This window comes from Corvus moneduloides, chromosome 26 (assembly GCF_009650955.1).
Source record: "Corvus moneduloides isolate bCorMon1 chromosome 26, bCorMon1.pri, whole genome shotgun sequence".
In the NCBI taxonomy this organism is placed as follows: Eukaryota; Metazoa; Chordata; class Aves; order Passeriformes; family Corvidae; genus Corvus; species Corvus moneduloides.
In genome coordinates, this window is record NC_045501.1 from 3,188,093 (window position 1) to 3,314,077 (window position 125,985).

The 125,985-nt window shown below is 55.7% G+C and overlaps 15 protein-coding genes across 28 annotated transcripts; 10 read left to right on the plus strand and 5 right to left on the minus strand.

The window, feature by feature from the left end:
- The first annotated feature begins 1,865 nt into the window (after nucleotides 1-1,865).
- WNK4 (WNK lysine deficient protein kinase 4) lies at nucleotides 1,866-14,039 on the plus strand. 3 transcript variants are annotated; one of them, XM_032134481.1, is made up of 20 exons: nucleotides 1,866-2,420; nucleotides 7,565-7,737; nucleotides 7,918-8,138; nucleotides 8,219-8,376; nucleotides 8,904-8,992; nucleotides 9,066-9,285; nucleotides 9,362-9,692; nucleotides 9,853-9,983; nucleotides 10,062-10,129; nucleotides 10,220-10,361; nucleotides 10,443-10,559; nucleotides 10,633-10,788; nucleotides 11,063-11,120; nucleotides 11,261-11,395; nucleotides 11,532-12,106; nucleotides 12,344-12,440; nucleotides 12,553-12,979; nucleotides 13,083-13,285; nucleotides 13,408-13,505; nucleotides 13,584-14,039. In XM_032134481.1, the coding sequence occupies exons 1-20, from the start codon at nucleotides 1,968-1,970 to the stop codon at nucleotides 13,584-13,586; spliced, it is 3,855 nt and encodes a 1,284-aa protein (XP_031990372.1). In that variant the 5' UTR covers nucleotides 1,866-1,967; the 3' UTR covers nucleotides 13,587-14,039. The 3 variants fall into 3 exon arrangements, with proteins under 3 accessions (XP_031990372.1, XP_031990371.1, XP_031990373.1); XM_032134480.1 differs by having other exon boundaries at nucleotides 13,587-14,039; XM_032134482.1 differs by having other exon boundaries at nucleotides 1,888-2,420; nucleotides 12,556-12,979; nucleotides 13,587-14,039.
- A 162-nt stretch (nucleotides 14,040-14,201) lies between these two features.
- LOC116456058 (cytochrome c oxidase assembly factor 3 homolog, mitochondrial) lies at nucleotides 14,202-14,933 on the minus strand. Its single transcript, XM_032134555.1, has 2 exons — nucleotides 14,678-14,933; nucleotides 14,202-14,597 (listed from the first exon to the last, which is right to left on the minus strand). The coding sequence occupies exons 1-2, from the start codon at nucleotides 14,916-14,918 to the stop codon at nucleotides 14,485-14,487; spliced, it is 354 nt and encodes a 117-aa protein (XP_031990446.1). The 5' UTR covers nucleotides 14,919-14,933; the 3' UTR covers nucleotides 14,202-14,484.
- A 77-nt stretch (nucleotides 14,934-15,010) lies between these two features.
- CNTD1 (cyclin N-terminal domain containing 1) lies at nucleotides 15,011-19,219 on the plus strand. 2 transcript variants are annotated; one of them, XM_032134522.1, is made up of 7 exons: nucleotides 15,011-15,441; nucleotides 15,534-15,609; nucleotides 15,852-16,023; nucleotides 16,453-16,615; nucleotides 17,072-17,216; nucleotides 17,582-17,643; nucleotides 18,033-19,219. In XM_032134522.1, exons 1-7 carry the CDS (start codon nucleotides 15,270-15,272, stop codon nucleotides 18,293-18,295), a joined length of 1,053 nt encoding a protein of 350 aa, XP_031990413.1. In that variant the 5' UTR covers nucleotides 15,011-15,269; the 3' UTR covers nucleotides 18,296-19,219. The 2 variants fall into 2 exon arrangements, with proteins under 2 accessions (XP_031990413.1, XP_031990414.1); XM_032134523.1 differs by having other exon boundaries at nucleotides 15,014-15,441; nucleotides 17,582-17,678; nucleotides 18,033-18,286.
- BECN1 (beclin 1) lies at nucleotides 19,094-23,166 on the minus strand. Of its 2 annotated transcripts, XM_032134510.1 has the most exons (11): nucleotides 23,007-23,165; nucleotides 22,857-22,924; nucleotides 22,720-22,778; nucleotides 22,243-22,333; nucleotides 21,853-21,989; nucleotides 21,510-21,704; nucleotides 21,157-21,303; nucleotides 20,522-20,671; nucleotides 20,376-20,436; nucleotides 19,780-19,922; nucleotides 19,094-19,484 (listed from the first exon to the last, which is right to left on the minus strand). In XM_032134510.1, the coding sequence occupies exons 1-11, from the start codon at nucleotides 23,131-23,133 to the stop codon at nucleotides 19,316-19,318; spliced, it is 1,347 nt and encodes a 448-aa protein (XP_031990401.1). In that variant the 5' UTR covers nucleotides 23,134-23,165; the 3' UTR covers nucleotides 19,094-19,315. The 2 variants fall into 2 exon arrangements, with proteins under 2 accessions (XP_031990401.1, XP_031990402.1); XM_032134511.1 differs by having other exon boundaries at nucleotides 22,720-22,924; nucleotides 23,007-23,166.
- A 164-nt stretch (nucleotides 23,167-23,330) lies between these two features.
- PSME3 (proteasome activator subunit 3) lies at nucleotides 23,331-29,567 on the plus strand. Its single transcript, XM_032134534.1, has 11 exons — nucleotides 23,331-23,440; nucleotides 24,030-24,062; nucleotides 24,354-24,416; nucleotides 24,868-24,972; nucleotides 25,269-25,317; nucleotides 25,918-26,030; nucleotides 26,514-26,582; nucleotides 26,795-26,862; nucleotides 27,017-27,071; nucleotides 27,316-27,402; nucleotides 27,863-29,567. Exons 1-11 carry the CDS (start codon nucleotides 23,399-23,401, stop codon nucleotides 27,941-27,943), a joined length of 765 nt encoding a protein of 254 aa, XP_031990425.1. The 5' UTR covers nucleotides 23,331-23,398; the 3' UTR covers nucleotides 27,944-29,567.
- Nucleotides 29,568-29,678: 111 nt separating this feature from the next.
- Nucleotides 29,679-46,977, plus strand: LOC116456012 (membrane primary amine oxidase-like). Of its 4 annotated transcripts, XM_032134493.1 has the most exons (5): nucleotides 35,385-38,252; nucleotides 43,557-44,661; nucleotides 44,760-45,045; nucleotides 45,741-45,870; nucleotides 46,016-46,977. In XM_032134493.1, the coding sequence occupies exons 1-5, from the start codon at nucleotides 37,785-37,787 to the stop codon at nucleotides 46,316-46,318; spliced, it is 2,292 nt and encodes a 763-aa protein (XP_031990384.1). In that variant the 5' UTR covers nucleotides 35,385-37,784; the 3' UTR covers nucleotides 46,319-46,977. The 4 variants fall into 4 exon arrangements, with proteins under 4 accessions (XP_031990387.1, XP_031990386.1, XP_031990384.1 ...); XM_032134496.1 differs by lacking the exons at nucleotides 35,385-38,252; nucleotides 43,557-44,661; nucleotides 44,760-45,045; nucleotides 45,741-45,870; nucleotides 46,016-46,977 and adding exons at nucleotides 29,679-35,354; nucleotides 40,344-40,629; nucleotides 40,804-40,933; nucleotides 41,465-42,078; XM_032134495.1 differs by lacking the exons at nucleotides 43,557-44,661; nucleotides 44,760-45,045; nucleotides 45,741-45,870; nucleotides 46,016-46,977 and adding exons at nucleotides 40,344-40,629; nucleotides 40,804-40,933; nucleotides 41,465-42,078 and having other exon boundaries at nucleotides 35,377-39,354.
- A 2,928-nt stretch (nucleotides 46,978-49,905) lies between these two features.
- G6PC (glucose-6-phosphatase catalytic subunit) lies at nucleotides 49,906-52,853 on the plus strand. The gene is made up of 5 exons (XM_032134516.1): nucleotides 49,906-50,194; nucleotides 50,705-50,814; nucleotides 51,134-51,242; nucleotides 51,480-51,595; nucleotides 51,695-52,853. The coding sequence occupies exons 1-5, from the start codon at nucleotides 49,965-49,967 to the stop codon at nucleotides 52,204-52,206; spliced, it is 1,077 nt and encodes a 358-aa protein (XP_031990407.1). The 5' UTR covers nucleotides 49,906-49,964; the 3' UTR covers nucleotides 52,207-52,853.
- LOC116456022 (alanyl-tRNA editing protein Aarsd1-like) lies at nucleotides 52,797-58,871 on the minus strand. 5 transcript variants are annotated; one of them, XR_004244523.1, is made up of 14 exons: nucleotides 58,733-58,871; nucleotides 58,537-58,659; nucleotides 58,293-58,452; nucleotides 57,797-57,854; nucleotides 57,295-57,451; nucleotides 57,088-57,204; nucleotides 56,325-56,455; nucleotides 56,152-56,218; nucleotides 55,868-55,959; nucleotides 55,365-55,419; nucleotides 54,729-54,823; nucleotides 54,437-54,587; nucleotides 53,806-53,875; nucleotides 52,797-53,129 (listed from the first exon to the last, which is right to left on the minus strand). XR_004244523.1 is itself a non-coding variant. In XM_032134519.1 (13 exons), the coding sequence occupies exons 1-12, from the start codon at nucleotides 58,769-58,771 to the stop codon at nucleotides 54,452-54,454; spliced, it is 1,230 nt and encodes a 409-aa protein (XP_031990410.1). In that variant the 5' UTR covers nucleotides 58,772-58,871; the 3' UTR covers nucleotides 53,698-53,875; nucleotides 54,437-54,451. The 5 variants fall into 5 exon arrangements, 3 of the variants coding, with proteins under 3 accessions (XP_031990410.1, XP_031990409.1, XP_031990408.1); XR_004244522.1 differs by having other exon boundaries at nucleotides 53,806-53,879; XM_032134519.1 differs by lacking the exon at nucleotides 52,797-53,129 and having other exon boundaries at nucleotides 53,698-53,875.
- Nucleotides 58,872-58,960: 89 nt separating this feature from the next.
- PTGES3L (prostaglandin E synthase 3 like) lies at nucleotides 58,961-61,221 on the minus strand. 2 transcript variants are annotated; one of them, XM_032134547.1, is made up of 7 exons: nucleotides 61,104-61,221; nucleotides 60,585-60,698; nucleotides 60,385-60,451; nucleotides 59,992-60,090; nucleotides 59,524-59,613; nucleotides 59,382-59,435; nucleotides 58,961-59,152 (listed from the first exon to the last, which is right to left on the minus strand). In XM_032134547.1, exons 1-7 carry the CDS (start codon nucleotides 61,109-61,111, stop codon nucleotides 59,144-59,146), a joined length of 441 nt encoding a protein of 146 aa, XP_031990438.1. In that variant the 5' UTR covers nucleotides 61,112-61,221; the 3' UTR covers nucleotides 58,961-59,143. The 2 variants fall into 2 exon arrangements, 1 of the variants encoding a protein (XP_031990438.1); XR_004244526.1 differs by lacking the exon at nucleotides 58,961-59,152 and having other exon boundaries at nucleotides 59,524-59,683; nucleotides 61,104-61,185.
- Nucleotides 61,222-61,313: 92 nt separating this feature from the next.
- RUNDC1 (RUN domain containing 1) lies at nucleotides 61,314-65,268 on the plus strand. The gene is made up of 5 exons (XM_032134504.1): nucleotides 61,314-61,691; nucleotides 62,240-62,398; nucleotides 62,664-62,862; nucleotides 63,131-63,220; nucleotides 63,757-65,268. Exons 1-5 carry the CDS (start codon nucleotides 61,362-61,364, stop codon nucleotides 64,620-64,622), a joined length of 1,644 nt encoding a protein of 547 aa, XP_031990395.1. The 5' UTR covers nucleotides 61,314-61,361; the 3' UTR covers nucleotides 64,623-65,268.
- A 341-nt stretch (nucleotides 65,269-65,609) lies between these two features.
- On the plus strand, nucleotides 65,610-67,734 carry RPL27 (ribosomal protein L27). Of its 2 annotated transcripts, XM_032134549.1 has the most exons (5): nucleotides 65,610-65,718; nucleotides 65,822-65,904; nucleotides 66,048-66,217; nucleotides 66,790-66,900; nucleotides 67,644-67,734. In XM_032134549.1, exons 2-5 carry the CDS (start codon nucleotides 65,824-65,826, stop codon nucleotides 67,690-67,692), a joined length of 411 nt encoding a protein of 136 aa, XP_031990440.1. In that variant the 5' UTR covers nucleotides 65,610-65,718; nucleotides 65,822-65,823; the 3' UTR covers nucleotides 67,693-67,734. The 2 variants fall into 2 exon arrangements, with proteins under 2 accessions (XP_031990440.1, XP_031990441.1); XM_032134550.1 differs by lacking the exon at nucleotides 65,610-65,718 and having other exon boundaries at nucleotides 65,821-65,904.
- A 595-nt stretch (nucleotides 67,735-68,329) lies between these two features.
- On the plus strand, nucleotides 68,330-71,437 carry IFI35 (interferon induced protein 35). Its single transcript, XM_032134521.1, has 9 exons — nucleotides 68,330-68,493; nucleotides 68,570-68,638; nucleotides 68,905-69,060; nucleotides 69,373-69,480; nucleotides 69,781-69,925; nucleotides 70,145-70,278; nucleotides 70,451-70,640; nucleotides 70,917-71,023; nucleotides 71,145-71,437. The coding sequence occupies exons 1-9, from the start codon at nucleotides 68,479-68,481 to the stop codon at nucleotides 71,334-71,336; spliced, it is 1,116 nt and encodes a 371-aa protein (XP_031990412.1). The 5' UTR covers nucleotides 68,330-68,478; the 3' UTR covers nucleotides 71,337-71,437.
- Nucleotides 71,438-71,629: 192 nt separating this feature from the next.
- Nucleotides 71,630-78,159, plus strand: LOC116456009. The gene is made up of 5 exons (XM_032134484.1): nucleotides 71,630-71,957; nucleotides 72,503-72,606; nucleotides 73,555-76,446; nucleotides 76,781-76,989; nucleotides 77,447-78,159. Exons 1-5 carry the CDS (start codon nucleotides 71,780-71,782, stop codon nucleotides 77,514-77,516), a joined length of 3,453 nt encoding a protein of 1,150 aa, XP_031990375.1. The 5' UTR covers nucleotides 71,630-71,779; the 3' UTR covers nucleotides 77,517-78,159.
- A 265-nt stretch (nucleotides 78,160-78,424) lies between these two features.
- VAT1 (vesicle amine transport 1) lies at nucleotides 78,425-86,786 on the minus strand. The gene is made up of 6 exons (XM_032134520.1): nucleotides 86,460-86,786; nucleotides 85,382-85,589; nucleotides 84,892-85,062; nucleotides 84,715-84,804; nucleotides 83,549-83,790; nucleotides 78,425-82,520 (listed from the first exon to the last, which is right to left on the minus strand). The coding sequence occupies exons 1-6, from the start codon at nucleotides 86,784-86,786 to the stop codon at nucleotides 82,419-82,421; spliced, it is 1,140 nt and encodes a 379-aa protein (XP_031990411.1). The 3' UTR covers nucleotides 78,425-82,418.
- A 7,664-nt stretch (nucleotides 86,787-94,450) lies between these two features.
- On the plus strand, nucleotides 94,451-110,744 carry RND2 (Rho family GTPase 2). The gene is made up of 5 exons (XM_032134536.1): nucleotides 94,451-94,609; nucleotides 94,690-94,777; nucleotides 105,162-105,271; nucleotides 108,411-108,545; nucleotides 109,303-110,744. The coding sequence occupies exons 1-5, from the start codon at nucleotides 94,508-94,510 to the stop codon at nucleotides 109,549-109,551; spliced, it is 684 nt and encodes a 227-aa protein (XP_031990427.1). The 5' UTR covers nucleotides 94,451-94,507; the 3' UTR covers nucleotides 109,552-110,744.
- Nucleotides 110,745-125,985: the final 15,241 nt, after the last annotated feature.

Here is a 125,985-nt window from a genome sequence, read left to right on the forward strand (position 1 = left end):
CTGCCTCCCCTCTACCAAGTTCTGGTGTGAAGTGGCATTTGGGGGGATCATTTAGGGAATTTCTCAGACCACTCACAAGAGAGGTGTGGGAGGGCAGCAGTTGGAGCAAGCTTCACCCCTAATTTCCTCTCCTGTCTGCAGGGGCCTCACTGGACTGGGATACTCCCCTGCTCCTCTGGGATCTTCCAAGGCATCTTGTTTCACGATGAAAACCCTTGATAAGGAGACGTGAGCCTGCCAGGGACTGAGCTGAGATCCCTACCTGGCTCTGTGTCTCTTGTTGGAGAGCTGAGGCTCCCTGCCAGCCTGGGCTGTGTTCCTGGGCCTGGGCAGTGCATGGGCCCTGGCAGGGACCCCTGTGTGGGGGCAGCCACAGAGTCAGCCTGCAGGGCCTTGGGCAGCATCCCTCCCCCCTTTCTGGCAACGCTGAGAAGTGGGCAGGTTCTGAGCAAGGCTCACCTGAACAAAGAGCGTTGTTTAACAGAGCTGAGTCAAACCATGTTGCGTCTTACAACCCGAGAGTCACGCGTGGCCGGGCCAGTGCAAGCACCGCACCCGTGGCCTGTCAGTTTTGGCCTTTTGGCTCCAGTGGCCATGGGCAGCCAGTGCCCCAGCAGCAGGCAGAGCCCTGCGGGGGCCAGTGCTGGACACGGTGTTCTGCCAGTGGTGGTTGTTCACCTGAGACTGTGCCCCTCACGTGCTCCAAGGAGTGCAGGGCTGAGCGGGGATGTGGTTGCTGCTCCCTGCTCACCAGCCAGTACTGCACGAGCAGGTCCTGGCAGGGAGACATCGGTCAAACTCCTTGTTGGGAAGGGGGTACCTGGCTCCTGTGGTGCTGGAGAGGAAGCTTCGGGCAGGAAGAGCTGGGTCGGGTGGGGTAGCAGAGCAGAGATCAGCAGTGTGACACAGGTAGGCCAGGGCTTTTGTAGGAATTTCATTGATTTCATTAAATGCTTCTCCCTTCCTCTTGCTGGTGGGGATTTGTGGGGAGCAGCCGTGCGGGACGTGGCCACAGCCGAACTGCAGGTCAGCAGCCCCAGTCACCCGGCGTCACCCTGCAGGTGCCAGGCTGGCGTTTAGGAGACCATGACTGTGTTCCCTTGTCGATCCACTCCTTAATGTTTCCGGTATCGTTGAGTAGAAACAATCTGACCTCAGGGAAAAGAAATTAGCGGTGGCTTCAATTGCTTTGTGTTTTGTGTAAACAGCCTCACCGGCAGAACAACCTTCTCCTTCAGCCTGGAGAGACAACACGCTCTTGTCCGGCTGTTGGCTCCCGCGGGGCTGACACACACCTTCGACTCTTCCTATTTGCGTGACCCTGATTTCAGGATTTCAGACCGTAGTGAACCCGAGCGGGATTGTCTGGGGCAGCGTGAGGGGGAACCCGCGTCCGGGCAGTGGGACTCGGCTGCTCTAGGACACGCTGCTCCGGGACCAGAGTCAGAAACTCCAAGGAAATGTTTAAACCAGGGACGTTCCTACGTCCCGGCTCCGGACGCGTCAGTCACAGCGGCCCCGTAGCGCCAGGGGGGCGGCGGCAGGGAAGGGGCTGTGCTGCGGGGAGGGGAGAGCAAGGAGCCCCTGGAACAGCCACGGCAGCGCGGATCCGGGCGGGCGCCAGGCGGTGACCCCCGGCTGGGAGGGGACATCCCGGCATCCCGGGCTGCTCGGGCGCGGTGTCGGGGCGCGGGGCGCTCGCCCGCTGCTCGCAGCCCGTGTCCGCAGCTGCAGCGCCGGGCGCTGTCCCGGGGCCGCTGCCCGGTGCGGTGTCGGTGCGGGGCGCGGGGCCGGTGGCGCAGCGCGGGCGGGGGGCGGCGGTCGAGCGGGGGCGGACCCGGGCGTGGCGGGGGCGGTGCCGGGGCCGGTGCCCGGGCCGGGTCTCGGCGGTCGCTCCTGGTTGCGGAGTGGCGGCGGCAACGGGTGCGAAGCTGCGCGGGAGCGGCCGCTCCGAGCGGGCTGAGCCGATGCTAGCGGCCGAGCCCGCCGCTGCCGGAGCCATGTCCCAGCCTGAGGCGGAGCGGGCGGACAGCGGCTCCGAGCCGCAGCCGGAGCTGGAGCCGGGTCCGGGGCTCACCGGACGGACTCCGCACCGTAGCCGCAGCCGGCGGCCCTCGGGGCCCGATTCCCGACGCGCTTCCTCCCGCTTCAGCCGGCGGAGCTCGGCCGAGCTGGAGCTGCTGGGGTACCCGGCACCGGACGGCGTGCGCGGGGGGTCGCCGCCGCCGCCGCCGAGCGCTGTCGGGCTCCGGGAACCCGAGGAGACGGAGAGCGAGGAGGTGGAGACGCGGGCGGTCGCCACCTCCCCCGACGGCCGGTTCCTCAAGTTCGACATCGAGATCGGCCGCGGCTCCTTCAAGACCGTCTACAAGGGGCTGGACACGGAGACCACCGTGGAGGTGGCCTGGTGCGAGCTGCAGGTACGGCCCCTGCCAGCGCCTCCGCCCCTACCTGCCCGCACCCACAGGCCGGGGCGAGGGGTATGAGAGAGGCTCTTGGACCCTCTTCTGTCCAGTTTCTCTGGCGTGTGCAGCCCTCCCCGGCCCTGAGCCCGCTGCCCACTGCTGCCTGCCTGGGTGCTGTGTGAGACCCGCGGGGCACTTCCCCGGGCTGGAGCCTGTGCCGGCGAGGGCAGGCACCCTCGAATCTCCGCTTCTGCCAGTCACTGTGGCGCCCCGCTGCAGTCGGGCCACAGCAGCAGGGCAGGGCAGGGACCTGCAGCTGGGTGCGGGCTCCCCTCGCTGCCTTGCACTGTGCTCATCACTGCCAGTGCCTCGGTGCCTCGTGGGTCTCCTGGCCCGGACCCAGACTCCTGTTTAGTGCCGCCGCTCCTGGCCCTCCTGCTCATCACGTGCTGTTTTCCATTTGCTTTCTTTCTTCCTGCACTGTGGAGCATGCCAGGGTGCCCAAGTTCTTGATGCCAGTCCCTGCTCTGGCACTTTACAGGTGCATCCGGGGCTGAGCATCCCACTGTCTTTCTGACGCTCACCAGCTCACAGCTTTCCCTTCAGGAGGGCAGCGAGGGCAGCAGTGCCCTCTCTGCATGCATGCCTGTGCTTGTGCTGGAGCTGGCTCCTAGGTTTGCTCCGATAGCCCTTGGTGTGCTCTGGGGCGCGTGCCTGCAGCGAGCTGGGGCTGGCTGTCAGCCGGGAGCAGGGTACGACACGACCTTGTGCTCTCTGCCTGCTTGACCTTGGCTGAAGTAACGTACATGGTCACCTGTGTGTGGTTTCTGTGGTGCTGCCAGGGGCTCTCTGCTGGGAGCAGCTGGACCTCTGGTTCCAGCTCTCTGAGGAGCGTCCCCATCTCCTCTCTGCTGCCACACTCCTCCATCTCCTTGGCTGCCCTGCAGCCTGACAGCAGGATGCTGAGAGCAGTGGTGATGGTGCTGCCTCCACAGTGCCTTTGCCCACTCAAGTGCTTTTGATGAGCCTGATCTTGTCCATGGAGGTGCACGGGGAGATCTGTTCTGTGGGTCTACCTTTTCTCCTTGGAGCCCTGGGAGGGGCTTTGGTTAAGTCCAAAGTCTCCCACAGGTTCCTGGCCCTGGGATGGCTGCTGTGGTGGGAAGGTCCAAGTCCTTGTTGACACAGAAAACCATGTCTTGCGAGTTTGTTGTCTTGTTCCTAAAAGCTCGGTGCAGTTGCAGTTTCAGCTGCCTGGGCTGGGTCCTTGGGGTGGCTGCAGCCGAGCAGAGCAAGAAGAGATCCTGAGAGAGTGGTGGGTGCTTTCTAGAGGGGCTGACTGTGGCCTCTTAGTGAGGAAGGTGAAGATTTTCCCCCCATCCCAAGGGTTGCACAATTACTTCAGTTGTGAGAGCTCAGTTCAGAGCCAGCTCAGTTCTCCTGCCCTCATGGCCCCACAGCTCCATCCAAATACCCCTGAACCCCATTGAGTCCTGTGTCCCTTCAGGTGGCAACCCCTGACTGGAACAGGCTCTCCTTGGCGAGTCCAGGACCTTCTCTGGATGAGTCAGCTGTCCCCAGTGCTTCCCACTCAGCTGGCTTCGTGTCCCTCCCTGTGGGTCTCAGCCCCATGTCACAGCTGTGCCCCAGCTCCCCTGCACAGCAGGGCTGGCACGTGTCTCGTTCCCTGCCCCGCTGCTCGTCCCCGGGGCTGTGTGCAGGCAGTGCTGGTGTCTTGCGAGGGGCTGCCGAGGGGATGAGGCTGCACCGTCTCAGGTGGGGGGGGAAAGGGAGTTGGGAAGCAAAATGCTGCTGTGCCCCAGTCCAGCAGGCACGTGCTGGCCCCCTTGCTGGTTCTGCGAGCCGGCCAGGCAGGAGTGGCGGAAGCCACTCACTTGTCCCCTGGGGCTGGGTGTGGAGAGGCTGGGGTCCAGGCTGAGCTCCTGCCAGGGACCCTCCTGTGAGCATCCCATGGTGTTGGAAGACCTGGCAGACCTGACTCCTCTTGGCCCACCCCCTCCCATGGGAGCTCAGCCAGGTCCCTGTGGGCAGCCCCAGCCCTGCTCCCACCCCATGCCACCCTGGTGCCTGCCCCTGCAACCCCTCTGCCCCAGCCCTCTCCCCTCCCCACCCAGGATTTGGCTCTGTTCCACTGACTGCTCTTTATCCAGTGTCTCTTGTACCCAAATCTGTGTCCCACAAGGGGCTAAGAGCACAGATGCAGACATTTAGAAGTTTGTTTTTCAGCAATCATGCAAAGAATTGGACACTGTGACACAAATCCAGGATTTGGAACCACAAATAAAAATGGTTGTGGTTCTGCCATTTTAAAAATAGCTTTGTCCTGTGCATTTCACAGTTCTCCTTCTATTGCCTTTCAATTCCAAATGAATACTTAACCTCAGGCCTGACCTGTTCTGCACCAGAGAACCTGGTTCAGCTGCTGTGACGGATCCCAATCCCAAATCCCAGCTCTCTCTTCTGTCCTCGCCTGTCCTTCCCTCCACAGAGCCTGGCGAACTGGAGCCTGGTTTTGCCTGTCTTCTGTCTTCCTGTGAGACCCCTCTGGGGACCTGCCCATCCCTGTCCTCTCTCCTGAACGCAGCGTCTGTCTGTGCCTCCCGCCCATGTCCACAGCCCCACTGTTTGTGCTTTCCAGCTTTAGCCTGGCACTATTTCTGTCGTAGGTGCTGCGGGCAGTGGGGAAAGAGGAAGCAGGGAGGAAGCCAGAGGCCCAGAGCGGGGTCGGGCTGTAAATACCTAACTGTGCGATTTTCCTGTGGAACCCCTTGGGGTTCCCCAGTGGGCAAAAGCATTCTGGGCAGCAGGCACTGCTGTGCCTCCCCTGGCTCCGGCGCCCAGGTTGGACAGGTAACCTTAGCCAGCAGCCCCGGGGCTGCAGGGCACCTTGAGTGTGTGCTCACATGGCTGTGAGCACGCACAAGCTCCTGCTCGGCGGGGCAGACCCACAGGGAGAGCAGTGAGGCGCTGGCATCCACTGCTGACATAGAGCTGGCTCCTCTGCGAGGGGCTCGGGACCGCCCTGTGGCTGTGGACGTGGCTGAAGGGAGAGTGCTGGGCACTTTCCAGCACTGGCTCTGTGCCCCACCGTGGTGTTGGTCTGAATGCCCCTCCAGAGTGCAAGTGTCAGTGCAGAGCCAGGGCCCTTGAGGGCTGCGGGAGTGGGAGAGCCCTGTGAGCGCTGCAGAGTGCCCTGAGCACCAGCGCTGCCAAGCTGGGGACAGCCTCCTGCTGCAGAGGCAACAGCCGTCCTCGGCCACTCGGCCCCACCCTCCCTCCTCCTGCACTGGCCTCAGATCCTGGTGTTGGCTGCGCTGGGCTCCTCGGCAGCCAGCTCCTGGCTCACAGGATGGGCTGGACCATTGCCACCCAGCTCCTCACCGTCCCCATGCCACCATGCCCAGCGTCCTCCTCCGCCCTGTGCTGATGCTGTTAGGAGAGGACATGGTGTGCCCATGCTGTGTGGTGTGTCTGTGCTGGCAGCACTGTCTGCCCTGCCCTTCGTGGTGCTCCTCCTGCCAGGCTATGGCCAGGCTGGGCTCTGGTGCCCACACTCAATGGGGAGAGTATCAGCACGCACAGGAGTGGGAGCTGCTGCCACTTTGGTCATGAGGAAGGAACAGTGCCAAGCGAGCCCAGCAGTCCTGGCACAGGCTCGGGGGGGCATGCTTGGCTCCCCCAGACCTTACTCCAGGCACTCTGGGAGAGGTGGCCTTGTGCTGGGGTTCTGCCTGGAATTGGGCATGGCACAGTGAGGGCTGCGCTGGCACAACTGCTCCGGTTGGGGTCCACTCTCGCTGAGCTGGGAGAGCCGTGGCCACCCATGAGTCCCCACCTGCCCCAGTTCACAGCCAGTGTCAGCTTCCTCATGCCCTTGCAGGTTTTTGGGGTGCAGTGAGGCCTCTGGACACCTCTTGGTGAGGAGGAGGGGGCCAGAGGGGTGGCCGTGGCCGTGGCACTGGGCAGGACAGCCGGTGTGTGCTGCTGGCCATGCTGGGGTTCGGGTGCTGTTTTCCTCCTCGCATATGAAAGGTCCCATTCATCCCGTGGCAGCAGGCTCAGGTTCTCGTCTGGGCTGAGCCTGTCCCTGAGCATGTATTAAATGTGGGGGGATTATGGAGCAGCTCCAGCCAAGCCATGGGGCCGCCTGTGATGCAATAAAAATATTACGAAAGCTGACGGGGTTGATGGATGGTGGCCACTGGCCAAGCACAGCTCTGGCAGCACTGGTGGTGGGAGCTCTGGGGCAGCTCCAGTTTCCTTGGCCTCTGAATGTGGGCTGGGCAGGGGTCCCAGCTTGAGGCCCCCAGGCTGAGCTCCTTGGGACCCCAGGCAGTGGTGGAGTTATCACTGCTCCTGCTCCTGCCCAGGGCTGAGCACTCGCAGCTGCCCCACTGGGGGCTGGACCCGGCTCCTCTAGCTCTGGCCCGTCAGCTCCCCTCTTCCTGCACCCTGGGGCTGTGCCCCTTCAGGATGAGGGGGCTGTCCCCTCCGCTGGCCCCTGCCCCAGCTGCAGTCAGCACCCTCGGCTTGTGTTTCTACTTTAATTAACTCGAGCAGGAGAAACATGGAAAAACTCTGGCTGGAGCCTCCCCCTGCCTGCTTTCCCCAACAAAGGCCTCATTGAGGCTGGCCCAGCACCCGGCCACACAGAGCCCAGGGCTGGTGCTGCCCTGGTGGGGGCACAAGAGCCACGGCCATCGGGTCTGCACAGGGCAGGATGGCAGCAGCTCTGCAGAGACCCCACACATCCCCTCCAGCTGCAGGCTAGGGTTCCCTGCCCTGAGGCAGGGTGGTGGGCTCCAGCTGGGGGCTGAGTGAGGGGAGGGGGAACGGGTGGTCCCAGCACAAGGCAGTGGAGAACTGCAGGGGTTCCTTGGTGCCCCGTCTGTCGTGCACCCACCCAGAGTGGTGGGCAGGTGGGGGACCACAGTGCAGGGCAGCCCCAGCCATGTGTGAGCCACGGTGCTAGGGCACAGCAGGTGTGACCCCAGCTCTGCACCGGGGCCACAGAAGCCTCCTCTGTCTTGCCTGTAGGGAGTGGGGAATGGGACGTGAGGGTCTTTTGTAGCCAGGGCAGCCCCCTGTGCTCGGCAGGACCCCGTGTGCCCCCCTCACACCCTCACTGGCTCCCACAGACGCGGAAGCTGTCGAAGACGGAGCGGCAGCGGTTCAGTGAGGAGGTGGAGATGCTGAAGGGGCTGCAGCATCCCAACATCGTCCGCTTCTACGACTCCTGGAAGTCAACTATCAAAGGCCAGATCTGCATCGTGCTGGTCACAGAACTCATGACGTCCGGCACCCTGAAAACGTGATTGGGGCGTGTAGGGGAGGGAACAGGGTCCCTACCGAGAGGCTCTTTGTTGCTTGCCCTGTGTGGGCATCTGAGTCCAGATGGGCTTGGCATGGCAACAGGAAGAGGGTGGGCTGGAGCCAAGGCTGGGGCACGAGTCTGAGCCCCACAGGTCTGAGCCCCGTTGGTCCCTGGCAGGTATTTGAAGCGGTTTAAAGAGATGAAGCTGAAGGTGCTGCAGCGCTGGAGCCGGCAGATCCTCAAGGGTCTGCACTTCCTGCACACTCGCTCGCCCCCCATCATCCACCGTGACCTCAAGTGTGACAACATCTTCATCACGGGCCCCACGGGCTCTGTCAAGATTGGCGACTTGGGCCTGGCCACGCTCAAGCGAGCCTCCTTTGCCAAGAGTGTCATAGGTGGGGCCGGGCTCGTGGGAGCTGTGGGGGCTGCAGGGGGTGGGAGTCCCAGGGATGCTGAGCTCTCCTGCTGCCTGCAGGCACCCCCGAGTTCATGGCGCCAGAGATGTATGAGGAGAAGTACGATGAGGCAGTGGATGTCTACGCCTTCGGGATGTGCATGCTGGAGATGGCCACCTCGGAGTACCCCTACTCTGAGTGCCAGAACGCCGCCCAGATCTACCGCAAGGTCACCTCGGTGAGGCCTGGTCCCAGCTGTGGGTGATGCTGCTGGCTGATCCCACAGGAGCCAGGACAGGGGGCTGGGGGGATGGTCAGCTGGAGCTGTCAGGCCTTGCTGCTGTCAAAATGTGTCACTGTGCAGGCTGTGTGAGTGGCTAAAGATAGCCTGGGCGGTGAGGGGTTGCTCTGGCAGGGCATGGAGCTGTGGGTGGTGGGGCCATGGCTTGGCCAGACCCCACATCCCTGGCTCTGCACCAGCCACTGCCAGTATGTTAATGGGGTGGAACGGGAGCACGTCTGCTCGGCCACGCTGGCCTGGGGCACTGCAGCTGCCCTGACCGGTCATGGCTGGCTCCTGCCAGCTCCTGCCTGCTGGGGTGGAAACTCAGAGCCCTGGGGCGTCCTGGCCCATGCAGGCACACGTGGCCTGGCCACAGGAGCCATGCAGAGCTCGTGGGGCCCTGGGCTGGTTCATCCCTGGGCCCTGGGAGCCCCATGCTGTGGTGGGTTGGCACAGGAGGTGCTCACTCTCGTTACCCCCAGGGCCTGAAGCCCAGCAGCTTCTACAAGGTGAAGGTGCCAGAGCTGAAGGAGATTATCGAGGGCTGCATCCGCATGGACAAGAACGAGAGGTGGGGGCAGAGCGGGGCCTGGGTGGCAGGGTCCCCCTGGCTCCGAGCCTGCGCTGAGCTGTGCCCTCTGCAGGTACACCATCCAGGACCTGCTGGAGCATTCCTTCTTCCAGGAGGACACAGGGGTGCATGTGGAGCTGGCTGAGGAGGATGACGGAGTCAAGTCTGGGCTCAAGCTCTGGCTGCGCATGGATGACACAAAGAAGCTGCACGGCAAGTACAAGGACAACAACGCCATCGAGTTCCTCTTTGAGCTCTACAAGGATGTGGCAGAGGAGGTGGCTCAGGAGATGGTGGGTACAGAGATGGGGGAGCCCTGGGTGCTGTGGGGCCCCTACTCCCCGAAGTGACGAGCTCCCTCCTGTGTAGGTGGTGCTGGGCTTTGTCTGTGAGGCCGACTACAAGCTGGTGGCCAAGGCTGTGCGGGACCGTGTGGTCGCCATCAAGCGCAAGCGGGAGAAGCTGAAGCGCGCCCAGGACGCGCCATCACCCGCAGAGCCAGAGCAGCCGCCAGGTGTCCTGCGGCTGCTGGAGGAGCTCAAGTCCCCGCTGCCACCTGGTGCCCCCACGCCTGCCCTGGCCACCCCTGGCTCTGGGGACTCCGTCTTCAGCAGCACCTTCCCCCTGGAGCCTGAGGAGCCCGAAGCTGACCAGCACCAGCACTTTACCTACCGGCACACCAGCTACTCCTCAGCCACCTGTGCGTAGGCACCAAGGGAGCAACAGCCGGGTGGGCAGCAGGGGACCTGGGGCGGGAGGTGGGTGGGGGGTCTGTCCCCTTCTCCCAGCCCCACAGCCCTTTCCCAGGTGCCCAGCCAGGGAAGGGACTTGCTTCGGTTCATGCCAGCACTCCTCCGCAGCCGACTGTGAGACGGATGGGTACCTGAGCTCCTCCGGCTTCCTGGACTCCCCGGACCTGGCCCCTCGCAGCTTTGTGGCAGTGGAGCCCACCAGCCCACGGCCCACCCGGCCTGTGCGCTGCTTCCCCACGGTGAGCAGGGCCCCGCGGGCGGGCGGGAGGGGGGTCAGGGCAGCTGCGGCACCGGCTCACCCCGTCCCCTCCCTGCAGAGCATCGCCGTGCAGCTGCCCACGGAGCGCCTGCCCCCCGCCAGCGGCTTCTCCTCCTCAGTGGACAGGTGAGGCTGGGGGGTCGGGCGGGGGCTGGACAGGGAGTGTGGTTCTTGGGAATGGCCATGCTGATGCTCCGGAGCTGGGGCTTCCTGCAGCTACACCTCAGATGTGGCATCGGGCATGAGTGATGGCTGTGAGGGGCTCTCGGCCAGCGAGCAGAGCTCCAAGCTGCCGCCCAAGCGAGCCTCGGGGAAGCTGCTGCGGCGCCGAGCCCGCTCCAGGCTGCGCATCACCAACGTGAGTGCCACAGGTGCCAGGCGGGTGCCAGGCGGGTGCCAGGCGGGTTCTCCTGGGCTGAGCCAGCCCTGCTGCCCACAGATCTCCGACAAGAGCGACCGAGTGGTGGAGTGCCAGCTGCAGACCTACAACAACAAGATGGTGACCTTCAAGTTCGACCTGGATGGAGACAACCCGGAGGAAATTGCAGCCGCCATGGTGAGAGCAGGGTGAGGGTGAAGGTGGGGTCTGCCTGGCCGTGCTGGGTGCTGACCGGCCCCTCCACCCTCAGGTCCACAATGAGTTCATCCTCAAGTCGGAGCGGGACAGTTTCATCAACCGCATCCGGGACATCATCCACCGCGTGGAGACCCTGCTTCGCAAGGATGGGCGCAGCAGCACCGAGCTGCCCAAGGGCCCCGAGGCTGAGAGTGCTGTGGGCAGCCCCGTGAGTGCCAGCCTGGCCCTGCCAGTGCTGGGGAAGCTGCTGATGCTGAGCATGGCTTGGGGTGCTGCCTGGCCCCAGGGAGTCCAGGGGGAGGGGGCTGGGGTGCAGGGTCCTCCTGCGGTCACTTGCCCGCTCCTGTGACAAGTCAAGGTGCTCCCCAGCCCAGAAGAGTCTCCAGCTCCTGTCCCCACAGGTGGTGGGGCCCAGCGGGGGCTTGGCACAGCCTGGCTGGGGCCTCTGCCCCAGTGCTGGGCTCAGCTCATCCTTCTCGCAGGTGGACCTGCAGCTGCAGGGGCTCTCACGCTCCATCTCCTCCTCATCCTCACTCAGTGGTACGTCCGTGCCCCTGTGCAGGCCCTTCCTGTCTCCCCCAGGCCCCATGCAGGGCAGGTGATGGCCTCAGCCAAGCCCAGAGGGTCTCAAAGGACATGTCCTGCCCCAGCTGAGCCTGGCTGTCACCCCTATGCCACAGACCTGAGCTGCACCAGTCCCAGCCTCCCTGTCCAGTCCCCTGTCCTGCCGTTGCTGAGCCGCTCCCCATCGGAGACCAACCTGGCCAGTCCTGTGGAGCCGCTGGCAGCCCCGGCACCCCTGGGGTCCCCCACAGGTACCAGCGCTGGCAGCATGGGCATGGTCATTGCACTGGGGCTGCCAGCTGCTCGCTGGCTTGAGGCTCCGGGGTGCCTGGACATGGGGTCTGAGATGGCCCTTGGGGGCTGCTCCTGATGCTTCCCTCTCTGCAGGCTCAGCCCAGACCTGGCCTCTCGTCTCGATGACTCCTGCCTGGCTGACATCATCACCAGCACTCCCACTGACCCCCCCAAGGACCCCAGGGGGGCCTGTTCCCCCAGCCCTGCCCCAAGCCCTCCTGTCCCCACAGCCTCTCTCCACATCCCCTGTCCCCTATGAGCCCAGCAGTCCCCTGAGCCCCCCTGTGACCAGCACACCCTTGTCCCCCACTGCCCCCCTCTTGTCCCTGGCCAATGTCTTCTCCCTGGCAGTGATGACCGTGGCCCACACTGTCTCCTCCATTGCCAGCTCAGGCGGGCACCTCTACCCACCAATGCTGCCACGGCCACAGAGTCTTGTCCTGGGTGCCCCACGCTTTGTCTACCCTGACCCCACCAGCAGAGACAAGCCAGTCCCACCTGGCAGTGGGACCCTGGAGCCAGTGGGATCTGATGTCCCCACTGCCGGGGGTCCCATATCCTCCCTTCCCTCAGCACCAGCCCCAGTGTGCCCCACAAGCAGCGAGCCCATGGGGAGTCCTCTGCAGTTGCTGAGCACATCCACATCTGGGAGTCCAGAGGGCAGCACGGTGAGTGTGGGTGTGCAAGGGCTGCCCAGGGCTGCTCGAGGTGGAGCTCAGTGTCAGGAGGGCTGGGTGGTTGCTGCAGATGCTGCCCTGGGATGGGATGGAGCCTCATGGCTTGTGGAGCCACTGGGATGCAGGGAGGGCTGAGTGGGCGGCAAATCCCAGGGCACAGAAGCAGCAGGGGGAGGAGAGGACAGGAGGACTGGGGTGGGGCTGCTGATGGTGCTCAGGTGCCCACAGGTGCTGCCCGGTGCCCCCAAGCCCAGCCACTCTCTGATCATCTCGGAGGCACCAGCCCCCAGCGTGCCCAAGGCCCAGCTCTCGCCCATCAATGAAGGTAAGGTGGGGCAGGGCCAAGGCTGTGCCGCGCAGCCGTGCCTGTGCCAGGGCACCGCAATGCCCCGGCCAGCCCATGTGCCCTGAACCCCACCAGCTGCCCCTCTCCCCAGCAGAAACCAAGCCCCAGGTCCTGGGCCGGTTCCAGGTGATGCCAGCCAAGGACCTGGCTGTGACCTCTCCAGTGCTGGGCAGCAGTGACGGGGAGCAGCACAGCACGGAGCCAGCAGCGAGTGGCTCCCCGCCACCCGTGGTCCCTGACACAGGCCACAGCTCAAGCAGTGACTTGGATGTGGTGCTGGAGGCAGCGGAGCAGGACCCCAAGGCTGAGGAGGTGTTAGCCGAGGGGGGCACGGTGCCTGTGGCACCAGCGGGGAGCGACCGGGAGGGCCCTGGGGAAGAGAGCACAGAAAACGTTCCGCAGGCCATGCTGAGCCAGGTGTGGCTGAGCTACTCTCGCAGTTTGTCCTATGTGAGCAGCGATGACACTGAGAGTGAGGACGAGGAGATCTGGGAGGAGCTGCAGAACCTGCGACAGAAGTGAGCAGGGGGGTGGGAGGTGACAGGTCTTCCCACCCACCCCGCGTGCGTGTTCGCTGTCCCTTCCCCGAGGCCCCACTGCCAGCCCCTGTCTTCTCCCCAGGCACCTGGCTGAGGTGCAGCTGCTGCAGAGCGCCCAGAAGAAGGAGATCGAGGAGCTGTACCTGCGGATGGGGAAGCAGCCACCGCCGGGCATTGTCTCGCCCGCTGCGATGCTGTCCAGCCGCCAGCGCCGCCTCTCCAAGGGCAGCTTTAACCCCTCCCGTCGCAACAGCCTGCAGCGCCTGGAGCTGGCGCAGCCCGCAGGTGTCGGCCCCGCTCCCCACTCCCCGCAGGGCCCCCGGGCTGGGCGGGGGCCGCAGGACGGGGACCCCCGGGCTGGGTGTCGCACAGGCCCGTGCCCTCACTCAGGGCCGCTGTCCCTGCAGGCATCATGCGCCGTAACTCGCTGAGCGGCAGCAGCACCGGCTCGCAGGAGCAGCGGCTGAACAAGGGGGTGACCTTTGCCGACGACCTCGGCCGCATGGTAAGGGGCAGCGCCCAGCCCACGGCCTTCTCGGCCGCTCCCGCGGCACTCCCGGCTCACGGCTGCTTCTCTCCCCAGTAGCTGGCTGGCCAAGACTGACTCCATGAACTACCTCATCCAAGTGCCTGCGTCCCCAGGACGGGCAGAGCCCCTGCACCTCCCGGAGGGCAGTGCCAGCCCTGGAGAACCTGGACTCCCCGCTCCCCTTGGCTGTGGCCTGCAGCAGGGCAGCCGTGGGCTTCGCAGGAGCGGGAGTGCTGGCCTTTTGCAGGCCTGTCCCACAGGTGCTCTTTGCTGGAAGACAGGTGCCAGGTGTCTCCACCCCTCGTGGATGGAAGGAGCTGAGCCCGCCCTGAGGAACCCCGGCTTGTCCCCTGCCAGCTCAGCCTTGCACCAGAGCCTGCCCACCCTGCAGAGTGGCTTGAGTGCCCTGTGGCCCTGTCTGCTGCAGCACCAGGAGCAGCAGGATCCGGGAGCACTTTGTTATGAACTGGTGTTTGGAAAGTGTTTTCATAAACATGGATTGAATACAAACTGTGTCTGTCTGTGTGTCTGTCGGGCAGGACCCGTGGCTGCATGCCTCACTGCGTGATGATAGAGAGCAGAACAGAAAATCCCCCCTCAGCAGCCCTTGAGCGGGGCAAGATCTTGAGCTGGGCTCAACCCAAGACATTCTTGACAACGGGCACTGACTCAGTCTCCAGTGAGAGGATTTATTGTGGGGAGTGGCGGGAGCCGGGTGTCCCTGTCCCTCCCATGGGCAGGGCCCCGGCAGAGGCCCCAGGGCGGAGTCTGCCCGCGGGGGGGCCCTGCCTGCGGGGAGCCCCCGGGGCCTTCTCGGGCCGACGCAGAGCAGGGGGCAGGCCCGAACCCCTCAGGCGCGGCTGCCCCGTGCCAGAAGCCCATCGTGCCAGGCGAGGGCGGCAGCTCAGTCACGGGCCGGGCCGGGCCGGGCCGGGCCGGGCCGGGCGCTCCCCGCTCAGCTTGCGGCGCCCTCGGCTCGGGCCCGGGCCCGGGCCCGCGCCGCCTCCGCCTCCTGCTCCAGCTCGTCCAGGAACCGCTCCTGCGACACCGAATAGAAGGTGTAACCGTCTGCGGGGGGAATTAAGGAAAAGCAGCGGGCGCGGCCCCGGAGCCCCCCGGCCCCACCCTGCCCCGGCCCCGGAGGATACAGATGCCAAACGTCACCGCGCCGATGCCGAGCGCCAGCAGCACGTTGCGGCTGCGGAGCCGGCGCTGCAGGGCGCGCTGGCGCTGGGCGTGCTCCACCTGCGCCATGAGGCGGCGCTGCTCGGGGCTGAGCCCCGGCTCCCGGGCCGGGTCGATGCGCCGCGCGAACGCCGCCGCCTCCCCGGACTCTCCGGGCGCCGCCATCTTCCCCCGCCTTCTTCGTGCGCCGACGTGACGCCACATCCGGGAGGGGCGCTGGCCAATCGGAGGGCCCGAGCGGCGCGCGCCGCCGAGTGGTTGGCTGAGGCCCAGCGCGTGCCCGTCGCGGCATCGGCGCCTGCTGATTGGCGGAGCGGGGTCACGTGACGGGAAACGGCGCTGAGGCGCTGCAGCGGCGGTAGCCGCGTCTGGACCGGGACCGGGGCCGGGGCCTGCCCGAGCCCCCGCCCCTTCCCCGCCACCTGCCACCGAGGGGCCGTCCCCTCCCAGTGCGGTCTTCAGGCGGCCGGGAGGAGCTGGAGGAGCCCTGTCGCGGTCTGTCCCTGTGGGGCTGGTGAAATCATTGTCCTTACGGCTTCGGCCCTGACCCGCTAAATGGGGTCTCAGGTGCCATTGGAACCCCGGGGCCGTGACTCAGGCCCCATGTTCAGTGGGGTTGCTCCTGAAATTATTGAGGACACACTGATCCACTTGGCCACGGAGAACGAGCAGTACTTGAGTGAGCTGCCGGAGCAGGCTGGGTACTTCAAAGAGACACGGATCGTGGGTGAGGCTTAGCTACAGCAGCTCCTGAGGCAGGTGACAGCTGTACAGTGAGCTTCAGGAGACTGAAATGAGTGACTGCTGTGCTTTTTGTAGAATTTGTATTCCTTCTGTCTGAAAAATGGCGCTTGGACCAATCGACACGGTACCACGCAGTGGAGTTACTTGAAAGGTAGTAAGAGTCCTGAACAGCATTTCCCATTCTCTGATGTGGTTGTAGTGCCCGTGCCCTGTCCCACTCTGTCCCCCTCACACAAACCACACATGACTAATGTGCGTGTTGAGGGCTTTGCCTTTTCATTCCTTTAATCCAAATTATAAATTCTGTGTATAGTCTTAAGCATCAGTGGAATTGCCTTTCTTCCTTTTCCTCAGCAGACAGAACCGTTCTCTGAGCAATTGTGGGTTTTGTAGGTTCATGATCAAGCAGGTAGAGCAGATGTGTGATAACAGCAGGAACACTAAAGGTCGTGACCAGGGGCAGAGGAGCAGCTGGAGCTCTGTGAGGGATCAGATAGCCAACACCTTTGTCCTGCGGCTCGTGTCGTGTGTTCAGCTCGCGAGCAAGCTCTCCCTGCACTACAGCGTAAGCCAGCTCAGCCTGCCCTTGCTTTAGCAGTGTGCTTAAACCTGCAGTGTATGAACCTCTCTTAAAAATAGATTTCCTTTTTGAAAGACAGTAGTGATAATGAAATGCCAAGGACATGACATTCCCTTTAGGGCAGGCAAATTCCTACTCATCCAGTAACAATTTGCTCTGTTCCCAGTGCTGGGGGGAAAAACTGCAGGAAAATCTTGGCCTGTAGTTGCCAAAAATCTTGTGTCTACAGGGGTTCACACCTGCCTGGGGATGGTTTATTGAGTGGAGGAAACCTGTGGGAAAGGTCAGAGCTGGATTTCTCATGCCAGCTCAAAGGACAGGCGGGTGAGCTGCAGGAGGAGAGAGGTGACAGGACACTTTGTTCCTACCAAGTGCTTTATTTGCCTGGAAGACATTTTGTCTCTTTTTTTTCAGAGAGTGACCAATGACACAGCTTTAAAATTTCTGCAATCCTTAAAATACTCCTACACTAAACAGGAGTTGCTGGAGTCGGAGCTTGCTGTTTTAAACACTCTGCACTTCCACATCAATGTGTCAACTCCGTTGGCCTACGTGGAATTGCTTCTGGAGGTTCTAGGTGAGAGTATCAGTCAGAGAGAACGGGAAGGAAGTTTTTTAGTAGGGTCATAGAGCTGCTGCCAATCTGAACCAAAATGTCTCGTATTACAGATTTTTGCACATGGAACTGTTCAGATTGTCCAGGGCTTCACTTTTTAGATAAGAACTTTGTCCTTTGTAGAATGTGATGAATGTTGTTGGACAGCCAGTCATGACTCATTCAGTAAAAGATTAAGAGTTTAAAGGCTGTGAACCTTGTGCCAGGCCACATTTCCTACAATCACTCACCATTTTCTTGGCTCTGGTCTGACAGCCCGAATTTCAGAGTGAAATTATATCGAGGCTCAGGGATCCTGTGGCATTCAGAGACAGGGCAGTTGTCCTCAGAACTCTCTGTCTCTCCATAATGGTACCTGACACTCCTGATTGGATTTAGTGACCCAAAATGTGGGACTGATGGTGTGATCTCTGCCAGGATACAACGGCTGCTTGCTTCCTGCAAAACCCTTACACCAGCTGTGTGTAGAGCTACTGGACTTCTGCTACCTGACCAGAGAGACCATCTATGACACTTTGCTGAAGATTGCCATCGAAAACTCCACACCAAGCAAACTGCAGATGTAAGGGTCTTACCTGACAATGACTTAAAATAACCCTTTGGAATTAAAACCCTTAAAAAAAGCTAATAAATAGTAGCATAACTCTCATTATGCCATTTTGAGGTATGTTTTAAAAAAAAAAAAACAAACTAATTTGGGGGACATTCATCATTGTTTCTGATACACCAGTTCAAAGCAACAGCTGCTTCACAGGCAAGGAAAGTGTTTCACCTGGTTGTTAAAGTCCAGCCTTGCGCTGTCAGTTCCAGCTACTGGTGTTGGGCTTTGGTTGGCCTGAATAAGCCAACATATCCTGGGCATTGGCAACTGCAGCAGCAGAACTGTGAAGCAGCGTTTTACACCTGAACACACTTTTCCTTCTGCAGAGCCAAGTTTTTAACAGTGAAGGAAGATTTCATGCTCTTGGCTGTTGGAGTCATCAGTACAGGTGTGTTCATCCTGAGCCCTGACCACTGGGAGCAGGTACAGTCGCTGCTGAACACGTTGGCTCTACGGGGACACAATGCCAAGGTGGTTTATCTGTTTCAGCACAGCAAGGAAACGGGTGGGGCTGCACTGGGAGTGGCATGAGGGAGGGAACACCTCTGTCTTTTTAGCAGAAAGCGCGTGGGCCTCTGTCAGAGCTGAGGGCATGGGGCAGTTCTGTGTGCAGCATGTGCTGGCACTGGTGAGTATCCTCACCTTCAGTGCTTCACAGCCAGAACAAAACTCCACAGGCAACGTTTCACTGGCAGGTAGAGAAGCAATCTCATGGGACAACTCTTGTTAGTCTGTAAACTGACGGCCTTTAGCTGCTGTATCTTTTCTTTTTTTCAGGTTGTGGAGCATTTAAACTGTATCACTGGCATTACTCCACAAAGCATTCTGGAGTTCTCCTACGCTGTGGTGAGGCGCATAGTTGGCAGCACCACACCCGAGCAGCAGCACAGGAACTGTGGAGCCAAATCTCCCAAGAACAGAGTTCTGCCTCAGAAATAGAACCACCCTGTCCATCCGGTCACTGGTGCAGCAGCAGGAACTGTCACACTGCTGACAAGTCTCTCCTCTGTGACACTGCCCAGGCACCAGGGATTCTGTGACAGCCCGTCAGGCACGTGTTAATTAGCAAAGCTCATCCTGCTGGGCATCGCACTCATGCTCTGAAGGGAGGCCCAACAGCACCATAGCGTTTAGAAATGCCCCACAAGATTTACTGTAAGAGCTGCATCTTCTAAGTTGTAAATCTAAGTTCCCTTTGACCAAAGAGACTCCTCAGAGGAGTCGTGTTTGAAAGGTGCTGCCATGCCTGGGGCTCAGCTGGGACCGGGATCGCTGGGAGCAGCTCTCACACCCGCATTACAAATGGGGCTGTGCTGTCTCCTCTCGCTGCTTTTATACAATCCCTGTCTCACCTGTGATTGTTCCCTCTCTGCCAGCACTTGGAGCCCGTTTGTTCTTGCCCTACCACAGCCAGCAGTGCCCAGGCTGCGTGTCCCTGTGAGTGCCAGGAGTTAGTGCCAGGGGTTTGTACTGGGCAAGGCACTGCTGGCTGAAAACACCTGGAGTAAGGAATAGCTTTATTGTTTCCTCAGTGCAGCCCTGTGCAGGAACAGGCTGCAGGAGAGATTACAGTGTTAAAATGGTATCAAACCTTGTGTAAGTTCAGTAGCACAAAGAAGTGCTGATATGACTTAGAAAATACTTTATTTCAAACTGTAGTTACTCTTCAATGACCAGGCAGAGTTCTGGGAGTTTTTTCCACATTGTTCCCTGTTTGTAATGTTCTGCTTTTCCAACCTTGCATTAGCTGTAACAGAGCAGCATCAAACTCACGGTGTTCTGAAGTTTGACAATTATTTACGTGCGTGGCCATAAACCCCAAAAATACCAGTTCAGAATCCATTTAATAGCTGAGTTTTATTCCGTTCAGCTCAATGATACAACTTTGCATATTGCTTTTCTATAAACTACTTGTAATAATGGTATTTTAAATAAAGTGTCTTGTGGATTTTTGGTATTGTAAACATTTTGTACTGGTTAATATTAAGAGACATATTAATTTGTCTTTCTCCAACACAACGCAGACACTCCACAGCTGCCAGGCCAAGTTCTGACCTCAGTTATTTGTTATAGAATTGGGATGAGACCCAGGCAAGGCCCCATTTCAGGTTAGTTAACATGAATTTTAGTGCTTTTGTCCATTGCTCTTCAGAGTTAAATTGTGTTTTAATTGAGTAAGAGCCACCACTGCCACCTGTGTCTTCAATCTTTCCTTTCTCCACGTCCATCCTGTATCACACACAAGGTTTAATTAGTGCATTCCTACTGCAAACATTTAATCTCACTATGACATCAAGCACTAAATTTTAAATCTGACATTCATGCTATCCTGTCAAAATACTTTGTTTTTAAAGGGAATTGAGCAGGCCTCAGGACTTCCCCAAGGGAGCTGGCTTTAAACTTCAATGAAACTAGCAAACACACATCATAAAGAATTGCAGATGATTTCTGAAAGCCAGGACTGAAACAGCAAGCAGTGCTAGGGGGAGCATACTGGGGTTGACAGTTTTGTGGCAATACTCACCTGTAAGGCAAACAAAACCGAGTTTCACCTTTTTCCACTTCCTCTTTGAACTGTTGCACACAGTCCAGGAATGCCACCATGGCGTGATCAAACTTGTTGTCCCAGAAGAACCTCAACCCTCCAGAGCAGTACAGGGGGAGCTCCTGGAAAAGAGGTTTGTATCAGGCACACCAAGCACTTGTTTTTGATATGGTCAGTGCAGCTTTTTAACCTCACATGAAGCTTAAATTTGTCATGAGATGCTGAGAAATGGCTTGTGGCCCAGAGCAAGTGTGACTGGTTTTGTGCAAGTACCTGCCATGTGTGGGCACGTGTTCCTGACTTCCACCAATCCCCAATCAGGCCATCTACCTGCCAATCACCCCAAAGCATGCCATCTGCCTCTGGCCAGGTGTATTGTGTCATTCAACAGTTCTGTCACTTTTATCACCGCTGGCTGGCTTTGGAGTGAGATGTTACCGTGTTGGAGGAGCTGGGGCAGCCAGCTCTCCTGGACTCCACATTCACAGGGACCAAGTTTGTTTCCTGCATCCCCAGCGTGACCAGGGCTCTGGCACTCAAGCTCAATGTCCCAGGATTTGTATGGGATCTCTTACCTTGGATTTGTCCGTGAGGGACTCCAAATACGAGTGGTTGCCATAGGGGACAAGACGGTATCTGAAAAAAGGAGACAGAATTCAAAGGCACCCGAGTCTGCCTGTCCTCTGGGCTGTAAGGGAACTGTGTGTGGTAGTGCATGTACCTCTGAAACTTCAGGCCCATTTTGTTGGCCAGGGCATGCAGCAGCAGCACAGTCTGCCCCCAGGCAGCGTTGATCTCGTTCCACTCCACAGGAACGCTGGGGAGACGGCCAAGTCTGAAGTTATTTATTGTGCCAAACTGCCCGCTGTGCCTGTGATAAAAGAATTATAAATAAGTGTGCTGGGCTGGGAACAGCTCGGGAACAGCTCCTGGCCTGATAACCAAATAGGGGCTGTGTCCCACCGGCACTGCACACACAGTGCCAGCCGTGCACACGGAGGGTTTGGGCCTGTTCTTAACAAGTCTCTGTAAATACCAAACACTTGTTCTCTTTTGGTTATAAAAACACAACAAAAACCCCAACCAGCCCCCCCAAGCTACCTGCTCAGTGAACCCCGATGCCAGTGTGACCGCTGGCTGGCACAGGGGTTCCCAGTGCGTTACTGGGGCTGGCAAAGGAGCCGTTTTCCAGTCCCACAGCCTGGCACACCTTACTCAGCTGCCACTCCTGGGAGGTGGCATTCATTGCTTTGCCTGTGAGCTGGCTTGCACCTTTCCTGTCAAATGCAGTGACTTAAACAGCCTCACACTGCAGATTCCAAGAAAATTGATGTAACATTCCAGTGTCTACGTTACCAGATGTGAAAGGTTGCGTTGAACACGTTGGTTTTCTTTAATTTATCCAACTGCATCTGGGCATAGCGCATTTGGTTGTCCACACTTTTCAGCTCATCATCCAGCTCCAGCTGTTGCCTCTTGAACTCACAGTATTCCTTCTGATACCTTTGAGCAAAAGCAAGACAAGAAGGGCTGAGTGCTGGCTGCTACATCAGAGTGACAGCTCTGCAGGCCGCTTTGGTCGGGCCACCTTTCCTTCTGCAGAGAACGAGCCACTGGAGTTTGAGCACATTTACAGGTTTCTCATGTTACAACCTCATTTATCTGTTGCCTCCAACCCCTGCCACAAGCTGCAGCTGCAGCTCACTCACTGAGCCTCCTCCTGCTCCAGCCGCTCGGCCTCTGCCCTGACTCTCTCAAAGTCCTCAGCCACAATCTTGCGGTTCTTCTCAACATCCTCCAGCTCCTGAATCAGCTGCTCCTCCTCCAGTGCCAGTTCTTTCAGTTCTGTCTGCAGCTTCTCTTTATCATCCTCGTTCATCTGTTCCAGTATCTCCAGACATCTCCTAAAGGATGACAACAGGATTACCAAAACAGGTATCCTGGTAAGTCCTGCACTGCCAGTCCCCAGTTCTGTGTCAGCCCCAAGCTCTCTGCACTGATCGTGCCTCAAGCTACAGCAGCTCTGTCTCGGGTCATCGCTGGATCACTCACTTGTAGTTCTGGCACTCGTTCTCTGTGATGTTGAGCTGTGTGTCCAGCTGGTCCAGCAGAGTGTCTGTGCACTCCTCACACAGTGGGTGATCCACATCCGTCTGCCCAGACATGATGTCAAAGAGGTCGCCAGTGACCTGCAGGAAGACCTCACATTAGTGCAAGTGAAACCATACTGCCTGCTGGTTTTCAGCAGTTTCAGTTTGCAGAAGTCTTCTTTTGCAGATCAAATATTGATTCAAATAATCTGGCTCACCGGAACTACTCACCAAACAAACCCCTGGAAAGCAAATGCTACGGGAAACTTTGCAGTTTAGTTTTGCAGAGCACCAAAAAAAACTGAAGCTCCATTCCCAAGCATCTGAGTTTACCAGCTCATGACCCACTTGCCTTCAGCCTCCGGCTGAGGTTTTCCATCGTGCCACCATCCGACGCCTCTCCGATCAGCGTGAAACTGTTGGCACTTTCCGTTGACATCATTCTTGGAAAGAACATTACTGAGGTGAGTGTCAAGGTTCATGAGGAGGCAGCTCAAGTGCCACACCTGAATCTGGGGCTGGGTCAGGGAAAAGGGAGAGCAGGAGACTGGGGCAACCCGTGTTTTAGGGGCTCTGTCGGGTTTGTGCTGACCCGTAGCTGAGGAGCAATGCCCCAAGAATGTGGAGTTCTGTGTTCAAACTGCCAAGGAGCCCGAGGGCCACGGGGATCCTGCAGGGGAAACTCTAAGGGGTCACAGGAGCTCTCCCGTGTGACCTCCCCACCATGGGGGGGGGGGGGGGGGGGGGGGGGCAGGGCATTCTCAGGCGCTGTCACAACATCGGCTCAAGCTGCGCGGAGGGAGCAGCCAGGCTCCGAGCTAGGCCATACCTGGCTGGCGGGATGAACCTCCTGGACACGCCATCCTGCCGGTTCTCCGCGAAGGCTTCCTGGGGGCAAGGAAGCATCGTTACCGGCAGGCCCGGGGGAGCTACCGCCGCGCCCCACCGCGCCCAGCCCGGCCATACCTCCGTCAGGGCGCTCTCCTCTTCGTGCAGGTCCCCGGGCCTGGCAGGGGCTGCGGTCACCAGCGGGGCTGTGGGAGAGAAGGCGTCAGCCGGGCCCAGGCCTGGGCCCTTACCCCAGCGCCGGCCCCCCACCCCGCCGCGGCCCGGTACCGGTGAGCTCCTGGATGGTGAGGCGGTCAAGGACTTTGAAGGAGGTGTCGAGCTTGAGCGGCTGGCAGCAGCGCTGGCACACGAAGCTGACGTGCGCGGTGCCGCCGCCCGCCCGCGCTCCCTCCATCGCGCCGCCCGCGCGCGCCCCGCCATCGCCGCGCGCCGGACGTGACGCAGGCGGGGCGCGGTCCTGGCAGGGGTGCGCGGGCCGCCCGCGCCATTTTCTGTGTCCCCGCCCCGGGCGGCCGTCTGAGCGGCCAGGACCCGGCGGCGCGTGCGCGCGCGGGGTGTCACGCGGGCGGCGGGCGCGCGCGGCATTGGCGGGTGCGCGGCGTGAGGTCATTTCCGGTGTGGGCCCGGGGAAGCGGAGCGGCCCCGCGACCGGACCCGCCATGGCCTCGCTGCTCAAGGTGGACCCGGAGGTGAAGCTCAAGGTGCGCCCACCCCGCTACTCGCCCTGCCCCGCCTGGCCTCGCCTGGCCTGGCCCGGCCCGGCCCGGCCGCCACCTCCGCCCCGCCGGCCCGCTCCGAGCTGGGTTGGTGCCGGCCCGGGGCGGGGCGGGCTTGGGGCCGCCCCACGGTGCCTCCCGGCCGTTCCGCCCTGGCCGCCGAGCGCGGCCCCCCCGCCCCGACGAGCCCCCGGTGTCCCCACCCTCGCCCGGCCCTGCACCGCCGGGGGGGGGGGGGGGGCGGGAAGCGGCCGGCGCTGTCCCGTGGCCGAGTCGTGCCCCGGCGGAGCGTGGCCGCTGGCCCGGGGCGGCCCGGCGGATCCTCCACCCCGGCGCGAGGCACGCGGGTTCCAGTTCCCCGCAGCGCCCGGAGTCCGGGGCGGGCGGACAGAGCCGCTCCCGGCGCCCCCAGGCAGCTCCCGCTCGGTATTCGCAGACTCCTCCCGTTCTCCGCCTTTCCCGGGAGAGCGGGAGCTGGGCTGGGAGGGTCATGCGGCTGCCGGGCTCGGTGCGCGGCCTCCCCGGGCCCCGCTGGTCAAGAGCGACCCTGACCTGTCCCTGTTTCACTCTGCAGGTTGACTCCTTCAGGGAGCGGATCACGAGTGAGGTGAGTCGAGCAGGAAAGAGGTTTTTGGCCATGTCTTTCTGACAGACTGGATTGCCGGCTGAGCCTGCCCTGGAAGCTTAGCAACACCTGGGCATCAGTCACCCACTGCAACGAGGTTCTAGAGCCTCGTGGCTCTCTTCTCACCCGGGCATTGTTTGGTCTTGGCAGCAGGAAGAACTTGCATTCTCTCTGTTTCCTGCTCGTGGGCAGATGATTTCCCTGATGTTCCTGCCTGCTGGTGGGAGCCGTGTGGCCTTAGTTTCACATCGCTGTTTGTTCTTTCTTTCTCAGGCTGAAGACCTCGTAGCAAACTTTTTTCCAAAGAAGCTGTTAGAGCTCGATGGGTTCCTTAAGGTAGGGTGTGCCTTGTGCTCTGTGTCCTTTTCCATTTTCAGCTGCGTGTTGAAAGGGATGTGGCAGGTCTCCTCACAGCTGCTTTATGTGCATGTCACCTTGTTGCAGAGACACGAGGCAGCAGCTAGTGGCTCACATGCACTGCAGTGCTGTTGGCTCTGGAGGGGGTGCTGCATTTTGCGGTTTTCTTTATGTGATCTCTCACATTTGTCTTTCTACATGTTCCCCAGTGGGCTGTCCCTGGCAGTCCTGGGGTTTCACGCAGACACCAATAGCTGACCGTGGCTCCTGGGTGGGGGGGTCACAGCCTATTGCTAGGCCTTTTGTTTTCGTTCATCCTAATTTTACAGTTGGACAAGAGGGAGGTCTGAATCTTTTGTCTTCTCACGGTGTTTGGTGTGGCAGAATTTGTTAGTTCGTAATTAAATAAGAAATTTGCTTTATTTTCCAGGAACCCATCCTGAACATTCATGATCTTACTCAGATCCATTCGGACATGAACCTCCCAGTGCCTGACCCAATTCTTCTCACCAACAGCCATGATGGACTGGATGGGGTAAGGTTACTCTCTTGGCTGTGATCCCAGCTTCTATTAAAACTGCATGGTTTGCTCTGTGCTGGGGTAGGATGTTCTTATTTAACAACAGGCCTTGGCCCAGAGGCTTTTAGAGATTGATCTCTTGAGCCTGGGAAGTCTGCTGGAGGTAACACTGCTCTGCAGTCCTTCTTGGGCTTTAAGGAAGAGTGCTTAGAAACCACGAACATGGCAGGGCTCTAAGTTTTCCTTTTTTCCTTTGCAACACCTTTACAGCTTACGACTAGTTTGTGAGTAAAACATTTTGTATATTTTAGCCAAATATGAAAAAGAGGAAGCTGGAAGACCACGAAGAGACCTTTCAGGGTAAGAATCCCCAAGCCCCTTGTATTGCTGCCTGCCCCCTGAACTGCTGCACTGAGCCTTGGGGATGCAAATCATGTGAGCCCCACTTGCCCTGCCCTGACAGCAGCTGCTGCTCATACAGGCCAGAGCCTGACCTACAGATGTCTTGATGTGGAGGAGTCAGGTTCCAGCTCTTAGAAGCATAATTAGTACTTCTCTGACAGACATAACTAGTACTTGGCTTGAACTTGGCCTCCTGACAGAGGCAGCTGATCTCCTGGTGGCTCTGTGCAGTTCCGCTCTTTGTCTGGAAGAAGATTCCAGGCTTTGGATTAAGCTGAGACAGAAACTTCTTGTACATGTGCACCAGGAAAACCCTTTGTGCTCAGCCTCAGCATCCACGAGCTCTTCAGTCTCATCCTGCTCTGTGTTTTCTCTTTTCCTTCCCTTGTGGTAACTGCTGTTATCCCATGTCCCGTTTCCCCTTCCCTACAGGTAGCCATAGCCTGGCTCAGTCCCTTTCTGGCCTTTGTGGGAGATGAGGCTCAGGTGACCCCTCGGTCCGACTGTGGCGCGGCCGTTCCCGCGAGTCGCTCATGCTGGGGTTTGTCTCTGCTGCAGGTACCAAAGTGTTTGTGATGCCCAATGGGATGCTGAAGAGCAACCAGCAGCTGGTGGACATCATCGAGAAAGTGAAACCAGAAATTAGGCTGCTCATTGAGAAGTGCAATACGGTGGGTGTGAGCCTGGAGTAAGGGGAGGTAGCAGGGTGGTTTTACTCCTGGAGAGGGGACGCTCTGAAAGGAGCGGGTCCCTCTGTGCTGTAGATGAGGAAAAGCAGGGCTTTGCCCTGTCTGACAGTGGCTGGGAGGCAGGTGAAACCCTTGGGGAACTCCTTTGTTCACCTGAAGGAGAAGGATGTCGGTTCTCAGGCCTCATGAGGCTTTGCTTTGCCCTTCTTTTGCACAGGCACGGACTCCTGCCAAGAGCTCCTTTGGCATGGTGAGGAGGGCTTCCCATGGGAAGCTGGGCCTCTGCTGGCTTGCATGGCATCCCAGGCATGTGGGAAGTGATCTTGGTAGTGTTATAGGTACATAAGGGACCTGCAGCCAGCGGTGTGGCAAAGGCAGGGTCCTGGGAGGCTTTTACTGACATTGCTGAGAGCAGTCTTTGCACAGGTGTTGGCATTGGTCAGCATTGTGATCTCTCTACTGCAGGTCAAAATGTGGGTGCAGCTTCTCATTCCCAGGATAGAGGATGGGAACAACTTCGGTGTTTCTATTCAGGTGAGGCACTGCTCTGTGGTCCAGGGACTTGGATCTCTGGGGTTCCTCTGAATCTTTCAGTTCATGGTGTCCAGCAGCTGCAGTCATGGGGTTGGTTTAGGTTTTAAAACCCAAACCTGAGCTTGATGTGGTGCTGCTGAGACATTGTTTTCCGAGCCCTGAAGGCCAGCTGCAGCCTCCTGGAGCTAATAGCTTCCTTGTCTTCCTTGCAGGAAGAAACAGTTGCTGAGCTTCGGACTGTGGAGAGCGAGGCAGCATCTTACCTGGACCAGATTTCTAGGTAAGCATGCAAGAACAGACTTCATTTTTGGGATCTCCTTGGAAAAGGAATGTGTTTGGGAAAGGTCCCCCAGCTGCTGTGACAGGGCAGCTTGGACCTGAAAACAATCCTGGTGCTGTTTATCTGAGCTTTAGTCTCTCCCTTTCCCTGCCAGATACTATATTACAAGAGCAAAGTTGGTTTCCAAAATAGCCAAGTACCCTCATGTGGTAAGTCACCGGGGACATGGAGATTTGCATGTTTATGCTGCTGCTTTTTGGGACTCTTTGAGCTGCTTTGTCACCATCTTTTTTGAGCTGAGGGTCCTGGGGGAAGAGGAGGGGGGATTATACAAGGATTGAGGGCAGCAAGCTGCAGTGGGGGGTTCCTTTGTGGAGGGCAGGACCCTCCCTGAGAGTGTGGGAGGCTGAGCTGAGCTGAGCTGGTCCACTGAGCCGCGTCTGCTCTCGGCAGGAGGACTATCGCCGCACCGTGACGGAGATCGACGAGAAGGAGTACATTAGTCTGCGCCTCATCATTTCAGAGCTGAGAAATCAATATGTAAGTGGAAACACAGAGCTCACACTGGCTCCTCGTGCAGCAGTGGAGAGCCCTTGTGATCCTGCTGCTGCTTGTCTCCCCTTTCCCCCCGAGCACGTCCACTCCTGGCAGGAAGCCTGCCTGCTTCCCGCTTTTGCTCCAGCAGGACGAGCCAACTGTTGCTTCTCCACCATCTCCTAGAGATGCAGATGTTTCCAGCAGTGTTAACAGGGCCCTAGCGCAAAATATTCTTGCCCCCTCTGTGGGAATCTGATCCTAAGCTCTTCATACAGTACGAGCCAATCCTAGGGTTTCTGAATAAATGTTTTTGGTATTACATGTACTGGCTGAAGGAAGCCCTTACCTTAACCAGGTGTGTGGTTGAGGGGGGTGCCAAGGAGAGTGGTGCTGCTGTGGTAACCAGTGCTTATGGTGAAAGCTGGATGGCTTCCTGTCTGAGTCCTGTTCTTCGTTTTTGCAGGTCACTTTGCATGACATGATCCTTAAAAACATTGAGAAGATCAAGAGGCCTCGGAGCAGCAATGCTGAGACCCTCTATTAAGTGTCAACGTTTGAACTTGAGAACTGTTCAGTCAACTAAAGACCGTCATTGCCTTGGTTTGTTACGTGACTATCGAGATGGGAAACTGGCTGGAAATAGTATTGCATTCTTAGTTAAACTCTAAAGAAATTCTTGCCTAGTTCTGTGATTGGTTTTGTTCAGGTCTCAGGAGCTCTCCCTCTTCCTCTAGTCACTGGTAGTAGAGGCCATGCTGCATTGGACGCCCCAGAGGCTGCTGCAGCCAGGCAGGGACATTCCTTCATGCCTTGCTTCCTACCTGAGTGGGAACACTATAGACCAAGCCCTTGTCCTGTCCCATCTCTTGTCTGGTGGCTGCACTGGGGTCTCTGGGAGCAGGGCAGACAGCCCAGCACGACGGCAGGCCCGGCAGTGCCACAGCAGGGAAGCTCTGTCCCCGCTGCTGGCTGTGGCCAGGCCCCTCTGCCACCAGCTCTGCACTGACCAGGGACCCTGCCCCTTGGCAGCTGTGCTCTGATGCCACTGAGCCATCTGCACTCCCTTTCTTGCTCTCTTCTGGCTCAGCAGAGCCTGCCCCATAGGTCTCTGCCTCACCAGTTCTGTCTGGATCGGTGCAGAGCAAATGCTTGGAACTAGAGCTGGTGCTGTCCTGGCTGTCATGAGCTCAGGTGGCTTCTGCCATTTGACTAGAGCCACTTTCTTGGCTAAAACCAATGTTCTTTCACATACGTCCCGGTTGCCCCTTCAGCATGAGTTGCTTTTGCCTGGGCTGAGGGAAGGGACGGGCTGGAGATCTGATGCTAAAGTCCTAAAATATCTCTGCATGTGATCAGACTGAGCCCCCCTGTCCCTGGCAGTGCTCCCCGGTGCCTGGGCAGAGCAGACCGGCTGCCACAGCTGGCTGCCACAGCTGGTGCTTGACGGTGAGGGTGGCTGATACCCACCTGGTACCTTGCAGACCTTGCAGTCTTTCCCCTGCAAAGGGCACGCTCCCGTGCCTCGTGACTCCTCTAAGCTGCCAGAACATTTCGTGGTCCATTACAAACCCCTTTGGAAATGACTGGTTGTATTGCGTCAGTTTTTGTGTGTGGCAAGTGGGCCCATAACGCTGCAGGCTTCAAAATTTTCTTATTTATAGTATTTCTACTTAAGTCCCTAATCAGGGAACGTTAAATCATTTGTTTCAGGAACTCGCTGTTTCGCAGGTCTCGCTGTTACACCTGTATATTCTTATTGTGCAGTAGCCTTAAGAGTTGTGTTAATCTCATTGTAACAACAGTGACAAATGGAATGAACTTTCTTCCCTTATTTTTTTTACTTTGTTTTTAGTTTTTTGGGTTTTTTTCTGCTTCCACATCTAAGAGCCATGTTGTCTCTTGCTGGTTTCCCAGGGATTTGCCCAGAGTGCGGCGGGCTGCTGGCCCTTGCTATAGACTCTTCTGTTGTTGTTTGTAGTAAGTCAACTCTTAGTCTTCCCGCTAATAAATATTCAGTAACAAACCAACTGCGTTGAGCTGCTGTCTGGGAGCAGCACTTCCCCTTGTGTTTCTTTGTATTGATTCCTTTCAATTTGTTCAGCTTTCTTTGCCAGATGAACGTATGTAAACTTTTACCATGTCAAGAAATTAAAATAAGGTACTTGGAATTCTTTCAAGGCCGCCCCCTGTGTGTGATGCTGGGCTCTTAGGCCATGCAGTTTTAGTGTCCAGTTCTGGTTCTGCCTTTCTCACGTTCAGTTGCTCCTTCCCTTCATTCTCCTCATTCCTCTTTTTGACTGTGTTATAAACTAGCCTGCTGTGTAGGTTGTTTCTGTTCCTTCAGCATGCCTCACATTGGGCATGACTTTGCCCGTGGGCTTGGGTTTGGTGGAATTTGTCCCATCTCAGCCAAGAAGTGGGACTTGGGCCATCCCAGTTCAAACAGATAAGGGGACGTTGCATGGTGTTTCTCTGAGCCTGCAGTTGCTCCAGGGTTTCTCTGCCAGGCAGGTTCTTCTGGGCAGGTGTCTCTGGGCTGTCCTGGATGCAGCACCCAGTATCTCTGTGGGGCACAGAGTCTGTTGCTCCTGGCTGCTGCATGTGTGTGGTACCCAAGGAGAGGCAGCTGCCCTGCTGTCCCCAGCCACAGTGCCCTTTGCTCTTCTGGGGATCATCCTGTTCCTGCCTTTCCCCCATGCCGCAGCACAGAGGCCTCCCGAGGAGCACTTGAGGCTTTCCTGAGTGTCCTGCCCCCAGCTGCAGGGCTGCAGCCCCCATGAGCCAGCCCCTGGTGCAGGGTTCGGTGCCTGCTTGGGGTTGTGCCTGTCCTGGCCACGGTGCTGCTAGGCAGGGTCTGTGACTGGCCCTGGGAGCAGCCGCTGCAGACCGGGGCTCCCAGCTGTGGCACCTCCGGCTGCCCAGGAACAGGAGCAGCCACTTGTGCAGGGAAGTTCCTGTGGTGTGGGAAAGCCCTGCAGGTGCTTGACCCGTGCAGGGAAGGGGCAGTGAGCTGCAAACAGGTCTCAGGGCCAAGGTGGCTGGAGCAGAGCCCAAAGGAAGGACTTGCTGGCAGGACTTGATGTGGTGCAGCATGAGGGGCTCCTCCTCACTGCAGTCAAACAAACTGAACTCCCAGGGAGTCAGCGCCAGCAGTCCCGTGGAAGGATGGAGCATCCAGGACAATTGTCTTGGCAGGTGCTGGCAGGGAGTAGGGTTCATCCGTGGGAGCAGGGGAGGGTTTGTTGTTGTCTGTGATCCCAGTGAGTCTGGCAGCAGTCACAGTGTGCAGTCAGGGCTCCGCTTCGCCGGTCCTTGAGACATCCCAGCTTCAATGCGAGGCAGGAGGATAATGGCTCAGCAGTTGTGTGCAGCCACAGGCGCTGCCGGCAGCGCAGCTGGCATGGAGGAAGGGTCAGGCAGGTTCCACTGTTGTGCTTTGCATAAGCTGACCCCATGAGGTGAGGCACTGGGAGTGGGAGCTTTCTGAAGTCTGAGCTCTGGTTTGGGGCTCGCTCAAGCCTTGCCAGTGTCGGAAGTGTTGGCAGGGGTTTTCTGTGCTGTGCCCTTTCCCCAGCTGTCGCAGTTGCTGTCTCAGAGTTTCCCCAAGCCAAAACCTGTCTGTGTCTGGTTTGGGTTTCAGTAAATTTCAGATGCTATTTTTTGCCACCTCTACCTTTCTGTGTGCGTGAAAAACAGCACTCCCATCTCCCTTTGTTCGGGGAACGTGGGCAATTCAGCAAATAAAAGATGGGCAGTGCCTAAAAGCAACCACGTAGCCAAAATAAAACATGGGTAGGATGTGAATTCTCCATATGGGATGTGGGTCAGTGATGGGCTGATCTCGCTGGGGAACTGGCATGTGGGAAGCAGTACGTGCACTGAGCAGGTCATAAACAAGTTATGCTGCTGTTATGGAGACGTGCAATTTCTCTAATTCTAGGTTAGCTTTAGGCTGTTGCAGGCTCCTTTTGGAGAGGGTGCACAAGCAGTTCCATGGTGTGCATGGCCCCCAAAGATCCCTCATTGCTTTTCATCAGGCAGTTATTGACGCAGGTTCTGGCTGTGCAGGCTTAGTTAATTACTCTGCTTCCTGAAATTCCTGCTGCAAGATGAAGGTGGATTTAGGGCTATTTTGTTTATTCTGAAACAGAGCTCTAAACCAGAGCTGGAAAAGTCCAGCAGAAGCAGACAGTACTAAAAAATCCAGTATCAGACGTGGCTTCCATGGGACAGGCTCTGCAGTGGAGCAGAGGCAGTGCAGAAAGCTGCCATCCTTATCCAGCAGCCCTGGGGTGTTTGCTGTGGTTGGTTTGTCGTGGGGCTGTCAGTACAGATTAGGGTTTCTCTTTCTTTCCAAGCCCCCAACATGCAGAGAACCAGGAGTGTTCCCACACTCTATTTTCGGATCTCTCCCAGCCCAGCTGCAGGGTTGAGTTGTGATTTGTGGGGCAGGAAGGCCTGTGGAGTTTTCTTAAACTACTGCTGTGCTGCTTGGAAAAGGCCCTTCTGTAATTGCAGCCTGTGCCGTGGCTTTGAGGGCCTCAGGATGCAAACCCGAGAGGCAAAATCAAACCTGAATGATCTGCTCTTTGTGTACTTCTTAAAGGAAAGGTCCACACGAGCTTTGTGGAGGTTCTGCTGTGTGCTCCACACCTGACCCAGGGCAGCAGTGCTTCTGCTCTGTGCTCCTAGTGAAATGGGCACCATGTTCCAAGCCTACACCAAAAGGGAATTTTTCTTTCAAGCCTAACCCCAGGTAATCCTCGAAGCCTCACTGACTTCATGGGTTGAAAGACTGACTTGGAAATGAGCGCTGCTTTGCCTGATTTGGGGTTGCTCAGAGGTGTTCAATTCTGCCACTGTGAGCTGATGAGAGCAGGTACTTCAGCACAGCTCTGTTCTTTTCTGTCCTGTCCCTGCCCATTGCTGTGTCCGTGCTGCAGTGAGCCCCTTTGCTGGCACTGTGACTACATGAAGCAAGTGCTGTGGCTCTGAGGCTCTCCTGGCGTGGCAGCTGGTGAGGCAGAGCCCTGTGTGCTGGCACAGAGAGCGTGTCTCTGGCCTCACAGCTGCAGCCTGTCCTGAAGAAGGCTGACGCTGCCAGTGGTGGTGAGGATAATGGAGTGTGACCCACGACAACGTGGCCTTCTGCCTCCCAGCCTGGTGACTGGCATGGCCAGAGGACCACAGAGGGGCTATCCCCCAGGTAGGATCTGCCACAGAGGAAGAACCAGAGGCTGGTGGGAGCTGTCTCCCATCAGGAAACTGACAGGAGGAAGAGAAGACGAGGGTGAGGTGAGGTGAGGCTGGCAGCAGGAGTGGAAATATTGGGTTGAATCTCCAGCCCTGGTTCTCTTGGATGCCGTGACCTACTCAGCACCAGCTCCGGGACTGTAGCCAAGGTGGTGCGAGCATCTGCTGCGTGGCAAGATGGAACACCAAGTCCTTCTGGCTGCCTTGTTCTGCCAGTGCCTTCAAACAGCGCTGTGAGGCCAGCAGGGACTGTCTTTGGGGTGGCAGAGGGCAGCTGTGGCTGCCCAGCCTGGGCACTCTGGCTGGGCAGCACTGATAGCAGGCACTGCCCTCAGCTGCTGCTGGGTGCACGTTCAGGATCTCTCTGTCTTTGAGGGAACCTCTTGGGAGCTGCACCTCAGTTTATCTGTGAATTGGAGGGAGAGACAAGGGCTGGATGATCCTGTGACAGTACAGTGCTGGGGATTAATTGGCTCAGAGCTGTTCTAAGGTGCAAACTAAGAGCTGGTTGTTCACAGCACATTGGGGCCTGATTCTCCTCCTGAACTACATCTCCATGCCTGCCAAAGTTTTTCTACTGCTACACAGAAGGATGTGTTTTCAGCAGAGGCTTCCATGTGGAAGATTTAAAAAAATTAAATAAAAAGTAACTCCAAGCTTGGAATGGTGCTGCCAGGGAGAATGTTTACAAGGAAGCAGCCTGATAAACAAGGAAAATCGGTGAGTTGTAAAGAGGTGAAATTGTACAGTGTGGCAACAATTCCCAGCTTGTCAGAGCCTCACAGTGGTCACAGCCACCTCAGGCTGACTGCAGGATCTCCGTTTTTACAGGCAGCCTCAGGAAGCCAGGCTGGACTGAAAAAGTAACAGAATTATGTGGAACTTGTCTGAGTCACTGACCCTACATCTCCACAAGTTCTTTCAGGGCACTGCCGTGAAGGAGGACCAGAGGAGGCTGCAGCTGAGACGAGATCTGCCCTTTCTGGTCACCAAGGATTTCAGATCTCCTCCCCTAGCCTCTCCCAGTCTTTTGTACTTTCTGCGTTAATCCATCCAGTGCAGCATACACTGACAGAGGCAGGAGCTGGAAAGCCTGCTTTGAAAGCCTCTGAATGCTGCTGGACCAGCTGGAGGCATGAACCTGAAAACCGTGCTCATCCTCCTTGGTCTGGCATTAGCCACAATATTCGCTTTGGTCTGCGTGTTGCTGACCAGAGGAAGGAGCCCCAGAAGCTGCCAGCACCTGCACCCGGAGCAGGAGGACATGGAGGATGGCCAGAGCCTGGTCTTTGCTGACCTGACACCTGAGGAGATGTCCCAGGTGGTGCGGTACCTGCAGGGAAAGCTCGGGGTGCCGCTGGTTGAGGCCTCGCGTGCCAAACCCTCGGACAACTGCATCGCCTCCGTGGATCTGCAGGTCCCCGCCAAGGCAGAGGTGCTGCGGTTCCTGGACGCAGGGGGGGCTCGTCCCGCCCGGGAGGCGCTGGCTGTGCTGTACTTTGGGAACCAGGCAGACCCCAACATCACCGAGTACGTGGTGGGGCCGCTGCCGACGCCAGTGTACCACCGAGACGTGACGGTGCAGAAGTACGGGGGGAAGGTGCCCTACCACCGCAGACCGACACTGGCTGTTGAGTACAAGCAGATTGGAGGGTTTTTAAAGAGCCAAGTGTTCCCCTCAGCTCCAGCTTTCATGCAACAAGTAATGGAGTACGATGGAGCCAATCTTGCAGTCGTGACAGCTGCTCCCCGGGGATTCCAGTCTGGAGATCGGGTCACCTGGTTCGTCCTGTTTCAGAACGTGAGTGGATTCTTTGTGCACCCGGTGGGGCTGGAGGTGCTGGTGGACCACAGCAGCCTGGACATCTCGCAGTGGGCGGTGAGCAGGGTCTTCTACAATGGGCAGTACTACAGGGACATGGTTCATCTGGAGAGTGCCTATGTGCAGGGTCGTATCAGCGTGGAGAAGGTGAGGAAGGCACCGTGGGATGGGGACTTCTCGTCCATGAAGCCTCGGGCGCCTGCGGCCGCGCTGTTCCCAGTGCAGTACGAGCCGCAGGGTCCCCGCTACAGCGTCAGGAACAACCACGTCCTCTTCCAGGCCTGGAGCTTTGCCTTTGGGATGAGCGTGAGCACGGGCCTGCGGCTGTTTGACATCCGACACAAGGGGGAGAGGGTTGCCTATGAAATCAGCGTGCAAGAGGCGCTGTCAGTGTACGGCTCCAACTGCCCGGGAGGGATGTCCACGCGCTACATGGACGGCAGCTTTGGCCTGGGGCGCTACACCTCCCCCTTGGTGCGAGGGGTCGACTGCCCGTACCTGGCCACCTACGTGGACACACACTCTCTGTCTGAGAGCCTGAGGCCCAGGAAGGGGAAAGCTTCGCTCTGCATCTTTGAGCAGAACCTGGGCTCCCCTCTGAGGCGCCACTACTCCAACTTGCAGTCGCTCTACTACGGGGGGCTGGTCAACTCCGCTCTGGTCGTTCGGTCCATTGCCACTGTGGGCAACTATGACTACGTGTGGGACTTCATCTTCTACCAGAACGGGGCCATGGAGGGCAAGGTGCAGGCCACGGGGTACCCAAGCTCATCCTTTCTTCATGGGGATGGCCTGAGATACGGCAATAGGCTTTGGGAGCACACACTGGGTACCATACACACCCATTTTGTCAACTATAAGGTGGACTTGGACGTGGGAGGTAGGTCTGGATCTTCTTTCAATGCCTTCCATTGTACTGATAAACCCCCGAGCTTTGAGGTTTGCCTCCTTGTCCATACAGTCCCTAATAAGTGACATCAGAACTCTGCTTCTTTAATCTCCTAACCTCTTATTTCACTGCAAAAATGTTTTTCGATATGTAAAACAGTCTGTCAAGGTCATGGAGTGGAAAGCACTCAATGGGAATTTCTGGGAGCTCTGTGTTCAGCTCAGGGAAAGTATGAAAGGTAGCAGCTGAAAAATGTTTGTGTTTCCTTGAGGCCTCACGTCTGGCACGGTGTGTGTTGCCATAGGCATGGGCGGGCAGACAGGGAGTTGGCCCTGTCTGAGCGCAGACAGTGTGAGCCTGCTTTCGCAGCGCCCGGTGCTGTTCCTGGCATTCCATCTCCCTTGGGAAAATCCTCTTCGTGTCTCACTGCCCCACGTAAAGCAGGGCAGCTGTCCTGGTGCTCCGTGGGGCTGAGCCCCTGCAGCTCTATCCCCTTCTTCTCTTGCGGAAACACTCGAGCCTTGGATCCCAAGTCTTGGGCTGCGAAGCTGCTACAGCGACCCGGTGAGTTCCCCTGCTCCCATGTGCAGGCACAGGCTGGCAGTGGATGTCTGCACAGGGTTATTTGAGCCCAGGAGCAGCCCCTTGCTCACAGTGAAGTGCTGGCAGCCACCCCTGAGAGTGCAGCGATGCTCAGCCTCAGGGGCACCTCTGCTCCCCCACAGAAGGCTGTTGCAGTACCTGCAGTCCGGGAACAGTGGGGACACGGCATCTGTTATTGAAAACCACTTCTGGGAAAGGCAGAGGGAAAATGTTTTACATCTGCACAGGACCAAAGAGGTCGCTGGTGGGCAGTGGCTACATCTGAACCAGCCCAAAGAGAAAAGCAGCCCCAGGGATCCAGGCTGTCTCCTGGATTGTGGAAAGTAACCTCAGAACTATGTTGGTCAAGCTGCAGATAACTCCAGAGCAAGCATTCAGTCCCTGCTCACGCCCTCCTGTGTACCTGCCTGTGATGCAGGGGTTTGTATGGCCTGGAAAGGTGCTGCTGCTGTTGTTACGGTCAAAATCGGGGCTGATGCTGGTTCCTTCCTGAAAGCAAGGCTCGAGAACGTGCTAAAATACAGTTCCTGTGTGGGGGCAAGGTCCTTTTCTGTGACTTCGATGTCCCTCAGTGCCCCTCTCTGGTTACAGACCCTGAGCCCTGACTGCTGCAAAACGCTCTGGCGTAGAGTTGTGTAAATCTCAGACTTGTTCCCTGTGGTGAGAGGGGAGCTGTGTTCCAGGCAAGAGGGCTTGGGGCCATGCAGGGAGCTTGGGAAGTTCCTGCAGGAGCCCTACCTTCCAGCGCTGGGAGGGCACAGCTGTGTCACAGCTAAAGTGGGTCATGCCCCACACAGGTTCTTGGATCCTGATCTGAGGCTGTGGGCCTTGCAGGGAAAAAGGGCAATTATTGCCTAGTTGGAAGTGAGAATGAAAACATAATTCCTAAATTAACACAAATGCAGATGGGGTAAATTGCTGCAGTGCTGTGGTGGTTCTGGCCCCTCCTGCCTGTGCCTCAGACTCTCCTCAGCAGGAGGGTGTTTAGTGGACCCTGATCTCCAAAAAGGCATCCTCGCTGTCGGTGGTGTGTCACTGCCTTGCATGGGGCCAGGTGCCATGGGGGAGCCTTGCAGGAGCTGATGGCCACGCTGGAGCAGCCCCTTCACACCATTTCTGTCCGTGGTAGCTCTTGTGCAAAGATCTCGTCTGCTGGAATGGGACTGGGATGATTCAGCAAGTGCTGCCTTTTCTCACCAGAGAGCTGCCTCTGGTCTGCCCACAGCCAGAGCCAGGCTGGAGCTGCCAGGTCCCTTCCTTCAGGGCTGGGAAGGACATGGAGGCAACAGAGAATGGTGACAGGAAGAACTGGCATGTGGAGGTGCTGGGAGCCAGCGGGTCTCGGGCTGTGCCAGCACAGACCAACCCTTCAGGGGAGTGGGGCTGGTCCAGGGGCACTGGGTGCAGAAGGACCAGGCCGGCTGAGCCTTCCCCCGCGGCATCACCATGCTCCCACAGGAGATGGGGCATCCTGGGACACACTGAAAGAAGCAAAGGCCCCTAGGCTGGATGAGACTGGGGCTCTTTGTGGTGTCACCCTGCAGCGGAGAAACCCATCAGTAGCTTGGTGAGTGAGCCAGGCACTGGCTCCCTGGCTGGCTCCTTTGGTGCATCTGGGGTGGGGAGGAAACAAGCCAAACTGGCTGGGACCTGGGATCTCCTCTCGGAGCCCCACGGGAGCTACAGGTTCCCTCCCCACCTCACAAGCGTCGCCATTACGCCCACAGTTGCAAATGAATAAAGACCTTGGTCTGCAGGTGAGGGACGTGCTCTGGATTCTTCAGCCGAACTGCATGTGCTGTCACTGCACTCGGAGTGATGAACCCCAAACTTCCCTACGTTCTCCTGGTCGGAGCTGCAGTGATAATCTTCATTCTCTCCTGCATGCTGCTGAGCAGGGGTAGGCAATCGCCCAGCTGTGAATCCCAGCCCAGTGTTGTGGAGAAGACAGGATCCATGAGCCAGAGCCTGGTCTTTGCTGACCTGACACCTGAGGAGATGTCCCAGGTGGTGCGGTACCTGCAGGGAAAGCTCGGGGTGCCGCTGGTTGAGGCCTCGCGTGCCAAACCCTCGGACAACTGCATCGCCTCCGTGGATCTGCAGGTCCCCGCCAAGGCAGAGGTGCTGCGGTTCCTGGACGCAGGGGGGGCTCGTCCCGCCCGGGAGGCGCTGGCTGTGCTGTACTTTGGGAACCAGGCAGACCCCAACATCACCGAGTACGTGGTGGGGCCGCTGCCGACGCCAGTGTACCACCGAGACGTGACGGTGCAGAAGTACGGGGGGAAGGTGCCCTACCACCGCAGACCAATGCTGGGCAGCGAGTACAAGCAGCTGGGAGTGTTCTTGGAGACGGTGGCATTTGCTGCAGCACCGACCTTCCTCAAAGAAGTCTTTGAGTATGACAGAACCAATGTGGCATTTCAGACCACAGTCCCTCATGGATTCCAGTCTGGAGATCGGGTCACCTGGTTCGTCCTGTTTCAGAACGTGAGTGGATTCTTTGTGCACCCGGTGGGGCTGGAGGTGCTGGTGGACCACAGCAGCCTGGACATCTCGCAGTGGGCGGTGAGCAGGGTCTTCTACAATGGGCAGTACTACAGGGACATGGTTCATCTGGAGAGTGCCTATGTGCAGGGTCGTATCAGCGTGGAGAAGGTGAGGAAGGCACCGTGGGATGGGGACTTCTCGTCCATGAAGCCTCGGGCGCCTGCGGCCGCGCTGTTCCCAGTGCAGTACGAGCCGCAGGGTCCCCGCTACAGCGTCAGGAACAACCACGTCCTCTTCCAGGCCTGGAGCTTTGCCTTTGGGATGAGCGTGAGCACGGGCCTGCGGCTGTTTGACATCCGACACAAGGGGGAGAGGGTTGCCTATGAAATCAGCGTGCAAGAGGCGCTGTCAGTGTACGGCTCCAACTGCCCGGGAGGGATGTCCACGCGCTACATGGACGGCAGCTTTGGCCTGGGGCGCTACACCTCCCCCTTGGTGCGAGGGGTCGACTGCCCGTACCTGGCCACCTACGTGGACACACACTCTCTGTCTGAGAGCCTGAGGCCCAGGAAGGGGAAAGCTTCGCTCTGCATCTTTGAGCAGAACCTGGGCTCCCCTCTGAGGCGCCACTACTCCAACTTGCAGTCGCTCTACTACGGGGGGCTGGTCAACTCCGCTCTGGTCGTTCGGTCCATTGCCACTGTGGGCAACTATGACTACGTGTGGGACTTCATCTTCTACCAGAACGGGGCCATGGAGGGCAAGGTGCAGGCCACGGGGTACCCAAGCTCATCCTTTCTTCATGGGGATGGCCTGAGATACGGCAATAGGCTTTGGGAGCACACACTGGGTACCATACACACCCATTTTGTCAACTATAAGGTGGACTTGGATGTGGGAGGTAGGTCTGGCTCTTGTCTCTCCATTTCAAAAAGTACTCTCCAAGTACTTTCAGACTCAAAAAACGTGACTTTTTTGGTGGTTATACAGATTTTCCTTTCCACTTGTCAGGCAGGGTGGTGTGCTAGCAGTGGGGGGTGGCATAACTGCAGGAAGAAGGAAAAGGCAGATGAAATCACACTGTCAGTGTTAATACTGGCAGGGGAGGTGTGGGGTAAGAAGTTCTGTTCATGCAAGAAAAAGAAAGAAAATTAGCTCAGTGCTGCTAGCTGTGCATGGATCTTTTTCTGTGGGGCTCCAACCTTCATACATGGCCACAGCTTCAGCTCTGAAATGGCTTTTATGAAAAAAATGTAAAAGGAGGAGAACACAGAGGGGGGTCATGGTGGGACGGGCAGGAGGAGCTGAGCAATAGCTCCTCTGCCAGACCTGCAGAGGCACTGGCCATCAAATGCTCTCGGCAGCCCTTTGCCACCCTGTCCCTGAATTGATTTGCTCCCATGCCCCTCCTGTTGCTCCTATCCTTGGGCCCACGTCTCTTTGTGGCAGGACCTGAACAGCACAACACTGCTTTTGTGTGTGATGTGCAAATGTGTTCATCACCTGGGCTGCTCCAGGTGCCTCCACTGTGCAGGATGAGCTGATGAACAGTAACAAGGCTCTAGTTAACTAGATTACGCTTGTAGGGGAAGCAAACCTGTTCCTCTGCCCTGGGGTGAGGCTCATCCCTTGTCCCCTCTTGTCTTTCACAGAGTCTGCCACAGAGTGGTGTTGCCTGGCTCAGACAAGTGTCCAGCCATGGATTAAGACACAAGTGCTGTTGTCGTGGCATGGCATGTGGAGCTGCAGAGCAGCAACTGCTCTTGGACAGGGTCGTTGCTCAGAGCACAGGGTGCAGGGAGGGAGAACAGGGAGAGCGGGCACTCTGATGTCCTTGGGGAACAGGGGACCGTGGGGACTCACCTCAGTGACTTTGTTTTGGCTTCGCAGGGGTGAAAAACTCCCTCGTGGCCCATGACATGGCATTTGAGATGACACGGGCTCCCTGGAGCCCAGAGCAGCAGATAGAGCGGCCACGACTCACCAAGAAAGTCCTGGACACGGAAGACCAGGCTGCCTTCCGACTCCAGTCAAAGATGCCCAGATACATCTACTTCGCAGCCAACAGCAAAAACAAGTGGGGCCACCAGCGTGGCTACAGGATCCAGATCACCAGTTTTGCAGGGGACCACATCCCCGAAGCCAGTTCCATGGAGAGGGCCATCAGCTGGGCAAGGTCAGGCTGTTCTGGCTGGGATGGCAGGTTCTCAGAGACCCTCTCAGCCCTGCCAGCTGGGAAGGCATTGCTGGATGTCCCTTGATGGGAGGCACAGGGAAACATTCTTCTGGGGTTGCTCCATTAACTCTGCCCTGCCTCAGGGGCTGCTCCCATCTCTTTTCTTGTCCTCAGGTACCAGCTGGCTGTCACCCGGAGGAAGGAGGAGGAGCCCACCAGCACCAGCATCTACAACCAGAATGACCCCTGGACACCCACTGTCACCTTTGCTGACTTCATCAACAACGAGACCATCACCAACGAGGTAAGCCAGGGTCCCCTGGGCTGGGATGTAACACCCAGCCCCAGGCTCAACGGGAGCCCCAGGGCTGCCTCAGGAGTGGAGTGACTCCAGCATCACCCGTGGGACAATGGGCCCAGCTGTGAGAGCAGCAGCCCAGGGGAAAGAGGGAAGTGGGTTTGAGCATCCCCTTCTCTGTGTGTCTGCTCGGTGCTTTGGTCAGAGAACACAGATCAGAGTGTGCAGAGCAGAAGCTTGTTTCTCCCTGTGGAGAAATGCTGGCAAAACGTCATGAAGATCTTTGTGAGGCCTTGGAGGTCAAGGCAAGGGCCCTTCCACTGGGTGGATGTCTGCAGCCGTGGCTGTGGCAGGTCTTTGGGGAAGGGAGGAGTTCTTTCCCAGAAGAAGGGAGCTTGGCGTGGGAACACGGCTTGCTGGTGCCCATGGGGGTCCCCCTCCTTCTCTCCTGCCACTCCCCACGGCCCCATGTGTATTTTGGTCACTGCTGCTGCAGCTTCTGGAGTAACCCTGGGCTTGTGGCTCTTCCCTGCCTAGGACCTGGTTGCCTGGATAACTGCTGGCTTCCTTCACATTCCACACTCTGAGGATATTCCCAACACTGTGACCGTGGGAAACTCGGTCGGTTTTCTCCTGAGACCCTACAACTACTATGACCTGGACCCCTCTATATACTCCCACGATGGTGTGTTTTTCACCAGCCAGCAGGACTTTACAGCATGTGAAATCAACCCTCTTGCCTGCTTGCCCAAAACTGCCTCTTGTTTGCCAAACTTCCCCCCATTCACCTATGATGGTTTTCGAAATATGAGCAGGCTTTAATGCTACAGGACGGTGTGAGGAGATGTGGTCAGAGACACCAGGCTGACCGTTCTGTCTCCGATTTTCAGCTTTTTAGTGAAGTTGTCTCAATTTCCAGTTGTCCGGTGACTTCACATTTTATCATTGCTTTTGAAATAGTGCTCTTGAAAAGGGAAGTGTGATTTTCCTAGCGTGATACCAGATGGAAGTCTATGTTATCTGTTAATTCCTGAATCTGAGTCTGTCACTAGAGGAAAGTGAGGAGAAAATCCTGTTCCTCTGCTGTAGAAGCAAGTGCTGTGTAGTGCATATCTCAGGTCAAAATAATGAAAATGGTGCTGGTCCAATGCTCTCAAGTGTCTCGTTCTTACAACCTACAGCAGCGTCTCCTGGGGGGTGATGCTGGTCTCTGCCACGTTTCTTGTGCCCACAAACCAGCCCAGCAGTGTGGCTCTGGGTGCTCATCAGGGCACAGGGATGTCCAGCTGGAGGGACAGGCTGGGGCACGCGCCAGGGCTCAGGGGCAGGGACTGAGGTGGGCACTGGCACCGAGCCCTGTGGCTGTTGGGGGGAGGCTGGGTCATGGCCAGGACTGTGTGGGTTGTGGCTCTCAGGCCCTCGGTGCTGGGCACAAGGGTGGGATCCAGACAGGACCTTGCAGGAAGGGGTCTCGTGGCTGCTGGTGATGCAGCATGGCCAGAGCCACTGCCTGTTTGCCAGGATGCTGGTTGGGCTCTGGCACCCTTGTTCCCCTCCTCGCAGCCCCATCTGTGCTAGGATGTAGCTCAGGATCAGCGGGCACCATTGCAGGGTGACAAAGAGCTGTCCCCTCCCTCCTGGCTGCAGGACCATGGTGACATGGGCAGCAGCAGTCAATGCTGCTGGTGATGGCAGGGCTGTGCCAGGATGGGGCAGTGGTGCTGTGTTCAGCACAGCTCTGCGCAGGGAAGGCTCATCTCTACAGCCACTGCTGCCAGCATCTGTGGGGTTAAGAGAAGGAGGAGCAGGGAGGTGTGCTTATTCCCCCTAGATGACTGGATCCATCCTCTCTAAGCTCTGCAGTGTAGGATCTGGGACCAGAGGGGAAGCACAGATGTACAAACATTGAGTTTACTTTAAATTATGACCCTCTAGGGAAGCAGAACAAAGTTGCCTTTTATGGTTCCCAGCAAACCCTGGCAATGTGTGAGAACGTCCCCTCACGCCCTCCCTGCGAGTTCCTCTGGGCTGTTCCCTGCTGCGAAAACGGGAGAAAAATAAACCCAACCCAACCCAGCCCCTTGTTCTAGTGAGTCTCTGGGAGAATTCCGCAGCTGGAAACGTGTCCTGCCAGACTGCAGGAGCACTCGGTGCCCCAGCAGGCATGAGCCTGAAAACCGTGCTCATCCTCCTTGGTCTGGCATTAGCCACAATATTCGCTTTGGTCTGCGTGTTGCTGACCAGAGGAAGGAGCCCCAGAAGCTGCCAGCACCTGCACCCGGAGCAGGAGGACATGGAGGATGGCCAGAGCCTGGTCTTTGCTGACCTGACACCTGAGGAGATGTCCCAGGTGGTGCGGTACCTGCAGGGAAAGCTCGGGGTGCCGCTGGTTGAGGCCTCGCGTGCCAAACCCTCGGACAACTGCATCGCCTCCGTGGATCTGCAGGTCCCCGCCAAGGCAGAGGTGCTGCGGTTCCTGGACGCAGGGGGGGCTCGTCCCGCCCGGGAGGCGCTGGCTGTGCTGTACTTTGGGAACCAGGCAGACCCCAACATCACCGAGTACGTGGTGGGGCCGCTGCCGATGCCAGTGTACCACCGAGACGTGACGGTGCAGAAGTACGGGGGGAAGGTGCCCTACCACCGCAGACCCGTTACCGGCAAGGAGTACATGGATATCAACACCCTCATTCAGAGGGAGCTGAAAAAGGCTCCGCGCTTCCTGGCTGCGTGCTGTGAGTCTGATGGGACCAACCTGGTCATCCTCACCACAGCCCCACGGGGCTTTAAGTCCGGTGACCGCATGACCTGGTTTGTCCTTTTCCACAACGTGGCTGGCACCGGTTACTACCTGTCTCCGGTGGGGCTGGAGGTGCTGGTGGACCATGGGGACCTCCAGGTCTCCCGTTGGCAGCTGCACAAAGTCTTCTACAATGGCCAGTACTTTGCCAGCACAGGGGATCTGGAACAGGGGTTTGTGGCCGGTGTGCTGGAGGTCGTCAGACTCAAGCAGCCCCAGGCTGATGCAGTGCTGGGCTCAATGAGGCCCCGGCGCCCGCCTGAGTCCCCAGGTCCACTGCAGTTTGAGCCCCAGGGTCCCCGCTACAGCATCAGGGACAATCGCATCACCTTCCAGGGCTGGAGCATCGCCTTCGGCATGAACCCCAACACCGGCCCGCGCCTCTTTGACATCAGGTACCGTGGGGAGAGGATTGTCTACGAGCTGAGTCTCCAGGAAGCATTAGCCCTGTACGGCTCCAACTGCCCTGGGGGCATGTCCACCCGCTACCTCGACGGGAGCTTTGGCATTGGCAGGTTTGCCTATGAGCTGGTCCAGGGCCTCGACTGCCCCTACACAGCGACCTACGTGGACCGGCACTACCTGGCAGAGACAGATACTCCCAAAACCAACCAAAACTCACTCTGCATTTTTGAGCATGACTCTGCCCTCCCTCTGAGGCGCCACTTCTCCGACTCGCAGTCCTTCTACTATGGCGGGCTGCGGAAAAACACGCTGGTCATCCGTACCATCTCCACGCTCATTAACTACGACTACATCTGGGACTTCATGTTCCATGGCAGCGGGGCTGTGGAGGTTCGGGTGCATGCCACTGGCTACATCAGCTCCTCCTTCTTCCATGGCCAAGGCACTGACTATGGCAACAGGGTTGGGCCCCACACGCTGGGGACGATGCACCTCCACCACATCCACTACAAGGTGGACCTGGATGTTGATGGTAGGTCTGGCCACCTTTGTGCATGGCTGTGGTTTACTGTGGCCTGAGGCTCTTCCTGGGGTGCAGGGCTCGAGAGGGTTTTCTCTTCTGCTTCACAGGGCAGCTGAATTCCCTGGAGACCCAGGACATGGAGTACGAGTTTGTCAAAGATCCCTGGAGCACACAGAACACCATTGAGCGGCCATACCTCCGCAGGGCAAGGCTGGAGAAGGAGGATGAGGCAGCATTCCCACTCAATGCCCCTATGCCCCGCTACCTCTCCTTTGTCGGCCCCAACCCCAACAAGTGGGGGCACCCACGCAGCTACCGGGTCCAGATCATCAGCTTCGCTGGGAAGCACCTGCCCACCAACAGCTCCATGGAACCGTCCATCAGCTGGGGCAGGTGGGTGCCAGGGCTGGGGAGCGTGTGGCCTCAGCTGCTTCTGCTCCTGGCGGAGGGAGACCCTCACCTCTGGGTAGGCCGGCACCAGGCTGCAGGGAAGGGTTAAACAGCAAACATGCATAGCTTTTGGCTCTGAAATTTCCTTGAAGTGTTGCTCAATAACATCTGCTCCTGGTAGTTCACAGGCAGGAATCTGACCTCACGTCAGACTAATTTAGAGCAACCCCATGTGTTTTTCCCTTTGAGGGGAAGTAGGCTGCAGGACAAATTCCTAGGGGAAGCACTGGCATCGCCAGGTTGTGATATCTTCCCAAGAGGACAGAACGTCTTTTGGAGAATGCTTGGGATAAGCACGGTCCAGTCTCAGTGCCAGGGTGAGCTGATGGAGCTCATGCTGGGGAAGCCTGTGTGGGGGAGAAGTAGCTGTGGCTTGAGGAAGCGCATCAGGTGTTGAGTGGCAGCATTTGTGCCTGGATCCATTCATGTTTCACAGCAATGCTGGAAAAGCCACGGGGGGATCCCCCTCAAGCTCGAAGATGCTGGGGCTGTTGCCCTGCTGGCCCTTTCCCTCCCCACTCCAGGGCAGACCAGGGATGCATCCAGCCCCAGTTTGCCAGTGCACCCTGGCTGGCAATGCCACGGCTGCCCTGCCCTGTGCTGGCGTGGATAAGCCCCTCTGACCCCTGTGCTGCCAGGTACCAGCTGGCCGTCACCCGGAGGAAGGAGGAGGAGCCCAGCAGCACCAGCATCTACAACCAGAATGACCCCTGGACTCCCACTGTCGCCTTTGCTGACTTCATCAACAACGAGACCATCACCGGCCAGGTAAGCTGGGATGGAGAGAAGCTGAGCCTTGTGGGGGCTCCTGCCCTGCCCAGAGGCTTCACCCATTCCAGAGCCAGACTGAGCAGCTGCTGGGCTGGCAGAGTCCTGCTCAGCCTGACAGATGCCTCATTCCTCTTCTCCCCAGGACTTGGTTGCCTGGATCACTGTGGGGTTCCTGCACGTCCCTCATGCTGAAGATGTCCCCAACACGGTGACCGTGGGGAACGGTGTCGGCTTTTTCCTGAGGCCCTACAACTACTTCAACGAGGACCCCTCAGTGGATTCATCTGACAGTGTCTACTTCAGCAGTGAACAGGACACGGGGGCGTGTGGGACCAATCCCCTCGCCTGCCTGTCCTCTGCTGCTGCCTGTGCCCCCCACCTGCCCCCCTTCCACTTTGGGGGCTTCCTCAACCTCAGCCTGGCCCCGCCGCTCGGCAGGCTCTGATGGGCCAGGGGCTGCTGCTGGCTGTCGGGTGGGTGCTCAGAGGGGCTCTGTCCCACACCAGGGTGTTGCATGCTCAGGGTGTTGCATGCTCAGGGTCAGGTTTTCAGAGAAGCTCAGTTCTCATTTCAGCACTGCTAAAGGAGGATACAAAGCCTCTGAAAAACAGCCTTTGGCAGTGACTTTTTTTATTTCATCCAGGATGTCACCCTGTGCACTGTGGGGTGCCCGCAGCCACTCCCCTCCTCTGGAATGGGGCTCTCACCACCTTCCCAACGTCGGTGCACACAGGGTGACAGTGCTGGCCGAGGTTGTCCATAGTACAAAGCTGCAGCTGCCCTTGGAGCTGTGGTCCACCCGAGGTTTTGCCCACAGTGGCAGGAGTGAGTGGTGTGGCGCTGCTGTGGAGCTGCCACAGGACGCCCCAAGCATCCTCCCCAGCCACGCAGCCATTGCAGCATCAAGGCCACCGGGCCCAGGCACCGCCAAGCTCTGGCCGCTGCTGCAGTGCCAAGTCTGCAGATGGAGACGGTGCACTGGGCTAGCCAGGAGGCTGCTGGAGGAGCCCACAGCTGGGCCTCCGGATGGGCAGTCCCCGGGCTGGGCTGTCCCGTGTCCGCCCTTCCCAATAAACAGGCACTCGAGTGCTTTTCCTGGACAAACTCGCGTAGCTCATGGGTGCTGCTGTGGCTCTGGTGGCCGGGGCCAGACCCCGGCATGGCTGATGCGGTGGGAGCTGATGGCCTGTAAGGGATGGCCCTGGCTCAGCTCTGCGGGGGTCCAAGGGATGTGGGGCCACCTCAGTGCCCGGCACAATGCCTGGCATGGAGCAAACAAGGGAGTTAATGTTTAACAGTTGTTCTGAGCTGTGTTAATCAGTCCTGGGCTTGGCTGCTGCCCAGCGTGCTCAGCCCCCCTGTGTGGGGACCCTCCTTCTACACCCCCAGCTGCACATGCAGCTCTGGGCTGCAGGATCCCACAGCCCACAGAGCCCATCCTCCCTGTGCCCGGCTGGGATGGGGACACCAAGAAGCTTGGTGAGGCCAGTGCCATCCCTGGCACACGGCTGCAGGTGCTAAGCACTCACCAAGGTGTCCCTGGGGGCATGGTGGGTATCCATCCCCTCTGACCCCTTGCTGTAGTGGATGGGTTTGTCCAGAACCATGGTGTGAGGGGCTCGAGAAGCCCTAATGGCTGTGGCGTGTCCCCCTGGGAGCCAGCTCAGCTTGCTGCAGCACAGGGGAGTGGGGGTGGGAGGAGGGGGCAAATAAGGCCACGGCTCAGTGTGAGGCTGCAGTGGTCCCTGGGTGCCCTGGGGTGACAGCAGGGGCTGTGCCCAGAGGCTTCTCTCAGGCCTTGTGCGAGAGGAAGGTTGTGGCCAGCCAGTGCCCTGCCCACGGCCACGTGCCCACGTGTGTGTGGTGCCGCCTGGACTCTGCTCGTGTGCTGATGCAGTGACCAGAACACTGCCACAGCCCAGCCTGCACCTTGAGGCCATCTGGGAACATTCTGGACCAAACACTGGCACCTGCCATAGCTGCATCTGGAACCTTGGGAATCACGGGGACACCCAGAGCCAGCTGCTGTCACTGCAGTCACACGGCTCCTGAGCTGCCAGCTGGTCCTGGGCTCGGTGTGCACAGACCCAGGGCAGAAATCAGGCTCCCCCAGCCTGGCCCCATTCCTTGCCTGGGAAAGCCAGCCAGCCACTTTACAGAGCACATCCCCAGCCATGCTGCTGCCAGGGCTGTTTGGTGCAGGGGATGAGCTGGACCCCAAGCAATTGTCAGACTGGCCAGGATGCAGAACCCTGCAGTGCCCAGGCAGCTCCATCTGCCCTGCCCTGCCCCAGGTCCACACAGTGACTTTGGGGCCAGGGATTTATCCACAGGGCAGGGATGGAGTGACACTGGGACCGTGTGGACCCTGGCAGCTCTGGCACAGTCCTGACCTGTGGCATGTGCACCTGGCACTGCACAGGGGAGTACTGGGCCAAGCCACTCTGTGCTGGGAGGGAGGAGGTGACTGCTTCCATCCTGCTTCCTGCCCACTCCCCACTATGGCCCCAGTTTTCCTGCAGTGACTTTTTCCAAGGGGACTGGAGTGCTAGTCCCCATCCCCCAACACCTTTTGCCCCGTTTTCTGCTGTGAAATCTCCTGTGAAGGATTTATTGCTGATGGTTTCAAAATATTTTTGGAACGGAAGCCAAGTCTGCTGCATTCCTTCACGCTGGCCAAAGCCACTCTCAGTTGATGACCCTGGAATGAGCTGTCAGGGAATTTGTTTTGCAAGAGTAATTCCATTTCTGTGCAAACTTCTGTTTTGTTGGGATGTTTTGTAGGTCAGGAGCTCAGTCCAGGGTCTGCGACCATCTGCCTTGGGTGCAGCAAGGCCAGGCTGGATAGGATGTGCCCGTGGGCTGAGTCTGTGTCCTTTGCCTGCTTCTCTCACAGGCCATCCATGCCCATATCCCAGGGAGCAAGGTTTGCCGGTGTTTCACCTGTCAGACCCCGTGGCTCCCTGGGCTCTGCACGGGCAGAGGGGCAGGATGGGGCCTGGAGCTCCTGCTGTTTGTGAGCAGGACTCAGTACCGGACACAGTTCCCACAGAGGCAAACAGCACAGGGCAGTGGTTCAAGGATGTTGACCTGGGTTTTCTCAGGAGGGAGATAAGTGATGCATTTCACTGGCTGTTGATCATTAACGCCTTGCTGCCTGTTCAGCTGCGGTGGCTGCTGTCTGGGCACCCTGTGCTGCTGCCGCAGGGCTGTGTGTCTTTGCAGTTGTGGATGATAAAGCTGTGGTGCCAGCACTGCTACCAGGGACAGCAGAGTGTGGCTGGGGTTGAGGGGACAGCCATGGGCACCGCAGGATGAATGGGGTGTTCGGCTTTGTCCCTGCAGCCTGGGTCTGATGGTGCAGGAGGTGTGGTGCTGGGAGGAGAAATGCTGTCCCTATTTGCAAAGGTCCTTTAGCCCCATACTAGAGATCAGAAGAACATGCCTGGCAGCCAGGAGCGTCCCAGGCCTGGCTGTCTGGGACTGCAGGGACCTCCAAGAATGGCTTTGAAAGTTTCCCATTATGCGAAGTCCTGGTTAAATTAGCCTGGCAAAGGAGGAGGGCGGTGGGCAGTCTGCCCTCTGCTCCACACACCTGCTCCACGCTCCTGGGCATCCTTGCCATGCTGCAGTGGTGGTTCATGGGGGGATGGCAGAGAGATGAGAGCAATTGTCAGCCCCGGACACGGCAGCTCTGCAGGACCGTCACACAGAGTGTGGGATAACGGAGCAAAGGCTGCGGTTCAGTCGGAGCAGCTGAACTGTGGTGTTGGATAGCCGGAGGAGCCAGGGCTGCAGGGTCCCCCCGAGCGAGGGGATGGGGCTGGGCAGGGGATGGGGCTGGGGCTGGAGCACCTGCACTTCACGTGCCCTCAAAGCCCGTTTTCCCCTTTTACGTAAGTTGTTCCAAACATGTTTGTTACAACCTCCTGGTGATGTACCTTTGGAAAGAGTGGTTTTGGGTCCAAAGATCAGTGCTGGGACGGCGACCTGCCCGCCGCAAACAAGACCCTGCAGAGTATAAAACCCCAGTGGCACAGTGGAGTACGGGACAGCCAGAGCCACGCCGAGGGCAGCGGCAGCAGGGCAGGATGGAGGCCAACATGAACCTCCTGCACGACGCGGGCATCCGGACAACGCACTGGCTGCAGCAGCGCTTCCAGGGCTCCCAGGACTGGTTCCTCTTCATCTCTTATGCCGCTGATCTCAGGAATGCTTTTTTTGTCCTCTTCCCCATCTGGTTCCACTTCAGTGAAGCGGTGGGCATCAGGCTCATCTGGGTGGCTGTAATCGGAGACTGGCTCAACCTCGTCTTCAAGTGGTGAGTGGCCCTGAGCCAACACTCCCACCGAGTGTGTTGGCACACCTGGACTGGTGAGGGCCAGATGGGTGCTCTCGGCCCCAGTGCTGGAGTAGAAGAAAGACCAGAGTTCAGCCCCAGCTGGGCAGTGACAACAGTCACTCCTTCCCAAGCCATGCAGCGACAGCTCCCCTCTTCCCAGTGCCAAGCAGAGAGATGGAGCTTCCTGCAAACAGAGCTTCCCATCAGCCAGGGCTGTGGTGCTGCCTGGAGGGATCTTCACAGAGCCCCTCACCACAGGAGGTCACATTGACTTGCTCCCAGGAAGTTCTTGCTCTTCCCCCTCAGGGCTGGGGATGGGGACATGGACAGGCAGTGTCAGCTGTCAGAACCAAGCAATCAGCTGGCTGCTGTGTCTGTCAGGACGCCCTGGACCACTTGTGGGTCCTTTGCTTCTTCCATCTCCCAGCACAGATCTAAAGTTGCAGCTGTGTCCAGGACCTCCCCAGATCCCTTCTCTTTTCTTTTCAGGATCCTCTTTGGGGAAAGACCATACTGGTGGGTCCTTGACACGGACTATTACGGCAACAACTCTGCACCAGAGATCCAGCAGTTCCCGCTCACCTGTGAGACTGGCCCTGGTAGGGTTCCCCAAGCACTGGTAGGGTCCCCCAGCCCCAGCAGGTTGACCTGCACACACAAGGAGGGAGGTGCTGGCCTGGCCAGGGCTGTGTCTGGCAGCCTGCAGGCGGCACATGCCCCTGGACAGCTCTGGAGAGAGGGCCACTACTGCTGTGCTCCTGGGGACACTGCCTGTGCCTGCAGTGGAAGGAGGCAGGGCAGCCCCTGCAAAGAGCAGACCTTGACCCTTGGTGCAGCTGTGGTGGTTCAGTGCAAACCCCTGCCTGTGCTCGGCTCTGGCCCATGCAGAGTCTGACCTGGGTCTCTCTTCTTGCCCAGGAAGCCCATCTGGCCATGCCATGGGTGCAGCAGGCGTGTACTACGTCATGGTGACGGCCCTCCTCTCTGCTGCTGAGGGAAAGAAGCAGTCAAGGACACTCAGATACTGGTAAGCTGTGTGCCAAAACCACCTGTGCTAGGCAGAGGCAGCTCCAGCACTGAGAGGCACAGCCAAGCCCATCAAGGCACAAAGCTGTGGACTGACAGCTGGGTTGAGGCACCTCGGGTAGGGTCTGCATGAGGACAGGCTCAGCAGGTAGCCAGGCATTGGTTGGAGTAGGTGATGGCAGTGCCACGGGCAGGGCAAGCTGGCCCTGGCACTGACAGGGCCACCTGTCCCTCACAGGGTGCTGTGGACAGTGCTTTGGATGGGGTTCTGGGCAGTTCAGGGCTGCGTCTGCGTGTCCCGAGTCTTCATTGCTGCTCACTTCCCCCACCAGGTGATTGCAGGGGTTTTCTCAGGTGAGTGTATCGGACCCCCCATCCCTTTCCCTGCAGCACCATTGTGCTGGGCTGCAGCACCTGCAGCTCTGACCAATGCTCCCACCTTGTTACCGGCAGGGATGGCCGTGGCCAAGACCTTCCATCATGTCCGCTGCATCTACAATGCCAGCTTCCGTCGGTACCTGGGCATCACCTTGTTCCTCTTCAGCTTCACCCTGGGTTTCTACCTGCTGCTCTGGACGTTCGGCGTGGACCTGCTCTGGACGCTGGAGAAGGCGCAGAAGTGGTGCAGCCACCCTGAGTGGGTCCACATTGATACCACTCCCTTTGCCAGCCTCCTCCGTAACCTGGGCATCCTCTTCGGGCTGGGGCTGGCCCTCAACTCCCACATGTACCAGGAGAGCTGCCAGTTAAAGCAGGGCCAGCAGCTGCCCTTCCGCCTGGGCTGCATCGCTGTCTCCCTCCTCATCCTCCACATCTTCGATGCCTTCAAGCCACCCTCCCACATGCAGCTGCTCTTCTACGCCCTCTCCTTCTGCAAGAGTGCAGCTGTGCCGCTGGCTACTGTCAGCCTCATCCCCTACTGCCTCTCCCAGCTCTTGGCCACGCAGGACAAAAAGGCTGCCTAAGGCAGGCAGACACCCTGGCCCTGGGCTCAGGGGCAGCTACCAGGCCCTGGGTGCGCCTCAGCCACTGTTTGCTTCCCGCTGAATCCGCACAGGCTGACCCTGCCCTGGGAGCAGGCCATGGAGGCCGGGCCAGTGGTGCTGGGTGGCTCCCACAACACGGACCCACAGTGTCAGTCACGCCGGTCTGTGGCTGGCTGAGGGCACGGAGAGCCCTGCATGCCCACGACTCCCCTGCTGTCCCTCCCGCACGCACAGGTGGGGATCACCTGCCCAGGACTCAGCAGCAGCAGCAGCGGGAGGTCCTGCACTCCCTTGCAGCTCGTGGGGACAATGCCACCTCCGCACTGCAGGACCGGGGATGGCACCAGTCCCACTGGGGACTGGGAGAAGGGTTTTCACCTCTGTGTGTCTGGGGTCTGCTGAAGAGGCAGCTCTGTGACAGGAATGGGCAGACACTGTGACATGGAGATAAAGTGCCAGTGTGGGGACCCCCCCAGCCCTGGGACGGTCGGTATTCGCCCCTGTGTGACACGGCGTGGGGGGCACGGACGCCCATGTGTGTACAAACTGAACCTGTATCTCTGCACACATGACAGGGGGGTGTGCTTGTGCACAGGAGGTATTTTATTAAAGCTGAAGGTTGTTGAGCTGGTGAGTCTGTGTCCCGCTGGCCAGCACCATGGGATGAGGGATGAGCTCCTGGGCGCAGGGCTGTGGCACGGCCTGCAGATGGTAGAGGAAGGACATTTCTCCTGGGTGCTGAAGACCCTCAACACCTGCAAGACACATTCAAGCCACTGGGAAGGGCACAGCCTGGTGCCCTGGTTCTTTACCTTTTGTCCTGAGGTGCAGCTGAACACTGACAGCACATTGGGGGCAAGGAGCTGCTTTTTGTGCTGTTCATCCAAGTATTCTGGGTGTACCTTGTGTCAGGAACAGGGACAAACTTGTGTCACCTTGCTGCTTACAGAAACAAGCTCAGCTCTGGGACCAACTGGCTCAGCTGGGGCTGTGCTGAGCCCCCAGGGTGTTGGGGACAGAGCTGGCATTTAGCTGTGCTGTGGGGTTTGGGTCAGGCCTCTGCCACCTCAGTCTCCCAGCCCCTGCCTCGGCCCAGTGCTCACTCGGCAGCAGAAGTCCTGTGGGCTCAGCCTGCTGCCTTCCAAGCTGTGCAGGCTGTACAGCCTGGCTATGAACGCTCTCAGTAAACATCCTCACTCAGTCGGAGAGAGCCAAAAATAGATAGGGAGGTGCAGATACTTTCTTCCTGCCAGACCCTCTGTGTGCATGTGCAGGATCGCTCCCAAAGCACCAGCCCCTGCAGCACTGACCCCACACCCAGTTCCAGGCCTCAGTGGTGCTCCCTGTGTTCTGACACCATCCCAACAGCTCAGCCACAGGCTGTGGCCATGCAGCAGTCACAGCAGCCATGGGCAGGAACACAATCTGCTGGGGCTGCTCCATCCCCTTGTTCATGACAGATAAACTTCCTTAGGATGGAGGTTTCTTTTATTCTATTTCTCTGTTTATTACTAACATCTGGAGTAAACCCGTCATGCCATTTCTAGCAAGAAGGGGAAGGGTAAATTCTCAAATTACCTGGTGTGCCCTGTTGTGGCTCCACAGCACACTTTAGTTCCTCCAGAGGAGACTGCAGCAGCTCCAGGACCTGCCTGGGCAGGAAAGGTGAGCTGAGGGAACACTGGGAACAGCCTGATCCCGAGGGAATTTACAGCTGCATCAGCCTGAGACACTACCGATGGTCAGGAAACGGCCAGTAACAACTGTGCCCCACCAAGGGAAAGGACTTGGTACATGGTGGGGAATGATCTCCTGCCTGTGGGACACCTGCTCTCCCTCCCAGCTGCTCCCTGCCCAGCCCAAGGTTTCTGGGAGGACCAGTTGCCTCTTGCTTGAGTGCTCGTGCCAAGCAGCTCCTCCTCAGCAACTGGTGCAAAGCAAAACGCCCCAATGTACTGCCAGTGGGAGGCCCCTTCTGGGTTTAGGAACCCTACAGAGTGGTTAACTAAGGACTACGTTAATCCCTGTACCATCTGTCTTGAGAAATGAGCCCTTGCAGCAAAGCGTCCATGGCAGATCCCCTCCCCGTTTCCGTGAGCACCAAACCAGCCCGTGCAGAGCATGTGCACACCAGCTCTTGGGTTCAGGTCTTTATTCTCTGGTAGAGAAGTTAGTGGAGCCTATGCAAACAAAGGGAAGACAAACCTACTTTGAGAATTGTTTCTTATGCTTCAGGGTTTTGATGGCTAATGAATTCCTGGAGCAGAGCTTGCACTTCTCCTCGACGGCTCATCTTGGCTGCCTTGCCCTGGAAGCGGCCGCGCTTCCCAGCTCCTTTCCCACCCAGCAGTTCTGCCACCCTGCAGCAACAACACCACAGGCTGAAGCCCAACCTGCTCCAGGCAGCAAACACGGATCCATGCCTGGATCACACTGTGCAGCTGCTCAGTCTGCAACATCAGAATTCTTACTCATGTTAAACAAATCACAAAACATGTTACCTGGGACCTAAATTTTCAACTGCTTCAACAGGTCCAGCTAGAAGGAAGAGTCCTGCTTCTTTTTCATCTCCCACAGTCAGGAATAGCAGGGTTTCCTGTGGACAGAGATGGGCCTTGCTCCAGATAAATCAGTGCCCTCCTCATCCAAGAAGAGGACAAACACTGGCCACAGCAAACTGACAGTTCAAAAGTCTGCGCGCATTACTGGACTGAGATTGCTTGAAAAAAGTAAAAGGGAAGTGGCAACTGAACCTTTTGTGCTCAGTCATGTGCTGTTGGGACAGAGAAGTACCAGGGTATCCCAAGTTTAAAGGATACAGCTGGCAGTTGAACTAGCTGATTGTGACTGAAACCTTCTCTTCTTTCTATTCTACATCTACTTAATCCTATCCTAACCTATTTCAGCCAATGAGCGCTCCTGGGGGATAAGGTTCTTCCCCAGTGCTCTGAATTCTCACTGCTGGTGATTGCCCTACAGACTGAGGTTGCTGGGGACAGGTAACCTCAGGTACCTGTCAAAGGAACCAGATCTGCAGCTCATGACTGTGGCAGGAACAGCAGCCTGTCCAGCCTCTGTCCATGCATAACTGGGGTGAAAAACCAGTGGTGTCAGTTTAGTCTTCAGCAGCAACTCACCTCTGTCCCAATCTCATTAGCGATGATGTTCATAAATTCAGAATCACCCTCTTTCCTGTATGGAGGGATAAAAAAACACTTCAGAAGGAAGCAAAAACTCCCTCTAGAGTACAAAACCTCAATCAGAACCCAAATGCCTGACCAGGGATTTTGGTGTCTTGCTCTTATTTGTCTATATATGTAAGTACTTGCTGAGCACTCCTGTGGACATGTTAGGAATTATTTAAGTGTTGTCTTTAAGAAATAGAGCTCCCTGGTTTTATTTGAAAATATCAAGTGCAGAGGGTATTAGATGGACACAGTAATTTCTCAGCTACAAAACCAGAAGAATTCAGTGACTGAATTAACAAACAGATTCCTTTAATTAGGCAACTTTGCAGCAGGCTGAGGCAATTTAATATTCTACTTATTTCACTGAGAAAACAAGCTGAACAGGTGTGAGAGATCCACACATAAAATGTGTGGGATGCTGTTGGCCCCTCTTTCCCTGAGCTCCCCCATACCTGTGCAGTACAAACAGCTGCCTTGGAGCAGGTTTGCTCTTGAAGTCCCGGGCTATCAAAACAGCAATGTCTCTAAGCAGGTTCAGGTTATTCTGAAAGAAAAGCAAATGAACTGTACTGCAGCTGGAGAAGTCAGTGTGAACACAGTTGTGTTCCCAGAGGTTTGAGCACTTTTCATAATAGCCACAAAAACGGAAGCCTACGACTTGATTCCCAGTTACCAAAACTAAAGCTCAGGTCTACAGGAAATAGTGACAACCCACTTTTCCCAGCCATTCTTGTACCTTCTGGAGCAGTTTCACAGAGCTCTGCAGTCTCCTCACAGCCTCTACATGCTCACCCGGTCCATTTCTGAAAGAAATGGGAGACTTTGGATCACTGCTGGCAAGGACAAAGGAAGGATTTCTTAGAGGAACAAAGAGTGAAGACGAAACAACAGAAGTGGAAAGGGTATTACTTGAGCAGGGAGGTTAGAGCCTTCTCAGTATTGTGACTTTGCTCGATTGACTTCAGCACTCTGTTTCCCGCCAAGAAAACCAAGTTGGTTTTGTTCTTTTTCCCTTTTTCCACGCCAAGGAGTTTAATAACCTTAAAAAGAAAATCAACCTGGTCAGAACAGCATTTTGGTAATACACACGGGTGGCCAGTTCCCGCCAGATTATGTCTTGTGGTGAATATTGACTCTCTGCCAGTGAAAATAAATTGATGAAAATCAACCATGAAGTCAACATACCAAAAAGAAGGTATGGTGCTACAGTGGAATTTATGCAATTCTCTAGCCATGAGATGTACTCTACAGGGCATCTGGATGTCTCTGCTGGGAAACAGACTCCAACCAATGACTGAGAAGGCACAAATACTTAAAGGCAGGCCTAGAATTTTATTGCCATTTCCCTGCACAGAAGATTTCTCACCCATGATGAGCACTCAAAAATATCAGAACTTTAAGCAGAGGGAACATGCCAACAGCCCTGGCAGTGCAAGAACATCACTGATGCACACAGGGCTGAGTTCTGCTACAAGGAAACAAAAGAGCCTGAGGCTGCCAGCCTGTGTGTGACCCTCCTGTGACTCCCTCAGCCTGGGGCTCCCTCAGCCTGGGGCTGCTGCCACCCCCTTCCCCATCAGGACAGTCTTGAGCAGCCTGTGGATCCCAGGGACTTTGGCTGTGTTCTGTGTGGAGTGTGGCTCCCAGAGGCAGCCCACGTGCAGCTACACACCTGGAGGTCACTCAGGTTGGAGACATGAGTCCCACAGCACAGGTTGGAGTCAATGCCTTTGATGTCCACAACACGCACTGGCCCTACGTGGTCATCGGGCAGCCCTCGGCTCCTCACCTGGCAGAGGAGAACAGTGACAAACACAGGGACATTTGTGCTCAGTCATTCCCGTCCCACGAATACCATCGGCTCTCTCCCACCACTCACTGTTTCAACTTCAGGGTCATCTGCAGCCAGTTCCCTCACTGTTACAGGGACCCTGTCCCGGATTTTCTCGTTCACGCTCTTCTCTAGGGCTGTGACCTGCTCTGCTGTCACCAAGGGGGTGTCCAGCTCAATGACACTTCGCTGACGGCCCAGCTCCCTGCACCAGGGAAGAACATCTGCTGCTGTAGCTGAGACCAGCTGGGAGGTCCCTTTGTGGATCCCACTGGTGGGAATGTGGTGACTGAAACAAAACAGATTTCCCTCTTCTCCCTGTTATGTTCAAAGCACCAGATGGAAACCAAACACTTGAGGAGGACAAGACAGAGCAAACATTTTGTACAGCTTCTCTCCAGGTCAGTCACCTCTCCTGTGACATCTGAGCTCAAGTGAAATGTCCAAATTGCTTTTGGTGTTTCAGTGTTCAGGCTTTGTGCAAGGAAGCATGGTGGCATGTGCCAAACAAGAAAACACTGGGGTCAAAAGGAACCTTTATCCTGCTCACCATGAAGTCGTCTTGAATCCAAACATCTGTTCTGCAATGGCACTGATGAGATGCTGTCCTGAAAAGAGACGTGCAAGCACTAGCTCTGAGTGCCACTGCTATTTTCAGTCAGGCTGTGTCTTTGCTGTTGACATTCTCCACAACAGGCGAGTGCTGGATGCTATGGGGCTCCTGCCAGTGCTCAAGAACAGCGAGGAGACAGCTCTGGCCTCATGGGCCTCGGGTCCAGGCAGCACTACAGCACACGCTGGGGGCTGCAAGGCAGGTTGAACTTTCCCTTCCAAACCTGTTTTCGGTAGGTTTGTTTACAAACCAAGGAGAGCTTGCAGAGGGGCACCTGCTGCCTCCAGCAGCCCCAGGAACAGACTGTGCACACAGAACACAGGTAGGTTTCACCCTACCCTGACCAGGGTGGGGACCGCACCCCCCGCCCAAGGCCGCACCGCCGGCACCCACCGCGGGGTGTTCCCGGGAGCCCCTCAGTATCGGCACGGACCTGAATGCTGCTGCATGTGGTCGAAGCGGCGCTCCCAGTCCAGCGACAGCAGCACTTCAGCGCCCGGTTCCAGCGCGGCCGGCACGAAATGCACGGCCTCGGGGCCCCGCCGGGTCACGCGCAGCACCGGCACGTCCCCGATGAGGCCGCGATCATCCGGCTGCGGGACACGGGACGTCAGTGCCGCCGGCCCCGGCCCGGCCCCCGCCCGGCCCGGCCCGTCCCGGCCCGTCCCTGCCCGTACCTGCCCGCCGCCCTCGGGGAAGAGGATGGTGTCCTCCAGCACCACCTGGAACCCGCGCACCGGCTCCCCGCCGCCCTCGGGCCGCAGCTCGGCCGCCCGGCACGACACCACCCTGGTGGTGAACTGAGACAGAGACGGTGGCGCCGTGAGGGCCCGCCCGGGCCTGCCCCACGCCCCGGCCCCGGCCCCACGCTACCTGCCGGGCCCAGCTGTCCCGCTGGCACCGGAACACCATCGCGACCGTTCGGCAGAAGCGACGCGAGACTGGCGGCGACAGCGGCCGCGGGCGGACAGGGCCTGGCAGCGGCGGCCGCCGTGCCGCGAGCGGGCGGAGCCTGCACGGTGACGCGCGGGCGCGCTCCCGCCGGCGGTGACGGCTCCCGAGCGCCCGGCGCGGCGGCGACCCGAGCGCACGGCACACGGCTGCGGCAGTTCACGTTTATTGCCCCGTGCCCCGCGCGAGTAACCGCGTACGGGAGACCGGAGCGCTTCCGCCGCCCAGGGTCGGGAGCGCTGCTCGCGGCGAGGCACGAGCTGAGGCAGCCCCGCTTCCTCGGAGAACCCTGCCCGCGCTGCTCCTCGGTGCGTGTCCCCGGGGGCCTGGGCTTCAGTCATCCTGCGGGAGGGAGGAGCGAGGTGCCAGGGACTGGGCCGAGACCGGGCCAGCCCTGGTCGCAGCAGGTGGCACCAGCCAGTTGTCCCGGGGAGCGTTTCCACGCTGGCTCCAGGATCGGCTGCCCGAGGGGTGCAGCAGGAGTTGCTGCCGGTGTCCCGGAGCCGGCGGAAGGCTGAGGCTGGGCTGTGCTCGGCAGGGCATCAGGAAGCAGCTGGGTGGTGGTACTTACATCCAGGTCATCCATGGCTGGTGGGGGGCCTTTGTCTGTCACCTTCTCCAGCATCTGGATGGGAAACAAATGCCTGGTGTCCCCCCATCCCAAGCGCCCACACAATGTGCCCCAGGATCCTGAGGCCGGTGGCCCAGCTCACCTCTGCGTACTGTTCCACCATGGCCCTCTCCACCTCCTCGTCCCCTTCCCAGTCTCGCCAGTTGTCAAAGTCCACGGAGAGCCAGGCTGGCTGTGGGCACAGAGAGCATCCCCTGAGGGGGGGAGCAGCACCGCGGGGACACACAGCCCAGGGGCAGCTCCTGCATAAGGCGAGGGGCCTTGTCAGACTGGGGAGGGGCAGGAAGCAGCAGTGTCCCTTTGCCTGCAGGCACTGGTCCTGATCCTGAGTGTGTCCAGGAAAAGGGGTGCCACATCCTTCCTGGAGGGCAGAAGTCTGTGACTAGAGGTGATTATCAGGTTGGGCTTTTTTGGGAGCTCTGTCTTGGGGTCCCCTGTGGGAGCCTCTGTGTCTGTCCTGGGGGTAGGTTGGTTCCTAGGAGCCACGAGGTGCTGAGTGGGCATAGCACACGTGCTGAGGCTGGTCCTGGCTGCCAGGTACCACACACACCTTGATGTTCTCCTTGGTGATGCGTGGCCAGGCCACTTTCTCCTTCCACTTCCTCATAAAGCACGTGATGGAGCGGTCAGAGCGCTTCTCCCGTGAGTCCTGCCAAGAGATCAGGGGTGCCTCAGTGTCTGCCAGGTTCCTCTCTGCACAGGGTTAAAGCTCAGCCCTGCACAGGCTGTGAGGGACACAGACCCACAGAGACAGGTTGTTTCTGGCTCAAGACAGCACTGCGAGTATCAGCCCCAGGGTCAGGGCTCTCAGGCTCACCCCACTGAAGTTCTCAGGATGACAGCATCCAATGCTAAGCAGTGTTGCTCAAGACTGCACAGATTGGCCCTGACTCTGAGGCTGACAGAGGCTGTCGAAGAACTGTTTGTTGGCGGGAAACCTCACCTTGGAGTTGACCCTGGCATACAGGTTGATCTCGTTGTAGAACTCCACACCGTCTGCATTTTTGCAACTGCCAAAACATCGTAACAACCTGGCTTAGGAGAGCTGAGGCCATGCGTGCTCCCCTCTCACGGAGTCCTCCTCGCCCTCTGAAACACCCCCAGAGCAGGGCCATGTCGGTCGTTAGGGCAGTGGTAGCTCACCTGAACACCAACCGCTGGTCCTCGATGACGACCTTCACGTCCGTGCTGTCCTCGACACAGAACTCCAGGTACACGTACCGCGGCCGGTCGTACCACAGAGTCTTTGCAGGTTGCCTTGGGGAAGAGCAGACCAGCGAGAATCACCAGCGGGGCATTTCCCCGGTGCCCAGCAGTGCTCAGCAGGGCCCGCGCGGGGCACGGCGGGCGGGGGCGAGGGAGAGGCCCCGGACACGGGCTCTGCCTGGGCCGAGCCCCGGGACTGGCGGCGGGAGCCGGGAGGGTGCTGGCGGGGCGGTGGGCAGTGCACACTGGCCCCGGGACGCTCCCCTCTCCCGCCCCTCACGCCCTTGGCCGGGCAGTCGGCGGGGCCCGGCCGGCCTGTGTCCGCTCCCCTCTGCCTGGCCCGGCGCCGTTCCCCGCCGCTCCAGGTCGGAGGCTCCTGTCCCGTGGTGCCTCAGCCGGGCACCGGGCGCCGTGCATAGGTTCCGGGCGCTACCAGTCCCGTCCGGCCGTGCTCACCTCGCCATGGCGGTGCCGACCCGCCCCGCGCTATTTCGGGCCGGGGGCGCGGCTGCCGGGCGCGGGGACCGGGCCGAGCCGAGCCGGGCCGGGGGCAGCCAACCCGCGGCCCTGCCCCCGCCCCGCTCCGCCCCGCCCGGGGCGCGCCCCCGGGGCCGCCGCAGCCACCACGCCGGGCCGCGAGGGGGCGCGCTGGCCCCGCCCGGTCCCGCCCCGCGCCGGCAAGATGGCGGCGGCGCGGCGCCGGTAGCGGCGGCTATGGAGGGGGAGGGCGGCTCGCTGGGCCCCGGCGAGCGCTGGGCGCCGGTGGGCGCAGTGTCGGCGGAAGAAGACGAGGAAGAGGAGGACGAAGAGGCGGCGGCCGCGGGGGGCGAGTCGCCGCAGTCGGTGCCGCAGCTGCGGGCCGAGCGGCGCCGGCTGCACGGAGCGCTGCTGGCCCTCGCCTCGCACTTCGCTCAGGTGCAGTTCCGGCTGCGGCAGGTGGCCCGGGCCGGCCCGGCCGAGCAGCAGCGCCTGCTCCGCGACCTCGAGGACTTCGCCTTCCGCGGCTGCCCCGCGCCGCTTCCCCATGGTCTCGGCGCAGCCCCGGTGAGTGAGTGAGTGCCCGTGGCAGGGCAGAGGGGGGCCTTTGCCGGGCAGAGCCCCGGGGTCGGTGTGTGGGCCTGACCGCGGCTGAAGCCTGTTAGCGGCGGCTGCGATCCTGCTCGCGCTGCTCGGGTTCGAGCTCAGTACCAGACGTGCACAGGCCCCTGGTGACTCGGAGCCAGCTCGAAGGGATGTGCCCTAGAGCCCTGAGTGGTGTGTCACCGCTCCACGCCCTGGTACAGCACAGGTGACTCAGAGGATCTGTGATATGTACGTTATTTGGCTCCTTTCTCTCTGGATCCTGGCCTTGTGGGACAGGACGTGGGTGCAAGAGGTCTGGAGAGGTGCTTCCACTCCCTTATCAGAGGAGGTGATGTAGCTGGCACCTCTGCTTGGTGCTCAAACACATTTCTGTCTCAGACTGGTTTGCAGTGCTCACTAATGAAGTACATGAGCTGCAGGAAACACTCCTTATGTCATAATCCTGTTCTCTGGGGCTTGGATATGACAGTAAGTCTTCCATTTTATTTATTGATTTTTTTTTTTTTTAGGGTGAGCGAGAGAAGCAGGAGCAAATTGAGGTCCAGAAGGAGAAGCAGAGAGAGCTGATCCTGCAGCTCAAGACACAGCTGGATGACCTAGAGACCTTTGCTTACCAAGAGGGCAGCTATGATTCTCTGCCACAGTCTGTGGTTATGGAAAGACAACGGGTAAGGCTCACAAATCCTCCTGCTGTATTTCCTAGCCCTTGTGAGCATCTCACAGACTCACTCATCAATCTGCATTTCTCACCAGCAGCTGTAATAGAATGTCAGGAGTTTGTCTACATGTGTGAACCTGTCCCGTGTCTTTTGCAATTATTTCTGTGCAGCAAAGGTATCCTGTTTTTGAGGGAATCTCTGGGAAAGGAGCATTTGAAGCTCCTGGGCAGCAGTGCCACATGGTGGAATTGTGCTGCTCACTTGTGTTTTGCAGATGATTATAAATGAGTTGATAAAGAAACTGGACATGGACTTGAGTGAAGATATTGCAACGCTCTCTCCAGAGGAACTGCGACAGCGGGTGGATGCTGCCATAGCACAGATTGTAAATCCAGCCAGGGTGAAGGAGCAGCTGGTGGAACAACTGAAGACCCAGATAAGGGACCTCGAAATGTTCATCAACTTCATTCAGGGTCAGTGATGAGTTTTTGAATGAGCAGACTGAATTGCTTTGTAATTCCCTGACATAGTCATGGGAAGAGAGGTCACAGCTGTCGGGAGATGCAGGAACAGCTTCTGGGTGACAGGAAAGTACAAATCTTTCTAAACTGATGATGAGGAAAAGTATCGATAGAGTGACAAAAGAGGTCCAGAGGAGTCGGAAGAATGTTGATCTTAATATTTGGGATATGCAGCTGAAATTCACAAATGGGAAATAATGATGGGAAATCTTTTTTGTAGATGAAGTTGGAAGCTCTGGCAAGGCAGAAGATGGACACTGTGACTGTGGAGGCTCTTACAAGCCCAGCACCCGGCCTTCTGGGAACAGAGGTGGGCACTGCTGGGCTCGGTGCTGCTGGCAAAGCTCCAGTTCCTCCCTGGAGCTTTCACAAGCATGAACCAGTCATTCTCTGCTTTTTCCTGGCAGCTGGTCTTTGTGCTTCTGCATTCCCTCTGCTGAAGGCCTGCGTCCTGTTCCTTTACCCTCCTTGCATGGGATCCTCAGAGCAGTCACAGAGCCTGAGCATGTGGCACAGAGGGTGGGCTTGGTCCTCAGTGGGGGTCAGGAAGAGACTGCTGATACTTGGTGCAAAACACACTGTAATTAATTCATGCTCGTCAAGCTCTGAGATCTGTGAGCAGGTACAGTGAGCCAGGGGGATCCAGTGTTCTTTAGAGTTTGAGACCTCCCTACTTATCCCGTGAACCTGCTGGAAATACAATAATGTAGCATGAGGCATCTGCTGCTGGTCAGAATGTTAGTCTGAAGGAATTTTCAGATATTTGCACTCCCTTTGTGTGTATGAACAAGCAGAGTTGTTGACTCCCTGATGAGAGAATGTTTTTCTCTTTTCTAACCTGGTCAGTGAACCCAGAAGATGCCAGAAGGATGCAAGAAACGGGCCTGCAGCTCATGCGCCGCGTGCTGGCCGTGCTGCAGATCTTTGCTGTCAGCCAGTTTGGCTGTGCCACGGGTCAGATCCCTCGCACCCTCTGGCAGAAGGACCAAGACAACCAGGACTTCTCCCCCTTAATAGAGAAACTGGAGTTGTCAGTGGAGCGGGTGAGGCAGCTTGCCCTGAAACACCAGCAGGCAGAGCATGTTATCTGCTCCTCTGAGCTGCAGGACGTTCCCCTTGGAGGCAGAGATGAGCTGACTCTGGCTGTGCGCAGGGAGCTGACGGTCGCTCTGCGGGACCTGATGGCTCACGGGCTCTACGCCTCTTCCCCAGGCATGAGCCTGGTGCTGGCCCCCATCGCATGCTTGATTCCCGCGTTCACGCCCTCGCCGCGGACCATGCACCCCTGGGAACTCTTTGTCAAGTATTACAACGCTAAGAATGGACAAGCCTTCGTGGAATCCCCAGCTCGCAAGCTCTCCCAGTCCTTCGCCTTGCCTGTGACAGGAGCAACGGTGGCTACCCCCAAGCAGAGCCTGCTGACAGCCATCCACACGGTGCTCACAGAGCACAGCCCCTTCAAGCGCAGCGCAGACTCGGAGCTGAAGGCACTGGTGTGCATGGCACTGAACGAGCAGCGCCTGGTCTCATGGCTCAACCTCATCTGCAAGTCTGGAGCTTTAGTTCAGTCTCACTACCAGCCCTGGAGCTACATGGCCAACACGGGCTTTGAAAGTGCGCTCACCCTCCTCAGCCGCCTGAGCAACTTGAAGTTCAACCTCCCGGTTGACTTGGCTGTTCGGCAGCTGAAAAACATCAAAGATGCTTTTTGATGTGTCTTTATTGTAGATCATCCCTTTTCCACTAGTAGGCAGCTGTTGGGCTCAAGAAGCCTGGCTTTTGTAAGACCCAAGTTTGTCTCTTTGGTATTTGCTTTTAGGGAAATCTTAGGGTGTCATGATGCTGGCAGTGTGTTGTCCGATGCTGCCCCTGCACAGCAGCTGGAGGCTGCGGGTTGGGCAGCACCTTGCTCTGCCCCCTCCCTGCTCCTCTTGGGCCAAACTGCCTTGTCCAGCAGCCAGTGACTGTTAGGGGTTGGGGGGCAGAGGCCTGGCCACGGGACCTGCAGGTGGGGGAAGACCCTTGGGATGTGCAGCTGAGCTCCTTTGTGGTTATTTCTGCCAGTGTCTGCTCTACACCATGTGCACACGCAATCCCTCATGGAGGAGGGAGCTGGCAGGTGTTGAGGCACATTGCAGGTTCCCGGTCACATGGGACTTGACCTCTCCCGGGAGAAGACGGGGCAGATCCAGAGGTGCCAGGGGGCTCCTCCAGCGGCTCCGCAGTCTGTGTCTCTTGGGCTGCCGGGGCGCTTTGTCCAACGGCCCCAGCTCCTTGTTCCAGGCTTTTGTGCGGCGGTCAGTGCAGGCCGGTGTCCCGCGGGGTGTATTAAATACCTGTAGTACATGTGGGCCGAGACTGCCGCCGTGCCGTGTGCTCTGTCCGTTACCGGGGCTGTGACGCCGTGCCCGCCGTGCCCGGGGAGGGCGGGGGAGGGCGAACACCCGGCACCACCGTGCCCGAGAGGGGCGGACACCCGGCACCATCGTGCCCGGGGAGGGCGGACACCCGGCAGCGCCGTGCCCGGGGAGGGCGGAGGGGGGCGGACACCCGGCAGCGCCGTACCCGGGGAGGGCGGAGTGGGGCGGACACCCGGCAGCGCCGTGCCCGGGGAGGGCGGAGTGAGGCGGACACCCGGCACCATCGTGCCCGGGGAGGGCGGAGGGGGGCGGACACCCGGCAGCGCCGCACGGTGCCGGCCGCGGCTCCCGGTGACGCGGCGGAAGTGACGCAGCGCCGCTCAGCGGAAGGCCGGGGCGCGGCGTTCCATTTCTCTTCCGGCCTGGGCGCCATCGCAGCGGAGCCTCGGTGAGTGCGGGCGGGCGCGGGATCGGGATCCGCCGCCATCCGCGGAGGTGGCGGCCGGGGCGCGGCTCGGGCCCGCTCTGACCGCCGGCTGCTGCCTCCGCAGAGATGGGGAAGTTCATGAAACCGGGGAAGGTGGTGCTGGTGCTGGCCGGGCGCTACTCGGGGCGCAAGGCCGTCATCGTGAAGGTGAGCGTGGCGCTGAGCCGGCGGGGCCGCGCCGTGCTGCCGGGGCGAGCGGGAGCCCGGGGGGCAGCGCGGGAGCGGTTCCTGCGGGGCCCGCGCGGCCGCGGCTCCTCGGTGCCATCGCCGCCGCGGCCTGTTTATTTCAGAACATCGACGATGGCACCTCGGACCGGCCGTACAGCCACGCCTTGGTGGCCGGCATCGACCGCTACCCGCGTAAGGTGACTGCTGCCATGGGCAAGAAAAAGATCGCAAAAAGGTCCAAGATCAAGTCCTTCGTGAAGGTTTACAACTACAACCACCTGATGCCCACCCGGTGAGTGCAGCCCCAGGAGTGCTGCTGGCGGCAGGGCCGGAGGAGTCTTGGCTGCTTTCGTGTTTCTTGTGTTCTGTACTGAACACCGGGAGTCACCAAGGCTGTTGATGCTGTGGCTGGTGAATATGAGGCTCAGGCTCTGCAAAAACAGGGAGCTGGGGGTCTGAGGCTGAGTGAAAATATTAATGAACTTTTGGAATGAGGTAGCTGGCTCTTATTTCAGCCGCACTAATCTCTTTGCTCAGGGGGTGTCAGCAGATGAGCAATTTGAGACAGCTGTGAGGGTCTGGAGCTGGCAGAGCCATTCCTTACTGTGCCTCAGAGCTCCTAGAGCGGCTCCCATGCACCACGTTGAACAGAGCTGCATATCCCTCACAAAGTGTGTGGCTGTTTCCTTTGTGGGCTGAACTGAGACTGCTGTAGTGCTTTGGTGATTCCTGAACTGAGGAGACTTCGAGCTGTAGCTCCTTGACTGGACACTAGAATGAATGTTTGACTGCCAGGAGCTCAGCTTGATTTTCAGCCCTGTGCTGGGTACCATGCCCCTTTTGCACCATTCTGCTCTTTCCCAGGTATTCTGTGGATATTCCCCTGGACAAAACAGTGGTCAATAAGGATGTGTTCAGGGATCCTGCTCTGAAACGCAAAGCAAGACGTGAAGCCAAGGTGAAATTTGAGGAAAGGTGAGTTGGGAGCTCGTCTCTTCAGTGGTGTTGGTTCTCATCCCCAGGGTGAGGACTTGGTGGGGCTGTGCCACAGCCTGTGAGTCTCCCAAGTTGGCACTTCTGCCCCAGCTTCCCTGCACGCATGTTTGTTGTTTTCTTTTCACCTGTGCACGTGTGCAGCAGCATCGTATGTGTAGCACTGTGTGTGTGCAGCATCGTGCCAGCATGTGCAGGGCCTTTCAGGTGCCAGAGGATGATCTGACAGCATGCTGCCAGTTCATCCTCTCTTATCACTGGGCTGGGTGGCCAGGGCAGTGTTGACACTTTGTGTGGGGGTGCTTGGGTTACTTTCTTTAGGGTTTTCTGTTCAGAAGCTCCTTCAGAGGAAGGAGCTGTGTGGCCTCAGTGGGATACGCAGTGCCTTGGGCAGCCCCTGAGCTGTTCTCCGAGGGCATCTCCCGGTGACTGCCCTCCACAGGAGGTATCCAGCAGGATGGCTGTGTCCTGTGCTTGTGCCTGTTGGGGTGGAAACTGCCACAGTGCAGGTGTCTTTCATGAGAAATCTGGAACCTAGCACTTGCTTCCCTTGGAATTTCAATATTTAAAGTGGGTTTAGTTGTAGCCCAGGCCAAAGAGACCAGGTGGATTGCCTCTGGGTGAGCTGGGTTCTGCATTCTGTGTGTCTGGGACAGCTCAGGTACAGGTTTGGTGCTGTTACCTGCTAGTACAGATCCTTCTCTAACCTGTGTGTTCTCTTTCAGGTACAAAACCGGCAAGAACAAGTGGTTCTTCCAGAAGCTGCGATTCTAAGGGTGTAACAAAGTTGCATCAATAAATGTTTATTAAAAACCATGTTTTTTTGTTATTTAACACACAAGCAGTGGGCTTTGTGTTGTGGTCATGCTTGCTCTGTGTCTCTAAGAGCTGGGAAAGCCATTGCAGTCTAGGTGAGCGTCAGCATGTTTGTGGAGCCTTGTGCAGCCCGAGCTGTGAGTGCAGGTGTCACCTCTGGGACTGCTCTGTGTGGGGCCAGGGCTGTGCTTCCCTTCTGCAGCTGCGGGCTGGTTGATGTTCCTGCCACAGTGGAAATCTCTCATTCCCAAAACTGCAGTGATCCCTGTGAGAAAAAGAGTGAGAGAGGGAAGGCAAATTCCAGGTGTCTGCTGAGTGTGCAGTGAATTGTGTGGTGACTGATCTGTGGGTGTTGGGTTTTAGGTTCCCGAACGGGGCAGTGCTGGCTGCTAGCTACCTGTGGAGCAGGGGCTGGGTCGGGTTGTAAATCCAGGAGTGGGGCAGGAAGAGGTTATTTCTTAGCTGACCACGTTCGTGGCAGGGCGAGTTGGGTGGGGGGAGGATGGGGGTGATGGGTTCGGGCGGGGCTGGGCGGGCCCGGCCTTTCACGGTCCCCGGGCTGCGGCCGGGGCTGTGCTCGGGGGAGGGCGGGGCGAGGCGGCGAAAGCGAAAGCGAAAGGCGGGAGCAGGCGCGGCGTCCCCGGCAGCAGCACCGGGCAGGGGGAGCGGTCCCGGCGGGCAGGACAGGGCAGGGCTCCCCGCGGGACCGGGGCTCCGGTCCGTGCTGCCGCCAGCGCTGCGGGGATGGATTCAGAGGAGGTGAGGAAGGACTGAGCCGCGGGAGCCTGCGGGCTGGGGAGTGGCGCAGCGCGGCTGAGACCCCTCCTGTCTTTAGGACTCCTTCGTCCGGCTGCTCCCCGAGGAGAGCCCCGAGCAGCTCCGGTGGGAGATGGAGCGGTGTAAGGTGGGTCCAGCTGCGTCCGAGAGAGAGAGGCTTGGTCGGCCGGATCCCGACTGCCCGGGATCCGCCCGGCCGGCCCTGGGCAGGAGCTCGAGTGTGTTTTCTTGGACTACGAGTCAGAGGAGGCAGAGAAGAGTAATTCCACGGAGAAAAGAGCCTGTTCTGGGGTCCAGGCTCATTCCCAAAGGCACAGCCTGTGCCAGGGCTGGGTGGCTGGTGGGGTCATACAATGTCATCAGGGTCTTGCTGTCTGATGGTGCTTCTCACAGGAGCTCAGTATTCTGGGGCAAGACCATGCAAACTTACAAATGGCCAACGAAGCTGCAGAGCGAGGGACACGAGAGCTGAAGGAAGAAGGAGAACTTCTTCATAAAATTCTTGAGCAACAGCTGTCTTTAAACGGAGATCAAGAGAGAGCCCACCAGGTCGGTGTTCAGTGGATGTGTCTTAGGCTTGGAAGGGTGGCAGGGGGTGCAGGGGCTGTATCACTGCTCTGAGATCACTTGCTTGGGATCCAGTGGAGTTTTCATGGGAAACATAAGGTCTGTGCCGAAGCGAAGGGAGGGCTGTCCTCAAAGGAGAGGAGCCAGGGCAGGGCTGCAGGCAGTCAAGAGCAGGAGAATGGGTTGGAGCTGTGTGCCCAAGAACAGTGCTGTGCTCAGAACAGTTGTGTACTGCAGCCCCTTGTGTCCTGGTGTTCCCTACTGCCCACTCTTTCCTTCCTTCCTTCCTTCCAGATTTTTGCGGCAAAGGAGGAGAACAACAGACTGAAGCAGGAAAAGCAGGTCCTGAAAAATAAACTGGAAGAACTGAAGAAGAGAGTCCTCTGGAATGATCCTGTGATGGTAACAGAGTGTGTGTGGGCACTTGGGTCTGCTAGCAAGGGCATAAGCCTGGCTGGAGAGGCTGCAGGTGAATGCAGCTGGGCACTGTGTGATGACTGGAACAGCTCCTGTTTGCAGGCAGCTCCTCTGCCAGGGCCAGGAGCTCCGGTCATGGCTTTGGGATTCCAGGCACTGCCAGACCCTAGGAGAGACTCTGTTGATGTTCTCCAGCCATGAGTTTATTTCTAGTGTGTGGATTGGCAGGGACATGCCCTGTGCAGGATCCAGTTTCCTCCAGGTGCTGTCTGTATTTAAACCTAGATGCTGTCTGCCTTGCCGGAAAAGAAAATGATCTTTAAGGGACTCACAGTAAACAAGGAGGACATGAATAAGCTGATGCTCACCCCACTGATCCACTACCCTATGCCAGGGGGCTCAGCTCTCATCACCTTTGAGGAGGCAAAGGGTAAGTGTGAGAAGAGCACTGCTCCGGCCAGGTCCTGCTCGACCATTTTGGGGCCTGCCCTGTGTCCCCTCCCTGTGCCAGAGTTTGGCACTGTCCCTCTCCCTGCCTTGTGTGGGGCTGTGCCCCCTCCCCGAAGCGTTTGCTGTGCCGTGTCCTGTCCTGTAGAGCGCTGGGAGCGGGCAGTGACTCCCCTGTGTTGGGGGCTCTCCCTGCTCGCAGTGGCCCAGAGGATCATAGAGATGAGGGAGCACATGGTGGAGCTGAGCTGTGGGGAGGAACTGGAGGAGCTGGACCAGTGCAGAGTGCGAGTGCAGGCAGTGCCCGTGGAGATCCTGCTGCCGTCTGCCCTGGAGGTAGGGCCCGCAGCTCGCCTGCTCCCCATGCCATGGAGCTGCCCTGGGCATGCTGCATCCCCTGTCTGAGCCTGCCTCGGCCAGGGCACTGCTACCAACCCCACTCAGCACTGCTCCCCGGAGCTCTGGGGTCAGTCCTGCCCTGGCACTGACTGGCCGGTGCCACCCACAGGTCAGGCTGACTCAGAGCAGCAGGAGCATCCTTGTGTCTGACTTGCCCAGCCTGGGCATCTGCAAGGAGGCACTGCTGGACAAGCTGGAGCTCTTCTTCAGCAAGGCAAAGAATGGGGGCAGCGAGGTGGAGAGCAGGGAGTTCCTGGATGACTCTGGCCAGGTGGTGCTGACCTTCACACAGGATGGAGGTGCGTGGGGTGTGCTGAGCTTGGGTGGCTGGCAAGGATGGAGCAGCCCAGCTTGCTCTGGGGGGGAAACTCCTGAGAGCAGATGAAGCTGTGTGTGGGGAACAGGGAAGGTAGAGTGAGCCCCAGGCTGTCCTGCCTCCCCCAAGACTGTGCTGGTGCCAGTGAGCTGAGCAATGAGCTGGGCAGCATCAGTCTTGGTGCCTATGCCAGGGACATAACATTGCCTGGAGCTTACCTGGGACCTGGACAGCTCAGGGCTTTCCTCTCCATATGCAGTGGCAGAGCCGCTAATTGAAAAAGGAAATATCCAAGTGCTTATTGGGAAAGGGAAATACAAAGTCAAAATATCACCATGCATGAGTGGAGACATCGCTAACCTGCAGGTAAGGGCATGACCCCTGTGCAAGCAGCACCTGCCAGCCTGGGCTGAGGCAGCACAGGTGGGGGGGCTCCTGAAGCCCCTCTCCCTGCACTGCTCTGCAGCTCACCCCCTGCTCTGCCCAGCTCCAGCCCTCCCGCTGCCCCAGGACTGTCCTGCTTTTGGGCATCCCCGACGTGCTGAGTGAGGAGTCCATGAGAGACGCCCTGGAGATCCACTTCCAGAAGGCCAGCCGCGGCGGCGGAGAGGTGGATGCCCTTGCCTATGTCCCAGCAGGGCGGACAGGGGTGGCCGTGTTCGTGGAGGACAGGGGCTAGTCCTGGCCAGCTCCAGGCTAGTCCTGGCCGGCCCCGTCAGCCCGAGGCTGAGGAGCTCCGTTGGCCGGCGGGCACGGGGGAAATTAAAGCGTCTGTTGGGAGCACCGTGTCTGTCGTGTTGGGGTCGGGCTGGGCCGGGTCGGGCCGGGCGCTGCCTGCGGCAGCCTGAGGGAGGCTGGGCCCTTCCCCGGCCGCGCTCTGTGGGGCCGGGCCGCGCCTTCCCGCGGGGCCCAGGGCGGGGCGGCTCCGCTTTCGCTTTCATTTCCCCGCGGCGGCGGGGCCGGGGCGGAGGCCGGAGAGGAGCCGGGGGCCGAGCAGGGGCTGCAGAGCCGGGGTGGCACCGGGCGGGCGAGGGCCCGGTGTGGCGAGGCGGGGCAGCCGCCGCCGGGGCTCCCGGGAGGCCGTGCCGGTGTGGCGGGGCCCGGGCAGCCGCCGCCGCGGGCATGGCGGGCCGCACGGTGCGGGTGCGGGGCTTCCCTGCCGAGCTGCCTCCCGACAGGGTGGCCGACAAGCTGACCATTCACTTCCTGCGCTCCCGCAACGGTGGCGGGGACATCGCCGACGTCCGGGTGCTGCCCGGGTCCCCGCCCTGCGCCCTCATCATCTTCGAGGCACCAGAAGGTAACGCCCGCGGGACCCTCGGGGGCCCGGCCTGTCCCGCCATCCCCAGCCCCACTCTTCCCTGTCCCACCATCCCCAGCCCCACTCTTCCGTGTCCCGCCATCCCCAGCCCCACTCTTCCCTGTCCTACCATCCCCAGCCCCACTCTTCCCTGTCCCGCCATCCTCAGCCCCACTCTTTCGTGTCCCGCCATCCCCAGCCCCACTCTTCCCTGTCCTACCATCCCCAGCCCCACTCTTCCGTGTCCCGCCATCCTCAGCCCCACTCTTTCGTGTCCCGCCATCCCCAGCCCCACTCTTCTCTGTCCCGCCATCCCCTGTCCCACCATCCCCAACCCCGCCCTTTCCTGTCAGGCTGTCCCCTGTCCCACCATCCCCAGCCCCACTATTACCTGTCCTGCCACCCGCTGTCCCACCATCCCCAACCCTCGCATCCCCTCTCCCACCATCCCCTGTCCTGCTGTCCCCATCCCACTGTCCCCGGCCCCACCGCCACTGCTGCCCCTTGGCTGGGCTGACGAAGGTCCGGGTGGCTTTTCCCACCAGTGGCCCAGAGGATCCTGAAGGTGAAAAACCACGTGCTGGCAGTCGGAAGGACACTGTACCCACTGGAGGTGACCCCGCACGCTGCAGAGCTGAGCCCCGATGAGGTACTGAGGGGCCATGGCAGCCCCAGCTGCTCCCACTCACTCTGTGCCTGGCAGACAGCTTGGGAAGGGAAGACCTCACTCTCTCCTTTAATCTTAATTACACTTAAATCCATTTTCATTCATATTCAAATGAAGACGTTTTTTCTGTGCTAATAGCACAGGGACAGCCTGGCAGCCTTGTGGGCTCTGTCATCTGGCGTTTGTGCCTGTCAAATGAAGGATAGTCAGGCTGGAGAGAACAGGCACTTTTCTCCAGTCCATCTGGTGCCACATGGGGAATTGTGTTAATGCCTCTGCCATGTCATCAGCTGGATGTACAGTGTATTGTTCCTCTCTCCTTCTCAGGAAAGCTTAGGATACAGACATGCTGGTGTCTACGGAGCACTGGGGAGTTCTTGCCTTTTCCTCCAGTCTCAAGGGACTGTGGCAGTAGCCATGTCTTGTTTTTATGTCCGAGCTTTTTGGGGCTCGAACATAAAAACGAGAGGCAAGGCCAGGCTAATTCCCATACCCTTGTTTTTTGCATACCCAAAGCTTTTTGCAAGTCTATGGTGCCAAAAGTGCTTGAAGATCTGGAGCTGAAGCTCTGCAAAGGCAAGAGGGCAACTGCATTTCAGATGCAGAAACAGTAGTGGATTTATTGGGTTTGGGCTTTTTGAAGAACTCCGTGTGTGTAGAAATGTGCAATTTCCCCCTCTGGCTCCTTGTCTGCAGACAGCTTTTGACAAGTGCACGAGGTCAAGGACTTACTTAGCCTGGGTCTTTTGGTCCTGTCTGTGTCACGGTCCATCTCCCTCAAAAGTAGGATGCTGAGGGAGAGAGGTGGAAGACTGTGTCATCTCTTCTGTCATAGTAATGCAGGGGCCAGGTGCAATTGCCTTCTCCTGTACCTTCAGAAGGGGTTGGTTTTGGTCCTTGCTCTCTCACTCCTTTGCTATCTACTTGCAGATCTTCCTATGTGTGTGCATGACAATTGACTATGGCAAGCTTCCCACTGGCAAAATCCTCCTGAGGGACTTGCAGAAAGGCTACAGCAATGTACAGTTCAACTTTGACTCAAAGAATATGCACTGCATAGTCCAGGGACCGTTCACTGAGCTGCAGACCTTCAGCAGAGACCTGCTAGGCAGCCTGAACCTCAGGAACCAAGCCATTGGCGAGATCCTCCTGCCAGCTTCCAGCCGTGGGGCCAAAGAGATGGGAATGCATGACCACCAGCAAGTGCCTGACTCCCCTGGGTCAGCACAAGAGACAGCAAAGCTGCCAAACTGGGACCAGGTGCGTGAAATGGCAGCTGAAGTCCCATCAACTCAGAGCCCAGTGGGTGAGGAAGCTGGGGAATTTTTGAGGAAGCTGGAGGACTTTTCCCTAGCAATGGACTTGGACATTTACTTGTACATGCAGAGGTTCTGTGCTGCTGAGTACCAAGGTGTGCTGCACCAATATCACGTGGATGTGGTGGATGTTAGTGGCGATGGCATTGCTGTATTGTATCTTCAGCCATCTGGAGGTCTGTCTGGGAACGTGGAGGCCTTGCAACAGGCCCACCTGGCCCTGCAGCAGCTCTACCAGCAGCTGGAGGTGAGCCTGCGCAAGGAGAGGATTGCTAAGGAAGGGCTGGGAATGGACAGCCAGGCACTCAGCACTCTGACACAAGAACTGCAGCAGCTGTATCCCCACTTGCTCTGCCATGAGGATGTGAAGCAGCTTTATCTTGTTGGAAACCTTGTTGATGTGTCCCAGGCCAAGCAGCACCTTCAGGATTGTGTCACCAGGAGAGGTGCTGCGCACATGGTTGACACGCTGAGCAGCTCCCAACCCTCACACCTTGCAACCTCTGGCACCACAGAGGCTGCACTACACCTGGCCAAAGTGCCTGTGGATACTTCAGCCACAAGACTTAGCCCAGGCAGGCCAGAGCTGAAAGGTGAGTTCAAGCTAGCTGCCAACTTCAGTGCCCTGAAAGCTGACAGGTCTCAGGCTGGCCAGAACCTCTCGCTGGATCAGGACTCTCCACCAGTGGGACACGTGCAGCTGTCTGGGAAACATTCATCAGAGATAGATGCCTCTGGTCTGAGTGACCCAAGAGCACTGACCCAGCAGTATCGGCCTCCCACCCCTGTGACAGATAAGGTTCTGGGGTCAGCAGCAGAGCCTCAGCAGAATGACCCCACAGAAAGGCACCATATGGAAGAAGGTGCCAGACTTACAGGACAAAAGGTGCTGTTGCCCTTTGTGGGCAAAGAAAACAGGACTTTTCAGCAGCCTGAGGAGTCTAAAGGCTCAGGTCCCGTTAAGCACCACTCCCTGGCTGGCATCTCCAGCACCTGTGATGTGACATGGACCTCTTCTGCTTTAGACTCCAAATCCTCTGCATCCAGGCCTCTGCTGCGACGGTCCAACAGCTTCTCCCTGCCAAGGTCAAAGGAAAGCAACGACTCCGGAGACAGCAGCAGCAGGGTGAGTGAGGAAATGAGCCTGGACTCTCTACAGTGGTTTTACCTGAAAGATGTCTGCCATGCCACTATTGATGAGCTGTGCAGGGCTGGAGGGGTGCACATCTCAGAGCGCCACGCTGGGGACTGCACAGTGCTGACGCTGCAGGCAGCAGACAGGAGAAGGCTGCTCCAGGCTAAATGGAAGGTGGAAGATCTTGTGCAGAAGTGCCCTGACTTGGTGTGCCAGAGTCTGAGCTACTCAGAGCTCGCTGTAGATGGTCCAGATGACAGTGCCCTGAGTGAACTGTGCAGCCTCTTGCGAGGAAAATCCTTCCAGGTTGGACTCAGCAAAGACAAGTACAAGCTATATCTTGTCTGCCCCAAGGAGATGGTGCCAGGAGTGGCTGAGGCATTCCACATGTTTTCTTCCCGGAGGCTCTGTGCTGTGAAGTCTTCATCTATGTCTCCTGGACTAGAAAGTACAGGGAAATCAAGTGTCATCCAGCCAGGCAGAAGCCAGGACCCAATGCTGGATGCAGCCCTTCCTGGCAGCCCAAATTCCCTACAGCACCTGAACATCAGCAATAAAGTAGACTCTACAGATATGCTCAGGGCTTCCTGGGTGCCAGAGGCTGAGGAAAAGAGGTCCTCCAGTCCTTGGAGGTTCCAGCAGGCTTGGGGGAAGGAGGAAGCCAGGGTCCGTATTGATTCTGGGGCTGGGAGAGGAGGAAGCAGCCTTCTGAGCGTTGGTGCAGGGGATAAGCCAAGTCCTCCTGGCCTGAGGGAGTCCCAGGAACAGCGGAAGACAAAACTGTCTCTGGGGGAGCCTGACGCCACCCGGCTAAAACAAGTCTTGCCAGACAGATTCCAGTTTGCAAGAGACAAGAGCAGAGGAGGCCACAATGAAGCAATGGGACAGCAGCACTGTCCAGTCCCTGCAGCTGACGGAGCTCCTCAGTCTCTGCCCACCTGGCTATCCAGGGCCACGGCTGCTGAGCCACCACCAGCTGTGGCCCAAGAGGAACCTGCAGCAGAGGCCAGGGATCAGGGAACGGCCCCGCTCCCAAAGGGCAGGAGCAATGAGCAGGAGGAGCCTGACCTCCCATCACAGCAGAGAAGAGACCCCAGCCTTGGACAGGAAAGCAGCACAATCCCTCTGGGCCAGTGTGATGCTTGCCAGGGCTCAGGTGTGACCTGCCAGGGCGCCTGCGGTCACGCCTTGTGCAGGACATGTTTTGCAGCAGACAGTACGCAGCCAGCTTGCTGCAGATCGTCCTCCACTGCCCCAAGCTGCAAGATCTTGGGGACATTGAAGATCTCCTCCCTGTCTCAGAGCCTGCCTGGATACTATCGAGACCCAACACTTCAGCTTGCTTACAGCATCCCTGATGGCGTGCAGGGGGTAGGTACCCAGCGCAGGGATTCCCCATCCCACTGCAGCCCACACGGTGGGGGTCTGTCAGGGTGGCTGGGGGGAAAGAACAGCCACAGCTCCCTGCCCCACATGCAAAGCAGCAGAGGTACTGACCTATGAAAGGCAAAAAGCCCCACACCAGGTTTTGGAGCAGTTTGCTGCTTCTCAAGAACGTGTGATCTCTGTTTTTAGTTGACATTGACTATCAGCCCATGGGGCCCATAGTCATCAGTGTAGGTTTCAAGCTAGACAAAACCTTAGAAATCCCCTCGGAGGCACAGCACTCCAGCCATTGTTTAAAATGTCTTATTCCTGTTCTAAGGTTGGGGACCCTCGCCCAGGACAGCCTTACAAAGGGGGGAATTTTTGTGCCTTCCTGCCTGACAACAAGGAAGGGCTGAAGACAGCAAAGCTGCTGAAGAAAGCATTTGAACGCGGGCTGACATTCCAGATCAAGTCCTGCAGTGGAGAAGAAAAAGTAACATGGGGCTTTATCCCCCACAAAACCTCCTGGGATGGAGGCAAAGCCAGGTATGGCCCAGCTCATCCTAAGCTTCTGGGTATGGTTGTGGGTTTTTTAGCAACTGGAGGAGGAGAACCATGGGGTCCAGCTCAACAAATCCTGTCAGGGACGGCTCTTCTACCCTCCCACAGTGGCAGAGTTGCTGCCTCCCTTTGCTTCAGTTTGCAGGGCAGCTATGGCGTGGCAGACCAGCCCTGGCACCCTCCAGCTGGAGCAAAAGCCTTTGCCCATCCCACAGCCATAAATGGTGTGGAAACCCATAAGTTCCCTATGGACAAGAATTCTGGGCCGTGTTCACTTCCAGCCTTTCCCATGACATGGGCCTGCAGGCAGCAGGACATCCCCAGGAGCAGGACTTCCACTCTCAGCCCCTGCTGAAAGGTTGGGGCAAAAATAAAGGGCTGCTTCCCACTGTGTTTTTGGCGCATCAGCAGGGTTTACAGTGCTTCCCTCTCTGCCCCACAGGAATGGCTACCCGGATGCCCAGTATCTCCGGGAGGTTGGCGCAGTTCTGAATAAACTGGGCCTTGCGTGATTCTCCCACAGCCACGGCCTGTGGCTTCCCTTTGCCTTCCTTTCCTGCTGAGAAAACTGCAGCTTAACAAGAGACAGCTCAGGAAGAAGCACGTGTTTGTCAAAGGAGCTCCTGCGTTCCCCAGATGTAGCCAGAAATCTGCGCGTTAGCAAACAGCAGCACCTCCGTCCCTGCCCCATGAAGGCCTCAGCATGGATCAGTGCTTCCCAGAAACTCCAGCTCCTCTTGGATGTGTGTCCTGGCAGCCAACTGCAGAACTTATTTCATTCAGCTGACTGCAGGCTGAGCCCCGTGTGGCTTTCAGTAGCATGACCCAAACCCGGGCAGGAGTCTGCATCTAGTCCAGCCCCAGCTTCTGGAAGTCTCTTCCGCCTCCTGCCACTACAGGTAGGTTCCAGCTCAGCTGCTGCCAGAGCCCAGGCTGGAGATGAACTGTCGCTAGTGTCAGCTCTTCACACTGACAGTTCAGGCCTCTGCAGACAGCCCCATGCTCCAGCCCCTCCCCAGCACCTGCTCTGAAGCCAGCAGGTGACCTGGTGCTCTCTTGAGGAGAACATTAACAGCTTTCAGCACCCACAGCAGCTGCCTCCCAGGGACAGTCTCTATGCTGACAAATAAATGGGATTTATTCTCATGTTTGGTACTGGCTGTTCATGCCTTGTCTTAACTTCAGCCCAGGCACCCACTTCAGTCCCACCTGGCTACTGAGGCACAGAGCCCAGCTAAGGACTTTGCAAACAAAAATCACCATGGAAGAATGTCAGGAACAACACTCAAGCCAACAATTAATACTTGTCCCTGAGAGCAGAGGCATCTCCTCATGCTGGGAGTGTTACACTTTGTCAATCAAACCTGCCCTGAGCTGTGGGCAGAGGGGTCATGACAACAAAAACCTGAGCAGTGTACTGTGGAAGGTTTTGTTATGCATTTAATTAACATTTGAAACACATAAGGCATATGGTAACAGTTGACAGAGGAGCAGTACACATTGTAGTCATGTAAACAGCAGTGGCACAGTTGTTTTCTGTCCAATGTGGTTACACACACAAAGCGAAATATATTTTTTAAACAAAAGATTTGCTATCTGTCTGTAGGATGACCATCACTCATATCACATATCTGCAAATCAACACAATTCAGACAGTACGGACCAGACCATATGCTGTAAGAGGCTCACTCAGAGTCTAACACGTTTCACATCATGCTCATGTACTACTTGCCAATAACACTTTGCCATCACGAGGGCTCAGCACACCAGAGACTTCAGGCAACCAGAGTGGTTTAACACCTATGATAGCAGCTGTCAGCGGGCCAGGATCCTGCATCAGTTGAAGCCTGACTCACACAGTGCTTCTTACTTCTCCCTGGCCAGTCAATTCTAGTTTAATACAGGTGTCCAAAACAAAACATAGAGCTGAACTCCTTCCCAGAGCACTTGGCAGGGGCCACCTCTGTTCCCTTCCCCTCCTGCAGTCAGCTTGCAACACAAGTGAGCTTCAGAGAAACTGAAGAGTCAAAAATGTGGCAACCAGCTGCCTGGTGATAGCAAAGGAGTTGCACTTTGTCCCAGACCAGCAGCACCAGGCTGGGAGGCCACTACAGCAATGACAGGAGAGGCACTCGCACTGAGCCCCCCCGGAGCAGGCAGGGCTGTGGACACCTCCTCCCGCTCATCAACTCCTTACACTTTCACTTGGACTCCTCATGGCACAACCTTTGAGTCAGACAATCAGTAAAATAAACATTAAATTGCACTTCTGGAATGGCACACATGATTAAGTACAGGAATCTCCCAGTTCCTCAGTAGCACAACTTTGTCCTAAACAAGCAACATTGAATGGAATGATTTTTATCCTAGGGTTTCGTTTTGGTTTTTTTGCTTTGGTCCTTAGTATACAAACCGGCTGGTTAACTTGATTAAGACACTTGAAATTGTTTTACACAGGTTCTATACTGGCCCTTAAAAAAGAAGTAAAAAACCAAAACACAACCAACCACACCCACCTAGAGCAGAGCATTGAGAAGGGGCGGAGGATTGCAAGGTTACAGTTAATCTTGGTCTTCCTGTAGAAAACACTGTTGCTACCAAGAGACACAAAATAGCCAGTGCTGAACTGAACAGGCAGTAACTGCTCGGCATTCCTGCCTTGATAAGGGCTTCAGGAATTCCTAGCTAGAAGACATGTGAGCAGCTACCCCAAGAGAGCCAGGAGCTGGGATTGTTTCCAGAGAGCCAAGGCCGGAGCAGCTGATAAAGCCTCACTCAGGGCTCACTCTGGAGCCAAACAGCTGCCCTGGGGGAGACAAGGGCTTTACAACAGGTCTTATGGACTGGGGAGTACAGAACCACCAGGTCAGCCCTGGAAAGGCTGGAACACCTGGGGAGAGAACAGCTAATTCACGGAAAGTCCAACAACACCACCAGTGTTCACAAAACAGAGCTAATAAGAGTCAAAACAGGGTTTTGGCAATACTTTGAAAGGCCAGAATGGAAAAGGCCCCAGTGACTTCCTAGTCATGTAAGCAGAAGGCACCGAGATGCTGTTTCCCGTGGCGCACAGGAGGCAGCAGGTCAGAGGGGTCTGATGGGAAGCTGCCAGGCTCCCGGGCTGTGAGAGCCGTGCCACGCCGCCTGACCCAAGGCCATCCATGTAAGGCACTGAGCACGAGCTTGGCTCAGAATAAAGCGGGGAGAGGATGTTACTGTTAAACACACCATATTTTTCCCTTTTCGTGCAGAACCAGAAGATGTGCAGGGTTGCGTGCCCTTTGAACATGCTGCCCTGTCAAGCCCAGTTTCTCAGAGGAACAGGTCCAGGCTTTCCATTTCAGCAATTTAGACAGTCCTTCTGTTTTCACACCTGGTAAAGCAGCATTAGACACTGTTGGATTTAATCTAAATTAGCATGACAGGGCAGGTTGAAAGAAGCAGCAAGATTTTGGATTCAGAAAGGTAAAAAGTTGTGCTTGTGAGTTCCATCAGCCCATGTTTATGAAGTTCAAGAGATGAACTGACAAAGATCTCTGAGAGGGCTCCAGGACTCCTCTGAGGTTGTAGGGAACCGGGTTGTTGCAATATTTAAAGTGAGCCAGGGCAAGACCCCTGGAAGCTGTGCCTATGCATTTCTAAAGATCTCTGGACTGAGCCCAAGCACCTGAACCACAAGCTGCACTGACAGACGGGAGCCCCACTGGAGCAGGCTGAGGGAGAACCCCAGCCCTGCATGGCATGGGCTCTCTTGGGTGGCAGTGGGGCTGTATGCCCAGCCCTGTGCCCAGTGGGTACCTGCCCTCCTTGGGCCCTGGGCCCTCCCTGTGGGCTAGTTAAGCAGGATTCTTGTCTCAAGGTTTTGCTTCTGGAGCCCGAGTTCTTCCATGATGAGCAGCTCTTCTTGGTGCCCTCGAGTTTACCATTTCAAATCCAAAATTAAACCCAAAAGCCCACACCTACAATCCATGATAAGTAAGCACCAACAGCACCAGAGCTGCCCAGGGCTGCAAGCAGGGTCCAGTGGGAAGGACAGCATCACCCAGGACTCAAGGTGCTCACAGAGCTGGGCTTAGGTCTCTACACAGCTCTGTTTCCAAATGCACAGAAGGAAAGAAAAGTAGAAGTGAAACAAAGTTCTGGTATAGGAGGAGCACCCCAGGCAGCTCCTAAACCCTCAGCACTGGAGCCCCAAGATACAGATTCAGGGGAAGAAGAGTCAAGCCCTACTGCAGCAAGTGAGCTAGAACACGATAGAAAACTGCTCAGAATATGCAGGTTAAGAGGTTTGACACACAGCTGGGCTGTTTATCATCTAACTGCTACCGTGGCAACAGCTTTACTAACCAGTGTGCCCCAGGGAGAGACAGCCCAGAGGACTGGCTCTTGAAATTTACTTCCCAAACTGCAACAGTGTACAGGGCACTGCACAAAGCATTAACAGGGGATTAGTTTGTTCCCATCTCAATGAAGTCCAACTCAATACTGCAGCCCTTGGAAATAAAAACACGAGGGTGAAGCCCTAACAATACCAACTTGGAGCCCAACATAATAAAGCACAGAGCCAACATCAATTTTTCCAGTCGTTTGAGACACAGTTGAGTCCTTATGGTCTCTAAGAACCAGACACTGCTCAGATCTCTCTATACAATTTGGAAATAGAAAATGGACAGGATCAGGTTACCTAATTGAAACTTTTCTTCTGTAGTCAGACACAGCCCAGCCCAGCCTGTCAGGTTATTTACTGTCTGCACAGAGAAGTGACTGCAAATGAAGTATGATATGCCATAGACTCCAAATTGCCAGGATGGCCAAGGCAAAGACAACATGAGCTGTTACTGTCTGACTGTGTTAGTGGCCCACAAAAAGCAGAGGGAATAGAGCCCGGTTAGTGTGAACAGAAGAGAAACCCCTGCTTGAATTAAACTAGGCCAGCTGTGGTTTTCCTTTGGCTGTGGAGGAAACATCCTACATTTGGCCAATGCTCTGCTGAACAGGCTTCCCAAAGCTGACAGCACAAACGCTTCAGCAGGGCTCAGTTTCTGCAGAGATACTTGGCAGTTGTTACAGTACATTGCGCCATGACTTTACAGTGACAGGCTGTGGAGTTGTTAGTCACCAACTGCTTGGAAGCTTCAGCCTCACTGCCAGAGAAAAATAAGGTTAGTCTGGAAATTCAGTAGAGAAACAAGTGGTTAGAAAACAGTATGAAATAAACAGGCTTCAAAAGAGAGAGCAGGAGGCATATCTGGCAAAGGGTCAGTCACAACAAGAGCATGCAAACCTCATCTGAATGATAACCATGATGTTCTTGTACTGGTGAAAGATGGAAGATACTGATCTGTCCATTTCCAGGTCCCAAAGAGATCAGGGAATTAAACCACGAATTCATAATCTGCATACATCTCTTCTCCTTAGTTCTCTGCTTTTTTAGATTCTTCCTTGGGTGCTTCAGGAACCAGAATGACTTTTCCAACATTCTTCTTTTCTTGCATCTGCCTCATAGCCTCTGCCACCTGGAAGCAAAAGGAGTGTGGTAAGACCCCCACCCACTGCAGAGTGTGTCCATGCCCTTCCTGGCCCCCTCAGTCCCCCCAGACCAGTCTGAGGCATAGCTGGGAGGCAGCTTTCCTGGCAGTTCAAGCAAGTCCCAAGCATTCAGGTGCCTCTGCATAGGTGTGTTTTGGACAGACCTGGGCAACTACCCCAGAAAGACAATAGGAAAACTGTCCTCAAGAATTCACACAGACAAACCTTGACATACACAAGGATGCTCTGCTCACACAAACGTGGAAGTGCAGTGTGTGTCACCACAGCTTCCTCTCCAAAGGGAGGGGAACTGCAGGAACCTGGCCACCTGCCAGGAGGAAAAAACCTCTACTAGCTGCACAAAACAATACATGCACAGAATTGTATCATTATTATCATTGTTTTTAAGCACCTGGACCAGGCCTGGAGCCAAAGTTTTCCTTAGGCCTTTGCATCAGACTAGTTCTCAGGTATGAACACTGACTGATCATCACTATGTTCTCTGCTCCCCTGCAGCAAGTCCTGCTCCAGCACAGGATTTCCAAGGGAAGAGCCTGACTCTGCATGGACACACGCCCATAACCCTGAGCAGAGCAGAGCTGCTGAAAAACCTGCTGCTCCCTTCCAACATCCTCATTCTGCTTCACTGCCTGGGCTCTTTTGCACTCTTGGAAGGGCAGCAACAGCCTTCCCATCTGTCTGTTTAATTACAGGGTACAGACTACCGAGGGCATACTCCAGTCTGATGCATAACCCAGCCCCTTCCTGGCTGCTGCTGCCCATGGAGCTCAGCTGAGCACCTGCCCTGCTCCACAGGGACACTGTCTAGCATTGCCCAGCCCTATGCATTGGAGCAGAATAGCCCAGCCACTTTACTCAGCCTTAATATTTTAAAAGGAATAAGGCACTGAATGTCTGAGAACAGACGGTTATTAGACATTTTCAACAGTTCAGCCCCCAGGAACAAGGCGCTCACTCTGTACCACTGCCAGCCAGTATGTTAGCTCAGACTCACCTGGTCAAAGGGCCATACAGAGTCTATTTTGGGCTTGATTTTGCCTTGACTGTACAGGTTAACCAGCTTGGCTACAACACTTCTGATAAGCTCAGCTTCCTCATCCATGTATCCAAGATGGTAGCCACATACAGCCTTGTTCTGGTGCAGCAGCTGCAAGGCAGTGATGCTGAACTGGTTCCACCAGGTTTTAGCCATAGCCATGAGGTTCTTCTTCTGCCCAGTGAGCAGGTTTGCTACACCTGAAAAGAAGGCAAGCCACAGATAAGCTGGAACACAGCACAGGAGGCAATGGGCATCCCATGGAACAGCTCAGACCACGCACAGGGGAACAGCCACTCAGCAGAGTGAGGGACAGAGCTGAGAACTGGATCACAGCAGAACCTGCCCAGCTGACCTTCAATGGAAACAGGCACCTGCCTCAGCCTCCAGCTATGCAAAATTTGGATTATCAGCACTCACATGGCAAAAATATAGAACGACTACTCTCTGGCCCTCCTAAGGCAGCAGCAGTGCAGTTAGACTAGAGGGCTGGCAGAGGTAAGAAAGGGTTACAATTGACAGCCAGCCAGGCTGGCAGGACAGCTTTCCCCTTCTCCTACAGCCCTGCTTCTTCAGGGGAATCACACGCTGCAACGGCCGGGACAACCAAAGCAGCACACTGGTGCAAGTGTCTGGAATCCCACTGGGGGTTGTGTGAGGGCTTTGTCTATGGGACAAAATCACAGTGTTCCAGGGCTGGGGAATGGAGAGATAAGTATTCAGTAGCCTCAAACCTCATCTCCCACACATCCTCTAAAAGAAAAGCAAAGCTGTGCATTAACTCAGCCTAGAAAAAGCAGCTATGCCAGTATTCCTCTGCGAGGACATTCCAGCTTCCCCTGCAGGCACCAGCTTTTACTCTAAGAGAAATTTCACCACGGGAGGGAAGAGTCCTGGAGCCTGTGAACACAGCTTTGGGGACAAGACACAAATCTCACTCCCCTCACTGTCTCACCAAGGCAAAGCATCCTGAAGACCTTCATGAAATAACAGAACTACAACACAGTGCAGTGAGGAATAGTGATGGTCCCTGACAGCCAAGAACCCAGACACAGAGCATTCCTGTGTGGATCCCATTCTACCAGCAAACAGTCTCTGGGTTTGGGCTCCTTGCTCACACTCACCGTAAGTGATGAGTTTGCCCATCGGCTTCAACAGGTTAAATGCTTTGGACGTATCAGATCCTCCCAGCGGGTCCAGGACAATGTCAACACCTAGAGAGGGAATTGGGAGCAATTAGAAGTTTCTCTGCAATTGAAAGAAATGCAAGACAGTTGCAGAAGTCCTCCACCTCATCATACCTTTGGGAGAGATTTTCCGGACCTCCTCTGCATAATCCATCGTTCGGTAGTCAATGGGGTGAGCAACTCCACTCTCCCTGAGTGACTCGTGCTTGGAGGCAGATGCTGTGCCAAAAATGGTGACATTTTCTACAGTCTTGCACAGCTGGATGGCAGCAGTTCCCACACCACCTGGAAATCAGCAGTGAGAAAGATTTAGAAGCAAACAGCCCCAGCAGTCAGAAAAACCTCTGAATAGGTAAATTATCCCTGCCTGTACCAATCACACAGCACAGCAGCCTGGGGAATAGTGACTCTGCCTGGTGAGGTTGATACCTGGGACACACTGGGAGAGACTAAGCCCAGCCACTGGGAAATGGGGCAGCATGAAGCCTGCATCTCTGCTAGGTGACGTTTTGTCAGTCCAGCCCCATTCTGATCATTTCCTCACCCATGTCACTTACTCAGAAGATGCATGGTGAAACCAAGAGTCTCAGCAAGAACTGTTTACCTGCAGCCATGTGGATGAGGACACTCTGGTTGGGTCTCAGGTTTCCAAAGTCAAATAGAATCATGTAGGCAGTGATGTAGTTAACAAGAAGAGCAGCTGCTTCTTCGAAGCTCATCCCCTCAGGCATTGGGAAAGTCTGACTGGCAGGCACATTCACAACTTCTTGCCAGAGCCCTGACCTAGCCAGGACCATCACCTTATCTCCAACCTAAAATCAGAGGACAAGGTGGTCGGAAACAAGCCCCCAAGCCTAGCAGAAGCCATCACACCCTTGCCCTCGGTAAGTCAGAGCTAGTGCATGCACACTGTTCTCTGTGCAGAGGTCTGCAGGGACTGCAGCAACCCAGGACTCAGGCAGGAGACCACACCTGCTCCATCCTCATCGGGAGACTGTAGCACAGCACCTCTCACCACAGACCTGGGCACATGCCAGGAACCCCAGAGAGACCACAGGCACTCCATGCTCTGGCTTTGTAGTGGTACCCAAACCCAAACTATGGTTGCCCAAACCAACCATTAGATCCATGTTGGATCCCCAACAAGGCAAGAGGGATGAGGATCATGTCCTGCCCTCCTTACCCAAGCTGGGAGCAGAAGTCTAAACACCGAAGGCTATTACTGCTGCTCCTTGTAAGGATCATCCTGCCGAGAGGCAGCAGCCTTTGGGAAACGTTTAGTAGCATCCATCATGGAAAATGCATGCCCAACCTTAGGAAAACCTCCTGAATCTAAGGCACACGGCCGTCCCCAGCTCCTCCCTGCGGCTCCGGCCCCTCAGCCCGGCCCGTCGGGTGGCTGCGCTTCCGTCCCCCTGGAGCAGCAGGATTCCTGCCCGCCCTGCCCCTTTGTCCAGGGCCTTTGTCCGCCGCCCGGTCGCCGCCGAAGCCTCCGCGGGTGGGATCGGACGGGGCCCTGGCGGGGGCTCAGCGCTGCCGGGGGCCGCCCCGACGGGGAGTCCCGGCCCCGTTCCGGCGGGTGGAGCGGCCGGGGCTGCGGGCACCGGGCCCGGCCGGGGGCGGGGTCGGGCGGGGCCGCACCTGCGGGGCGGCGGGGCGCTTCGGGGCCCCGTAGCCCTCACCTGTCGGTCGCGGACGCCGTCGCCAAGGGCGCGGACGGTGCCGGCGCACTCCATGCCGGGGCAGACGGGCGGCGGCGGCAGCCGGTCGTACAGGCCCTGCCGTGCCATCAGGTCGGCGAAATTGAGGCCGCAGGCGCGGACGCTCACCGAGACCTCTCCGGGCCGCGGGTCAGCGGCGCGCCGCGCCTGCACCTTCACCTTGTCGTAGCCGCCGAACCCCGTCAGCACCAGCGCCCGGTGCTCGGCCGCCTCCCCGCCGCCCGTCGGCGGCTCGGGGCCGGGGGCCGGCTCGGGGGCGGCGGAGGCCGGGGCCGGCTCGGCGGACATGGCGGTGCGGAGCGGCGAGAGCGGCTGCGGGCGCACGGCAGCGGCGGGCGGGGAAGAGCCGGGGCGCGGCCGGGGGCGGAGCGGCACGGGCGGGGCAGCGCGGAGCGGCGGCGGCGGCGGGCGTGGCGGCGGTCCCGGTCAGCCCCCGCCCCGGCTCCCCCAGCCGTACCCGGCTCCCCCAGCCGTACCCACCCCCCCGCCGTCACGGACCGTCTTCTCCTCCACGCCGCCTTTTTTATCTTTTGTATTCCTTGCCTTTTTTCGCCCCTAAATGATCCCTTTCGAACAAACACGCTGCTTGCGTCCTTCCTGGGGACATGGTCGAAATGGCAGTTTTGCTGGAGCATTATTTCCCTGAGTTACTTCTATAATTTATAGTGCGGAAATCCTGACTCTTGTGGGGAGTTTAGTGGCCATCGCTCTGCTCGCGGCCCCGCGATGGCTGCGGGCGACAAGGCGGAGGCACGGCCTGCACATAGGTCGGAGCGGGGGGAGCAGAGTTCTTATCCTGCAACTAAAGAAAAATAAATTAGGTAGCGTGTGCAGACAGACCGCTGGATCCAGCCTCTCTTTCTGCCAGCAGACATCAGCCTCCTCCATGATCTCACTGCTCGGATCCCTTTTCGGCTCCCAGATATCACACTTGCCATCGGAAATGCCGATTCGGTGCCACTTTGTGCAGAGCATACCAGAATCCACGCCTCAGTTGTCTGTTCTTGGTGAACCCGTCCCTAAGAACCTGCAGCCACTGCAGGGTGACTGCTCAAGCGAGCAAGTCAAAGAACGCCCGAACCAGAAAAATATCCATGCCCAAAAAGAAAACACAAACCACCTGGAGGATAATCAGTGTGCTGGGGAAGTTTCTGTGTCATTTTCAAGCCAAGCAAAACCCAGCACGGTGCCTGAACAAGGCAGGGCACTTCCAGCACTCCGACAGCTCTGGCTGGCCTATGGATCAGCAAACCCCGGCATCTCCAGGGCCTTTGTTGGCTGCAGAAGGCCCAGTGTGGCCTGCTGAGCTGGGCTGCAAGAGCTCTGCATGACTGTGGCTGTGTCTGCAGGGCCACACTCTGGGCTGGGCTGGCCCTGAGACTGACAATGTCTGGGACTGCTCAGGAAAGAGGAGCACAAAGACAGGAAAGGAGGCAGAGGGCAGAGCCTGCGCTGCACAGCATTTGGCTCTGCTATGTGGCAGATTTATGGGTGTTGGGGTGGCTGCAGTGGGAACAAGGAGGAGACTCATGTCCAGTTGCAGGCAGGACCACAGTCCAGCCTTACCCTTTGTTTGCTGTTGGTCAGCTCTGAGAAATACAGATGTGCCTTCCTGATATCTGGGCATTTCCCACACCCCAGATTAGAAAGAAGCAGTCAAAGCACAATCCTCTATCTTCTACTGCTCTTCCTAGGAGCTTTCCTGGCCTTCCTTCTTTCACTGATTTATATTCACTGCTGTCAGGGCTCTTGGGATGGATGAAACATGCTGGTCCAGAGGGAGCCTCTATAGACCTGAGAGTTCAGGGGATGATCCCCAGAGGCTGAGTGGTCAGTGAAGGTGGTGGATTTGGGAAGTCAGATTCCTCTTCTGGGAGACTGCTCCAGCTGTGTGAGGCTCTGGAGCAGATTGGACAGGACAGGGACATTTCTGCACAGTGGCAGGTCTCTGTGGTTGGGCAGGACGCTCTTTCTGCCTTTATCTCTTTTGTGTTTCTGAGTCAATTTTTCCTTATCAGCTCAGTCAGTAACATTTTCCCTGTAAATCCTTACCCACTTCACTTTGTGCTCTGCTGGGGTAGTTTTCTCACTGTATTTGAAGCAGCAGGGCTAAGGTCAGCTCTGGCTTGTTGCTGCTCTGGAACGGGTGTGAGTGAAGCCGTTTTGGGGAGCAGCCAGGGAGGTGCTGGTGTGCGGGCATGGGCCGGGCATTTGCAGCTGGCACGCTCTGAGCTTGCAGACCTGGGATCCCCAGCAGCTGCCCACTGCCTGCTGGGGGCGGGACACTGGTGCAGAACAGCAAGGGAGCATTAACTAGAGAAAACTAGTTTTCCCAGTGGAATTGGTGCTCACTGCTCCAGACCATTTTCCAGCAAGCTCTCCAAATGTGAGCTTTTGCTGCACAGAAGCACATGGCCAAGGGCCTTTCTGAATGGTGCTGACTTGTGATTTACAGCCAGAGGTGGGCACAGGCCACTGAGGTAACTGTTCTCATTCTCTCTCTGCCAAACACTTAGCTTTCCAGCAGCCCTGCACCTCCCCAAAAGCTGCTGTCCCGCTTTTTCCAGCCTCCTGCAGTCCCCTCTGATTCCCTGAAAGGGGTTGAGGAGGATGTGCCACAGTAGGAGCAGTGCCAGCTCCCCTGCCTGGCCCTTTGTTCCACGCCCTTTTATTTCTATGCAGGGCTCTAGCAGTCCCTCCCCTCTGCTCTCAAGGACATTTTAACAACGACCAGGCAGGAGACAAAAAAACTGACAGCAGTTTTCTTGTCAGCAGGCAGCTGCCTGTGCCTGCTCCCAGGGCTCTCTCAGGACAGAACCCCAGAGGCTCAGGCCCACAAAAGCAGGGCAAGGCTTCCTGAGACCCCACTGGTGGCCAGAGGCTGGCTGCTGGACATGGGGTGGCTCCACACCACCGGTGAGGTGCTTGGACCTGGGGTTCCCCATTCCAACTCTGACCCTGACCTGGTGCCACCATCCCCCTGTTCTGCTCTGCTGGTGCTGCCCATGCTCCCCGAGCCCCCCTGCTCCTGGCCAGGGCAAGGGTTCGGCTTGGGAAGCAGCTGTGGGGCTGCCCCCACAGGGTGCTGGGACCCACACACATGCTGTCAGGGCTCTACAGTTTGGTATCCTGGCTCTACAGTGAGTGTTGACCTTGATCCATCTACCTTGATTTGTTGGAACTCAAGAGAAAGATTCGTCCTGCCTCTGTTCTGCCTTTTCTTCACCTGTGTCTGCAGAGTGTTAGGATGCACAGAGAGGAAGACACAGACAAGATGTCCCATCTGCATCACACGTACCAGGAATGCTGTGCCTCCTGGGTGACACTGTGCCTGTATCACAGTAAATTACATTTAGATTTGACAGGTAGAGCAGCAGGTGGAAGAGATCTGACAAAACCCCTCAGACATACCTGCCACTCACAGCTGCAGTTCCCTGCGCTGCAGTTTTGATCACAGAGACAAATGGAGGCAGTTGTCAAGTGGGAACTGAAGCTCAGTGGACGGCAGCTCACTCCTCGCACTGGCAGCAGACTGAAGAAATCCTCCCAGCACAGAGCAGCATTCCCACAACGCATGGACTGTGGCTTCTCAGCCTCTTCCCCTGCACAACCCCAGCACCAGAGGCTGTGGATGTGCAGCACAAGTGAATGGTATGGCTGGCATGAGGCCAGTTTCCAGGTGTGCACGAACAGCATCCCACCGTGTCCTCCTCTGGAAGGAGGCACTTTCTCCACTGCAGTCCTCGGAGAAATTGTGTGAAATGAGAATCCTTCTCCTTAACTTCAACTTCATGCCACAGCATCAATAATTTACTGACAATTATAGTCCCAAAATTACAGGCTTAGCACATCCACATGCTGTGCATCCATGAGAACCCCATTATGTGGTCAGCGTGTCTTACCTCGCTGAAAATGCACAGACTTGCCTCAGTGTGCTGAGGCTTTCAGGGGTACAGCAGGCAGGACCGGGCAGCGTGGCTGTGCTTTGGATCAAGACCTGCGTTTCTCTGCACCACCAACACCTCTGCTGCTGTCCGAGGGCCCTGGCTCCTGGCAGGTTCTGGCACTGCTGTGCTTTGGCAGTGCCAGCTGCTCGGTGTTTCCCTGGCTCACCCCAGGAACAGGAGCAATTCTGTTCCAGAAGAGGGAAAAGCAAGGGTGGGACTGAAACACATCAGGGCACAACAGTGGGTCCTCAGAGGCAAGACCCTCACCCGAGCCCACCCTGGTGGAGCACCCAGAGAAGCCCCATTCCTCAGATGCAGCAGGGACATTCCCACCAGCCTGCAGCCCCACAGGCACAGGCATACACAGCCTAGAGGATGCTCCCTCACTGTGTTTTGAAGGAAGATTTCAAAAACTGTTTTTTCCCAACTTGTGTTTGGGATATGCAATTCATTTTTTAAATTAAATGGAAAAGAAACTGAAGATTTGAGTGTTTATTTCTGTTCATCCCTTGTCCACCCCATCTCCACCACTCTCCACATGAAAAAGAATTGCAAAACTGAACAGATGATCTCAGATGTGAAGGCAGTGGAGATCACTCCTACTGCTGGAGAAGCCATTTCCACCGAGCACCTCTGCCAGGGAACTCTCAGGTGGTCTCGCTCCCTCACCCAGGCAGCTGGTGCCCTGTGCTGGAGCTGCAGCCACCCTGGCAGCCTGGCAGAAAGGGATTGCTGGGAATGACATGTGGGTGCTGCACTGCCTGCACCCAGAGCGAGGTGAGGGTAAGGGCAAGGCCAGCACAGCGCTGGGAGCTGCAGTTCGGGTGGATCCAGCGTGGGACAGGACAGGTGGGGCAAGGAGGTTTCCATGCCCAAGAGGACAGAATCAGCCATTTTCCTCCTCCCACCCTAAGTCTCTCTTTATGCCTTCACGCTGCAATGCCCCTCCAAGGAGCCTCCTGTTCCCTGGAGGAGGGCAACCAGCTGTGGCCAACCTACGGAGTCTCCCAGGCCCCCCATTTCTCTCCAGCTGCTACTGGGCTTGATGAACCCTAAGGAGAGATGTCTGGAGAGAGAAAGAGGGGGAGAAAAGGGAACTGCTCACCTCCAGAGGAGTGCTTCAGAGGCTCCAGATCACTGTCTCGATACAGAGAAATCCGCAGCAGTAATTGAGGCATTGTGCTTCCTCAGCCTCTAGCACACATGCTCCGACTGCAGTCTTTCCAGCAGAAGCCTTGGCAGTTGAATGCCTCCTTGCTTTAATCCCTGAGATTGCTGAAGGATGCTGCTTTCATCTGATAGCGTTTATGGACTGTTATAATGAGCTTTGGCTTGCTGAGATAAATTAAATTGCTCACCCAGAGGTGCAAACTTCATTAATGCCAGCAGTGAGTCAGATCAGGACTATTCTAGCCCAGAATGTAAACAGGCTGGACACATGAAAGGGGATTTGGCTGGGATTTTTTTTTCTCTTTCTTTTTTTAACCTTCCTAATTGCTACTGATTTGTATTCTTTTGCTGCATCTCTACTGCTTTTCCACCTCTTTATCTTCCAGGGGAAAGCGTCAAATAACACACCACTCTGGGCTGAATGATTTAACTCCAAGTGTTCATAGTTTTCATACTCTACAGCTTGGCCTGGAAGTTTTCTAGCTCTTTCCCACATTTGACAAGTCCAAAAAGATATTTAGGACTAGATCTGTTGAGAAACTAAAGTGTCTCTTATTTCTGTCCCAGATTATGGGCTGGGAAATAAGACATTGCACGTTTCATCACGTTTGAAGTTATGTCCAGAGCCTGTGATTGGCTGCACAGGACCAAACTTCGGAGCTCTGTGGACCAGAATAAGATGTCACAGGATGCAGGTTTCAGGCTGTGGGTCCTTCAGTGAAGGTTGGCTTCTCACAGTATATTTTCCCAGTACAGGATGCTTCCGGTTTCTTTGTACAGGAGATGACACAAAATGTAACACAGTAAAGTTAATTCATAATAGCAATTAAGACCCTGAGAGTGTGGATCAGCAAGGGAGGATCCAGCCACTGGGGAAGCATTTTCAGGAGCAAATGTGTGAGAGCCATCTGTCGCCTCTCCACACACAGTGACAGTCACAGCATGTCTATGCAGCCTACTTGGAAAACTCACACCGTGATGGTGGGGTTTTGAACATATTCTGCAAGTGTTGCCTGCCAAGGGGTGCTCTGCACTGAAAGGGATGTGAGACTCAGCAATGATGGTGCCCAGCAGCTCTGAGCAGGAGGGGCAACTCGCTGCCTCTCCCAGGGGAAGGAAAATGTAGCTGTTGGGTTTGCCAGGGTCTGAGTATTCCCTGCAGAGAGCGTCCTGCCTCCACTGAAGCAGGGTTTCAACAGTCTGTTGGTTGGGAGCAAAAACCTGACTCCTGTTTAGAAACATGGTGAAGCACAGTCAGAAAGGGCATTGGCCAGGGGAAGAGCTTGCTCCAGGTGACACTGATGAATACCCTGCACTCCTTGACCTGCAGTCACAAGACAATGAACTTTTCTTTCCATTCTTCTGCATAAAAATGGAGCGACATGCACACATATGAGAAGGCAAAAACTACTACAGGCCTTATAAAACCTGTCACAGTGCTGCACAGGCTCCTTTCCCCAGGGAGGGTTGGAGAAAATAAGCATGAGACAGTCACTCATCATTTTGCTTAAGACAAGGCTGGGAGGCCCAGAGATGCTGCAGCAAAAGCCACAGCAAACCTGCAGAACAAAGAACTGACTGAGCCACTTCCTGGCTCACAAAATGCAGAAATCAGACCAGTTGAGGACAGGAGCTACAGGGATTCCAGGACTACCTCATCTCCTTGGACCACCTCATTCCTTCGGCTTTCAGGTCTTCTCTGGTATGTGACTGATGAGGTGGGACCTGAATTCCCATTTGGCCAGCTGAATGTGCCATGAACACACCTTCAGCCCTGCTTGCACTTGGCTCCTGTCCTAGGGGTGCATCCTGAAACGGGGACCTGCATGGCTTGTGACCACGTGGAGGCATCCGGCTCACCAAAGTGCTGACTGAGGCTGATGTGTCCCTGGCGGCTGGCAGGGGTGTCAGAAGGCCAAGCAGCACCTGAAACCACTGGGTACCTGCATGGCATCCCCCCCATGCCTTGCATCCTGTATTTGCTCTTTACTTGTCCCAACATCATGCACAGCACCAATATTTATATACAAAAAAAAATGACTGTGATTTCAGCAAAAACAATCTGCCCCCTCAGTTCATTAATAATCTGGTTTCGCTGCCAAAACATTTTCATTTCCACTTCTCCAGGCCTGCTTTGTCTTCCTTGTGTCTATTTTTACTGCATTTTGTGACAGGCAGCTTGTCAGTTTGCCATTCAGGTGAAATCTTTCTGCAGTGTGGCCAGCAAAATATTAGCAGCAGAGAAGCCTGCTAAATTAAAATCACTGCCTGTAATTTATAGATGTGCTGTCTGTGCTCAAGGAGGAATGGAGAGCAGAAACTGCTGCCCTCTCTGCAGAGGGCTGTGAGGCAGGCCTGGGGTCATGCAGCTGCTGCAGAGACTTCTTTCCTGCCCCTGCTGATGTCACTCGGCCACGGACATCGGGGATACGGGATTCTTTGAACGCACGCGAGGCGGGCCAGAATGCCGGCTGTCCCCGTTTCTGCCGAATTCCTCCGGGAACAGTTCCCGTTCCCTCGGCAGCGCCGGAGCTGCAGGCCCCGGGGCTAAGGGCATCTCCCGGGCAGGGACCGCAGCGCGGGGCTGGGGCCGGGGGCGCACCCGGGGGTGCCGAGCCCTGGGCAGGGGCCGTGCCCACCCCGGTGCCGGCTCCTCCACCGTCCCCACACGCCGCGTCCCAGGGCTGGCGGCGAGCGGCGGCAGCGCCGAGGGGACGGCCCGAGGGGCGGCGGGGCCGGCGGGGGGCGGCTCCCGGGGCCGCGGCCGTGGCGGCGCGGCCCTGCCCAGCGCCGGCTCCGCTCCGCGCCTGGTTGGTGCCGTCGAGGCCGGGGGCGCGGCCAGGCCGGGGCCGGCCCGGTAAAGCGGCGGCGCGGGCGAGGCGGCCCCGCACCATGGAGGGGCACCTGGCGCGCTGCAAGATCGTGGTGGTGGGGGACACGCAGTGCGGCAAGACCGCGCTGCTGCACGTCTTCGCCAAGGACTGCTACCCCGAGGTGCGGCGGGGGGCGGCGGGGGGCGGGCCGGGCTCTGCGCCTCGCATCACCTCACCTCTGCTCTCCCCTCCGTCCCCCAGAGCTACGTGCCCACCGTCTTCGAGAACTACACGGCCAGCTTCGAGATCGACAAGCAGCGCACGGAGCTCAACATGTGGGACACCTCAGGTGGGCCGGGGGCTGCGCGGGGGGCGGCGGGGCCGGCCTCGTTCCTCCGACCGACGGTGTCCCCGTTCGCGGAGCCGCCGGGCCGGACCGTGGCTGGGGCAGGGGCAGCGGCTCCGAGCCCTGCTGGCCTCCCGGCTGGCCTCGGGCAGCGCCGGTGCCGCCGCGCCGGGCGAGCGCTCCCTTGTCCCGCAGCCGCCGCGGCTCTGCGCGGCCTTTCGGTGCTGCACCGATGTGTAGGGAGACAGCGAGGCCGGAGGGGAGCGGGGAGGAGGGAGAGTGCTGCTGGAGGAGGGAGCCCTCGCCTCGGGAGGGATGCCCTGGCCTGTCGTCGCCCGCTTGCACAGAGGCTCTGGGGTTCTCTGGCGCCTTTTCGGCTTGTTTTGGTTTTGCCTCTTTGCGTCCTCAGTTGTGGTTCTGCATGAAGCCTCAGGCACAGCTGTCCCAGCCCACCAAGACCCGTCCTAAAGTTTGTGCTGTCAGTGGATGCACGAGTTGCAAGTGAAGTGCTTGATGCAGAGCTAATAGGAATATTGGCGTCCCACGAAGTTCACATGCACTTTCTAATTTACCTTTGGATTCCTTTGTTCAGGCGGTGTAGCTGAATGCTGTGCTCTGCTGATGAATATACATCGTGCTTGCTGATGCTCTTTCCCCATATTCTCATAATTTCTGGAATCCTGATTACAGATGAAGTCCTCTCAGTGTCCAAGAGCAGTAGTAAATTAAACATTACATAGGACTTTCTTTTCCTGTTGTTCATTCAGATTCCTTGCTGTAATTTTGCATTCATCAAATGACAGTTATAGGATTGGCATACCTCTACCTAGAGTAGTGGCTTTACTGAGTCTTGGACTAGCTCAAACACGTAAAATATGTTTGAGTCTTCCTCAGGAGCTCCCTGACCCAGGACACCTTGCTTTTGCTGATTTTTATTCCCCGAGACAAAAAGGTAATTAGATTAACTTTGCTCACGAGCTGTGTGCTGTGATGTGAGCCACAAGGACACTGGCTCGTGGGGCAGCTGCTGGGGCTGGAGCTGTGGATGAAGTGTTGGCTCTCGGCCTTTGGCCAGGAGCTGTGCTTGAAGCACAGAGTGGTGGTTATGACATGGAAGCTGTTGCATGGTGGTTGGTGCTGGGCTGATGTGTGTTTGAAGCCTCTCAGACGTGGCCACAGTGAACCCATCCTGGCTGACCCGGGGCCTTTGCTGCAGAGGGTTCCTTGAAGCTGCTCAGGGTGCACCAGGACTAAGGGGTGGTCGACCTCACGTGTCACTGGGATGCACATGAGTGTACACTCCCAGCTTGTTCACCCCCATGGCTTTGGGGGTTTCCAAACCATGGCCTTCTGCAACTCTGGAAGGAGATGGGGTGGGTTATCTTTGCTAGGCACTGAATAGCTTTGCTCTTGAGTATCTGTACTTGATCTAAAAAACTTCATCTTTGGAGGGTGGGGAAGCACGTTTGAAGCATTGTCTGCTTTTTAGGAATTCTCCAGAATGATTTGCTTTGGTCTTACAAATGTCTAAAGAAAAGGACTTGATAAAAAGTCCTTAAAGTATGTATCTGATACCTGCATTGGATGCTGTCACACATTCATTTTTCGCCTTGCGACAAAAGATGTTTTTCCAATATTTATCTCTAGAGCCAAAAGGAAATGGGCTTTGATTCTTTCTCCCTTCTCCTATGAAAAATGTCAGACCTTTTTAACAGCTTTGCTGTAGATAGAGTTCATCAGGTAGTTTTCCAGATAAATTCCCTTTGATTTGAAATACACAGGAGCTAGCTCTTAATAAACAATCCTTCAAAGCACTATATAGCAATTTTCCCTAGTAATCAAACTGAAATTTTTAGCTGTAGACTGCAAACTGCTGCTGAGTTTCCACTACCCTTCAGAGGCCCTTATAAATGGGAGCTTTGGCAAAAGAAGTTTTGCACAATAGTGAGTTGAATCAGCTGAGCTGAAGGGATCAGGAGTAGCTCATTGCCTCCCCCCCCATGGAGAATGACAGGCACCGGTGAGCACTCCCCCTTCTCTCTGTGCTACCTACTCTCTCTTTTAAGCTGCTTTTCATTTAGGTTTATTGTTCATGATAAATTCCATCCCAGCGAGAGTGAAAAGGGAGGTGTTGAGAAAAGGCAATCCTGACATGAGGAGAGGAACACTTTCTGTTTTAAATGCTCTCCATCTCTTAGATAAGTAACTGGAACCAAAATTCCCTCAGAAATCAGCAGAGACCTGGGGAGAGGAGCTGGATATTGTTTTTTAATTTTTTATTAATTCCCCTCACCCCATACTTGGTTGAGGAAGCAGTTGGAGACTGGAAGCTGCACAGAGTGAGCACTCAGCAGTGGGTGGTGGGGAAAGTGCAGTCTGGCCTGGAAAACTCCCTTTGTGATGACTGAGTGTGGCTGCAGTATACCTGGCTACTCAGCCATCCCACTGGTAAGCCCTGTACAGCCCAGGGTGTTGTCTGCTCCATGTGTCCTCTCATCCTGGCTGATGGTAGTGTGTTGGAAAATGCAGCCTTTTGGGCTGAATTGACCCCTCCTGCTAAGTGGCAAACACAGGCTGTGACATTGGCAGCTGGCAGGCAGGAACTCTCATTAGAGGAATATTGACATAGACTGGACAGAAATGATGGAGAACTGAATGGCTCCCAAATTGTATTGGGACCTCTGATTTTCTTTAAATGTCTTTTAACTCTTTGTCCATTGATAAGGTTTTCTGGGGCTGGAGGGTGACTCTGGAGAGTTTCCAGCACTGAGAATCCTTCACAAGGATGAAACCTGTGGTGCTCTGACAGGGCAAATGCTGGGACTCTGCAGAGTCCCAAACGTACCTTAGATCTAGGAACGTACCAGGGAGAAAATCCCGTTGTCCAACATCTGCAGGTGCTGGTTGCATTTCATGTTTGTTTCCATTTGTGTCCCAGCTCGGGACAGACCGTGGGAGTAAAAGTGCTTCAGGTGCCATTTCACAGCATGTCAGGAATGTCCCATCCCTCCTGTCCCCTGGGAAACCTGTGCTACATGCTGTTTGCTAAAGCCTCCATTAAAAAGCAGTTTGACATCCTTGTCTGTGAGGGAAGGGGTGCAGCGCCTGCCAGCTGGATGGGGTAGGCATGGTTGCAGCTCAAGGGAGTGGCCATGCCCTGGTACCTGTGCTCACGAGCCTTACGGAGGACACGGTGCTTTGCTGCTCTTCTTGCTCCTGTTCTGGCAAATTCCTTTGGCTGCCTGTTGGCTGAACATGCTCAGCACAGAAACAACTCCTCTGCACAGTGCTGGTGTCTCGTGGTGGGGGAAACTCCTGTTCAGTCGGATGTCTGACGGCTTGGGAGTGCTGTTCCCAAAGGGCTGGGTGCCTCCCAGACCCGGAGCGCCTGTGCCCCGGACCATCAGGAAGAGCTTTGTTCCTTGGCAGGTGGAGGAGGGTGGATGGCTTGTGATCATTAGCGATGCTCTGCAAGGAGTGGGCGAGTTTCGTTTGAGTGCGTCAGGTCTGGGAGGGAGCACTGCTACCCCTAGGCATGCACGGGCAGGGAGGTTTTCCTCAGCAATGCAATATTGCTTTCCCTGTGGGATCAGGGAGTGTCCGTGGGTCTGCCCAGCTCCAGGAGGTCTCACACTTGAAGTGGAGCTGCTGTGGTGCTCAGCAGGTCTCCAGCAGCCAGAGCCTTCAGTGAGCAGGCTGACCTGCTTCCCAGGGACCAGGGCTGACCTGCTTCCCAGGGACCTGTGCTTGGAGCATTTCCCACCATGACTCTGGCATTGCCACTGAACCCGCTGCCCACACTGGACTGGCCCAAGGCCCTGCCTGTTCTGCAGAGCTTCCCTGGCTCTGGGTGCAAGCAAGGGGACGGAGGAGCTCAAGCCGTGCTGCTGCCCAGTGCCTCAGCAAGGCCAGGGTGCTGCAGCACTGATGCTGGCAGGTCTGAGGCTTTACCCTGTGCCTAGGGTAGACTTTTTGTTCTGTTTTCAGTAATAATGGCGAGGAACCTACACTGTGCCTTGCAGCCTGGACTCCCTTCTTTGCTTCCCAGTGCTGGGAGGCTCTGCCTGCCTGCTGTGCCTGTGGCCTCAAAGTGCAGGCAGGCAGAGCAGTGAGTGACCTGAGGCCATTGAGCTGCTTGATGCATCCTTTGCTGATGCAGATCCAGCTGCAGAGTAGAGCTGCCTGCTTCTGGTAGGGACATCTTTGCCAGTGCTCAGTGGCAGACCCAGCCTGGCACTGTGCCTTGCACAAGGTCACTGTTGCCTTGGAAAGGTGCTGGAGGGGACTTTCCTTTGTGGACCGTTGGGATGCAGCATGGTCGAGAGTTGCAGTGTGTGCTACAAGCTGCAGTGCTGCAAAGGTCAGTGCTCACAGGTTCAGCAGTGCCCTGCTCAGCTCACAGCAGAGGAGCTGTGTGGCTGCCAGCCCTCCACAGCCGCTGTCTCTTCAGCAGATGTGCTTTCAAGACAAGAATAACACTGAATTGCAAATCCCCCTCCGCCTTCCTCTTTGCCTGTACTCAGCAAACAGTCTGCCTTGGAATGGCCTGTGTGGGAACCCACAGGCTGTGATAACAGATCCTTCTTTTAAGGGAACTACAGAGGAATGCTGATGAAATTAGAGAGCTGAAAGGGGCTGAGTTTAGCAATGGCATCTCCATGGATGCTGCGGCTGTCTGTGCCTGGATTCCCAGTGTGCAGCTCCAGGATTGCCATGGCTGCCTCTTCCAAAGTGTAAGAACAAGTTCTGTCGCAAAAAGAGTTCAATGCTACTTGCACTCTGCCTCAGAGAGAAAATGTGGAGCTGCCCTTTCCATACCAAAAGAGCTCCTCCCATGCTTCCTGTTGAGACTAAGAGCCCAAAACCAGCATGCTTGTGTTGTGCCTCAGCACAAATACATAGTTAATCCTAAAAATACGTGCAGCTGGGTCACATTCTCACGTAGGTCAGTAACCAGTCAGACAGAACTTTAAAGGGTTGCAGCAGAAGTGCTGATACTGAAGTGGGTGGAGAATGGACCTTGAGAAGACATGACAGGGCAGGACAGTGCCCAGGAGGATCATCCCTCTGGGCTGTGCACGGTGTGGGGGGCATGCTGCAAGGCTGTGTGGCTCAGGGATGGAGGTTGCTTCTTCTGCATCAAGGGCAGCATGCCCTGTGGCATCATCCATCCTTTGTCCCCTACAGATCTGAGAGGCTCGGCCTCTGTGGGGCCATGGGATGTCCTGGGAGTTATGGGGGTGCTGAGGAACATTGCCTTTAGTGACAACCAGCTGACCCTGCTGGCTGCTGTAACCTCGTGGAGAAGGAAGGGTGTTCTGTGGAGTGGATTTGTTCCCAGCTTGGGTGCAGACCCCTTTCCCACAGCGTGGAGGTGATCTGCTCTCTCCTGTGCTCTGCTCTCCCTGCTCCTTTTGCCCCAGATTCTGAAGATAAAATCTCCACTCCATTAAACTTTGCAAGTGTACAGACCCAGCCTTCCCTGTGGGAAGAAACCTTATCTGGCAGCCAAGTGGTTGGGGAGGGATCTAATGCTTGTGAACAGTAAACCTGAAATGTGCAACATTGCATCAAGATAATTGTGTTCATTCGGCCCTGGGACGTGTTCCCCAAGGGCAGAATGTGTACTGGCTGTGCTGTGAGAAGCTGTTGCCACTCTTGGTCCTTGTTGTACCCTATAGGAAGCATGACAGGCAGATTGTGGCAATGCCAGCTGTCCTCGTGACGTGGCAAGAGTGCCAGGAAGGGACTTCTGACCCCCGTTTGTCTCCCTGGTCAGCTGCTGCAGGCATGATTGTGAAAAGGCTGGGTGAGCTCTTCTGCATCTGCAGACCCAGGCCTCCCATGCCAGACACCCGTGATACTCCCCCAGGAGCCAGCAGGGACTTCTACAAGGAGCTTTCAGGGGCTCCTCACGGTTGCTGGAGGAGGTTTGCATCTGAGCAAGCTTCTCTGGGCCACTGGTGGCTGCATATGTGAGGCAGAACACGGGACTGGGATGAGGCAGAAGCACTCTGTGCCTCCTGAGCTGGGGATTCCTCCACCGGTAAATCCAGCAGAACAGCCTCCTCCTGAGGGGCAGGCTTCCAGTAATGAGATCTGGAGAGGGGCCCAGAAATGCCACCTCAGCCTACGCAAACACCATTGCCTTCATCCTGAAGGTATGCCAGCTGGGCTCTTTAGTAATTCACTAATTTTTATACTTGCATTGTAAGAATTAGGAGCAGAGGTTAATTGTCCAAGCTGATGAGTTGTTTTTTTCAGTTGGGCACTTTCCAGAAGAGTATTTATTCTATGTCACGGAGCAGTTTCCTCCTTTCCTATACTTCAGGCGTTTGCAGTGATGTTGCACAAGCAAGACAAATGTCAAAGTCCAGCTGGGACAGAACGTTGTAGAAGTCCTGGCGTTGTTGACTTGGTCCTGCTTTGTCCTTTTACAGCTTTGGCAGCTTTGTCCTTTTACCCAGAGCTTGGCTGGACCGTGGGTGGGATCTGTCTGGCAGAGTGGACATCCTCTGTCATCTCTAAAGGCTGGTGCTCATCTGGCACGACTGTTTGGGGAGGTGACCCAAAACTCTTTGGTTTGTCAGTGCAGCCCTCCAGAAAGCTGGGATTTTCTGTTTCATTCCACAAAGGTTGTTCTTGGCAGCCCCTGCAGAAAGCAGCATGTGCCTCAGCATCGTAAACTCTTAGGGGAGAGTTTACAGTGAGCCCCCCAAGACAAGTGTGCAGCTGAGAAATGTAGGTCTTGGCAGCGCTCATCTCTGTTTTAAGCCAGAGCAGGGCTGTGGGAGCCCCTTGCAGAGCAGATCATGGCTCTGCACATACACTGTCTTTCCTGGTTTGTAATGCCCCATTGTTGGATGGAGGGTGCCTATGTGAGGAGGCTCATTATCTCTGGAACAGCTAATGAGGAACAAATGAAGATTAGCACAACGAAGTATAGATGAAACAGCATATTTCCGTCCCCTGCCCAAGAGTGCCATCTCTGAGCTGCGGTGGCAGGCATTCCAGGATCTACCAGCCATGGGGAAAGAGGAGCTACTCATGCTTGTATCCACCCCTGTGTGAATTTTATTTTTGAGCTGGTTGTTGGCTTGCTCCAATTCTCTCTTTCATCATGAACAGATGCACATAGGTCCTGTTTCTTGCAAACCTGGATGCCAAGTGGGAGAATGACTCATGCAGTAAAGGAAGGCTGAATCTGCAGATGCACCAGCCTTGGGCGCCTGTGTGCATACATGTGTTTGGAAGTGCCAGACTGGGGGTCTCTGGGGTGTCTTGCTGGAATATCTGAAAGGTGTCAAGTGCTCATAATCAATAAAATTGAAGAGCCAGAGTTGAAGGCACTGAGGCTTTTGTGGGTTGTTTGGGGTTTTTTTTTGGGGGGGGGTTGTTTTGTTTTGTTTTTTTAATTGTCATATGCAATGAAAAAGTAATAGATGCAAAACCTAGAAGACTAATCACCCAAACAGAATTTCCTGATTCAGTAGAGATGTCTCCAGAGCAAACTGGGGGTTACCGTGGCTGGGAGCAATGCAGCTCTCCTGCCCCACAGGGCAGCACTGGCTGTGGGTCCCCATTGGTTTCTGTTGATCTCCTGAGGTGGGCAGAAGCTGCTGCTTCTGGCTGTGAGCTGAACTGCCAGCTGAGGTGCCAGGGGTGACTCCTGCTCTATGGAGTTGGAGCAGAAAGTTAATGAATGGGAAGCAAATTTTGATCTCATTAAAAAGATAAGGTTCTCTACCTTGTGCTTCCCTGCCCTCAGTGTCTCCTGCCAGCATGGGAGTCTCTCCTCCTGTGGTCCCAGGTGATGAGAGCATGATTCCTGGCACTGGGATGAGACAGTGGGGGTCTTGTGGGATAAAGGGGGGCTGCAGCAGCGCTGTCGGCCCTCTGCTGAGGGGCTGGCTGGCTGCTGAGGAGCAGCAGGTTGCTATGATACAGTTTGCTGTGGCAATGTCTGTGCTGAATGAGCCAAAACTACCCCTACAAAAGGAGCATTCCTTGGCTGGGAGGGGGTAGATTTATCTGAAGTGTTTATGTAAAACTGAGAAGCTGCAGGGAGAGGATGTGCGTGGGAACGTTTCCTGCAGCACTAGGGCCCCTGTCTGGAGGCAGACACCCCTGTGTGCGTGGGGGAGAGGGCATGGCTCAGATAAAGGACCAGCCTAATTCAGGCATGCGGATCAGCACTGGATCTCCCATCCCATCCTGTCCTGTCAGCCCATGCCAAACGTGAGACTGAAAACCCTGTTCAAAGGGGAGCTCAGAGCTCCTGTGCTCGGTGCTGCCTGTGAAAGCAGCCCTGTGCCGAGCAGGGCTGGGTCATCTTGCTGTTCCACGGGGCCCAAGAGGGAGCAGTGGATGGTGTGACTCTGCCAGGTGTGAACTGCAGCAGTGTGAGCCTGAGGCGGGGTCAGAAATCTCTGTGCCTGGGACACTGAGCTGCTCACCGTGCCTGCCTGTCTGGCATCCCTGTCTCCAGAGCTGTCCAAGATGCCACAGGGACTGGCTCCTTTCCATTAGGGAGCATGACTTTCCCTTTAGGAAGAGGGCTGGGCTCTGCAGAGATCAGGGTCTATTTCTTCTGTGCTGATCCCCGCTGCTTCCCTTCCTAGGGACTTTGCAGGGACAGAGACCCGTCTCTCCCCAACGGGAGCAGGGGTGCAGGTGCCTTTGCTCCTGTGGGCTGGCTATAAGAGCTGCAGACACCCGTAGCCAATTTTGCTGGGAATCCAGCTGCACATCAAATCCAGGGCACCTTCCCCTGGCTGCGTGGGAGTGGCAGGGGCTGGGCTGGTCGGAGTCCCAGAGCTCTGCTGTTGTTGGTACCGTGCTCTGAGCTGGATGCCAGTCTCTGGCAGTGGGCAGGGTTTGGGAAGGCTCCACACAGCCCTCAGCCTGCCCCATGTGGGCTCTGGGCAGAGGCAGGAGCGTCAGGCTCTGCTCCCCAGGCTTAGCCTTGCAGAGGGGCCCAGGGTGTTTGCAGGGCACCTGGTGTGCAGCGCTGTGCTGGGGGACTGTGCCTCACTCTGGGCTGTACCTCAGCTCGGAGCCCCTGTGCACACAGGACCTAGGACTGGAGCTCCTGCAGAGAATCAGCCCATTCTCCTCTCCTTCTTAGCCCAGGCAGATTTCCATCCTTCCGGAAACATAAGCCACCATCATCCATAATTCATCAGGTGCTGAACTTCATCAAGGAGCCACCTGGCACCTGCGCTGCACCCTTCTCCTGGGGTGGGAAAGTGCTGGGTCCAGACATGCCAAGGGGCTGCAGCAGGAAGCGTGTCTAGCTTCCTCGGCCTAGGGTGGGCAATCCTGCTTTTGGAGGAGGCAGATTCAACAAGGACTCTGGTGTCTTTGTTTCCTCTTTTCATAAATAAACATCTGCTTCTCATCCCTCCAGGAAATTTAAGTCATTTGTCTTTGCAATATAAAACCAAAACAGTGTTTTTAAGTAGCAGTGAGCTGGTTGCTCCGTGACTGTTTGCTGAGGCGTCTGCACTCGCCAACAGAATGCACTGCAAATAAAAACCCTATGGCACAATGACTTCAATGCCTGAAATTTGCATTGAAGGTGTGTGCATGCACACATGTGTGTAGTAAAAGCTGTGCAGGATTCAGGCTGGGCTCTTTGCCTGCTCACAGAATTCCTAGGGAATGCAGAATCATCCCCTTCCATTTATAGCTTGTTCACCAAATCCTGTCACTTCTTTTATATACCAAAAAGAATCTGTCTGACTTTTCCCAGCACAAATCCAGAAAAAAAGGCAATTCGTTTTTACCTGTCACAAATTCTCACAATCTATATGTGAGCTAGCTCTCCTGTATAAAGATAGCAAGAGAGGATAAAAACTAGCAGTAGCATTGCCTGTCTTCTCTCAGCCACACCTTTCCACTGTTAGTGGTGCAGCACTGGCATGACAAGTGATGGAATCCAGGCGTGAGTGTGCTGTGGCACTGCAGCCCTCCTGAGCTCCCTCCTGCGTGAGCAGCATCCCCAGCAGCACAGCTCCACCAGGTCTTGCCAGATGCTCTCTAGAGAGGGAGAGCGATGCAAAACTTCCCTCTTCACTCTATCAAGGGGTAAATATAAGAAAACAAGGACAAAACCTCTGACTTCCATGCCTAAACGAAGAAACTAAAATCCTTTGCAAATCAAACTCTGCTGAACCTTATGGTGTCTGGTCACTGGCCAAGAGCTCGGCTTAACGTCCTTTGTCTTCAACAGAGCGGTCTGCATCATGTGCCAGTGTCTCCAGTTCTTACTGGAGTTAAAGACCTCTGCCTGGCGGAGGGGGCTGAGGTCTCAGCCCGCCCCTTTGGGCCAGAAGCAGTCCGTGGGATGGGACCTGCTCACCGCACTCCTCCCCTCTCTCCGCAGGCTCCGCGTATTACGACAACGTCCGGCCCTTGGCCTACCCGGACTCGGACGCTGTGCTCATCTGCTTTGACATCAGCCGCCCCGAGACCCTGGACAGTGTGCTCAAGAAGGTGAGTCCCCCGTGCCCTCTGGCCATCGAGAGGGGTGCTCTGCAGCACCTTAGGGCCCACCGTGAGGTCCCTGTGCCCTGAGGCTCTCATCAGGGCTCAAAGCTCTGGCCCTGTGGCCAGGCCTTGGCTGGAGTGTGTGTGCTCAGAGGAGGATGGTCAGGTGTTCTGCTTGATCTGTGCAGAATGCAAGATATTTCCATTTGAAAGGAGCCTGGTGAATGGTGAAGCTCATGGTAGCTTGCAGGATGTGTGTGGAGTCTGTAGTCACACGTACAAGTGTGGGGACAGAGAGAAATGTAGGGCATTTGTTCTGTTTTCCATTAAGACCTTGGAAGATGTTAGGGATCTCTGTTAGCAGAACCACCAGTGCCTATCGATTGCCTGCAGCAGCTGAGGAGTGGCCCCTGGTGCCTGTTTCCAAGCAAGCAGAGTGCTCAGTTTTTTGGCTTTCCCCCCAGTTCAGCATCTGCATAGCAAAAAAGACAGCAATCAGTTCTCTATAGCTTGTCAACAAAAATAATGAGCTGTGGCACTGAATTTCAAGCCCATGGATTAATAAGATGAGATGGCACAATGCCACTGTCCTGGAGAGCAGGCAGGGCCCTGAGCCTGCCCCAGCAGAGCTGAGTGGCTGTGCTCTGTGGGAGCAGACAAGAGTTTTCTACCTGCAGCTTAGTGCCTTTCAGCAAAGCTGATATTCCAGCTGGCAGGTCCCAGAGAGCCTCATGGGGCTGGGGATCTGCTGTGGAGCACCCCTGGCTGGTCTCCAGTGGGTCACTTCTGGGAGAAGGTCCCACACAAGGCTTTCCTCTGAGATGGAGTGAAGTCCAGCAACTCAGAATGCTGCTCAGAGGAGTGAGGGTAAGTGGCTTCCAGGTCGATTGCATCCCTTGGTCCTGGCTGTAGCCGGCTTCCTTCCATGAAATTCAGGGAGCTGTGGTTCTGCTCTGCAGGAGAGCATCTGGCAGCTGCATCCTGTCCTGGGAGCCTTGGCTGGCATCTCATTTGTGACACTCTCTGAGACACTGAGGCATGAAAAGCATCACAGAGCAGTGGTTCCCGTGGCTGTTCTCCTCAGAGAGCCCCAGGCTGCTAGGGCTGGAATGGCCACAGCCTGAACATGTCACATTGTACTGGCTGGCCTCTTGGCCTCTCCACATTTTGCCAGACGTTGTGCTGAAGCAAGTGCCTCTTACTCAGCTGCTGGGAGGGCTGAGAAGTGAGTCTTTGTCTCAGGAGTGTCCTGGTGAGGGGACAAAGACCCTTCAGATAAATCAGTCAATGGCTCAGTGTTGGCTTCCAGAGCAGGTCCCGGGTACCAAGCAGGCTGGGTTGAGGGAGGGTGTTTTATGTGGACTCAAAGAATTCTCTGCTCAGCACGGGAGTCAGCAGAATAATAATGCAAGTGAATCACTTACACCTTAATGAAATACAAACCCCTCAATAATTAGGTGGGGTTGGGAATTATTTGTCTCTCTGCACACGCTTCATGTGAGTCCATCCTGCTCAGTGTGTGGCTTTCCCCGTACAGCCTCACAGATGTTTTGAGTGCTGTTAGGCAATGTTTTTTTGATATGGTAACTTAAAATAAACCCTAAATCCCAGGAGATTTCTTAAGTACCTCTGAGTAGATGCCTTGTTTCCTTTGGCGCAGGCTCACAGCCTTATGGCAGTGAGGAAAATTCCTAAGACACCATGAAGTTGAAATGGGTTTTAGCTTGTGATATCAGGCAAATAAGGAAAATAACACTTCCTGTTCAAGCCTCAGGCAAAAATTCAGCAGAGGAAATCTTTATTAATGCTGCCCTTCTGATGCCCGGGCCGCTGTACAGCATGTACAGTTGAAAGGGCAGAGCCATCTGAGGGAGTGCAAGCAAGCAGCTCTGCCTTTCATGCAGAGCAAGTTTTCATGGAGTGGTGCTTGGTTCTGACAAGTGTTGATAGCACAGCAGGTCTTGGGCCCCCAGAGGTGTCAGTCATGTAGGGAGAGGGTCACAGCTCTCTCCATAGACCAGGGAGCCTTGTGTCACTACAGAAGCTGTGACCTCTGCCAGGTGTGACCAGACCTTGGAGCTCAAATCCGTCATGTAAATCAGGGTGCTTGAATTCCAGCTCCAGAAGAGCTGGATCTGTTCATTGTGAGGGTGTGCTGGCCTGTGGTTCTCTGTGGCTGCAGCACCATGATCTCCAGCATGCTGCCCAGGGGCTGGGGGTGCCTGAGTCCTGGGGAACCAATGTCCTTGGCAAGCAGATACTTGAAGATATCTAAGACAATCTCCTGGTAAAAAAAAAAGATTTTTCATATTTTGCAGTTGCTTTGGTCTGATACTGGTTGAATGATGTTTGGGTTGTTCTTGGCACTTCCCTCGCCTATGAGGTTGTGGACACTGGACTTGGTGGCTTGGCTGTGGCTTGGTTTTCTTTCTGCTTCTAATTGCCCAGGAAATATGCTTAACCACCAGTCAACATAGCAGGAAATTGCTAATTCCAAGTGATGACTTCAGCTGGGGGTAATCTCTAATTATTTATCTTTATTTACTATCTGCTTTCTACTTCAGCACCACTAGATAAGTAACTGGGGCATTGACATGCTGATGGAGCTGTGCAGGTCTCCCCTGGGGGAGGTCACAGGTGATGGATTTATTTACTGCTGCAGACACAGCTGACATCAGGCATTCATTTGGGGAGCTCTGAAAGGAGCCATTTATATGAAGGACATGGATGTTTGCCCTGGCCTTCTCTCCTTTGCTTCAATTCTTTATTTCCCTGGCTATAGCTATGCTCTGAATATCATCATGTCTTTAACATGTGGCTCCCAGTAATAAATAGTGTGTGAGTGTGCAAAGAGCTCCCCACTGGCCAGATCTGGGGTCCCAGATCTGAGCACCAGACTGTGTGGTTGTTGTTTTTCCACAGCCAGGACTGGCCCCCCACAGGGGACCACCGCTGGGATGGGGCAGGTTTGCAGGGCAGAATCTGGAACAAGCGAGCATAAAGTTGTCCAAAGGGGACTCTGGCCATTCCCATCCTTGCCTATGGCCGTCATTAAAGAGTCCTCACGTGCTAATCAGTGTTTGAACAGTTGTGACACCCTGTTTGGAAAAGCCATACACACCAGAGCCTCTCATTTCCTCTGCAGTGGCAAGGGGAAACGCAGGAGTTCTGCCCCAATGCGAAGATTGTGCTGGTTGGCTGCAAGCTGGACATGAGGACAGACCTCAACACCCTGCGGGAGCTCTCCAAGCAGCGCCTCATCCCTGTGACACATGAGCAGGTGTGTTTGGGCAGTGACCCTGCAGGGCTCACCGTACCCAGGTCTTGGTCTGCAGCTGGTTTGATCGTGGCTCAGGGGCTCGGAGCTGCTCAGGTTTACAGCACTCTTGTCCCCAGCTCTGGAAGACCCTGACTTATTCCTGATGCTCTGCTGAGCAGCCAGCCAGTTAGTAGCCAAAAAGTTATTCCTCAGAGCAGGTGGAAATGCCTGATTTGACAAGTTGGACTGCCTAAAGGGGAGTGTTGTCCTTCTGCATCTCCTAGTTCAGCGCAGCTCTTTCTGCTCCCAGTGACTCTCCTGCTTGGGTTCTGTGTCGGGGCAAAACTGCAGGGGGGAAGGAAGCCACGGCTGAGGGGCTGCTGCCAGTGGCCTCCAGGGGACCCAGCAGTGTCTCCAGGCTGGCGACAGACCCAGACTCTGTGGTGCAGGGGCTCTGAGCTGCTGCTGTGCCTGGCTCTGTGTTGTGCAGAGCAGGCGACTGTCCAGGTGAGGGGGGCTGCCCAGGTGTCTCAGTTGCAGGGGTGGCCCTGTGTGAATGAGAAAGTGGCAGTAACCCAGGGCCCAGTGGTCGGCAGCACTGTCTGCCCTCACCTCTGCAGCTCTCACAGAGCCTTGCTCTGTGTTTACAGGTGCTGAGGAGCCACTGTGTCCCCATGGTGCCACTGGCAGGGCTGCTGGCTGTGTGAGAGGCTGCTCCTTGGAGAGCAGCGGTGTCCTAACCTTGTTCCCTCTTCCTCCTGCTCTGTGTGGCCTGCAGGGCAGCGCGCTGGCGCGGCAGATCGGGGCAGTGGCCTACGCAGAGTGCTCTTCCAAGGTCTCGGAGGACAGCGTACGGGACGTGTTTCATGTGACCACGCTGGCCTCGGTCAACAGGATGCACAAGAACTTGAAGCGCAGCAACTCCAAACGGGGACTGAAGCGGGCGTCACAGATGCCTGGCAGGACAGACTTACTGAGTGACACAGAGATCAGGAAAGACCGAGCCAAGAGCTGCTCCATCATGTGAAAAGTGGGCTGTAAATAATGTGTGTGTGTTGTCCATTTGTACAGTAACTGGCTGAGACAAGGGCACGGTGCTGGCTGCAGGAGCTAGCCTGCCTTTCCAAAGCCTTTTGCTCAGTCTCTAGGGCTGAGTAAAGGTCCCAGCTGCAAGCACGGGTGCACGAGTCGCCCTGCACTGTGGAGACTTCTGGGCTGGCTGCTGCTGTGCAGATTGCTTGGGATGAAGGAACCACTTGGCAGAGGAGTATTCGGGTGCTGGAAGGTCTGTGACTGGGTGAAACAAAGTAAAAGGGAGCAATGCTGTGTGTGTGCCACCCTCCTGTACCCACAGCCCAGGCCCTGCCCATGTTCAGCTGTACAGCACACACAGTGTGGGGTGGGGGCTGTGTGGGACCTGGGCTGGAGGGAGGAGGGGGGGTCAGCAGAAGGTACTCTTCCAATCTTCCTTGAGGAGAGAAATGCTGTTTGAGGTGGTGCTGCCCTCAGCCAGGTTGGACAGCAAGTGCCATGGAAGGTGCAGGTCTGGGCCAGAGCTGGGAGGGGGGGCACCCTGGGAAGGAACCTTACCCTGATGAGACACCACAGTAGTCCACCTCCTGCAAAGAAAATAGACAGATGTCTCTTTCCACGGTATTTGAGATACTTGCACAGTATTTGAAATGCAGCTGAGTGGATCTGGCTCCAGGGGAGAGGTCTGTCCCAGTAGATGGATCCGGAGAATCGTGGTTCCCTTCAGCAAGCAAATGCCCCTGGGGAGCTTTGTGTGAGCTGCTGACCCCTGGGCACTCCCTGGGCTCTCCCTGCTGCCGTCGGCCGCGTGTCCTGCGCACACGGCTCCCAACAATAACTGCAATAACGATCCATATCCTGCTCTCCACCCACTTCCAGCTGCAGGTTGTGTTGCATGGTGCTGTGTTTGTCTGGTATAGATGAGAAAAATGATTTTATGCCTACTGCACCCTGTCTCTGCTGTGGCAGTGGAAGAGGAGGTGCTCCCTGCCCTTGTGCCTTGCTGTCTGGCCTCCTCCCAGCGTCTCCCATTGCTTCTGCTGCTGCCCTCTCTGAATGCCTTTGATGACAGTATTAGCCTGGGCTTAATGTCACATGGACACTTTATGGAAAAATAGAATCTGCTCTGTTGCCAGATCCAACTGTGTCTGCGGGCTACAGGAAAAATAAACATCACTGGAAAATTCGTAGTGCTCGACTGTGTTCATTTTTAATAGTCAAACCACGCATCCCCTCAAAATCTTTTACCGCCCAGCTTCTCTTTGTATCCTAATGTCTCTCTCTAGCTCTTGAAATATGCTTGTGCTATACACTTCAGTGAAAAACCCAGAGGACTTATCTGCATGTATTCATTTTGGAGCTGGAACGCCTGTCTTGAATAACCTCTCCCTCTGTCCTGACTCCTTAAATACTGTGGAGCATTTGCAGGTTGTCTGTGCCTGATCCAGCAGTCTGAGCTAACATGAGCTGCCTCTTCCTTCACTGCAGCAATAGCTTTTGACTCAATATTTTGTGTCTGCTCTCACTCCCAGGTCTTAGACTGCAGCTGCACGGTGAAGGCATTTTGGGGAATTGGAGCTGCTGATTTACCAGGACAAGAAAAGCTCCATCAGTGACTGGACACTTGGGCTGTGTGCAGGTTGCAAGAGCATGAAAATGCCCAGCTGCAGTCTGGGAGGAGGAGGAACTGAGCAAGGCAGTATGTCAAGAACAACCCTCAGCATTCCTGATGCTTTTTTTGCGCTCTCTAGGGTCCCCAGAGCCTTTGCAAACGTTGTTGAACAAAACCAGATCCCTGCTTGGATTGTAGCAGTCAATGGCACGTAAGTGTCACTGCCACTCCCCATAACCTGTCTGCAGTTGTTCTCACCATCCTCATGTGACACAGTGCTGCACTCTGCCTGGCAGGCTGCTGCTCCCTGAGAGCTCAGCCAGGGTTTCCTAGGACCATGCGATTCATCGCATCCCGGAGTCCATTCCGGACAGCCCCGCGGTCTGGCTCTGGCAGCCGGCAGCGTTACAGCGCAGTGCTGGCAAAGAAGGCAGAGAAGGGTCTCTCATGAGGGTTTGAGAGGGCTTTAATCACATCCTGTCCGCGCTCAGAGGCAGAGAGCCCGCGTGGGCTGAGCGCGGGGTGGTTTTGTCAGGGGCCCAGGGGCGGTCCCTGGGCGGGGTTGGGGTACAGGAGCAAATAGGGAGAAGCTGAGGGAGTGGCCAGGGCTAGGGAGGGAGCAGGGGGACCATACAGAATCGGGGGGTTAACAGGCCCCCCTAACACAGTCGCTGGGACTTCCTTCTTTCCACATGCTCACAGCAGCGTTTGGCCAGCGCGTTCCCTTCTACTGTGCTCTAGCATCTTTTAGGCTTTTGAATCTAATGTGGCAGTCTCTACAAAAGCACTTTCTGGGTCACTGATTAGTTTAAACTCGCGGTGGCTCAACATGAACTTGTTAGCTCACCCTATAAGCAAATCCTTCATTCCAGGATCCATCCTGAGGGGCTGTGCAGGGCAGCACCCCCTCCCCGAGGGCTTTCACCACATGCACTGCTGCAGTGTGGGCACAGAACATCAGACTCAACCTCCCAAGGCACAGCTCAGGGAGAGGTGGGAGCCTCAGCACCACCCGTTCCAGTGTTTGGAGCTGTTCTGTGTCGTGCTGGGGGAGGCACAGTGCTGGCAGCGTAGGGAAAGCAGAACAGATGAGTTCATTGAGACTTGCAGCTCAGTAAGGGCTTCATGAACAAGGTCAGTTGCAATCAGGGGAATCTACACCCCCACAAGATGCTCCCCCAGTAAGGGAAGTAGGACATGAACTCCAAATTGCCTCCATGAAGAGGCAGCTGCATTCTCCATGGTCTTCCCTCTGCTTTCCACGGCCATGTGACATCTCCCGTGCACATTCAGGTGAAGCTGCAGTGCCAGAAAAGCAGCTGCTGTTTGGGGATACACAAAAAGGATGGGATGAAAACTTCTTGTTCTGGTTTTGTTAATTTGTTTTCTGCACTGGAGGGAAATGTCATTTCTACCCATCTCCCACAGCACAGCTCTAACTAGCTGGAGGCCTGTGGTATGAAAACAATGATACTGGAGGGAAAGTAATTTGTGCTGCTTCTAGAACAGCCAAAGAGCCCCCAAAAGACAAAAAAAAACTGTAACAGCCAAAAAATGTGCATTCTGCCAGAGGGAGCAGGACCAGACTCAGACGTAGACCTGACCAGTGTAGAGTTGGACACGGAAACATGCAGCCCATGAGAAGCTAATGAAAGCCAAAATGCAAATGCTGCCACAGCTGAGCTGAACCCAAAGCATGCATCTGTCACACTTGTATGCAACCCAGACATCGACTGTTCTTTGAAGGCTTGGGCTTGTGGCTTCAGAGTGGGATTGAATTCTGGGCAAATGAGTGTCCTTGTCCCCTTCTCTGCCCCTCCTCAGAGGACTCCAAGGCTGCTCTCTGCAGCCACAATTCAGTGAGCAGCTTAATATTCTGGCACTTGCTTCTCCACCAGCTTTCTTGTCTATAAAGAGTGTTTGGACTCCCACAGTAGCTCATTTAACCAGACTTTTCAAAGGAGCTCCTCTCCCTCACTCTCCTTCTCTACAGACGAATAAACAAGACAAAACAGGAAGCAAAATCAAAGGAAGAATAGAAAAAGCAAAAAAGGAAAAAAAGTCTGAAGCAGGAAAGGAGAGCCACAACCACAGAACAGATCAAATGAACCCATTGTTGGGTCCCTTCTCCTCCAAACCAAGCCAGAGCCTGCTGAGAGGACTCTGGGAGCCTTTCTATCTACTCCTATATATATATGTAGGAGGAGATAGAAAAGTAATCAATGAAAGTGTTGGGATTTTCCCCTTGTCAGCATGGGAACAGCTCCAAAGAACCTGCTGAAGTTAATGGCAGGGAATTTGGGATTAAAAAAAGCAGCAGCACATGTGTATGGGCTGTGGCTGTGGCACTCACTCCTGAGCATCAGAGTTTCTGTTAAAAAGCACCAGGTGACCCAGCAATGTCGTTCAGGGCTCCCAGGGTGTGGGATTCTGGCAGTTTCTGCAGCCATGGAAAAGGCTCGTGGGTCACCCTCAGCGTGTGCTGTGCCTGATGGGTGCAGGGAAGGCACCATCAGTGCACCTCCTCTGTGTGCAAGGGAGGATCCAGCCCGCGGGAAGAGTTCCTGCTTGCAAGAGGGTGACTTCATGGTCAGCTGGGGATGGAGTTTGCTTGGGAGACTGGATACCCTGCAGTCCTGCATGGCCAGTGGGGGGAACCAGGCTCCCCAAAAGAACGACTCAAATAGCCAAAACCAGCTGCTGGTCTCAGTTCCAGCCTTGGTCAGCTGGGAGTGCTGGAGCTGGTGAAAGCTGTCTCTGGCTTGCACGGTGTGCAATCCCTGCTCCCTCTCAGCTGCCTGAATGCCAGCTCCACTGTGTGCCTGCCTGCCCTGGCATGGTGCAAGCCTCAGCCTCGCAGGCACGGGATGGAGCAGCGGCTGCTGCAGAGCTCCCCAGAGGCACAGCCAAGGAGCTGCCTGTCTTGGGCAGATGAGTCAGCACAGGAAAGAGAGAAACAAAAACAAGCAGATGGAAGAAATGGAACTGACACATGAAAGACACAGCAAGTGAGGAGGACTTGAGGCCCCTAATTAGTGCCTGCAGAAAAACTAATGAGCAACACTGCCAGTGCAGGTGTCCTGCCAAAGAAAGCATTCCCTATCTGTGGGGTACACTGAGCAGCTCGCTGCCAGGGACAGACAGCCTTCGGTCTGGGTCACAGCAGAAATTGTTCTGCTCCCAGGAGTGGTGATTGTTAACCCTTTTACAGCCCCAGTCTCTCTGCAGCCCCACCGCAGGGCTGCAGGGGCTGGGGATGGATGCAGCAGCCTGTGCCCCGGCGGGCACTGCCCTGCTAGGGGAGGCGACGTCCTGGGAAAGGCGAGGGCAGGGCAGTGATCTCCTGACCCAGCATGAGGGCTCAGGGAAGGTCTGCAAGGCTGTGGCACTGGGTCACCAACTCTTCAAGAGTCCTTTCAGTGAGGTTGCTGAAAAAAACTCTTATGATTCCAAGTTGGGCTTTAAGTGTTAATTAATGGACACCTTCCAAGTCAGGATAACATTACAGTGACAATTCCCTGTCAGCAATCCCATCTGTACTAACTGACCTGCTGTTTAATGTAATAGCTATGACTATAATGAGTTTAAATTATTGAAAAGAAATATATAAAGCCTTTATTAATAATTAATAATGTCTTCCTGGTGTGTTATTTTAATAAAGCTCCGTGACCTGTAAGATTAACAATCAGAGGACCCAAGGGAAAAGCAAGGAGAATGGGTGACCAAATAGAAAGAAATCAAAAGCAGCTAAGAGTTCGTTTCTTCTGCAACTGCAGCAACAGGGGTCTAGAACTGAATATTTGATACATGCATGTGTACATCTATATATCTATATCTGTATCTATATCTATATACTGATACTTGTGTAACCAAATGTAAGTTGTTCCTCTGACTTCACCCACGTAGCTTTTTATTGCAGATCTGATGTTTTTAGGTGTGCTATTCTTCCAGTATTAGAATGCATTTTCTTCAGTATATTTTGTAATGTTTATATCCACTTCCAGACTGTTTAGACTTCTACCCTTCCTACAAATGAGATAATTTGTTCCAAAACCATCAGCCTCACAATTTTTGTTCTGATTTGACATTGCAATTTCCAAACTCTATTATTTAATTATGTATTTTTTAGTAACAGCAGGTTCCCCTATACCTCTGGTATATATGCATGTCCTGGTTGACCCAGACAGAATGCCAGGCACCCATGAAAGCCACTCACTTAGCACCCTCAGCAGCTGGACAAAGGGTTCCTGAGCTGAGATAAGGACTGGGAAATATTGCTCACTAAATACCATCCAGGGCAAAACAGGCTCAACTTAGAGATATAAAGTGACTTTATTGCTAACAAAATCAGACCAGGATAATGAGAAGTAAGATAAGCCCATAAAAACACCTTCCTCCCACCCCTCCCTTCTACCCCAGCGGCACAAGGAGACAGGGAGTGAGGGTTATGGTCAGTTCATCACCTGAGGCTTCTCAGGGAGAGCAGTCGTTCCCCTGCTGCACTGTGGGGTCCCTCCCACGGGAGAGTTCTCTGCAAACTTCTCCAGTGTGAATTCATCTCAGTAACAACAGCTCTCTGCAACCTGCTGCAGCGTGAGTCCCTCCCACGGGCACACATTGCTCCCAAAACTGCTGCGCCGTGGGTCACTCTGCCACGGGGTGCACTCCTCCAAGGCCAGGCTGCTCCAGCCTGGGAGCAGGGCCCTCTCTCCATGGGTCTCCCGCAGGATCACAGCCTCCTGCAGGCATCCCCTGCTCTGGTGTGGGGCTCCTCCACGGGCCGTGGGTGGATCTCTGCATCCGCCAGGGATCCCCACAGGCTGCGGGTGGATCTCTGCATCCCTGGGGATCCCCAGGGGCTGCGGGTGGATCTCTGCATCCCCCTATGGATCCCCAGGGGCTGCGGGTGGATCTCTGCATCCCTGGGGATCCCCAGGGGCTGTGTGTGGATCTCTGCATCCCCCGGGGATGCCCAGGGGCTGCGGGTGGATCTCTGCATCCCTGGGGATCCCCACGGGCTGCGGGTGGATCTCTGCATCCCCATGGATCCCCGGGGGCTGCGGGTGGACCTCTGCATCCCTGGGGATCCCCACAGGCTGCGGGTGGATCTCTGCATCCCTGTGGATCCCCAGGGGCTGCGGGTGGATCTCTGCATCCCAGTGGATCCCCAGGGGCTGCAGGGGCACAGCTGCTCCACCCTGGTCTCACCACGGCCTGCAGAGGAATCTCGGCTCTGGCTCCTGGAGCACCTCCTCCCCCTCCTTCTCCACTGCCCTTGGTGTCTGCAGGTTGTTCTCCTCACATGTTCTCACTCCTGCTCTTCTCTAGTCACAAAACTGCACAACAACTTTTGTTTTGATTTATTCTTAAATCTGTTGTCACAGAGGCGTTATCACCATCTCTAACTGGCCCAGCTTGGCCAGCAGCATGTCCACCTTCAGAGCCATCAGGGATCGGCTCTGCCGGACACGGTGGAAGCTTCCAGCAGCTTCTCACAGAAGCCACCTTTGTGCCCCCCCCGCTACCAAAACCAGGCCCTGCAAACCCAATGCAGTGCATTACTGTAAGTTTGATTTTATTACTCCAATTATTACAATACCTGGACAGTTTGGAGGTGACTGTAGGATCTATTCTATTTAGTAAATGTTTGCATTAAACACGATCAGGCAGAGTCTTTTCCAAGATGATCAATCTGTGTTTAGACTTGCTAATGGAAGCAAATTTGAAAGCAATCCCAACACAGATGAGAAGTGTAAGAGAACCCCAGAACCCACAGCAGATGAGACTCCAAGGAGACCAGAACCAACCACCCACCAGTCACCTGTCTGGCCAAGGGAAGATGCTGGCACAGGGATGTTCTCTCCAGCTCACCATCCAGCTTTTGTCATGCCACCGGAGCCTGGGCCAGGCTGAGTGCTCAGAACAGCTCACCTGAGGTCCTGATTTTCTAACTGAATTCAAAGGGTCAGCACAGCAAACAGCTAACAAGCCATTCTCTTCTCCTGCCAAGAAAATACATCTCCCTTGTCACATATTTACAGGCAGGAATGAAAGGTTGTTCCCAAACTGGAAATACTTGCTACTGTTGTCCATACTTTTTGAATCAGATGTGTGCAAAACTTTAATGGCCTCTGTACCCACAGTGCACAAATAAACACATCATCTCTAACAGGGTTTCCATCTCCATTCAAAGACAAATAGACCTCAGTGAAATTCCACAGAGTGGCACTGATGCAAGCCTTCACACCCAGCAGGTGTGCTCAGTCCCCCTCACGCAAGCAGAAACAGCTGAGCCATGACATTTCCTCCCTGTCAGTCTCCCAGTTTGTATTTCGTTGGCATTTCTCAACCCACTGCAAGAAAATTATTCAACAAGGCAGATACCTGTGGAGAGGAGGGGATGGAGAGCCTCTCAAGCCAATGGGCCATCAGGAACCTCCTGTGTGGATCAATAAATGTTCTCCATTAGTGCCAGCCAGCCTGTGATGAGGATTAGAAGGGGAACAAGGATGTGGAAATTATTTTCCCAGGCAGCACATGACAGAGTGCTGCTGGATTGCTGCCTCGATGTGCCACTCGCTCACCGTGGCACAGGGATGCAAAGACAGTAGCCCATGGCAAGGCCTGGTCTCTGCTAAGTTCAGCAGCAGCTGTCAGATTAATCCTTTACCTCCACAGAACGTCTATTCTTTAATAAATAGCTTGTTCTTTCTCACTGAGTTCAGCATCTTCTTTGCAATAGCACCAAGAGCGAGTCCCCTGACAGCCACACCACAGCCTGAACTGACATGGCAAGGAGCTTGTCCTTGCCCATTCCCACAACTTCCTGAGGATAAACCCAGTGCAGCTTCGTTGTTGAAAGCTCAGGAGTGGTTAAATTATTGACAGTAATTTCAGGTGGAGCAGGACAGAGTAGATGGAGGTGGGCACAGCTATCTAGGAAAGGGTATAATCATGAAATCACACAGCTAGGTGACATCACTGAGTCTGTGAGCCTTGGAAAACCAAATGTTCCTGGTCTGGCTTCCACTGTGGCCACTGTGATGAGTTACTAGTGATGAAAGGTCTTTCTAGCAGCAGTCCACTACCAGGACCCCAGGGTTTCAGCCTTCTCAGAGTGATGCCTGTGCCAGGTTTCTTGCTAACTGTGACCTTCAGAGGTCACACTTTGATTTGGGTTATTGGAATGCTGTTATGTCCAAGAAAGTCCAGAAATGAACAGACTAAAAATTTTTTCACAGAACAATTAAATGTTCTCACAAAAAGAAGTTTGTCACATGTACTGGACATTCCAAGCAAAACTCAAAATATTTGACTTGTATTCTGTCTTTATTTTGTTTTCCCTTGGGAGTGGAAGAAAAAAAAGAAGAGTTTTATCATGCCTAGTGTCACTTGGCATAAAAATCACAGTATTTAATAACTTCAGCAATATATACCTAAAAATTACTTTAAACCTCTGAAAACCTCTTCATAACATAATTTCGTAGTGACACTGTGGCAAGAGGATGGCACTGTGCAGAGCTGAAGACACACCATCCATCCAGAGGTGGATATTAATTATTGTTGATTCTCAAAGCACGTGCAGGAGCAGTCAAACAGCAAAAATCACAGACTAAGGACTCAGGATTATTTGCCTGTGATTTGTTGCTCTTCAGTTCATGGCAGAGCAGCCTTTTTAGCAGTCTTCAAGTGTAAAACACATTGACAGTGTGCCTTGGTCGAAATGCAAGAAAATAAAACTAAAGGCAGGCCTCTCTCTGCATCCAGCTGATCTGGGCCCCCTGATCAGCTCCAATTACAGATTTGACCGTGGTCTTTGTCTGAAGAAGGAGTATCAGTGTGAGATGCTGGGTTATTGCTGTCAGAAGTGGTTTAGCTCATTAAATGTCTGCATGAGGAACCTCCTTCAGCTCCTGGTGTTGCCAAGTGGGTTTAAAAGACATTAAAAATCCTAGGACTTTGTTGTCATCCTTACAGGCAGTTGGGTGATAATTCATGAACAGTGTTAAGTCAGGATGTATTCCCATGAACCACTAGTCAGCATTAACTCCAAGGGTGGCATGAAGGACAGCGCTGGCACATCAGAGTGGCTGGAACAGGTTGAGAGCAGAGGGCTGCAGAAACCCCATGGACTGGACAACACAGAGTGCTGTCAGCTACAAAACAGGCAGCTTTCTCCTGAGTGTGTCAGTGCTGCTGACCATTGCAAAGCCATGATTTTATCCTTAAAACCACTCTAGATGTGTTTTCCATGCTTGTTTCCATCTGCCCTATTGCCCTACCTACACCCTCTCGGTTGGTGTCTGGTAGTGAGTTTGCTCTATACAGCTTCTCAAGCTGGGCTTTTCCCTTTCCACCTATCCTACCCCAAGACTTAATTCTGGGGTTGAAGTCCCTAATTAGCCAGAAGTAATTTGGCATTTATATTAAAAATGTCAAATTCTCTTTCAGAAAGAAAGAACAGCAAGAAAGCTCTGCGGACAAAACTAGGTCGAGGTTCCTACTCAGATAATTCTTCTCAGGGGCTCCTCGAGTGCAGGGCAGTTCCCCCTGTCTGTATCCCTTGGCAGCCAGTGCTTTCTGGGGGAACGTGGCAAGTACAGAGATTCCATGGCAGCTGCCAGTCACAGGGATGGGGGATACTAAGCACAGGACCAGTTTCACCTGTTTCATGCTCTGATGAAGACCAGGTTCAGGACTCTGGGAGGTGCTGTGGGAAGAAGGCATCGTGGCAGCAGATGGTTTCGGTGGGTGGGAACAGTGTTGGTACTGCAGGGTGGGGCTGCAATTTCCATACGGATGTGGATGGGAAGAGAGCAGCACAGGAATCCAGCATTGTTCCCAGCTCTGACCATTAACCTTCCATAGCCACGAGAAATAGAGAATGTCAGGCAGACCTGCCCAGAGGCACAGAGGAGACACTGGGGCACCTGGCAATGGTCCTGCTTTGTTTTTCAGTGGCCAGTGTCTGCCTCTCTCATAAAGCTCTTTCCTCTGTTCCAATCAAGTGCTCAAACCCCCTATGTAAGAAATGACAAAGAACCACTGATCTCAGGTGAAACTGAACTGAAAGTGAACCACGTGTATTTTCCATGTGTTTACTCTGACCCTCGCTGATTTGTACAGCTGTCAATTAACCACCTTATTTCATTTAATCAATCAACACATTGTAATCAATTGAAATGTATGTATGTATGCAAAATGGCAAACGCTTCTCTCAGAAAGGGCCTCGAGGGAAACGTGCTGTCAGCAGCCTTGCTCTGGGAAGCCTGTTTCATTTATATGAGCGAATAAATACAAATGCTGAGGGCTTCAGGACCTGAATATTAATGCAGGTAATTAAACATGGTTTTTTTCTGGCAGATGACTTCATGCCAGGCCCTGGCCTGGAGAGGCTCCATGAACAGAACCTCCTCCCTGAGTCTCTTGCTCTTGCCTGTGTTGCATGAATATATTCTTGGCCCTTGATTTAACCCCACAGAAAGCTGGGAAGGGGAGGCACAAGGGCCATGGTTAGCAAAGACAATCATGTGCAAGACACAGATGAAATTTCCTCCTTCTTTTTGACTGTGCTTGTTAATATCAAGGTTGTGGAACAAGCCCAGCACGGTGCTTTGAAATTGTAATTGAGCCTGAAACATCGTTCCTGCTGCCTGTAGTTATGGTGTTCATGGACATGGTCTGGCTGTGAGCAGGAGGCAGAGCAGCCTCCAGCCCTCTGCACGACACCCTGAGGGACCCTTTCCAAGCGAAGTCTCGCCCAGTTGAAGTCAGCAGGACTGGGCTTGGAGCACCTTCCCTACCAGAGTCCTCCTGGGCTCTGGTGTGACGCTTCTACTGCAGCCTGCAGTGCTCCCCGGGTGAGAGGAGCAACACAGGCTTGGGCTGCTTTTGTTATAATCCTCTATAACTGTGGAGAGTTAAAGAAATGCTCCATAGGTCAGGGTAAGCCCGTGTTTACCCATGTCTGTTTTCCCCACACCCAGTCAGATTCCCAGCTCCTTGGCTCTCCTTTATAACAGCAGAAAGCATTTTACTTGCTGTGGGACCAGGGCAGGGGAAACTACAACCCCTGCAGTCTGGAGTCAAATTAGGATTAAGAAGGGGTCAGTGGTTTTTAAAAAACTGCAGTGGTGATCAGCAAATTAATGAGCTGCTCCCATAACCCCGAGTTCTCTGTGCAGGGCTCTGCCAGCAGTGCTTTGATTAGTATTGCCAGCACACACTTGCACAGATGCACGGCTGGTTGCTTGGCTAAGGGTAGAGACAATTCAGTCTCCTCTCCCCCCTTCTCTGCAGCTCTCAAGAGAAATATTAGCTGCAAGACTCACCACACAAATCTCTCTTAAATTCACTGGCTACATAGAAACTTAAATTAATTCATAATTTAAAAGTTAAAATTAATATTTCTGTGCTTGGCTGTTCTCGAGGAATGGGTACAGAACTCTGCATGATACACGGAACAGCCTGAAGCCTGCAACCCTGGTAGGGAATGGCACCGAGTTTCCTCCCTGCAACAAGGGAAAATAGGTTTTCTTCATTTGCTAATCTAGAGAAAAAGTCTGGCAAGGAAAAAGGGCATCCCAATGGGCAATGGGATTGGGTGCATGAGCTATAAAAGCTGAGCTCCCCAGAGCAGCATTGGGAAGGCAGCTGTACCACGATCAGCCTCTGAAGTTCTGTGTGTCACAGTCCACCAGCCTAAGGAAAGGTTCCAGTTCCCTGCTATGACAAATAATCACAATCACCAGGTGGGAAACAGGCTATAGCAAATTCTTTGATGTTTTCCCTCACCCACACTTGGTTCCAGCCATGATGACATTCTGTCAGTACTTGGTTCCTGGTGAGGCTTCCTCTTCCTCTAAAGTATAAATTTTCATCTGTGTTTGTCTAATCCTGAACTGGTTTGAGGTGTTTCTCTCACCAATACTGATGCTTTTTCTGCAAGAGGTTTCTTAAGCTGAAATAAAGCCTCAGTGAATCAAAATCTTTCAAGCCAGGAATGAGAAACAAGTGAGAGTGCAGGCAGGGGAGGAAAGCCTCCACACACCTCCTAAGAAAGTTTCTGGAGAGGTTCTTATGAATAGGGGAAAATGAACAAAGGAATTAAGAGCTCGTGGGAAATAGCTGACCCAGCATCCCTACAGGAGTATAAATAGCTGCCCTGATCCACTGCATTCCCTTTGGACCAGTCTGCCCTTTGTCAAATCTTGCCTGGTAAATGCTTGAAAAGGATCTTGGCAGCAGCTCTGCCAGCTTCAAGAGAGGCTCATTCTTAACTTTGGAATTTCTTCCTTTTGTGCACCTTTCCACCAAATGGGCTCCTGGAGCTCGGTGTGGCTGGCAGACCTCAGCCAGCCCCCAGCACAGCTCAGGCTGTTGGAGCCCTGCACTGTGCAGAAGAGCTCTCTCCAGCAGTGAGCGCACCATGCTGAGCACTACCACCAGCTGGAGCTGAAATGGTCTTATCTGGCTAACACAAGGCATTTTAGCAGCAGTCACTAGCAGGACACAGCCACGTGCTGGTGCCTTTTCTGTCTCTGGCTTGCCCTTCAGCTTGAGGAGGTTTTCTGGCACAGTGAGACACATCTGACTTTGCAGCCTGACACAGACTCCCCGCAGCACTGCACAGCTTGTATTTGCCGTAGGTTTAATGACACCCCTTCAATCCTCCCCACTGGCAGGGCACTGCTCTGATGTTGGGAGCCTGTTTTGCAGATTTGTCTTCAGCAGGCAGCTTGGAAACCCCTGGCAGGTAGCTGTGGACACAGGGGGATTGCACTGCACACACCTGCAGGGTACATGCATGGAAATGCTTTGGTAATGAAGCAGCATTTCTGGACTTTCTGGTTCACAGGGAAGAGAATTTAGAGGTTGTTTGGGCACAGTCTCAGATTTCATTAGCTGATCCAGGCTGCTGGATTGTGACCTGACAGAACAGGCTATAAACGAGGTGAGTGCAGTGACTGCATCCTGTCTGACGAGAGCACAGCACAGGGAGCTGGGACAGCTGGTTCTCCAGAGGGGCAGAGGAATTAGCTGTGCACCTAAGCAATTTTTTGTTGACCAGTAGCTCCAGGAAAGCCAGCTCTCACACTGTAGGGTACCATCCCCACAGGGAGTAGAAGGGAAGAACTTTTTCTCTGTACAGCTTGATCCAAATGAGCACAGCCTTTCTTTTGGGCTTTTCACCCAAGAATTGGGGACTGACCAGGAGAAGAGAAAAAAATCCAGTGAGACCAAAGGTTGCAATAACCAGACTTGTAAGTCTTTAAAAAAAATAATAAAAAAAAATTTTGTCAGGAGTTTCTCTTGCAACCTTTTGACTTCCAACAGCTTCAGTACTGGAATTGTTCCTCTGCAGCTGGGTTAAGGCATAAGGATGTCACCCTAACATCCAAAGCCCATGTCAAGACAGATGACTGCCTTGAATTCTGCTCGGGCCTCCAACCTCTCCAAAAGGCTGAGTGCTGCAGGGATTTAGCAGGGGAGGTAGTGAACAATGAGGAAGAGAGAGCCTGGCTGCTGATCTGAAGGTATGATTGTGTCACGTCCTGCTTTAGGGAAAAGGACTTTGTGTTCTGCTGAAAATCTGAACTTTGCACTAAATCACCTCCCAATAGCTTTTTTTTTTTTTTTTAATTAGACGTTACAGCAGCACTTGACACATGAATAAGCCACAGCCCGTCGAACATGCCCTCCCCTCAGGTGCCTGTGAAGATAAGTACCTGTTGCTGTCCAAATCTTACCAGCATTCTCAACATTAAAGGCTCAGAGCCTGATGGGTTTGGAATGCCTTTGCTTCACAGCAGAACAAGGAACTGCTCTGCAGAAGTGCTCTTTGCATTAAATAAACAAGCAAATAAGAATTGATGCTTTTTCAATCTCAACTGAGGCTTAATAAGCAGCTGGGTGGCAGCTTTGCCACTTGGCCTCAGATCACACCCTCTGTCCTGTGAGCCAGGTGAGTTCAGGGGCATTTCCTACCAAGAGGGATCATTATAGATTATGCACAGATTTTTATTCATAACATCAGCAAAATAAAACTGACACCAGAACCAAGATGAAAACAATCCTACAGAAACAACAGAACCTATAAAGCAGGGGCAGTAATACCTAACCTCAATCAGGAGAGAGTGATCAATCCCACCTGTAAAGCAGTTTATCCAGCAATCCCAGCATTTACTGGGACTGCTGGATGGCTGACCCTCACAATCTGGGCAGTGCCAGCTCAACTCACCTGCCAGCATCCTGATCCTTTAGTCAGCTTGCACCAGTGCCAGGCCAGAAACAGCTCAGGCACTCTATAAATGAGAGAAGTCTCAAGAATCTCTGCTCAGCTGTGGGGCTGTGTAGAGAAAGACCCCAACCACACAACGCTGATAGAGGTAGGAGAGTTGAGTTTCAATAAATTAAAGATGCACTTTTGCACCTTGAAAGTCCCCTTTCAAACCATAATGGCCTGTGAAGTGTCACAGCAGGGAGTGGAGCCTAAAGAGCTTCCTCAGCAAATCCCTAAGTAGGAAAGAGAGCCTGCTGTGGGAATCCCAGCTGCTGTTTTCTGCCTTTGCCTCCTACATGATAAATGGATTTGCCACTTTAATATTTAGAGCAAGCCTCAAAGCAGCTCATTTACAATGCATAATGAGGAGTAGATGTGTTTAAAATCTCTCCATTACAGCATAGAGACCAAGCCCCCTCCCACCTCCTTTTGAGCAGAAGCTGCTGTCCATAACCTGTTAGGAATGTAAAGGGTGTTTCCTGGCAAACGACCACCACAACCATGTTTACCTTGTGCACTGAGTCTACAAATCAGGATGCAGAGTGGGAAGAAGTGTGCTGGTACCATCCTGCATATTCAGGTTGTATTAAAAACTCACATAATTTGGCAGCTGTATTAAAGACTCTCAATTATCCCCCACCCCCTACTGCTTTATCCTTTTTCAGGCTAGGTAAACCCAACTGGCATTTCTAGCACGTGGATTCTTCCAGCACATCTGTCTTCAGCGTGCCTTGCAGGTGTTTCCAGTAGCAGCAGCTGTGGCTGCAAGTTTGAGAGTTCTGAGCAAGGAACTGGACCAAGGAGGGCAAAAGAGAAGCAACAATATGGTTCAGTGTTGGGTAGAGCAAGGAGAAAGGCAGCAGAGGCACTGCTCAAACGTTTTAGATACAGATGTGCTCCACCATGGTCCAGGAGAAAGCCTACTGTTTGTCCTTTTAAAGGTCAGAAACTCCCCTTGAGAAGCACTAGAGTCCTGCTGACAAAATTCAATATTGCCAAAGGGCTATTAACTATCAAATTATTTTTACTTCGCTGTTTAATTACTCCCTCAGTCCACAAGCTTCTCCCTGTTGCTTCAGTCTGCAGCCTTCACAACAGTTATGAACCAAAATCAGTTACAAATTTATCCCAACAGCACAACTGCAACCCGAGTGAACTCTGTCAACGCTCAGCAGCAAAATGTAAAGGACAATCTGAACTGGGAACAGGCTGCTGACCTCCACATCATTACAGGCGATAAGAATGCAAGACAAAGTTATGCCTAATGAATGCACACTAGAAAAAAGTTGTGGACAGCTTCTGCCTCCCTATTAACAGTATCTGGTAGCCCCACAGCAATACTTCAACTCATTTTATGCTGGTGAGAAGGCAGAAACAGAGCCCTGGAACATCTCCAAAGCTTTGGGCTGTGCCAGAACTCACATGCTACAGCAGATGAGATCCAGCAGAAATATTGCTGAAGAGCCTGCCTGGTGGTACAGCTGTGATTGTTACTCTGCACAGCTGAAGGCTTGGCGAAGTAAAGGACAACAGAA

What these genes read in the sequence shown, in the direction of transcription:
- LOC116456009 (XM_032134484.1), top strand. Translation starts at nt 71,780, where the DNA reads ATGGCGGGCCGCACGGTGCGGGTGCGGGGCTTCCCTGCCGAGCTGCCT. An exon ending in CATCTTCGAGGCACCAGAAG is followed by an intron (nt 71,958 to 72,502) that starts GTAACGCCCGCG and finishes TTTTCCCACCAG; the next exon opens with TGGCCCAGAGGATCCTGAAG. An exon ending in CAGAGCTGAGCCCCGATGAG is followed by an intron (nt 72,607 to 73,554) that starts GTACTGAGGGGC and finishes ATCTACTTGCAG; the next exon opens with ATCTTCCTATGTGTGTGCAT.
- VAT1 (XM_032134520.1), bottom strand. Translation starts at nt 86,786, where the DNA reads ATGTCCGCCGAGCCGGCCCCGGCCTCCGCCGCCCCCGAGCCGGCCCCC. An exon ending in ACGGCGTCCGCGACCGACAG is followed by an intron (nt 85,590 to 86,459) that starts GTGAGGGCTACG and finishes CTCTGATTTTAG; the next exon opens with GTTGGAGATAAGGTGATGGT. An exon ending in CTGTATGGCCCTTTGACCAG is followed by an intron (nt 82,521 to 83,548) that starts GTGAGTCTGAGC and finishes TTTTGCTTCCAG; the next exon opens with GTGGCAGAGGCTATGAGGCA.
- PTGES3L (XM_032134547.1), bottom strand. An exon ending in GACCAGCGGTTGGTGTTCAG is followed by an intron (nt 60,452 to 60,584) that starts GTGAGCTACCAC and finishes ATGTTTTGGCAG; the next exon opens with TTGCAAAAATGCAGACGGTG. An exon ending in ATGCCAGGGTCAACTCCAAG is followed by an intron (nt 60,091 to 60,384) that starts GTGAGGTTTCCC and finishes ATCTCTTGGCAG; the next exon opens with GACTCACGGGAGAAGCGCTC.
- LOC116456058 (XM_032134555.1), bottom strand. Translation starts at nt 14,918, where the DNA reads ATGTGGCGTCACGTCGGCGCACGAAGAAGGCGGGGGAAGATGGCGGCG. An exon ending in CGCGGTGACGTTTGGCATCT is followed by an intron (nt 14,598 to 14,677) that starts GTATCCTCCGGG and finishes TTCCCCCCGCAG; the next exon opens with ACGGTTACACCTTCTATTCG.
- BECN1 (XM_032134511.1), bottom strand. Translation starts at nt 23,133, where the DNA reads ATGGAGGGAGCGCGGGCGGGCGGCGGCACCGCGCACGTCAGCTTCGTG. An exon ending in AACGCAACCTTTCACATCTG is followed by an intron (nt 20,672 to 21,156) that starts GTAACGTAGACA and finishes CTTTTATCACAG; the next exon opens with GCACAGCGGGCAGTTTGGCA. An exon ending in CCCTCACGGACAAATCCAAG is followed by an intron (nt 19,923 to 20,375) that starts GTAAGAGATCCC and finishes CCTCTTTTCCAG; the next exon opens with GAGCTCCCCCTGTACTGCTC.
- RPL27 (XM_032134549.1), top strand. Translation starts at nt 65,824, where the DNA reads ATGGGGAAGTTCATGAAACCGGGGAAGGTGGTGCTGGTGCTGGCCGGG. An exon ending in GCAAGGCCGTCATCGTGAAG is followed by an intron (nt 65,905 to 66,047) that starts GTGAGCGTGGCG and finishes TGTTTATTTCAG; the next exon opens with AACATCGACGATGGCACCTC. An exon ending in AAGGTGAAATTTGAGGAAAG is followed by an intron (nt 66,901 to 67,643) that starts GTGAGTTGGGAG and finishes GTTCTCTTTCAG; the next exon opens with GTACAAAACCGGCAAGAACA.
- LOC116456012 (XM_032134493.1), top strand. Translation starts at nt 37,785, where the DNA reads ATGAACCCCAAACTTCCCTACGTTCTCCTGGTCGGAGCTGCAGTGATA. An exon ending in TGCAGAAGTACGGGGGGAAG is followed by an intron (nt 38,253 to 43,556) that starts GTGCCCTACCAC and finishes TACGGGGGGAAG; the next exon opens with GTGCCCTACCACCGCAGACC. An exon ending in GGTGGACCTGGATGTTGATG is followed by an intron (nt 44,662 to 44,759) that starts GTAGGTCTGGCC and finishes TCTGCTTCACAG; the next exon opens with GGCAGCTGAATTCCCTGGAG.
- IFI35 (XM_032134521.1), top strand. An exon ending in TGCTGCCGTCTGCCCTGGAG is followed by an intron (nt 70,279 to 70,450) that starts GTAGGGCCCGCA and finishes TGCCACCCACAG; the next exon opens with GTCAGGCTGACTCAGAGCAG. An exon ending in GACCTTCACACAGGATGGAG is followed by an intron (nt 70,641 to 70,916) that starts GTGCGTGGGGTG and finishes CTCCATATGCAG; the next exon opens with TGGCAGAGCCGCTAATTGAA.
- WNK4 (XM_032134480.1), top strand. Translation starts at nt 1,968, where the DNA reads ATGCTAGCGGCCGAGCCCGCCGCTGCCGGAGCCATGTCCCAGCCTGAG. An exon ending in AGGAGGTGGCTCAGGAGATG is followed by an intron (nt 9,286 to 9,361) that starts GTGGGTACAGAG and finishes CCTCCTGTGTAG; the next exon opens with GTGGTGCTGGGCTTTGTCTG. An exon ending in ACCCCTGGGGTCCCCCACAG is followed by an intron (nt 11,396 to 11,531) that starts GTACCAGCGCTG and finishes CCCTCTCTGCAG; the next exon opens with GCTCAGCCCAGACCTGGCCT.
- CNTD1 (XM_032134522.1), top strand. Translation starts at nt 15,270, where the DNA reads ATGGGGTCTCAGGTGCCATTGGAACCCCGGGGCCGTGACTCAGGCCCC. An exon ending in CAAAGAGACACGGATCGTGG is followed by an intron (nt 15,442 to 15,533) that starts GTGAGGCTTAGC and finishes TGCTTTTTGTAG; the next exon opens with AATTTGTATTCCTTCTGTCT. An exon ending in GCAGTGGAGTTACTTGAAAG is followed by an intron (nt 15,610 to 15,851) that starts GTAGTAAGAGTC and finishes TGGGTTTTGTAG; the next exon opens with GTTCATGATCAAGCAGGTAG.
- RND2 (XM_032134536.1), top strand. Translation starts at nt 94,508, where the DNA reads ATGGAGGGGCACCTGGCGCGCTGCAAGATCGTGGTGGTGGGGGACACG. An exon ending in CCAAGGACTGCTACCCCGAG is followed by an intron (nt 94,610 to 94,689) that starts GTGCGGCGGGGG and finishes TCCGTCCCCCAG; the next exon opens with AGCTACGTGCCCACCGTCTT. An exon ending in TCCCTGTGACACATGAGCAG is followed by an intron (nt 108,546 to 109,302) that starts GTGTGTTTGGGC and finishes TGTGGCCTGCAG; the next exon opens with GGCAGCGCGCTGGCGCGGCA.
- RUNDC1 (XM_032134504.1), top strand. Translation starts at nt 61,362, where the DNA reads ATGGAGGGGGAGGGCGGCTCGCTGGGCCCCGGCGAGCGCTGGGCGCCG. An exon ending in ATGGTCTCGGCGCAGCCCCG is followed by an intron (nt 61,692 to 62,239) that starts GTGAGTGAGTGA and finishes TTTTTTTTTTAG; the next exon opens with GGTGAGCGAGAGAAGCAGGA. An exon ending in GTTCATCAACTTCATTCAGG is followed by an intron (nt 62,863 to 63,130) that starts GTCAGTGATGAG and finishes TCTTTTTTGTAG; the next exon opens with ATGAAGTTGGAAGCTCTGGC.
- G6PC (XM_032134516.1), top strand. Translation starts at nt 49,965, where the DNA reads ATGGAGGCCAACATGAACCTCCTGCACGACGCGGGCATCCGGACAACG. An exon ending in CTCAACCTCGTCTTCAAGTG is followed by an intron (nt 50,195 to 50,704) that starts GTGAGTGGCCCT and finishes TTTTCTTTTCAG; the next exon opens with GATCCTCTTTGGGGAAAGAC. An exon ending in CACCTGTGAGACTGGCCCTG is followed by an intron (nt 50,815 to 51,133) that starts GTAGGGTTCCCC and finishes CTTCTTGCCCAG; the next exon opens with GAAGCCCATCTGGCCATGCC.
- LOC116456022 (XM_032134519.1), bottom strand. Translation starts at nt 58,771, where the DNA reads ATGGTGTTCCGGTGCCAGCGGGACAGCTGGGCCCGGCAG. An exon ending in ATGACCCTGAAGTTGAAACA is followed by an intron (nt 57,205 to 57,294) that starts GTGAGTGGTGGG and finishes CTCCTCTGCCAG; the next exon opens with GTGAGGAGCCGAGGGCTGCC. An exon ending in GCTCTAACCTCCCTGCTCAA is followed by an intron (nt 56,219 to 56,324) that starts GTAATACCCTTT and finishes CATTTCTTTCAG; the next exon opens with AAATGGACCGGGTGAGCATG.
- PSME3 (XM_032134534.1), top strand. Translation starts at nt 23,399, where the DNA reads ATGGCCTCGCTGCTCAAGGTGGACCCGGAGGTGAAGCTCAAG. An exon ending in AGCTCGATGGGTTCCTTAAG is followed by an intron (nt 24,417 to 24,867) that starts GTAGGGTGTGCC and finishes TTTATTTTCCAG; the next exon opens with GAACCCATCCTGAACATTCA. An exon ending in CCACGAAGAGACCTTTCAGG is followed by an intron (nt 25,318 to 25,917) that starts GTAAGAATCCCC and finishes TCTCTGCTGCAG; the next exon opens with GTACCAAAGTGTTTGTGATG.